Raw genomic sequence first — 144047 nt, 5'->3', positions numbered from 1 at the left:
AGGGAAATTGCGTACAAAATAATAAAAAAAGATTCCTATATTATTAAATTGTATAAAATGTTATTTCTGGAATATTACCCGATATAAAGTTTTATCAGCAGATGTCGTTCATTAGAACTTTATGTGCGCGACATCAAGTAAATATACCAATATACAAATATGTTTTTTTTTTTGGGGGGGGGGGGGGGTACGTTAATATTTTATTTGGTCCGATTTAGTCCAAAATAAACTTTGAACTTTTAACGGCAAATAATTCTCATTTGGTCCAGCATGTTTCTTTTTTTTTATAATAAAAGTATGCCCAATCCGAGAAAATATGCTGGTCTTCAAGAAATGGCTTTTACTAGGTCAAAATGGCGGACAATTAACATTCAACGGTATTTATTAAACTTCAAGGTAAAATTCAATTATAGCTTAGGGACATCCTACACGTATTACACGTGTTGAAATATCAACTGTAGAAGCGGTTACTTCATTGCAGGCGTTTGGTAGTTTATTGGCAAATTGTACTAATTTATAAGTATTTTCTTTTCCTCGTGATTTCTAGTAATTACAAAATTGGTCCCAAGATATTTGAAACCAGGTAAAATAAGGGAAGACATCTTATAAGTAGGATCTTCTGTACCAAGATATTTGCAATAGTTCAGTATTTCTTTTAATTTTTGAATTTTATTCATTTTTTTTTCATCTCATTACCAACGAATATGTTCAGATTTTTCTGAGATTCCCTCTAGCAGTTTGTCTTATAGGAATTTTTCAAATATTTTAGTTTCATATTAATGTGGACTCCAATAAAATTAAACAATCTCAATTCATGTTAATTTTGTTTTCTTATTTCAAAACAACTTTATAACATTTCATTTTCAAAAGGATTCAAAAATAGAAATGTTTAGAAATTTGAAAAGTTATAATCTTGAACAAGATGGATATTTTATGTTTTTTGGTAGAAAATAGAGCAATGTACTTTAAGGTATTATATCGTTTAATACTGTTCCCACCAATAGTATCAACTGCATGCAACAAAAATCTCCAACAATTATTTGGCGTATAGATCCACCTTAAATATCTTCATTAAACGATTCATTATTTGAACAAGTTTGCATATTGATAAATGATACTGTTTAAAACTAGGTGCGGGATTGATGAATCCTTTAAATGGACAATTAAAAATTATTCAAGTTAAGGTTTAAAACAGGTAGTGTTTGTGTGGGTTAAAGGCATCTGTTTCATTTCATATCATAATCCTAAAAAAGTCTGATGTGAGGTTTTGTTTTATTGACAAATAATTATTAAATTATGATAAATTTTATGCTTTTTTACTTCATTCGTTTGCTTAGCTATACATTATATGCACTTTCCAGTACATTTGACATGACATACATCTTGTTTCATGTATAAATCTATCTGATATTTGGTGTCATCACACCTGCACTGTATTACAATACATTATATTCGGTTATATTTGTAAGCCTCCCCCAGAAATTCCCACCAAAACCCCAATAAATCTTAATTTATTGCCTTTGCTAAACTTTCTACTAAATTTTGTTCGTAAATTAGTGATTTTTGTTAAAATAAATCAACTTTCATCCACAAATACTTGAAACGTTGCTACATATCATAATTTTAGGACAAGGAAGGATGTAACATCTTAAAGCTAAAGTGGGAAAAAGAAAAAAGAGGCAAAAATGAATTTTATAGGAAGTTAACGCAAAAGTGATGGTTGAAACGTGAATAACATTGACAGATGTGACAAACAAGATAACACACAGTGAATACTAGACTACTCTGCTCTTCTGTGATAAGAAAATGAACCTCTTATAAAATTAAAGTTATGTTTATCTTTTTAGAGAAATGTATTATGTTAAAGGTTAACAAATTCTTGTAAAGAGTACAGTTAACGGGTTGGAATTTTAAATAAAGGATGAAATCTTTTAACACAAACCAACATCCTTCTTTATCAGCTGAATTTAAAACAAAAATTAAACATTTTCATACGTAAGTAATTTTATTGAAGTCTTTAAGCAATCGTACTTTTCACAATGACATTCAAAGTTTATCTACTCCTTATCTTAAGTTTCACCATGCACTGTTTCTTGATCCTACAATGTAACAACTATGTTCGAGAAAAAACAGAAAAGATACTCCATCGCTTGCTTAGAAGTGATGGAAAAAATGTCTATCATATGCAAAATTGTCAGACTTTTAAACCAAGTTACAAAAGTTTCCGTCGGAAGAAAAAATGGCGCTTCTTCAATATATCATATATTTTGGCCAAAAAAATAAATGAATGAAAATAACTTATAATTGTTATAGTTTAGATTATTAAGAAATCTTATGAAACATTCATATGGCTGTGTTTCATGTGCTCAACGAGGTTATTTTGTTTTTTCTGCTTTCTTCTCAAGACTTTTGTTGTAAGACTTGTTTAAAGTATATCATTATTCATTTGACAGGTTTTGTAAAATATGTCTTGTTACAACTCAATAATTAATGAAATCAATGCATTGTCCACCTGAAAAAAAAGTTGAACTAACTCTTAATGATTGCAGATGATCCCCCCCCCCCATTAATAAGCTTTTTCTTTTTTCGGGCAACATAAACTTGAACATTTTGCTTTTACTTACTTATATTTACTATACTTATATTGTATAGACTATATGATATTCTAAATTTCAGCTACGTTTAATGTCTGGAATTAATTCACAGTTGTGTTTCGTATTTCACCTATAAATTTTTAGAAAAATAAAATGCTTCCTATGGTATTTCCATCCTGTTTGAAAATACATGTAGTGAAAAAAGAAATCACTAAACGAAACAAACATATTTATCAAAGCAATATGTATATATGTTTTTTTTTTAAGCTACTTTTTGCATTGGTGAGTTACAAATAAAAAAAAATACAAGATATTATATATATATATTATGATAAAAAGAATACAAAAGAATGGAAAAAAACCAACAGTATAAAAGAGGTTGCATAAAATAGTTTATCAAATGAGAATAGGATTAACAGTCAAGACCTGTCTATGGTACATGTATACAGTCAGGTATATATATTTCTTAAAATTCAAAAGTATTGTTTATGTTCAACAATGAAGGTAATAACTGTTTTGAACTTCATGACGCTTAAGTTCTGCAATCATGTAATTAAATTAATATAAATTAAATAAATATAACATTGATGAACGAATATAAATTGCTTATGTAGTATTTTAAAAAAAAATTAAATTGCAGATATAATGCAAGTAGAAGTTAGCATTGATAAAGCAGACACAATAATATAACTTGTTCTTAAAATTTCATCTCATCTTACAACGAACTAAAGATATATTGTGAAAATGGAACTTAATTGTAAATATGCTTTCTATATGACTATAAGTATATAAAAGATCTCATACCGAACGATTAATACTAAGATAAGTAATACACTATGAGGAATATATCGTAAAGATACATTTAAACCACCTTATTGGATGCAACATTAATCTATGAGAAATATCCGAGTAAAAGGTAAAAGCAAAATTTGTACATTTAACATTTTACAGTTAACTTATGTTAAAATTGTTCTTTTCCTCGGGTCTGCGACAGTTCTCTCTTTCTTTCACAAATTAGATGTTTAATCAGAATTTGTTTCATTTCTCTGTAAATAAAGATATGAAGATTGAAAATATAGCAAATTTTGCTCAATGTATAAAATTAGTCGTGACATTTTTAGTGTCTTCAAATTTTTAGTTTATCATTATCTTAATTTTTTTCCAAAGAATCTGAACTTGAATGTTGGCGTTTAAGTCTTACTTTTGCATGAGAAACACTTTGTGGACAACTTGTAGACATCGTTTTTTCTGACATTGATAACTCAGACTTCTTCTCTTTGGTTTGCCAAAATCTTTTAACCAAACTCTTTTTCAAAAAAATAATTTTTTTTCTCGAGTAGTTACAACCAGATTGATCCTCTTAAAGTTCGAAGATTTATTGTAGATAGAAGATCACATGATTGGAAAGCTAGCCTTAAACTTAAACTAAGAATGATATCGTTTGCGATTAAAAATTGATTGAAGGAATTCTTGATAATGTAATTTTTTAATCTAATTTAAAAAGAAATTATAGATACTTTTGATATTTCATATTTGATTTCAAAATGATATTCATGTGTAAAATAACATTCTTCCCTTACCTTTGGTTCATTTGATTTAGATGTCGACGGGCTTGGTGAACTTATAGTAGTTTCTTTTGTCCCTCGCTCAGCGAAACTGAATATTGTACTCAAACTCGGGTATCTATTCCCTATGCCTTGCCTCACCTGACAAGAAATTGCAAATATAATATTTGCTGTAGATACTTTAATGAAATCCGCATAGATTTTTCTTTGAAATAAAAAAAGAAGAAGGATCATATCTAAATCAAGATTAAGATTTTAAAAAAAAATAATAGTCATTTTTATATATGTATAGGTACATAATAAAATTTATTACAAATTTTAAAAGCTGACCTTTTTGTCCAACAAAACGTGTGAAACAAAAATGAAGAACCCCTGAAAAATAGATATTTATTATAAAAATGGCAATGTGTAAGTAAAAACATGATTCTGATTTTTAAAACAACAAATAAAATAAAACTTAAGAAATAAGAAAGAAATAAAACTTCTTTTTTTCTAAGACAACTACCCCAAACACCTCTGCAAATTAAACAAAGTTAAAAAAAAACAACCACGAAAGAAACATAATAAAGATATCAAACCTGGAATGAATTTGCTATGACAAACAAATACTGAAACACAACTGCGTTATCGTTAACTGCCAGGATTCCGAACAGCCAAGTCACTCCTAGAACTGGCAGAAGTGTTCCGAGTGACCGCAGACCGGATCTAGTAATTATTGAAAATATTTTTATTTTTTTTATATCAGAATTTTACAAATATAACATGTACGATTCCATGTTTTGTTATGCATGTATGTTAGTGGGTTTGTGGCTGAGAAGAAACAAACTTTCTAAAAGTATTTTGTATATTTTGTGGATACATGCAATATGTTTGTGAAAACTAGTATTATTTTATTATGTTAAACTTTATGTTTGATATTCGATTGTCGGATTATGTTGCGGCATAGGTACTAATAAAACAAGTTTTTTTTTCTACACTGCTAGTTAACCAAATTATATGAATATCAAGATTATTCTTGGTTTGACTCACGACGCTTTCCTCTGTATGGAAGATCTTGCCACTATGCTTGAAGCAAACAACACCCTCAAAAGTGAAACAATTATAAGAATGTTGATCTGAAGGGAAAAAAACACAATTAGTTTTTATAGTGAAACAACATTGAGTTTCAATTATATGAGAAACATTTAAATTCGGTGCCCTGAAAAATCTCCAATTTTCTTTACGCTTTTGAAGAATTTGATGTGCAAGGAAAAACTGAATAGTAGAATTTGTTGCTCAAGAACTTACCAAACTAATCAGACAAACTGGAATGATAAACAAATAGAGAGAGCCACTTTCGATGGACAACCAGCAGCTAAAAGGTTAACAAAATTATTTCTTTACCGACTGGAATCAGTGGTAAACATATTTATGGCAATCAATTCTGTATTCAAGTATGTATGTAAAAGTAGATACATTCTTTAGTTCTTGAAAAGATAATACTATGTAAAATACGCGTACTACGACTTTAGGTGGTATCTTTTACCCCAAAACGCTCCAAGATTTGTTGCAGTAATAATGACCGGTATACCTGCAAAATAACCACTATAAGAATAAAAGAATATCATCCTTATTTTTTAAATACTTACATCTAATTCCATATCGGTATTTTACGCAACTACCCGACTCATTTTTTAACCAATGTATACCGTGTTGAAAGGGCAATTTAAATCGCTTTAACCCCCACCTCCTTCAAATTGCGTCAAATGAACTGAAGAAATCTTAACAATATTATGTATGAAGTTGAAGAAAATAATTAACCAAGTGCTTTAAAAGTACGTAAACATGCGTCCATGTAACTTGTTTATGGATACATGAACTTATAATGATTCCATAGAAATTGTATTAGAATTATTCAGCTGTTTATAAGATTTTGTTTATGTGAATGCATATGTAGTCTGAAGTTATAATTCAAGTGAGGGTTTATTTTTGTGATGATAGTTTATCCCATCAACCCCCCCCCCCCCAAAAAAAAATAAAAATAAAAATTTCATCGCATTATGATATAACAAAATAAAATAAAGAAAAAAATCGGTCACTTAAACGAATGTTTAAAAAGTCTATACGACTTTTTAAAATTTATTCAAATAAAACAAAAGGAAATATCTTACGATGAAAATATATCTAAAAGGTTAAATCCAACTCGTGAAAGGTTCATTCAAATACATACCCCAGATTCCACCCAGAAACCAACGAACCCTTGATTTAGACTTGAAGTTGTTTGCAACATACAGGGCATAGTAAGTCACTGTAATACTCATGAAGTAATATACACCTAACCCAAGCATACTGAAGAAGGTCACTAAGAAAAGGTAGTGGATAATGGCCGTTATCGCGACGCAAGCAACCTGAAATATAAGATAATTAAACAACGGTGATTAGATATATACTAAGTGTCGGTACATGTATGCAGATTATTATTTTACAAATATGAATCCAATAATTTTCAATATATTTTAGGTACATTTTTACATCATTATTTAATGCATTATGAATTTTTTGTTCATTGTTTTCTTTCTTAATAAAACCTACTTACATGTATATAATTATTGTATAAGAATTTATATTCACATATCGATTACCAAATAACATGACTGTTTAAAGTAATCCATTGTATATTTTATCAATTTATTTTGAATGTTTTTTTTGTAAGATCTACGTTTGTATCTTAATTATGAAGTTATATATTTACATTGTACACTCAAATACCTATCACTTATCAGGAGGTAGAAATCGATTTTTACCTCATTCGCTGTCTGTTCCACTGACGATATAAATATTGTATACGACAGTATTAACGATCCACAGATATTCAGCATCATGATGTTTTTGTCACTCCTTATATATCTGAAATTTACATACAATAAAATGATTTTGATTTTCTGTAGTACATGTATACTCGCTGGAGTTATATTTGTGCATGAATGATACAAATCAGTCTTACATACCTCCATGTCAGGATGTAAATCAAAGAAGTAAGAAACGTAAAAGCTATGGAGAGAGCTACGCCAACAAGTGACATCGTTTTTAAGAATGGACTTTCTTCTGATACCTGAAATGTAGTCAAGATAGCTTGGAATATCAACAGCAAATTTCATTTTTAATTTCTTTGACTCTATTTGTATAAACAAAGGGCGTTTACCTGAGTGTATGGTCTCATTAAAATAGCAAAGTTTGTGAGATGGTTGCAATGGCAAACAGTTCCTCGACGATCTGTTTGGTTCACAGTGCATCCTTCCTCCGACCATTTACTATATAAAAAATGAATTAGAAATGAACCACGTATTGCTATAACTTTTGTATAAAAAAAACTTGAATTTTAAAGTCAGAGAAAACAATTTGTTCACAATCACTTACTTTAGATTAAAATCCCATGATACACATACAGCGCGCATTTCTGTTGACTTATTCTAAATAAACAGTTAAAGTTACAAATAATAAAAACAGCTTTAGTTGCACTTTTACATACGTCGCCAATAATAGGAAATTTTTAAGTTAATTGTACCTAATAACGTTATGCCAATTGTAAACCAAAATTATATATTTCTGACATCTTACTTTAACAGTGTGTCCAAAGATTAGATTGAGAGGTGGATCTAACACTCCTAGGTCTGTCTGGGTCGTGAGGGACAATATTGGGGAATTGACAAATGATCTTTGCTTAGATTGTTTCGCCTCTTTACCTTTCAACTCTTTACTGGTTTGTTTAATTGATTTCCAAAAAGATATATTAAGTAAGATATATCAAGTTTAGTATCGAAACAAATAAAAAAAAATGCATTATGATAATATCAAATCAGATGTTTCAGTATTTGTCAGATTTACACAGATTTAAATAAAGATTTAAACGAAAACTGAAAACTTGTTCTAACAGTTTACCTGTTAGGATCAGATCCCAGAATGTCCGACATTGTCTTATATAGAACAGCAACATAGTTGATCGCTTGTAGCAAATATAAATAAATAAAAAAAACCCACAAAACATTGAGAGATTGGTTGATATACTCTTACAGTATCAATAATTGCAGGCACGTAGCAACGGCAACAAATGTTTGAAAATTTACATATAAAAATTGAATTATCATGAAGTTGCCCCCCCCCCCACTCTTTTGGGAGTGTGTAAAAAATTGATATGAAAACAAGGAAATAACACTACTGAATTCAAAATCCACTGATATTCCCAAAAATTGACTGACATTGTCTGACATCTACTGTATAACCACTGTACCCTACTGTAAATCCACTGTACACCCACTGTACAGAGCTACTGTACCACACTGTATCCCACTGTACCCCACTGTACAGAGCCACTGTACTCCACTGTACTCCACTGGACAGCACAGTACCTACCCACTGACCAGCACTGTACCTCACTGTACACCACTGTACGGGGCACTGACCAGCACTGTACCCCACTGTACACCACTGTACAGGGTACTGACAAATACTGTACACCACTGTAACCCACTGTACCTAGTATGTTTTTATTATAAGTTATTATGTTTAAACAATGAATTGAATATTTACTTTATTTGAGACCAAAATCTGGATGTGTTTTGATTCTTTCCTATTGCTTACAAGAGAGAAAATGGGCTTCTATTTCTTTAAGTTCATATGTAATTACATGCGCGGTCAGAATTCTTTCCAGGGAAAGGGCAGGGATACTTGTTTTCTGGGGGAGCTTAGACATATTTTGGATACTTGTACATGTACTATGTAAGTTTAAAAAAAAATTAAATTATCCTCTGACCCCCCCCCCCCAATCCTCCGATCCACGCATGTATTTATCTAAAAACTCGGAATCCAATTATCATACAAAATATAGCAACTTATTCAATAAAAAGGGGAAAATAATTTTATATATTTCAAAATCAATGTATTAGTAACTAAATATCTTGTTGGTTTTTTATTTACAATGAATTTCATTTAATCAATATTGTCAAATAAATATTAGTATATATGTTACATTAAAGTTTAAAAATTAAAAGAATTTAAAACTATGAATTACAATTTATAGATACATGTAGTTTTAAATTATCTGAATTTTAAAACTTTAATGTAACATATATGTGGAGGAGGGACAACTTTTTTAACGATAAAAAAAATCCACCATATTGCTCAACATACTGATTTTTTTTTTCAAAAGAGAGAAGTTAACTGGTCTGGACTTTAAAATGTCTTTGAAGTTTTACTTCACAGGAAGATCAGCGAGTCAGTATCTGTGTATAGTATACATACTTTCAGTAGATCAAAAGGTGTGAATGTCCCAATATTCAACCTTGTAAATTGTCAGTCTGACACCTTGTTCAAGATATTACGTAATTTATTATTTAAATCAAGTCGGATATTAAACATGTTAAACATTTTTAAATCCTCTCTCTCTCTCTCTCATGTTGTAACTATTCTCCTCCAAAGGAAGGCATACATAAGCCCCCCCCCCACCCCCCGCGCAATATTTTTGCTGCATCACAATTTAATTTTAGCATCTCTTCAATTATAAGCCACACCTTAATTAATAGGCAAACATGTTTATTTTCTCTTTCCGTAATAAGTGAATTGTGTAAGGGTCGGATAAATGAGAACAATATTTTTATTATTCAGAAAATGAAAATACGCAATTTATTTTTGAATCATGTTGAATGTATATGACCTAATAAATTTCACGACGATGAATGAGCATGCAGCCCAAAACATGCATACAAAATTTTATTTTCTTTTTTAAAACAAACTTATGAGCTATTAAAGCTGTATTTACTGATTATACACTCAATTGGAACTTGTTGCACGAAAACGTCACTCCATGGAAAACGAACTCCATTAGCTGTCATCGTATAATGGCTGCCTTTACCAACAAGTGAATATTTTTACTGATCGTATGGTTTTCTTATACAATTATATTTGTTAAAATCAACGTCTTAAACAATGTCAAGTGCTTAACACAATGAACTGAGTTAAATCTTTAAAGCAGAATTAGTTTACTGAATTTTTTTAATTGTGCTTTACACACGTGCTCGGACGACATTTCCGTATAAAATCGCTTGGTATGGTCATTAAAACAAAAAGATATTCAAACTATGACGAATTCTGACTAATTATTTATATCTTGTGTAATATTTGCTTCCTGTGTATAGTGATTAGCAGCGTTCACGATCTCAGGTAGACTTCCAGCCCCGGAGGCTTTCACACCTCTAGAAATTAAGCCCCGCCCTCACCTGAGATTTACCACCCGGTAAAACAGTTCGGCCTTTAAAACGATCTTTCGTTTTTTCTTCTGTTTTTTTCTTTCATTTACTGAAACCAGTAAATTGTATCATAGCAAACATTTCAAATCTTCTATAAAATCTCTCTCTCTCTCTCTCTCTCTCTCTCTCTCTCTCTCCATGCTAACGTACGAATATTTTAGTATTTAAATAAAGTACTACCGGTAACATGTAGTAATGTTGACAGCGGCTAAATCTACATGTTGGCATTAAAAAAATTATAGTATGTATTTATCTTTAGTTTCGGGATAATGTCCATGGATTCAAATGATTTGAAGTTCGTTATTCAATGATTGTCTTAAAAATTCTTAATCATTGAAAGTCAACGTTAAAAAGTAATATTTTATATCGACAGTGTCCTGTCTCCTTCTTTGTGTATGTCTACAGAAAAAAATCTTTTGTCTGTCTGGGAACAACGAAAAACCCGGAACTAACAGAAAGGCTCAGACTATACACACGGCCGGGTGACTGTGTCAAGGTGTGAAAACTGACCACCTGTGTATATGTGTTGGGGCCTAGGAATAAATAGATGTAAACGTCGGGGAAATACACTGTTAAAACAAAAAAATCTGAATTTTCACTTTTGATTTAAAAAAATCATTATGGTTGCCGGGTGCATTAGGATCATAATTATTTAAAATCTGTCTTAAAAGATTATTATAATTTACTTACATGTAGGACTAGTTTCATGTAATGTTTGCACAAAAGTGGGATTTATTATATCTATTTAATAGTGATTACAAATCGAGGTCAAAATTTAAAAAAAAAATGCATTAATTTTTATAACCGATTGCTTAACATGAATCGTTTCGACATAACACAGTACTGCAAGGGGTATCAAGTGGATTCGGTAGGAAAAAGGGAAGGGTTGGTATTATCCATATAATTACATTTCATTTTTCGACTTAAAGTTTGCAGATATTTTTCTAAAACCACGGAGTTAGTTGGCAAAAATAAACGTAAGACATAAAGAAAAATAATCGATATGTAAAAGAAGCAGATTAATAGACAATCAATTTCTTATTATTCTAATCGATTTCTGATAAATGAATCTCTCTCTCTCTCTCTTTCTCTCTCTCATGAATTTTCTTGTGCTAAAACTTGAGGCCCCGAGTCAGAAAGGTATAAGCACGTTAAAATCCCCTTACGGCATCACAACCGCCACTTCCAACATAGATTTTATTGTGAACAGTTGTACGCTTGTAAATGACACCAATACAATATTGTCAGAAAGTGATATACCTGTAATCTCTCTCTCTCTCTCTCTCTCTCTCTCTCATTATACAAAAAAGTGTGTAGCGTAGGGCATTTTATATATCTTATTTCTTAAACATTTAAAAGTAAATCATATATTAAGAAAACTGTACAGCTACGCATATTACAATATGTTACAACCTTCCTTGATTTTGATCCTTCCTTTTATTTCTTGCTGAAATTAATGATACAGTTAATTACCGCTTAATACATGTATGTAACTGATTATGTTTAAAATTTATAATGTATTACGCAGTAGGTGTTATTTTGTAAAATTAAAACCCGACATTTGCAATGTATATTTAAATATTTTAATCAAAAGAAATTAATTAACAAATGATCTAGAAACTCGCACGCTATCTTCAAAATGTACCTGTGTAGTCAAGCGGCCACTTATGATATTTGGACATGTGTACAAAAAAAAACAAGCATGGATATATTTTGTGGATTCTGTGTTTAATTGGCTGTTTTTAGCGGCTAAAACACAGCTTATGAGACACAGAGAATTAACAACCCGATCATTTAAACGAGGGCGTATCATATATCATCAATAAGAAATGATTAGGTAACCTTGCTGGTGGGGGGGGGGGGGGGGGGGGGTATTTTCGAATGACTGGCAGAATGATCATAATGACATGTACTTTTTTAATAATCAGATTCAACATGTAAAATTCAATACTTTCACCTTATAGCTAGGGAAATTATCATTATTTTATGATCGTAACATTCAATAACAATAGACATTTATTAATAACGAAAACGTATTAAATAAATTTAACGACCTGTTGCATTCTTCTCTTAAGTTATCTGTATACATAATGATTATGCTATATACAGCATAATAAAAATAAATATCGAAAAAAAAATATACTGAAGATTTAAAAATCTGATTTTTTTTCTCAAATTAATAGTACAGTGCCGTACAGTGGGGTACAGTGATGGTCAGTGCCCGGTACAGTGGCGTACAGTGGGGTACAGTGCTGGTCAGTGCCCTGTACAGTGGCGTACAGTGGGGTACAGTGGAAGTCAGTAGGACTGTACAGTGGTGTACAGTGGAATACAGTGCTGTTCAGTAGAAATGTACAGAGGGGTACAGTGGGGTACAGTGGAAGTCAGTGAAATGTACAGTGAGGTACAGTCAATGTACAGTGGATGTCAGACAATGTCAGTCAATATTTGGGAATATCAGTGGATTTTGAATTCAGTAGTGTAAGGAGTAAAATTGAAGTTATCTACTACGCCCCCCCACCCCAACGGATTAGGATTTTGAAGATTTTGGGAAACTTTAAATCCTTTTTTTTTGCTTGTCAAGATTTTTTGGATGGGTCTGCCGCCCCCCCCCCCCCTTTCATATACGATGCTACGTGCCTGAATTGTTATAAAATCTTGAATTGAATCTTGCTTTTGCATAACAATAAATGCATATAACGAACAAAAATTAGTTTTTTACCTTTTGTAGCGTTTGATGTTTGTTTTGGTAATTCTAGAGAGGTAGAAATTTCTTCTGAGTTTTGAGAAACGTTGTTTGACTGTTTATTCGGAAAACGTATTCCCGTTTCATCGATTTGTGTTTGGTTGATAACAAGCTCTATATAAAAACATCAATTTATACAGTGTTTTTTTCTTCTTCATGTATTGGCAATTCTAAACGATAAGGAAATGGGTTTTTTTTACCAAAATTAGATCCGTAAAATTTAGTCGTTGTAATATTGTCGTTTTGGAGTGTAATCTTGCTGAAACGGTCCATATTTTTTAGGAGAAAGCTGGGGTCTTTTTCTGTCTAAAAGTAACACATTTTGTAAAATACAAATTTATATAAGTGAGCAAATAATATAGCATTGAATGATTTATTTTTGACGTCGTCGTGTCAATAACTGCCGTCAGGTGAGCAGACAAATTGAATAACGCGCGTTAGCGCGTTATGATAATTTGTTTGCTCACCTGACGGCAGTTATTGACACGACGACGTCAAAAATAAATCATTTAATGCTTATATTTACATTCCCTTACTGAAGAAATCAATTGTTTACTTAAATAAATCGATATAAAGTGCAGATCACGGAGGGAGTGAGTAAGTAACAGCAAGAACAGCTGTTTTGCAAAACCGGTTCAAACTGGTTTTCACATAGACTGTTGAGATGTGATCGACGAGCATGAAAATATAATCCATGATAAATAACTCTTGAAATGTTGTTTTTAACAATAAAGTCAACTTTTTTGTTGAATAATTATAAAACATGGTGTTTTGACAACATTCATGCAATGTTTTTTTAACAGATAACATAGGAATCACTGTTTGAGAACTACTTGTGTAAATTACTCGTAAATTCATACGCAGTGAATAGGTGTTGCATTTAGAGGCATTTAAACATCACGGAATTTAATGGAAAAACACAGTAGAATGTAAATATACCACAATGAAGCGTTATACTTTTATGATAGATGCATGCCATGTTAATTTTAACTTTTATTTCCTTACCTAAATTATTAAACTTTCCTTACATTATGTGTTAAAATTAAAGTTTCAGATAAATTTATCACTTGTCAATTTTTTAAAATCAGAGTTTTGGATTGTTTGTAAAATGAATATTGTACGCTTCAGAGATGTTTGGACTCTGTAACAAAAGAACAATTTAAAATACTTGACACAAAATACTTATTTACATTGAATATTATGTTTTTGTTCGTTTATTCGAACTACTGTTAGTATTCTTTGTAGCACCTCACTCTGAAAATCAGTGTTGTACAATGACCTGGAACAAGTGTTGACCATGCACATATGATCGAAATATTAAGCTGGTTAATATAATAAATCTTTCAGGTTTGACATTAAACGATGGATTGATTGTGCTTCAGGCCACAAGTATGCTCTTCTAAGTAATGAAAACTTATAATAAATACACAAATACAAGAACTTCATTAAAATTTTTATACCAAATGATTTGTTTTTAATTTATATTACAATATTGTATAATGTAAATTTACCTCTTTGCTTACAGTAGTCCAAGAGTTTGAGTTATTGGGCGATAAAATGTTATCAATAACAGCGTAAAATACCTGAAATTAATTAAAACATATAAATATCGTTACTGTTAAATTTATAAGGAAATTGACATTGTGAACGGTATTCTTTGTGTATATTGTAAGCTGTACATTGCGACATCCTAAAAGACACACTAAATATTCCAACACCGTGAAATATCTGTTCTTTTTTGTGTCTGTGCATTATTCAGGTATACGCTAATAAACATAACATGAACATTATACATCAACAAATTAAGACAATGGAAGTTTAGTGCAAATTGCGGTAAACATAAAATGATCTTTCACCTAAAATCAGAGAACTGAAATAAGAGAGCCATATGCAAATATTTGTGTCATAACTAGTTTGCTGTTGATAATTTTAGTTACATATTTTAGAAACACAAGACTTAGTGAAACAGTTTATAAGTAAACGCTTCTTATGACACATGTTAATCGGACTCTTTCGGCAAGATTTACATAGTGCTTTGAACATGTTCCATTGAATAAATCAAAAGGAGAAGGACGGAACAATGAATTGCCATTGAATATAAAATAAGCAAGTAGAATCACAAACAAATTTACTTTGAACGTGTTAGTTACAAATTTATTCTACTGTTCTAAGTTTTTGCTGCAGGCATAGAAAACAGGAGGTGCACGTACATTTTAAAATCATATCACTTTAACAAAGAAAATAATCAGTACTTTTGAGTGAAAAGGTTCAAGACAATTATTCAGGGTTGACAACGAAGGAAACGTTTTTTGCCGACTTTTCACAAATTTCTAGTCCAACACTTTTTAATAATAGGTGAATGGATGAGAGGTTATAACGTAGATTATTCCAATACATGACCTCTTTTTCGATAGGTAATCCTGTAGTGTTGGTTACTGTTACAATCTTCTCTAAAACGCTCAGAGACGAACTCAGATCACCAGCACCGATTCCATTTGTTGACGATGTGAGATTTTTCATCAGTTGTAGAGTATTGTTTACTGTCTCCAGGATTCTAATTTGATCCTGTGTTTCATTTCCGATGATACTTTCCAACTTAAAAAAACGAAACTTATATTGAAAGAGTTTTACTACAATAAAAAATGATTGATACACTCATGATGTAATAAATCATTGTTTACGCATTATGTAAGGTAACTTACAAGTGACGATGCATTCACTAAAGCTTCGTTGGTGCAGTTGATAAAGTTAGGAGGTTCCCATTCTCCATGTTCATCACAAAATCTTGTTGCCACTCCTAGATTAGATTTGTTTGTTAGTGAATAGTAAAACATAACAAATAATACTATCAGAAGTAACATTCGCATATACCACTTTTTTAAGATGGACATGATATCTTTTCTATTTTATCATTTTTTCGATAAAATTCAGGAGAGCAAATGAGAACGTAAATGGTTCCTTTTAATTGATATAATTTAAATTTCAACCAGATTCTGGTAATATTTAGAGAGAAATGTTGACATTTAAAAGAAAAAATAAGGACATTTACTCTAGGATGTGGTTAAACAACAATTTTAAAGCTGTAATAGAATGTTATATGACGAGTGCGACATCGGAATGAATTTAGTTATAAGATTATTTAGTGTAAGGAGAAATAAATATTATCTTTTGTATTTTTATATTTTAATTTGCGCATGTGCGCGGGAAACCTTAACAGCAAAAAGAGAGAGAGAGAGGGGGAGAAAGAGAGGACACCAATTTTTTTTGAACGATCGTATCGAAATACACTTTAAATGTATATTTATACATAACTGTACATAGTTCTTAACATTGTATATAAATGTTGTGATTTCGACTACTATCTTTTAGTTACTAAAGCTTATCAATTGATGTAGGGACCTAATGCCTCTTGGATCGTCCGTGCGATATCTAAAGCAATTTGATAATTTACTAAACGTTTGGTATTGTATTTAAGTCGGTGCTAATTTTCGTTTTTTTAAAAGTTCAAATCATTAACCAATTCTTTAACGGGGTAAATTGAATTTACGTAAGTTTATTTAACTGAATACTCTTTGTAATACGAAAATGTTAATTTTTTATGTATCTAGAATAATAAAGAACATAAATTTATGAAGCAGAAATCTTATAATAAAGTCTTAAGTATGCATCTTTTAAAACGTATCTTCTAGTCAAAGAGATAGAGAGAGAGAGAGAGAGAGAGAGAGAGAGAGAGAGAGAGAGAGAGAGAGAGAGAGAGAGAGAGAGAGAGAGAGTACGTCGATAAACAAACGGTTTTACAAAAGTTATATATGTAGCAATTCACGTGTAGATAAACAGTTATTGTTTTTGCGATCACAGAAATCACAAGTGTATGCAACTTTTTATAACAGTTTGCCTACCCTTTTGATATCTAGGACACGGCTCTTTTAAAGTTTTACCCGCCATTGTGGTATTCCATAATATTCCATCTATTTGTTCATCTTTGCAACTCATCAGTTCCTTAGGATCTTCAAACACATACATCTATTAACTTTTAGCTCATTTTGTTACGGACTTTCAAAAGTCTAAGAATACAATGAAGTCCTTCTTTAGCAATATCTTAGGTTGAAGTATCTTTAATGTTACGAAACCTCGATGTTGAGGTACAAATATTTAACGAAACAGTAATGCTCAATCTTTCAATAATGTTGAAGCAACTTTAAATATTAATAATAAAACGATAACAAATATCGTTATTATTTCTTTCCAAACTTTATATTTAAATGAGAAGTAAATACCCAATTCATATTGATGTTCTGTATATCTCGAATAACAGCCCTGACAGGTGCCCGTCTTGACGTGACTTTTGCGACAATCGGGGTCAGAACAAGAAATGTAGCAATCTTCACCGTTGTATCCAGGTACAGGACACCCTACGAAAAAAACATTTTTTAAATATTTTGGTTATATAAGTTAAGTTTGTTTTTAATTACTTAATAGTTTAAGATAAAGTAATATTGATCTTTTTTTCTGAATATTGACATAGTAAACGATTATTAATTTAATTTAATGAAGAACTATTTTTTATAATTGATAATTTAAGACGTAATTTGTTTTTAATGACGAAATAAGTAGTCAGAATATTATTTTAAACACTTCAAACAGTAACAAAATAATTAGTTGATAAGGGGTATTTATGTTGTGTCAAATAATTGACTGGTATGCACTTTGTTTAAAACTCTGATTATATAGAATGTTGTTGCTGATTTCACTATCGACAATTATATTGCGTTCACATTATAAACAGTATAACCTGCCAATTGCTAAATCAAATTTGAATAGTAATTATTCATCTTGTTCAACCAATTTCTTTGGCGGTTGAGGCATGTGTCGACGCCCACTGATAAAGTCAACATTCCGAACAAAATGGCAGCCCAATTGCAATAACTGCGTCAATGAGCTTTGCATGAGGGTTCATATGATTAGATACAAGACATGTAAATATGCATCATTTAAACCTATGCATAAAGATATCCATTGAATTTACTTATTCACGAAACCCTAATTTACATTTTCCAGGCTCATAATTTTAATTTGTAAAACGTTACAATTTTAAATGAAATATTTTTTTTCTTTTCTGTAAATCATCCTGCTATACGAATGAAATACGTACCATACACTTCAACTTCGCAAAGAGAGTTGAATACATAACGACCATAGTAGGTAGGGTAGGTAACGTTGGACAGTCTCTCGTTGTAATATATCACGTATTGTCCATGCAGGGGACATTGTGTATCAAAAACGTCTGGAAAAGTGTCCACGGTAAAGTTGTCGTCTGTATAACACAAAACCCCATCTGATTTGCTGGTTGTGTTTGAGATGTATATAGAAAATTCCAAGACCTGCATTTTCCACCCATATCCCCAGGTTGAATCTATATCGAAAATTTAAGCGTTAAAAATTGTAAAAAAAACCGACTGTTATGTTTTCTCTTTTTAAAATGCTTTCTTGCAGATAACTCTGAACATGCCATTGCTATACTCATGTATTTTTAAATGAGTATTTAGAATGTCTTAGTTCTTGTAATCTAGTAATTATCATTGGTCTGAAATGTACACTAGAACAAAATCCACAGCACAAAAACTAAATTTTCTTAAAAACTTTTTGTTAAATAAGTAAATAGGGGACACATGTTTTGTGTAATGAATTATTACATTCATAGATAAAATCATTGATTGTATATCAACTGGAATTCTATTCAGCTTTTTTTTTTATGCATTTCAGAAAATGTGTTCCTGTTTATTTTTATTCTTAAAAAAAGGGGAAATATCACAAAGTTCATGTCAGCGAGCATTCTTCAATCCAAACTTATCTAAATTCACCTCATTTTTTTGCTGTTCACAATAAGATGTAAGACACTACAATAATCGAAACGAAAAAAACAGAACTATATTGACATATGTACAAAAGGAGTCAACCAATGTCCGAGGTTATGTATGATGTTTGTACACAGTTAAATTATATTTCAGTTACATTTATCGATGGTAAAAAAAAGTTATTTCAAAATTATGAAACTGTCAGAATTGATTTTCATTTTCTAAGAAAACCATACATAAAAGTTTGATGTACAATGCATGAAGTATTTGAGTCTCGTAGTAATATAACAAAATATAAAATGCATACCCTGCAAGTTTTATTTTAATGAATTTCAATTTAGTTTTTTTTTTTTAAACATGGATGAAATTATATGATTACTGTTTTCTAGCTATATTTTCATAAGTGTTCATTTATATACGTAACTGTTTTAACAAACACGTTTATTTTGGGAAAGGTTATACCCAGCGCTAAATTGAAACAAAAACATTTTGGAAAATGTTCCTTATGACACTTTTATTAAAAACTCAATTACTCGCACGATATTTTTCATGATTATTTTATTATATTAGAATAACGTTGAAAATGTACAAAGACTTCGCCTAGCGTAAGGCCCTTGTTAAACAACGATACAAAAAAAAAAGACCGGTATCATGTCATTTAAGTTTTTAAAAGTGTTTAAAAGTGTTTTTGCAACAATATATACAGAAACATACCATTGGGGAAATATACCCGGATATCATGGATGCTGTAAATACTGGTAAGATTAACCCACCAGATGGCGTTTTGTCCTAAATTGGTACGTGAGCATTGCCCACCAAAGCTGTCTAAATCCGACTTCTGCCCATCCACAGCATTGCTTGAATTTGTGTTGTAATTGAAGCTTTCTGGATAATGATATGTTGGTCTACTAAGCGCTAAATTAACTAAAGAAAAACAAAAATAAATTATTACATTATTTCGTGTAAGTCTTGAAATATTCAGATTTTTTATAGTGATACATACATACAACATCCCTTGTTATACTTATTAACATGATGCCCCAGATATTGAAAATGGTATGAAAATAACACATTTTTGTTACCTTAATCTATAAACTTTTCACTTTTGCACTTTATCCCCCCCCCCAATGGTTACTTATCGGTGATCATCGATTAATACGTATTTACAACATATATGCCATATTTTAAATCCAATTAAAAAAAATACATAGTAAAGTAGTCTTTCAGTTAAACCCAAATTGTCAATCGAAGACTGGTCTACATATACTGAATGATCACAATCACCCTTAACGGGATACCTATGCATTTGAGACTAAAACAAGAACAAATTCGTTGCTTTGCAACGAGTAGGTATTCCGTTCAAACTTGTTACTTTGAAACGAGTAGGTATTCCGTTCAAACTCGTTGCTTTGCGAAAAAGAACGATTGAACCATGAGAAATTCTTAAATGTAAGGTACTACTTATGCATGATTTCGATAGACAGAAAGGCATGAGATTTGACTTAGTCATTTTTGAATTAGATTGCTCATAATGATTAGAAGAGTTTTTACTCAAACGTTGATCTATGTTATGGGATAGAGCAAAATAAAAAAAAACACTTAATAGAATTAAAAGGATTCGAATGACTATATGACAGACCACAAAAAACATGCTATGTTTCAACACTTAAATCAATAAAGTACGTTTTGCAGCCCCCTCCAATGACCATCTAAACTAACTGGCGCATCTTACTGTTTGGAAACCACATATACAATCTTACAATAGAGGGTTTGCCCGTTGTTAAGGCATGTGTTTCTTTATTAATGATGGTAGGATATTTTAAAAGTGGCAGTTAGAGAGAGAGAGAGAGAGAGAGAGAGAGAGAGAGAGAGAGGTGGGGAGGGAGAGGTTATATCTTCCCAGATACTAGTGATACTGTCACGAGACAAGTAGACGATTTATAGTTAAGTGTTACAGCATAAAGCATAAACCAATCATCTCATTAAAATGTTAGACACTCTTAATACCTAAAATACACTCTTACTCTTGAAAGTAAAATTATCTACCGTTATTGAAAATCTTACGAAAAAGACGAACAGCAAAACAATTGTTATGTAATTGATAATAATCTTTTTTAATTATTGACTTAAAATACTAGATTAGATTATTAGATCGATTTGCTTAGCAATTAACCTATTATAACAGTTAAACTGAAATAAATTAACGTAAAACTTCAACTATATCAAAAGTAAGGCTTGGGGCAATTTATATCGTAAAGTAAAGCATAAAGTAAAACATAACATTGTAATTACTTCATATTGAAAATACAGTTCTTATTTCGTTTAATGGAGTTTTGAGATGGTTCAGGGTTTGTTATTGTCATATTTTCATTAATTTGGGCATTCATGGGGGAAGGAAAGTAAAAAAAAAACATATTTTATTTATAATTATAAAATGGTTAGAATTATCAAATGTAGTCATGCTGATTTGAAAATAAATTAAATAATAAAGCTTTTAATGCACAAATGAAGTTAAAGAAATGGTATTTACTGGTGACTGACATAATGTAGAACTCTTTTGAAATTCAAATCCAAAAAATATATTATTTTGACGTCACACCATCTACTCTGGTTTGGTTTCACATATGCAGTGAATACAGTGCTCTGAATAAAACACTGGTTCAGACCTTTCTTTACGCAAGTATCCGACAGAACAAAATTGATAATGTTTAGGTTCACACGCCGATCTAAAGAATAAATGCATGTATGCAAAAATATAAGCATTTTTATTAGATAAATAACAGCTATTAATCTGCTACCATTCAATGTTGAAAAGTAAATTCTATTCCAGGTCAAGTTCTTTGCTAACTCAATAAGTATGTTATATGTAATCGGGATGCTTAAGATACATTCTTTAAAGTCGGAATCACCATGCTGAAATAACGACGCCAGATATTTTCTAAAATACTTGGTATCTGTTGAAAATTTCCACATCTACGCGGAGATATTTCTGACAATAACCTTTTTAAGATTTCAACGAACTTTTTTCGTTTGAGGTTGGTTTGTTATGCAGTAGAAAGTCAAAGGTTTAAGTAAGGGTATCAAATCGATATTGTTTCATATAGAGCGAATACCAAAATTCGATCATACTGATGCTATGTTGATAAAACAAACCGGAATAGATGGTATGACGTCATAGATTAAAGTTCAAATGGCAGATCTCATAGTGGCAAGACATTTAAATGAAACGAATTTCTTGTTTTAATAATTGTCCCGCGGAAATAATGAGAAAAAAAGAAAGAAATAAAATACTATTTACAATTATAGTACATGCTATTTAATTGATTAATTGTACATGTTTTTAGTCTCCTGTTTCATTAAATCACCTTTACCACATGAATATTTTAGTTAACGTAACATTTCATTTTATTAATTTCTGTCTTTAATGTTTTAAATGTACGATATAAAAGATTTTTTTGGTCATCAAGAGAGTTTTGTTAGTTACTCTAAATATTTTCTCGATACATTGATGTAAAACAACAAGGTTCGAGGTTTGTCGAGTTAATAAAAGAAAATAAAGTTAAAGTGGGTTAAAAAATGGCCATTTCCACAATAAAAAAATATGCCCATTTTAAAGATTAATTTTGTCGCAATTTTTTAATGTTCTTAAATACAGTCATCATTTCTTATCATCCAGTACCTTGTCAAATGCATATCCTGTATATGTCTAAATAGTATTCATATGTACTTTTTCGACGGCTTTCAACTGCATATAACTGGAATATAGACCAGCACAACAAAACACATTAAAAAAGAAAACTGATACTCACCGTAAGCAAAGGTTGATGAAAGACAAAAGTTAAGACAAAGAATAGTCTTAAACATATTCTGACGATCGCCAAAAACAATAAACATCATTTTTAAAACTGAAAATATAAAAATGATATACTACTAATAGTGACTACTCATATATGATATGGGAATTACATTGAATTTCTTCGTAAATATCCTAGAAAATATAATTATTTTCTTAATTATATCTATCTTTCACTTAAAAAAGATAATAAAAAAAATATTTTTAATGTATTCCTATGTTTTACATGTGTACTTTGCAGTCTTGATGGGTTAACGATTTGGCTATAAGTGATACCTACAGAGTAATAATTAAGATCACAATAAAATATTTGACACCTATTCATAATTTCGAGCATTTATATATTTCGTCATTGAAAAAAAACACTTAGGGTTACACTACTGAAAGAACCAGATTGCCTAAGGTTTTCAATACCAGCAAACATTAGTTAAAAAATAAAGCAAAAGTGGAACAGTAGATCTATATATCATAGTTTGCGCAATTTACTAAACTAAATGAAATTAAAGATTCATTAAAACTCTGCTTCCATCAAATCCTAATTTTTGACATTTACCATTTATTGTCTTAAGATTAGCCTTAGATATATATTAATATTTATTAAACAACTGTCCTTTTTGCAAAATATTTATGCATATCAAATCTTTATTCAGTTCATTTTTGCACTTTAATGAACATTATATCCTGATTTACTTTTTTTGTCTTTAAATTCCTGATGCATTTCTATATTTGTACAAAGTATGTTAACAAGTGTTTGCCATTCTAAAGAACAATTCAGAACTGTAGATTTAAGAGCTCTCATAAAAAGTAATTAGCTACGAGAATCACAATTGCAAAAAAGAAGACAACTACTCTCCAACAAACGAGTGCACAACTCAAGCCAGAAAATACAATTTAAGTACTTCCTTCGTGAATTTCTCTTACATGCAGTATACTGACACTGCATAAACACTATAAATACGAAATTTCTTTCCGTATAGTTACGTAAGATTTTTTTTCATTTACAAAGCTATCTTTTTTCCATTTCATAAATACTAAGCTTTATTTTACTGATAATTCAAATACATGTAAAGTATTGTCGATCCAACGACTTTGTCAGCAAATACAATCTTCCAATTGGTCGCATGCTGACCGACGTTTTTCATACTAATTGTTAGACCATAATTATTTCCCTCACTGTCTACGGCCTTTTCCGTTTCTTCCCCGATTACGACAAAGAGCACATGGCAGGTGTGACCGGTCAGCATCTCTAATGCTCAGTCCTCCATAGCACCTGATCTAACCTCTATCTTTTGGAGGTCCGTGTTGCTCTGCTTTAAATTTGTTTTTCGTTTTTTTTGAGATGGTTGACAGTTTGCTATTGTCATTTTTTCATACATGATATTGTGAACTTTATCGGATTTGTAGCACTGACGTGTAAATTAGAACATAATGAATGTTGTAAAAAAAATGAAGAAATGAAGGTCTATTACTTCCATTCATGACAAAACTCAGACTTAAACCATTCTATCATTAACACATGTTTGTTCTTGCTCAAATAACAGCGATATAGTTTATTAATAAGGTTCAGATAAAATAGTACATCAGTAAAATTGAGCAAAGAAAAGAACAGTGTATATGTTAATTCGCTAAATTCTTAATGCTATCATTTAATTATCAAAACTTGATTTAAACTCTATAGTTTAAAGTATAGTTAGATCAAAAGACGTGTATTGATTTGATCGCCAAATAATCATAACAATAGAACAAACCTGACTTTGTAAAAAATCTGATATTATTGTTGCAAACTTAATTCATAAGTACAAAAATGTAATAAAAAATACTATTAAAGAATAAACCTGGACAGTACCAAAAGCAAACCGTACAGACAGAGTAACGCATGAAAATCGCATCAGTAGTACTTACATAACACTGTTCTTTTAAACTTCTATCATCACGCTACTCCGTGCCACTGCCGTTATACGAATCTAGCAGGGATGTTATAAAGCAGTTTATGGTGTAATATAAACTTTTAGTGAGAGTTTACAATACCATTAGGGCTGTATAAGCCATCAACTCACAACAAGAAAAAAACATATGAGAAACGTGTACATATAATGTTGTAAAAATATGGTGTTCGACTATTAAATACTGATTGGTGCATTTATGAGCGCTTTCATATTTCCCAAGTAATACCATATAAAACAATCAATTGTATAATGCAGTTTATTTCTTACGACTTTTTAGTCAGTTGTTTCATAAACATTGGCAATTAAGTAATGAACCGACCCAATTAATGTTCAAAAATACAATGTCACCTTTTAAGACAAGACGGCTAAATATTTAGTAAAAATTGCTTATTCCAGCAAAACATAATTTTTCTTTTTATTGATTTTCCCCAAGTTCATTTATTTCTGTGATCGTTGGTATTGTGTGACCGCTGTATTTTTCTCAAGATTATTTTACTCAATTCATTTTGTTTTTCAATACGTTTTTGATCTGTTTGAATTTGATTTTTGAGTATTTTTTCAAAAATTTTCGATCTAATTAAGCCTCATGATAAATGATTTCTTAATTAAGTTTATTGAACGACCGTATTTTTGACCCTGTCAATATGGTCTTTATTAAAAGATATTGGAATGTCTTAAAAATCGCAGCAAATTTTAAAATCTTCAAGAAGTTAAAAATATAAAAAATTATCAAATTATAAAATATAAATGAGCGTTTGAATAAGCCCTTGCAATATTATAAGACATCCCATTGATATTCTCAGGTAAGGAATATTTCTGATTGTGCAATGTTGCTGAAAAACAACATTTCGCAACAAAACATAAACATCTCCTCAAGATTAAATGCGTTTCTCATGGACTTTTAAAACTACAAAACTGTTAATTAGACGTTTAATGTATTCAAATGTATTCATTGTAAATAAACATTTTTCAAAAGTCTTGCCCCAGATTATCACCAAGATAATACATGGCGTATTTAGATTCCATATCGAGATTCTGGTATGACTCTAACAATTGCACCTAAGAAAGATTTATCATTGTACATTATTAGCTCACTATAAATTTCATTTCTGTGTGTCACGTGGGCAATCTAACGTGAAATCTAGTTATATAGGATAATAAGGAAGAAATAAAACAATCATGTTCAGAAAAATACCATCTACATTACTAATTTCCTAAATTAAGAAAAAAATATTTTTCTTCTAACTATATAAAATCTGGGTTTTTTTTAAATTTCTCTTTTAAGTCTTCAAGAAATCTTTGGTGTTAGCTATTTTAATAATAACTTGAATAAGAGCCTCGCATTTTTTGGAAGTTTCACATATTCAATGAAGTGGCAATTTACAACAAAACACTTAATTTGACAATTCATGTTATCCAGCCATCATCATCTTAAAACTTCCTTTATGTGTTTGACTAATATGTGGTAGTACATGTATAAATGTTGAGAAAAAAGAGACTTACTCTTAAATAATTTAGATAGAGAGAAACTGTATTTACAAAGTAGCTAAAGATTTTCAACAGCGGTATATGTTTTTAACTTTAAAATGAAAGAGTATTTTTATGTTATGAATTATATGAAACTTTTTAATGAGGTAATTAATTGGTTACTTTATATTATAATAATTGAACACATTAATTGTTACCTATCTTATAATATATTGACACAATCCACCCACTTCGTTATACTTGGTTTTAGTCTTCTTGGGATTTTGTTCTAAAATTTGGGCGTCATACTTCATGAATATGATATGATATGAATTGGGTCGGTTCGTGATAAAATCTTCTGAGAGGCCCTCAAGACTTCATAGGATTTGATCACGTGACCAACCAAGTTTATGGTGATGTTAACTTCCTATTTGTTTAGGAAATTAAACAGCAGTTTAAAAAGTTTACTGGAATATGAAATTGGAGGGTCTCATGATCATAATCCTGTGAAGCACGAAGAGTTTCTCAGAAGACTTGATTACGTACCAACCAAGTTCATATCCCGGTGAACTTTGTAACATTCATTTGTCGTTTATAGCTTATATTTACATGTGAAAAACGCAAACTGTTTAGAATTGTTAAAATAACCGAGAATTTATGTTTACAACAAACCAGCCAACAAGCGATAAGCGCGTGCTATGATTATTGTGACGTCATGAAAAAGTTCACACAGAATTGAATGTTTTCGCTATTCTAGAGGTTCATAGAAGGAAACATTTGCAAATGTGAATATTTTTTAATTGAATTTGGTTTGAAACGTCTGACGAAAAATGGGTAAAATGGGGAAATTTTGGTCAGAACAAAACCAGCCAGTACATTTTCACGAATTTAAGGGACTTTTTGATTAAACAAGATGCTTTTCAAATTAATTAAAGAAAAAAACCCTGATTGTTTTCACCCGGGTTGCCCATTTTAAATCCCCTTGAAAACTTTTTTAATGTACTCTTGACATTTAAAAAAACTACCAAGATAAATATTATAGCAGTGAATACATGGTCATTATTGTTTTAAACACAGTTGTAAATATGTAAATTTTTGAGATTGAATGGGGGAAAAAATGCCAAATTAGGTAACGTTTTAAATGTTCGAAAAGTCAATACATGTTTCATGAACTCAATACAGACTATACAGGATTTTCTCTCATTTTATTCTTCAATGAAAGAAAACTAAAAAGGCGAAAAACATTCTTTTGCTTTTTGTCATGAATCTTTTAGGAAAGAGCGCTCTTAGTTTTCAGAAGTTTTGACTTATACCTTTAGTTATAACCATCCCAAAATAACATATGTTCAAATCAAACAACTACTCTATGAATACCTAATTGAGTTCAACTGCACCAGAGTAAGCCCATTAATTAATGTTCTACTTAAAGATGTATACGGCTTTTAAATTTAAGGTTTATTTACTTAGGTATAAATACAACCTTTATTTCTTCTAGTATCTAATCATCTCGTTCTGTTAAAACTCGGCCATTGTTATGTCTTATCGCTGACAATTGTTTTGCCATTTGCATGCATTCAATATACTGGAATTTTAAGATTTTAATAATGAGGATACATCAGTTTAGCAACGCACTATGGTTGTGTTCTTTTTTTTAAATTATGTTTTTGGACATGGTATTATGTAGGCGAATAATAATAGAGGACGCTGGTGTTTTCTGCTTTTTTTTTTTGAAGAAAACGTGCACTATGTAATCCGTGTCTCGTGTGCCTGAGAAGGTAAGATTGTGAACTTTATGTCCATCAGTTGAATTAACTAATTGTATCTGTTGGTCCCTTTTCTACACTATTGCAATGTTATTGCCTGTTGTTAGAACGGTTACCGCCATTTAACATAAGTGTAAACACTTGTGCCTGCCAAGCACCATCAATAAAGTCAAAAGAGTAGATCATTTTGACCTATGAATAATCAAGACAAACCAATTGAATTAAAAAGATAAATTAAACATATAAAAATACCATATCATTTTCATTTCATCTGCACTAGGTTCCCGTCAGCTTTTACATTAATGAGAAACTACTAATCTTGTTTTGTTACCATGATTCCTTTCTCAATTTTTTGCACCAGTTTTTCAAAACCTATTGAATTTGTAAAATGCTTCTTTTGCCATCGTAATGTTTAATCAACAGTGTAATTATTTCCTGATGAACCATATAAATAAGGTTGTCTGTAAAAATATATCGACAATCTGGAGTGTTAATAATTACAGTTTTGAACACATCAAAACGTGCATGAATGATTTCTAAAAATTGTTTTTTTCATTTTTGAAACTCAGAATGACAATACTGTCACCTTTAACATCATCGACATTTTCACCTTATTATCAATATATGTATACGTTCTTTTTTTTCAAATAAATGCAATAATGAAACATTTGTCATTGTCTTAAAGTCTTCAATTTGATCGAAAACAATCCTATAAAAGTACAACGAGTTCCATTAGTTTACAGCCTTTTAAAAGATGAATGATAACCACTTAACAGACGTAAGGTTTGTTACTGGCTAAATATGATGATAAATCAATTGACCTTTCGGAGTTCTCATTTAAATAAAGACCTGTGCGTCCATCAATGGTTTACCACGGGTATTTAACTGAACCTTTTCAGAAATTATAGTGGAACCATGCGACAATTATAGAAAGACAACTTATGTGTCTTTTTTTGTTTCTATCAAAGCACTTAAATGCCTTGTGTTATTTTTAATGATCGAGTGACAGGGTTTGATTTAAAAAAAAAAACAATACAAAGGTCAATACTAAATAAAACTATTTTTTGCCATATTTTTATTCATCATTTAGATAAATATTTGATACACTGCAATAAGAATGTGCACTTTGACATCATTTAAGAGCAATGTTTTAGGACAAATGCGTTGCAATATGAAAGAAAAATTAAACTATGTGATATGAATTTTACGTTTAAACAGAATTTACACCATACTATGCGAGAAACTTTAAGTTGTTCAGGTCGATTTTTTTAAAAACGTGATATGCCTTGATAAGATATAGATTAAATTATATTATAAACAAAAGCGACTTTTAAAAGATTAAAAAAGATAAGTACGTATTTTGGTAACGGTTTAGCAATCTCCATAAGTCGTTTTATTTTATACTTTATTCTTACTCTGTATCTTTTTAGGGTCTTTTACTAGTCTATATGTTCTTAAATGAATTGGGTCTTTTGAGTTTTATTAACCCATATGTTGATCTTAATTTAAACTAATTAAATGTGTATATATTTATGAACATTTAGTAGAAAAGACACATGCTTAAATTTATTATTTTTCTTTTTCTTTTTGTTGCCATAATAGAAAGCAAAACATCATATTATAAGTCATTATGCCACTTTAATCTACTATTTCATTTGAAGGTTATTTGATTCCATATAGGGGCCTATACACATTTCACCACAGCATGGCTACTCCAAGTCCTTATGCAACACGACAGTGTTCGAACTGCCAGGGGGACACGAAATTCATCTGTACTTCATGCAGATGTTATTTATGTTCCAGCTGTAAAGAGGAGCATGTGATTGAACTAAATACAATGGACCATGATGTGATGATATTCCGCAGGAAAATGACCTCCTCTCCAATTCAAGAAAACTGTGCTATACATACTGATAATGTTTATGATAAGTATTGTGAAACTTGTGAATTGCCCATGTGTTCCTCTTGCTTTGAACATACCGGACACAAGAAATTAGATATTAAATCTTTACATGATTCACACCATCAGCGACTCAGAAAAGCTATTCACGTCGTGAGGGGCAAGATTCACTTATACGAAAGTGTTTTGATGACCGGCATCAAAGCTGATGTGAAAACCTGCCAAAAAGAAATATGCAAAGGTAATGCAAGTCTTATTTTGAATGCCACACGGCTTAAGGATATCGTTGATAAAGTTGTATGTGACGTTGAACTCATACACAAGTGTTTTGTACACAATCTGAAAAGACACAGACATATTTCTAGTTTGGTGTGTTCCGAACATTTATTTGAACAGTCAGCAAAAGATCCTGTAAAATTTCTCTTATCAAAATCTGCCTTTGGAACATTAAAAGAACGGTACGGATGTGCAAAACATGCCAAGCTAAGTGTAACCGAAAGACTGAACGCAAAGGGCGTGACGATGTTATTGAGCGATATAAATGTCACAGAGGGACGAAAACGACCTACAGAAATTGAACTCAAGTTGATGCCTGCACCTGTGTTTCAAAAGTCTTTCATGGCAACAGATGTTGACTCCTGTTCCCATATGGCTTTTGTGACATCAGATAGGATATGGATTGGATGTGAAAACAATTTTTATTTGAAAGACACAAACGGCGACACACTTTTCCATCAAGAGGGACCACTTAATGAATTTTCGTTTTATAACCTTGCTGCATATTTTACAGTAACCAATGAAAAGGATTTGGTTTTTATAAATAACGATCATAACATCGTTAAACTGTCACACGATATGGAAAAAATAACGACATTAATTAACACACCATACAATAACAAGGGACCATGCTGTGTGTATTTCGCCCCCTTTGCTGGAGATCTACTTGTAGGGTTCATAGGATATGATGATTTGGATAACAAAACCTGGATAAACCGTTACGATGAATTAAGCCGTTTGAAGCAAACAATTCAGTATAACGAATCAGGATACCCTCTTTTTACCCATCCTTCCCATATAGCAGAGAACAACAATGGTGATGTTGCTATTTCGGATAGAAGTACAGTTGTAGTTACAGACATTGGAGGTCGACATCGCTTCTCTTACAATGGAGGGCCATTCAATTATGGGGTGTTTCAAGGAATTTGTACTGATTCACTTTCGCATATACTAGTGTGTGATAGTTACAGTAGCTCAGTACATATGATTGATAAAGACGGCCATTTTCTAAAATATCTTCTAATGCGACCACCAGGTATACTGTCACCGAGCAGCCTAACCATCGATGTAAACACACATCTTCTCTGGGTTGGATCATCAAGTTTAAACACAGTGCTTGGTTATAGGTACATAACCCAATATGATAACACCTACGGTATGGCACATACCATTCTTATATGTTACTATTGTTGATCTCTGATTAATTTCCTAATTACAATTCAATTCGTTATTCAATTTTGCACAAACGTATGCCATAGGTTATTAGAATAAGTATGTTATATATGAAACCATAAACGACTAAGTAAACTAAAGGCACATTATATTGCATTTATTCAAACAAAATTAACATATAAGTTTGTAACTTATTATGTTTATTTTTTAGCTGAACCCTCACTGAGTGCCGTTGTAAGAACATCTGCTGTACACTCAACAGTACAAACGGGGGAAGAACATTGCTTTGTAAATGAACTACTCTATTTAGAGACACCAGGTCCATTGCTTCTGAATGCAATTAGAGTGGAGGGCATCTGGTGTTGTTCCCATTTGTCACTTGTTTCGGCTGATGAAATGTGGGTCAGTGATCATGAAAATCTCGTATTGATAAACACTAAAGGTGAAGCAATATACCATATCAAAGATTTATTCAGTGAACGAGAATCCGGAATACACACAGTTACCAGTGATGGTGAATTGATTTATATAAATAAAGAACATAACATAATGAGACTGTCAACAGTTATGAAGACAAAAACCAAATTCATAACGTTATCTAACACTGCATTGATACCTTTGAGTGTGTATTGTTCCCCTTTCACTGGAAACCTACTTGTCGGAGTTACAAAAGACAACCCAATGACAGGAATTATTTTGCATTACAACCGGGATGGAGATAAGACGAAAAACATACAGCACAACAACAGTAGAAAACCGCTTTATCGTAAACCTGCATATATAACAGAAAACGGTAATGGGGATATCGTGGTGTCTGACTCGGGCCTTAATATTGTAGTGGTTACTGACAGGGAAGGAAATTATCGTTTTTCATATACAAGTCATCGCTCATGTTCTTACACATGGTTTCATGGAGTATGTTGTGACGGTCAATCGAACATCCTTATATGCGCTCCATACTCGAACTCTGTGCATGTCATAGATAAAAATGGACACTTTTTATCACATTTTCAACTTTCAGGGATGGGAAGGGCATACTGTCTGAGTTATGATGTCCTCAATAACCGTCTCTACGCTGGTATTGACCATAATCAACAAACACTGGGTGTTTACAAGTATATATTCAGACAGGATTCGTTGTTAAGTAAGTGTTCATGCTTAATGCTTAAAAAATAAAATTATCTTACATGTCGTGATGAGGTTAAAAATCATAATTGAAAAATCCATTACAATTTTATATTCCACATGGTTAATGCTTTATCAATGCTTAATTCGAAAGTCAACATTTAAAGCAAACTATTTCTATGATTTGATATCTGTAAGACTTAGTAAATTTTTAACTATTTATGTCGCATTCATAATTAAGAAAGACATTTTGTTCTTTCATCACACTTCATACGTTAAAAACTGTTTGCCATGCATGCAAATACAATGTAAATAAAGGCTTTCTAACAATTCTAAGTAATGTTTTGTCAACATTATTAATGTTCTTTCCAACCATTCTCTACCTCTGTTTTTTTTCTTTGAATTACGTTTGCTACACACATGCGCAAAACACATGTTCGTCAATCCAAATGATGTTGCACATGCTTCCTTTAAAAATTATTCATCTAAAGATGCATATTTTGTTTTTTAATTTTATCAAACGAAGTTGTGAATTTGGTGAGAAATTCATAGAATAATTTTTTTACCAAGACGAATTAGCTTACTCTCGTAAAAAATTTTGGTCTTTCCTTTTCCATACTTTATGTTTCATTCAGTCCAATATCTTTTTTCAAAACTTTTTAGCTCACTATTGTTGAGGGAGGTTCATCCCTTGGAATAATTATACATTTATTCGTGTTCCTTAACAGAAACTGCTCGTACTTAACATGAACTATTTATGCAATACATAATATACCATATATTATAAAAATTACCTAATATGTAGACAAGAAATTACTTGTAAATTTAACATGCGGTGAGAGTCAACGTATTTATAGCCTAGTTCTGTTTTAAACATTCGTTTTACATTTTTCGTAGATCCGGAATCAATCTCTGGTGATTTAGCAAATCCAATAAAAGCTATTCAAACAACAGAGACTAAAGAAAGAAAAGTAGGAAAGAATAATCTATTGTCTTCACCGTATAGCCCAATCCTACACAAATACTTGTCAATTACTGATGTTCGGTGTAGCAAAAGTGTATCTGTATGCGCAACAGGTACATGTAGGATATGGGTGAGTGATGATCATGGCATTGTACTGGTCAACGAACTTGGTGAAACATTACACCAAATCAAAGATCAAATCAAAGATTATCGCGATGGATCTTATAATGGGTCGTATGGATTGCACACGCTAAACAGTGATGGTGAACTAATTTACGTAGCAAAGGATGACACTATACTCAAATTATCAAAGGATTTGGAAAAAAGTACCACATTTATTCAGAATACGGATTCAAATCAATGGAGACCGCAATGTATATATTATTCCTCATTCACGAGTGATATCTTGGTCGGCAGGGCAAACATGAATTTAAGAAGAGGAAAAATAATTCGGTATAACAAATATGGCAAAATGTCTCAAACAATACAATACAACGAGAAAGGACTGGACATCTTCAAATATCCTCGCTATATAACAGAGAACAACAATGCAGATATGGTGGTATCTGATACTTCTGGCGCTGTAGTGGTCACAGATCGTGCAGGGAATTTTCGTTTTGCTTACACAGGATATCCACAAGGAACAGCATTAGGTCCACTCGGAGTGTCCACCGACGCATTGTCAAACATATTGGTATCCGATTACTACACTCGCACAATACATGTTATTGATAAAGACGGTCAGTTTTTGACATATCTATCGATAAACCTACAGTGTGTCTCCACACCATGTTCTATTTTCTTTGATAAAAAGACGCATCTTCTTTGGGTCGGCTCAAAGTACAACAATACAGTAGCTATCTACAAGTATTTAAGGAATGAAGATGTACTGGAAGGTAATATAACAAAACTCTAACTAAGATTAAATTGTTTTATTGGGGCGGTGCTCGTGGACGTAAACACATTAAATGATTAAATAACTGATAGTAAGATATATGCATTTACATCAGTACGAGAAACTGTGCTACAGTATTAATGTACCTACATGCATTGCTAAACAAGAGTTTTCAATATATCACACACGGACATGCTCTTCGTATGAACCGTTTCTAAGTCGAGGCAAGTTACTGACAAACAAGTTAATAAAACCGGACTACCAACAGTCTCGTTTGATTTCATCTTTTCGTAAGTTCTTTGGTCGATAAAACGACCTTGTCAGCAAATACAATCTTTCAATTGGTCGTATGCAGATTTACATTTTTTATACTAATTGTTAGACCATAATTAATCACGTAATTGTCTACGGACTTTTCTGCTTTTCCCGGATTACGACAAAGAGCACGCGGCTGGTGTGACCGTTCAGCAGAGGATGTTTATTCCTCCATGGCACCTGATCCTTTTTCTCTCTTTTAAGAGGTCCGTGTTGCTCTGCGTTGATTTTGTATTTCGTTTAATAGATTTATGAGATGGTTGACAGTTTATTATTGTCATTTTTTTTGTTACGGATTTCATAACACATAATATGAACACCAGTATAGTATATTGGAAAGATAAACTAACAAATATTGGTATTTTCTAAATTGACAACGAAATGTATTAAGCCGGTAGCATTATATAAACTTAAGATACTGACACAAACTATTGTTACATTTAAGGTTTTACATAAGATTTTAGTTTAAATAAACACGCAATGAGGGCGGGCTGCTACAATATTAAATTTGTCCTTTATTTTATGATTGTGTCATAGATCAAAATAAACATTCCGAGGCTGTAAAAGTGATGCAACATGACGTCGGAGATGGAACTAGTTCGAAAAAGCAGATATTTGGCCCAGCAGTACATAACTATTTTACAGTGAAACACTTTAAACGCTGTTCCCATTTATCATACGGCATATGCGACTGCCTTTTAATTAATGAAGAAAACAACTTTATCATTACAAGTACATCAGGTGAAACTATACACCATATTGAGGATTTACGCAGTAACGCCCATACTGGATCACACTCAATGAACCTATCTCGGGAAGAATTGTTTTATATCGAGAAGGACTATAACATTGTCAAACTGTCAAAATATAAAGAGAAAACAAAAACAACTTTTATCAAATGTATGCAGGAAACCGATTCTGCATGGAGACCATGGTGTCTTTACTGTTCTCAAATAACTGATGACGTTTTGGTCGGTATGAAGAAATTGGACAGAATACAAGGCAAGGTTATTCGGTACAACAACCTCGGGGAAAAAATACAGGAAATACAACACAACGAAATCGGAAGCGATATCTACAATACACCACGTTATATAACAGAAAACATTAACGGGGATGTCGTGGTGTCTGACTCGACAGGTGCTGTTGTGGTAACAGACGGTGAAGGAAGACATCGTTTTTCGTACAAAGGACACCCTCCTGAATCAAAACTATCTCCACTAGGAATCTGCACTGACACTCTGTCACATATCTTGGTATGTGATGAGTTAACCCACGCAGTACAGATTCTTGATAAAGACGGAAACTTCCTATCCAATCTGCTGATTAAACCATTAGGTATAGTCTCGCCTAGTTGCCTGTGTTATGATGTCAAAGCCGACCTTCTGTGGGTGGGATCAAACGTCAACTACTCGGTATGTCTCTACAAGTATCTAACAACACAGCACATTCTTACCGGTAAGATTTTTAAGTTTATATTCGAGTTTTAGTGTATGATGCCAACCTTGGATATCACTGATTATTTAGATATATACAGTCAGTTCAAGCATATCTTTTACAACATACACCATAGCATAGCATAGGATTGAAATCTCATAGCATAGCATTGAAATCTTATAGAATAGCAGTGTTTAGATTTGAAAAAAAAATAAATGTTCACATTGCAGATTTGTGGTAAACTTTGGCTTCCAATCATTTTCCTTAAAAATGTATGGAACTGTTTTCTGTATGGTGGTGTTTTTGTTCAAATCTCATAGCATACCATAGCATATCATATCATTAAGCCCTTCATTTCACTTTCTCATAGCTTAGCATAGAAATCTCAGAGCATAACATTGAAACTCATAGCATACCTGTATCATTTTAATTGCATAACATATCATAGCATAGATTGTAAAAGATATGCATGAAATTACTGTACATGCAGTGTAACATTTTTACATTTAATGCCGACACTATTGTAACAGTTATATATTAACATTAAAAATACACAAAATAAATAAACAAGTATAAAAGTCAAGTATAAATATTCTATTCGCTACAATCACCGTCTTTCAGGACATTGTCGTTTGTTTTCGATGAAAAAGAAATCAAATAGAACGATCCTTTACTTGTGTGTTCAAATTTATTATCAAGGCACAAATGAAGACACAGATAACTAAAACAAGTTATTCATCAGTAATATGTTCATACCTAAACGTTGAAGGCGCGTATTAAAATTTACATTGTGGAGGAGTACATGTACGAGTATCCTTAAGGTCTCACACAAGGAATTAATTTCACTATATGTTACTATATAGCTTTAATTCAGTTAATTAATTAACTATACTCTCAGCATATAATTCATGAAAGAGAAATTTTAGTTAAATGCTTCAAGAAAAATTTTAGATCAGAAAAATAACGCCTTAAGCGGTTTCTAAGAGAGATAATTGAGAGTAAACATACCTACCCCCAAATACACGTGGGTTCCACATGTTGACAAACAGGCTCAGCACCATCCAGGAAGTTGCATCATGCGCATCTAAAAAAATAGTTCCACTGAAATTAGTGTGACAATTCCCCTAAAGTAATAATTCTCCTAGCCACTGAGTCCAAAATCAATACTATAGGCCTAAAATAAGGTGCCAAAAAGGAAGAAAAGAAAAGAAATTGTCTCTATATATATGGAACTACAATTGACTAAGTTCAGTTTGATTGGCTATTTCCTTGCGTAAGACCTTAAACAGGATATCAGCCTTAATCAACATCAGTACTTATATTTCAAGCACCAGAAAAAAGATATACTGTGGTTTCATCAATATTCGTTGAATACCAATTTTCGTGGATTTCGTTTTTAAGTTGATCCATGAAATTCAATGTTCATTGAAATGCAATTTCTTTTAACATTTTGTATTGATATGGTCATTGCCCACGAATTTACCTATCCTTGAAACTGTGATTTTCACTTTATCCACGAAAATTGATACCCTTGAATATTAATGAAACCACAGTAGTTTGCCTCTCTTATTAAAAAAAATATGATTAAATCTTTTAAAAGAAATACTTTCTTTGACAGTTTTTTTAAAAATCACATTACATGTAGATTAAAATTTCGCAACTGTCGATTGTAAAAAAAATAAATAGATAAAGACACTTTATTTTCTTTGTCAATATCATTCATTATGCAACAATCTTTTAATAATTTCAAGTTTTAAACACTGATTCCACACAATTTTTTGTTTAATTTTGCTCTAGTTTTTTTCATCTGTCGTTACTTAATTAATATTGGGTAATATATATAAACATTTTTCTCAATATATATTTTTATTCACCCTTTTATGAATGATTTACAGATGAGAATTCAGAATATGAAGATAAATATGAAGAGTGCTGTCTGGTTCAAGCAGACTTGTAAAGAAATTCTTTGGAGAAGGACACTTTGATTCTAAGGAATGGGGGGGGGGGGGGTTAGGTTCTGAAAGGTTTATTGTTTTCATCCATTTTTTCTGTAAGATGTGTTCATTAACAAAAAAGGTTTCAAAAAAGTTAGTGGTTTCAAACAACTTATGATAGAAAGAATGTCATAGTATGCTGTAGACAATTTGGTGTATGCCTCTGGTTTACCATGATTGGTCATATCTTATAAGTACGGTGTTACTAATTTCTTCACGTTTGTTACAACACTATATTTACATTCCACATATTTTTTGCTTGTAAAGTGTGTTGAAAGCTACGGCAGTTATAACACTGTAATGCACAGAGGGTATTCAAAGGTTCAAATGACGATTTTTATTATGACGTCACAAACGTTGAACACTGTTAACTGCAACGTCACAAGCGAAAATCAAAGTTCACGCTTGCGGTTGTTACTGTGGCTATTTCATTTATATGAAGTTACCCTTAGGATAAGATAGGAATTTTAAGGTATAAATCACATTTTCAGACAAGGGATGAAGTTAAAATAATATAAATATAAGCATTAAATCATGATTTTTGAAGTATACAGTCTCATAGCTGCAGCGATGCTTGAATACAAATTTTGATAACGCTTACGCGCGTTACTCAATGTGTATGCACACGTGGCTGCAGTTATGAGACTGTATACTTCAAAAATCATGATTCAATGCTATATTAAAGCTGACATGAATTCATAAAAGCATTTGGTCGCCATATAAGTTTCGATCGCTCCTCTACTGACACTGGGGTATATATACCGGTTGAGAAAGTTACGGTAGGTTGCTTTCCGATCGAGGCATTCACGTTGCACGGACTTCTAAATGCATGAACTACACATTGTAGTAAAATGTAGTAATAAAGAAAAAACGACAACAGTTGAATACAATATATATATTCAGTCTTCGAAACGATGTCCAAGGTATCCGTATTAATTTGCACAGACAGTGCTGCCTTACTTCGCATGCACATTGAACTCGTGTGCCGTTCATATAGAGTGCATAACGTCTGCATCTTCTTGAAAACCCCGGCGACATTACATCCAACACAGTAGCTAAATGATAGTAACTCGAAGAAAGTAACGTTGTTTCCATCAATTCATACAAAAACGCCCCGTTTTTTAAAATCCATGCGCGAATTGACATTGCTCAATCTGCCACAGTGTGTAGTTTGCGCATGTGCGATGTTATATGAAATACCTGAATGCGATGAAGCATGAATAGTGCTATCGGCCTTATTTAGCGGGTGTGTAGCGATTAGCAGAACAATAGAAATCGACAACTTATATGAAGGTAGTCGGAGATAAAAGGGAAATAATGCATATTTATAAATTCATGTCGGCTTTAAAAAGTCACACATTTGGTTTTTTTTCAAAGTGCGTTTAACCTGGGAGGAAGTTCACAAACTTGATTCTTTTTATAAAATGACAACTTTATATTATTTTTCCAAGCGCGTTAAAATGATCGATATCAATGCACTTTGAAAAAAAAAATGTACAGGGCACAAAGTTCTTGAGACCTTTTAAGATGATTGTTTTTACTTAGATCGATGGGACATCAACAAGAGAATTTAAAAAAAAAAATGTTAGCTATTCTGAATTGCAATTGCACAATAAACAACAAAGTTCGGGATTTCATTCAGATTTTTTGTCAAAATATCACATCAATTGCGCAGAGTAACCATCATGTCTTTTCTTTTTTTTTCCTTTTTTTGTGTTTTATAATTCTTTGTATATTTTATAATCAATATCTTTATTCAATACAGTTTTAATCTGATATATTTTTTGAAAATCAATGCAAAAAGTGCATTCTGAAATGCCTTTTATAAAGTAGTTAATCTAACAGCTGTACATGTCACTACCTTACTTTTAACATCGAAATAATTCGTTTAGATTAAATGTGAAAAGTGGTTTTATGACTCGAAACTCATAAGAACATGGAAAAGGCTATTGATTGCATTGATCAACATATTTTTCTATGACTAAACTTTAATTATCAAAGTTCAAGAATGTGATATGATGTTTGGAAGAAAAGATGCGGTTGCATTCTTTAAGTACTCAATTTGATTATTTGATTAATATATTGGTAATTTGACTGTATCATTGGTTTTCGTATCTATAGAGCAGATTTAACACGGTTATAAAAAAAACCCCACTTATTCTGAGTAAATGCGACATCAATAAATAGTTTTATAAATTTCTTAATGAAGAAGAGTTGAATGTTTACACTCATTATTCACTTAAAAAAAAAAGATCAAAGTGCTCTGATTTGGTCCCTAAATTAACTCACCTTGAAAAGAGAAGCATAGATGAACTGTTTTTGTAACAAGTTAGACGCACATTGAACATTTTTTTTTCATAGTGCGTAATATTTTAAAGTCTGTTGCCACAGACTTTGCATGACTGGCAAACGAACAAATGTACATTTCAACAATAATCAATTAAATGATATCGATTAAATGTTTACACAACATAATTAAAAATGCATTTTATTTTTATCTTGATGCTGAAACTATCACTTCCGGAATATTTAGTTTGACCATAGAAGCCAAGTTTTCAACTATTTTTGTAAGTTATGATTATAATAAAAATTTTTGTCTGTTCTGTACTTAGTAAAAATGTTTTCATTGTTTAATAAAAGCATGTTTATGTTACAACATAGCACATTCGAATAGTAAAAAATAGGTGTAACAAATTTGAATCCGATATGCCTAGCCTTTGTAATAATATCAAAGTGCAAAAGAAAAATATGTTTCTAGGTGTAGTTCAAATTCAAGTTCAGTTTATTCACTATGGTCATACTAAAGATGGTATCTGAGGCTCAGAAAAAATAGACAATGTTCAAATGACGTCAAAGGAAATTGTGTTACAATACAAAAAGGAAATACAAGTAAAGTGACATATATACATACTTAGCTAACTGCATACAGATATACATATATTGTGTGTGAAGATTCTAAGGAGAGCAGACTAAATCATTGATTTTTGTAATAAAAATGCAAAGTTTTTTCCTGTGTGAAGAATTGGGAACGGCGTGTCTTTCCATCATTTTACAAATTACATCAATAAAAGCATTATTAGAAATGTATGTTAAAGAAATTACGAATAATATACCGTTGTTTCATTAATATTCGTTGAATACCAATTTTCCTGGATCTGTTGTTAAGCTGATCCACGAAATTAAATGTTAATTGAAATGCAATTTCTATTAACATTTCTATTGATAGGGTCATTGGCCACAAATTTACGTATTCTTGAAACTTTGATTTTCACTTTATCCGCGAAACTTGATACCCTTGAATATTAATGACATCACAGTAATACACAAAAGACAAAATACCAATAAGCAAGTTACTAAATATATGAACGAATGTCAGAAACATTGATGTGACTGCCCAAACGATATTTCAATACAAATATAAAATACATGTTTCATTAAATACACTACATAAGGCTGTCAGAAATTGATTCTTTGCTTAATGAAATTTAAAAAGTATCTATAATCATTTCGGTCATAATTGGTAATGATTTGAAATTGATCGATTGTTGCGGCAACACAGGTTGATAGAAAAAAACCCACTGTCAAATAACTGTTTTGACAAATAAAAACTATACAGGAAAGGAATAACAGTAAACAAGCAAATGCATGTAAGCTTTGAGAAAGTGCCTTTAAAAGTAATAATGAAAGCAATATATCCAAGTGTAAAGATTAATTACAAATATTATATCCGGACCTTGAAACAGAAAATAACAGAAACTGTACTAAGGACGACAATGCAAAATTTATAGAAAGAGAATGATATTCACGTTGTTATCAAGGGCAGCTTAAATAATACTATACTTTGGATCGTTACGATGGACAAATTTACAACGAATATTTTATAAACAAACTTGAATTGTAATTTCTTAATTTTGAATGGTTTCCTTCATGCAAAACATTGTTTTTATCTTTTTTATCAAACGATTTTGAACGAATGCTGCATAGTTTCAGAAGACACGATGGCTTGAAAACGATCAAATTTGATAACAGTTTGAATACTTCTCACTTTTTTTTTACCTGTTTTGGAATTAGGTGAATTTGCCTGATGGAATAACTTTACAATCACCATCACCATATTATGGTGCAGATAAAATAGTTCTTCATTCGAATAAGATTAAAAAAATCTTTAACTAATGTTTCAAGCAGGTAGCATCGAGGGGGGGGGGGCTTTTGGGCAGAATTTTTTTTTTCATTTTCAAAGGCAAAAACAAGTATTATTCTATTTAGATATCCCAAGTTCCTCATACAGAGAGAAGTTTTCATATTGATTGTGCGAACACTCGGGGATAGGCATTGAGTGCTCCAACTCTTTGTTCCTTTCACTTTTCAGGTTCTTTTGATGTTTGCACATTGTCGTTCTCTGAGAAATCTTAATAGAATTTCAAAATTACTTATAAACCTGCTTTGATATTAAAAAATCAGAAAAAAAATCATAATGTATACATATTTAAACGTACCTGACAACCAAAATGACATTTAGTAATCCACTTAAGATAAGAAATGTCGTACAGACATAATGTGAGGTGGATAATTGGCTCTCAGATACAGGATGAATTAAACCTGACTCCAATTTAAAAAAATATATATATAATTAAAGCAAATTCAACCTTTTCAGATTTATTTTTTACGAAATACAAATCGTTAGTCTCGAAATCTTTTAAGTTAAATTATATTCATTCATTGTTACTTCTTTAAACAACATTACTATTCTAACATATTCGATCACTGTCCATTACATGAAAGAAACATTACCTTTAAAAACCTGGTCACAGCGATCGCCATGGTAGCCAATGTCACATCCTCGTGGACATTGACCAGTCACGTGATGACATTGTTCTCCGTACAGATATAAACAGTTCCCACATTTACGCAAACATCCATCTCCATGTGTATTATTACTGCAAACTATACAACAAGATCAAACATTTTTTTAAATATACAAGCATATTTTTGGGGCTTTTTTTCTTTACGATTAGAATAAGTTTTCTTATTACTGGATTAATTCAGGTATAACTTCAGAATGGATTAACAACTGAAATATAAATGCAAAAAAAAAACCAAAACAAACAAGGTTTTTTTTAATCAAACACTTAAATTTTGTCCGACAGTTAACAACTCACAACCCTTTTCTATTCCTTCCTTGAAAACATCTAGCATAGATTTTTAGGAGCTATAACATTACAATTACCCTGTGTACATTGACCTTCTTGATAACCAATATCACATCCATTGGGACATGAACCATTGATGTAATTACATTGTTCATTGTCAAGACAATGTCCACACGAATGGTTGCAATTTTGACCAAACTTTCCTTCATTACATTCTGCAAAATGCAGCAAAAAATAGAAATTTATTTTTTGAATAGAGCAAAGTCAACATGTGTAAATTAAAATATTGTACATAAATTTTGCTTTAAATTTGTATGATATCAGAATTTATTTTTGATTCATTGGTTAAGATTGTTACATCGTACTTCTTTATTGTTAAATAGATTATGTTGATAAACATTAAAAAAATGACTGTGTACGTGTATTGCACGTGGCCCCTTCCCAACCAACTTGGCATCCTCCCTCACACTGCCCTGTCACCCTGTCACATCTGTATGGAACTCCACAGTTGATGTTACAGTGCTCCTCACAATAGTAGCCATATCGACTTTCAGGGCAGGCTGCGATATTGCGATATAAGACATTTTTTGATATATAACTAATACAGATTGCTTATTTTATTTTATCTGTTTAGAATATGAAGACAATATAATGGTAAAAGAGGTTAATGTACGACCATATACTTAAAACAAATTTAACATGTACGTACTTAGGTCACATTTTGTGCCATAAAATCCACTGCCACAACCGTTTATACAACTTCCGTTCACATGATGACAGTGTTCATTGTTTTTACAGTTTCCACAATTTTGCTGACACTCTTGACCGTACGATTTGCCGTGGCATTCTGTAATATTAATGTTAGAATTATATAATTGAGCAAAAAGATTAAATTTTTAGTCTGAGTAACAAAGAAGTTCAATGGGTAATAGAAATATGTTTGGTTATGGGTCAGGCTTGTTTAAGTAGAGTTTATTGTAAAGAGTTTTATTGAAACATTTTTACGGATAGCAGACAAATTGAAGTTTAGATAATTGTCAAAAGATTGGTCATTTGAAGGGCATACATGCATTTAAAATAGTTTTCATCATTATACATATGAAACGCAACTTATTAAACAAAATCATTGAAGTGTTTGATAATTTAATTTTTTAAATTGGTATTTTTGTGGTTTTTTTTTTTTTGTTTTTTTTTTTACATATATCTATTTTTCCTTAAATACATAATTTAAAAAAAGGTTGTTGCAAGATACTTTTTTGAATATCAGTCAGTTTTTACAACAACAAAAAATGTTAGACTACCTTCTAGATAATATGTTGTTATATGTTCATGACATTTGTTAGACATGAACCCGTTTAAAATGTGTTACAGTACGGATAGTGATTGGCTTAGACACTGTGATGGATCTTTTATCTAAGTACGCATATAAAACCGAAATCAACATTCTCTAAATCAAATTTAAACCAGGTTGGATACACAATTTTAAAACTGTTCGATTAAAAGTTATTTCTATGATAATATTTGTTGCATATACTTACGTTCATTACAAGTTGGACCCTTGTATCCATCAGTACACCCCAGACAGGACCCATCCTCGATGTGACAGTGACCTTCCTGGCAGTTCTGTGGACACGATAAAGAACAGTTCACTCCGTAATATCCTTGTGTTGGGCACCCTTAAATTATATGATGATTTCAATATGTTTGAAATGATCATTTAATGATATAACAGTGTATAAAAATTCAATCTAAGAGCAGCATGTAAGGTATTTTTCATTTTTATAGGATTGATTATTCTTATTTTGTTCATAAAAAGGGATAACACACTTATTATTTGTGCTTTCGTTTAGACAAGGATATTTACAGCATTTTAAAGAAACAATGAAAACAACTTTTATGCTGAAATAGTCGCCGCTAGATCCTACCATAAACCTCAAATTCGCAGATTTCGTTGTATGCTCCATCTGTAGAATAGCCAGAAGGAAACGGGGGCTGTGTTCTATTGTTATAGTAGATGACGTAACGTCCATGATTAGGGCAATTTATCGTTAAAGGATTCTCTATTGTTGCTCTAGTAAAGTTTATGTCTTTGAAGCAAGTAATCCCGTCCTCTTTCTTCGTTGTGTTTGATACGTAGACAGAGAACCTCAAAAATCGTCCCGAGTATTCACTAGGATTTCCTGTTGAAATAACATCTTTAAAGAAAACCCACATTTTCGATTAAGGTTTTGTAATATAATTAAAAACTTGGAAATTCGTTCCTTTTGAGTTTATATTAACGATTATTATGAACAACAGTAATTAAAACACAGGAATCCAGCATATTTTGTGTTTTTTTTAATTTAAGATTGAACGTATAAAACCCACACATCAATAAGTGTAAATGTAATTTAGTAATTTAAACAAAAAACAATATATGATATGAGTTAAATTGGGCTCCCATAATTCGCCATTTTTGTTTCGGGTACAATAAAAAGTTAACTTATTTTTTAGAAGAGTTGATATAAAATTTATTTTTCATTTATTTATTTGATTTGTTTGCACTCAATGGCAGTTATGACGTCAGAAGTGACGCTATTTTTAGAATTCAGGCAAAATCAGTCAAAACTTGACATTTTTCTTATCTTTTAACGAATGGGAAACATAGAGCGCATGCTTGATCAAGATAAATATTTTTGTCATTCATTAGTCGTGGCTAGATACATCTCTGATTAAAATGTTTCGTTTGTTCAAGCATGCGCTCTATGTTTTCTGAAAGAAAAACTGCTTGAAAACAATCTGTTTTATGCTAAAAATACATAAATGGCGGGAAAAGGTTGTCTTTACGATGTCCTATTTCTAAATTGTGGACACTTGAATCAAAATGAATATAATGTAAAAAACATCACATATATATCTGTACTAAAACATCAAAGATTTACGGTAACATGATGATGTTCATTTTAGGGGGCCATTTTAGGACCATATCATATATAGTCCTTTGAATGTTTACTCCTCATCCGACACACTTTATTCAACAATAACGGGAAGATGGTACATGTTCCTTGTACATGTATGTAAATTATATATATATATATATATATATATATATATATAATATATATATATATATATATATATATAAAGCACAGAGAAATTCACCTTATTGGACCTCCACCTCCGCCCCAGCCGGGGTTTGAACTCACGACCTCTGGAACCCATTCTCCTAGCAGTGAGTGGCCACGGCGCTAACCACTGGGCTATCTAGGCAAGACAAAAATCTTGCTTTCGATGACGAAGGGAAACTAGCGCGCTGGTCGCTCACTACACGGTCGTTTGAGATACAGGTGGAATGCAGTTAAACGACAATTTGAGAGGATCGGGACGATACACACTGCATAGATATATACATATAATAAGCACAAACATTGCAATAACTCTCAAATTGACATATACATGCCCAACGTGAATGATAAAGATATACATAAAGCACAGAGAAATTCACCTTATTGGACCTCCACCTCCGCCCCAGCCGGGGTTTATATTCAAAATATAATATATATATATATATATATATATATATATATATATATATAGTACCCCAAGGCTCATTGTCCGTCCTATAGTATATAACAATATGATGCATGCTAAGGACTTCTTGGAGATCCACCCTCCATTCTGCAACTTGGTGATAATTCCCGGATATTGTACACTGGTTGTCATATTGAGATAGGTCTGAATACCGTCCGTCCACAGCACGATCTGCTCCCCACAAATGTCGACCGCTATAGGGAAAACGCTGCCATGCTGGTTTCCTCAGAGCAATATTTTCTTGATAGTAAAATATTATTATTTAATGATTTTAATTGCGTTTTTTCTTTTCTTTTCTCTCTTTCTTTTTTTTTAATACGATGCAATTTTTACACTATCGTTTTAATCGAACAAAATATTAAATTTTATTGAACCAAATTTAAAACATATGCATCTATTTGTGAGCCCTTTTATTATAATGAATCATCAAGGATGTTTTTTTACAGGAAGTTGTTTTAGTTCTTTTTTATGATGTTTACATACGAGCCTCAATTGATTAAAGCATTCCCAAAACATGTTCACATTATGCATTGAGAGTCAAAGCCATTTCACACATACGAAAAAAAGGTTATTAAAACATCATTAAATCATTATTTTTCTTAAGAGGAACGTAGAGTTAACTTCCTGTCTGTGTCATGATATAACAAGTAAAACAATGGCAACAGTTATGATTAAGCAGTTATCTAATGAGGATATCAAATTTGTAGGGTTTAAAATGCCTTTGACATGAATGCAAGTGTTACTGTATATTTGCTAAAAATGTTGACTCCAACTGCTATTTATTTTGAATACAATTATATCCTTACACTTCAAAACAAAGATAGACTGAATAACTCCTAAGTTTAAATAAAATTGAAATATCACGCACTAGGAAAAAAATATAAAAGCAAATACCTTACCGTATGCATTGATTACGATGAATAAATGGAAAAATAAATGCAGCCAGAGCAAATGCATGTCTAAAATGGAAGGAACTAATGAAAATTTAATTCTTTTTTAAACATACACGTGATATGTTTAACCTAGTTCCGGGAAAAGTGTTGTTGACCTTTTTGTTTCAATGATCATGAGTCATGTCTAAGTTATATAGTTTTATTTTGGTTTGTATAGGTATAAGTATCTGCGGCATACAATTGCGCATCAAAAATGTACAATAACGTTTAAGATCATAAGAAATTAATTATACTGACAAAGCACGAACATTTATTAATCGAACGTAAACCGTCCCTGGTTTTAATGTAATAGATTATTTCATATGCTATAATTAATAGCTTTATGTACCAATTTCCATGTTTATACATCTTTTTAAAAATCACTAAATGTAATACACCATATACTAATGTATGAGCATGATTGTTTGTTAAAACGTTGAAATTTATTGATAATCTCTTAGTCACAAAAAGGAACAAAGAATGGAAATGCAGCTACTTATGATATGATCAAGTAGAAAAATAATGCACAGAAAAGAAATAATTGACACTGTTTCAGCTTGATTTGATTTTTGAAAATATATCAAAGTGCAGTGCATATGTATTAAAACGATGAATAATAGTAATACGAACATATAATTAATGTCATATTTTAGATTATTTTACAAATGTACTCTTTATATGTTTTTAATGTTATTATGAAGTGTTTTTGAATTGTATACCAGACAAAAATCTGAGCGAGGAATGTAAACAAAATAAAAAAACACCCCCTCCCCCAAAATAAAACCCCCCAAAACAAGCAAACAAACACACGAAACAAAACAAGAAACTAAACAAATGAATCTCAGTCAGTTTAATTTTACATTTTTACATTTGTACAGTCAGGAATGATACACCAGGAGAGTGTGAAGTTAAACCAAAAGAGATAGTTACAAATGCAGTATCGTTTTGAAGAGTTGTACTCAAACTATAATATATTATTCATCATATTAATGATAATCTATCAGGTGAATATACAACTTTGACCTTAAAGAAGCATATATGTTATAGATATGTATCCGTTACAGATATTTATCCGTTACATGTATTTATCCGAAACTTATCTTTGATTAAATACATTATTCATCATATTAATGATAATCTATCAGGTGAATATACAACTTTGACCTTAAAGAAGCATATATGTTATACATGTAGATATGTATCCGTTACAGATATTTATCCGTTACATGTATTTATCCGAAACTTATCTTTGATTAAATTGTAATCATATTTCATTAACAGGACGAGATACCAAATTATAAGAAGTAGACGTGTTAAAGACAAAATAAACCATCAAATAAAAAGAAATATATTTATATGCAATAAAAATATACTCATCATATACTTATTCATCATATTAATGATAATCTATCAGGTGAATATACAACTTTGACCTTAAAGAAGCATATATGTTATAGATATGTATCCGTTACAGATATTTATCCGTTACATGTATTTATCCGAAACTTATCTTTGATTAAATTGTAATCATATTTCATTAACAGGACGAGATACCAAATTATAAGAAGTAGACGTGTTAAAGACAAAATAAACCATCAAATAAAAAGAAATATATTTATATGCAATAAAAATATACTCATTTGATATAAATCTATTCTGGGGGACATGTTATAAGGAGAATTTCGAGATTCAATATATGAGATTCAAAATTCAAGATTCGAAATTCGACATTCAATATTTAAATTAACCAATCAAATTATCGATCTGAAACCTGTATCCTAGCAACATCAAACTGTTCTAAATAAAGATAATGCGTACTTGCTCTTATCTTCAAGTAAATGTCTTGTATATCTCTTATCTTATTTCTCTTATATCATGTTTAATATAACTTAAATGAATTAACCCCAAACAGAATAAACAATAATATTAGTGATGTTCTCCCCGATGCATTTTAATCCGTAGAGTATTCGCCCCAGTTCCGTAAAAATCGCCTCGCAAGGAAAAATCTGTTTAAACTTAAAAATTAAGATTGAGTGCGGTTTTAACTATGGAAAGAACACCATCGAATATTTACAACCTCAGCAATAACAATCCAAATGCAAAGGTTTTTTGGGTAGTGTATCACCATTCCATGGTCGAAATGAGAGAGAGAGAGAGAGAGAGAGAGAGAGAGAGAGAGAGATTCGTTGTGTCAAATTTAATTCTGTTTGAAATACACGATAATTAAGCCTTTAAAAGAGAAGAGATTAGACAGGAGGTAGCTAAGGTAGGGCAGTTCTACTATCAAACATTAATTCCCTTCATCACCGGTAGCGCACGTGCATCGCTGTTGCATCTCTTTACCCAAATGAACTCAAATAAATCGAATTGATTAGTTTTGCAGGGCGCGGGGGGGTGGGGGGGGGGGGTTGGTCCAAACCCCTCCACGTCTAAATCCGCACCTGTTCCCAATTGAAACATCATCCACATTTTCTTTATTTCATTTTGGTGTTATGTGCGTGTACGGCGACTTAATTTACATTGCCCCAATTGCCCATATGTTAAAGGTAATTGTGGATAAAACATTAAAACCTCAATGCATTGCAGCAATCCAATATGGGCTAATGCAAGTATCCCGTATGGAATAAATGCACATTGTGAGAATAGAAAAAAATATAACAACATTTTATGTCAACACATTTTAATGCAAAAAAAACAGGGTACCACTATAGGAAATAATATGAATGGGAATATTTTAGCGATCATTCAATACTCCATATAGAAAGCAACTAGCCCAACACATTTTTTTTGAGAAAAATGATAAAGGAGTGGCATGTTTAATTACATCCCTTTCTGTTTCTATATCGAGACACGGTTGCCTCCGCAGCGGTAAAAATCGCAAATTCGGATAAACTTCACAAGGCATAATTCGCACATATGGGGATCCGTCAACAGCAAATGTCGTTCTTTTATTCGGTTGCGCGAATTAATTTTCAACAACCGTCGTCAGTGGGGTTTCAAATGTGACTGGGTTCATTATTTAAATTAATCACAGGTTCATATGAAATAAATATGCAAGAAATCAAGATTAAAAGTCTACATTGTATTCTGTTCAACATAATCTACACTTTGACCGCAATCTGGTTACAATGCATTGTTGAATTCGAAGATGATTAAGGGCACAATGTCCATTAAAAAATCTGTATAGAGGTTTTCAAGTATCACTCTGTCACTTTGAAAACAATAAATAAACTACAGCTAGTGAAACACGTGACAAACTTTTGCTCATTTTCTGAAAATGATGCAAAGTTGGTAACGCCGACATTGGGACCCTAAAATGGGATTTTTTTTTATTATGCGTTAAGACACATGTTTAACGATGTCAATTTAAAATACGAAGGCATCAAAAGAACCATTTAATAGATAAAGCACAGGTTAAAACAGATATTTCATACATAGTTCAACTGTTTTGTGATGTTGTGTAAAAGATAATGTGTAATAGATATACCATATATTTCAACTTCTTTTTTTGTATGATGTTGTGTTAAGGATACCATGATTTTGGATTCACGACCCCGAGTAACCTCACTCGACTTCGTTTTTTGAGGTTAAATCAGGGGTCATGAACCAACCATTGTATAATTTACACAAGACCACAAACAAAAACATTAAAAAATATAAGGTATATCTTTTACAACGTGGTAGCAAAGTGGACCCCCTTCCTTCCCCACCACCACCCTGATTAAATTTGAATTATAACAATCTAAAACTATAAATGGTGAGAAAAAATAACATGCAATCAAATTTTTAAAGTTTTACTGTTTTCTACACATGAAAGCGGCAATGTGAAAAAATTGGCACCCTAATATCCCTACATTTGATCGTACAGAATTTGTATCCTTCTATACAAAAAGAATGCCAAAAATCAGATTCATCATATAAAGTTACTCAGGAAAAGAAGTCTTTACTTTCACTTTGATCTGCGAAACACACTGCATTATTACTAGTCTAATAATAACTGTCATTTACAAAGTTATTTACATTTGGTAATTAGAATAAAAGCACAGAATTTAAATAATAGCATCATACAAGTGGCTTAGAATTATGTGTTATTGAATAAAAAACAATAAGAAATCAACATTTTTTTATTGTACAAGATCTTAACGTGAAATACAGATACGGCTATGATATCTTAAAAAATCAAAGATGAACAGTGTTTATTTCAAGAACATAACTGATAAAACAAAATTAAATCATTTAATTTCCTCATGTTATACCAGGAAATTGAAATACTGATACGTATATCTACATGTAAAAGTTGGAAATTTTGGGCTTATAAAGAATTTAAAATGTACTTAGTTAGGAAGTAAATGCATCACGTACAATGGAAATACACGTACTCTTTTTGTTACGAGTCGTGATTTTTCACAAATTAACAATGTTTTAAAAAATTGTCAAAATATTAAAACTTATCAATACATAATCCAATTTTCATTAAAGGATGTCACTGCTTGTTGTTACAAATTTCGCAGATTATGTAACGAACTTCTTGTGTATGTATGTAATAACATGGTGAAGTACTGAAATACGATACCACTACTTTGGAAATTAGCCATTGGTATCAAAGGCACCGATAATTACATAATATCAGTTATGTCGAAAATGTATTTATTTGCTTATATTAGTTTACAAACTATTATAATGAGCTTTGAAAAATGTCTTCTAATTCTTGATAGTCTGCATTGTTTTCCACCACTTCATATTCAGCATTTGTAAATATGAAGTTGTTGTCAGGTAATATTTCTGTTTTCTTAGGTTTAATGTGCCGTTTGTTCATCCAGAGTCTGAGGAGTCTGTAATGATAGACATTTCAAAATGCATAAATATCTAATCGCAGTATTGTCATGTGTTAAATTATATGTACATGTATATCAAGAGAAAAAAACAAATAAATCATATTATGCAAAGACATCTTACCGAACCATTAATCCAATGTTGATTGCAAAAGAAATAACAAACAATGCACTGAAGATGTACAGAAGATTTGTCATCTGGGAGCATGAGTTGAAGACATCTGATAGATGTTAAGCTTCAGCTGATAATAAATCACAATAAGGTACAACAAGACCAACCTATCTAATATATAACCTATTTCCTTATATGTTAAAAAAAGAATACGACATTTAATCGACGTAATCTATCTTTCTTTTTACTTTTGACATCAATTTCTAATCCTTAAAGCAGGATTACCAAAGCCAAGGTTTTATTGTGCTGTTCTTGATAGTATAATTAATATACAGCAAGCTACAAAACGAATATATCTTTTATAGAAACTGTTTTCATGCAAATATAAATTGGCAAAATTACGATAGCTATGTTAAAATACAAAACGGATGTATGTCAGTATCCCTTGTACATCAAAATATACCAACGTTATGATGGTACATGTATATATTTTTTTTCTTTTTTTACAAAGTGCATGCATGTACATCTACTAGGATTGTAACAGTCTTAGAGCAATACTTACTGGCTTTACATTGTATACCTTTGTAAACATCAGCACACCCAAGACACGTTCCATTCACAATGTCACAGAAGCCTTACCGACAGTTCTGGGGACACGTTAAAGCAGTGTCCTCTTTACGATCTGGGTGGTGGGCAATCTTTTCCAATGAAATTGCAGAGCAAAGTCAAATAAAGTTTACGTGCGTCTAATTTACAGGTTTAAGCTATGCTTAGATATGCACTCCATAAGCAATGTTATATATATAATGTTAAATTTGTAAATATTGTATCATTAGAAGTCCCTACTAAAATTAATATAATCGAATAGTACGTCTTTGGATAAAAAAAAAAATTAATCAGAAATATAGGTGAGCCTACATGGAAATGTTACTGTTAGATTTAATTAATTTAACATTTTCAAGGAGGGTGAATTATGCCTTATTATGTATAGACTGTTGAAAAAAGTATTAATGGAAAAGTTCAGAAATAAAAAAAAGAAAAGAGGGTAAAGTTTTATACCCGTGACTCGTGTTTAAATCGGAGACGTTGATAAATATCACAAAGGAGATTGTTGATAAAAACAATGAACATTGCAGAAAATGGCATACATTTATTAATATATGAATATGAATAAAACATGTACAAAGAATTCACCCAGCCAATATCCCTTGTTTAACCACGATGAAAAAGACCTGTTGCATGACATTATGTGTAATGTTTCAAATGTGTTTAAAGTGACTTTTTTCAACGCTATATACATGAACATACCATTAGCGTAATATATCCGGATATCATTGATGTTGTAAACACTGTTTAGATTCACCCACCAGGTGGCACTTTTTTCTGTCTTTGAAAATGAGCATTGTTCATCACTGTAGTTTCGATCTGTCTTTATCCCATCTACAGCTTTGTTTGAACCAAAGTTGTAACGGAATAGACGTGAATATTACTCAAATGTTTCTTTATTGAGCGCTAAATTAAGAGATTGAGATTTTATATCCTCCAACATCTAGCTTTGTACTAAATTATCAACTGTTCTTACATGTGTAATGCCTTAGTCATAAATTAGGGTTTAACCAAAAGAAAATATTTTCCTTTCATCAATTTTTTTGCATACTTTGGCCCAGAATTAAGTTGTAACCGAAGATCGATTATAACATACTTTAATATTAGTTTACAATTGTTTGTAGCAAATGTAGCCTTTTAAGAAAAAAAGCTGATTTAAAGATCGATGGCTGACTTACAAAATTTAATGTCATTTTCAATGCTGCATGATTTTTGTTTGCACCATCATCTCTTATGGAATAAAGATATTTGTAATTATATATGAAATAATTTGATCGCCATTAATTAGATGAGAAGCAATACATAGGTCCCAATTCTTTCTTTTTTGTAAACAAAGCTGGTGCCTTGCTTTTTTACATATGTGATACGTCTATATCAGTAAACATTTCTTCAAATCTTTATTTGTTTCCTTTGTTAATGGTTTTTTTTTGTTAATGCACTCTAATTTTCCCGTTTTATTTGAAAATAAGGCTCGAGCTTTGTCGAATTTTAACAGGATTGAAAACAATCTATCTGCTTAGACCTACAAGTTTAATAAAAAATTTGTACAAACTAAATTTCTCCCTTTAGATGTTCAAAGATTAAGTAATATATATATCCATAGAACTCAGTATAATAACATATATTACTCTCCTTTTAAACAACGAGTAATTTTTGGATTACATGTTGTATATGTGAACAATTTAGCACGTAATTGAAGAAGAATGTAAATGAATTTTCTCCCTTAATAAAATGCAAGCACGTTTATATTTGCACAGCGGTAAATATTAGTAAATAGTTTTATTTTCTATTCAATAAAAGGAAATACGTCCGTTTCAGCAGGAGAATTACAGAAAATACACAATATTTATCCTTATTTATTATTTAATTATTTAAATGACATGGTCATGTGAAAGTCAAAGAAGTTGAATTTGGGAAGAAACCAGACTGGACGTGTTTCAATAAAACTATATTGACAGTTGTAATTGTCTTTTGAAAACATCTAAACGTTAGATATTTGGCTAAAATTTGTCAGAAAAAATGATTGATTATTGATGTATAATAAATTTTAATGCAATAAATACTTTTCGATTGTCATATTTAATCAAATCTTGGACAGCATAACGAAACATATTAAACCCAAAAAGACGGGCATACATCTCATTATACCATCGTCCATGTTTCTATCCTATAACCTATATTAATTTTTTCAACCAGAGTCTACACTGCTCTGTTTTTTGCCAATTTGAAAAACAATATAAACAACATGTTGAATTGAAAAGAGCATTTTATTACAAATGCCAATGTAAATGTAGCGGTATTGTCCGCTATCAAACTGTATGTTACACCTGTCACAATGAAAAATAAAACAACCAAAAAGAGACAGTATCATGAATATAAAAATTGTACATACACAATATAAAACACATGACTAAGGAATGGCAAAAAAGATGGGACTACTATATCTATATGAAAAACATGACTACATGCCAACCTTGGAAACATATGAGACTAGCTTCATAAAAAATGTTTTGACTAGTTCAAATAAGAATTAAAAAGGACATATAACAAAATTCAAATAAATATTGATTTATAACACAGAATAAGCATTGGTGGAAGAAGGGGAGGAGGAGGGTCAAAATCTTCTCCCTTCTAAAATTGTGGTAAACAAAGATCACGTGATCAAAATAATGGAGTCTGTAATATTAGAATCCAAAACGGTACACCAGCCTAATCCGGAAAATTGACAAAAATAACAATTTATTATGGAGATGGTATAAATTACTTTATGCTTCACATAAATACAATTATACCATCGTCCATGTTTCTATCCTATAACCTATATTAATTTTTTCAACCAGAGTCTACACTGCTCTGTTTTTTGCCAATTTGAAAAACAATATAAACAACATGTTGAATTGAAAAGAGCATTTTATTACAAATGCCAATGTAAATGTAGCGGTATTGTCCGCTATCAAACTGTACGTTACACCTGTCACAATGAAAAATAAAACAACCAAAAAGAGACAGTATCATGAATATAAAAATTGTACATACACAATATAAAACACATGACTAAGGAATGGCAAAAAAGATGGGACTACTATATCTATATGAAAAACATGCCACAAACTTGTCGAGAACCAGCAGGTTATAGACAAGTGCCCCCATCCAGTGGAGACGAATGGGAGAAAAAAAAATGTTTACAACCTTAACAGGGTAACATATACATATACATGTTGATTGTTAATTATTGAGTACAGTAAGTTGAACAGCAGCATGATAAAGATTATGTCATACTACAGGGGAATAGCAAAACAAAGTTATTTACATAATTAACAAAACTGCATAACTTGATTTAGCAAAATCAACATGAGTATGCAGATATAGCTGATTCCACTATGCCGCCTCAGACAGTCATAGTTTATCAAGTACATTATTTCATGTAAAATAAAACACATGAACAAGTCAGTAGAAATCACATGTTACATGAACATAACTAATGCACCAAAATACTGAGTATTGGAGAATGGCCACAATCTAACAACAAATATATATGACATTTATTTAGCTGCCTCAGACAGTCTAAATTTAATACATCTACCGGTAGCGACAATATTTGTAGAAAAATAGTTGCTATTTGAACCGAAACAAAAACATATATACACAATCTAAGCTGCCTCAGTCTTAATACATGTACAGTACATGTATTCTGAACACTACTTATGCATAGCTGTCTCCATCAACAACATTACTTGATGTTAAGTCTTAACAAATAACTATCTTGCACTAGTCTAAAGAACGGGAATGGAGACTGAACTAAGGCCACAATGTTCATAAAATATTAACAATATAAACTATTTACATTCAGCTGCCTCATACAGTCCAAATATAATAAAAACAATAAGAGTTCGATTGAAAAAGACAATAATATTGGCACTGGAAATGCAGTCAGCTGCCTCAGTCAGTCTGACTTTAGTTCTGAGGAGAAACCTCAATGGTATCAAACACAGGAATACGAAAATAACGTTTTACTGCACTAGAGTTCCAACGGCCCATTAGGCGAATTTTTTCCTCCGAGATTTTTGAATGGAAAGCATATGAAGCTGCACCTATGCGAAAACTATGTGATTTATAAAGCTTGGAATCAAGACCACAATACATCAGTGCATTCTTAAGCTCTGATGTATAATATGACTGTGAAATGGGATTACTCTCATCAAAAGTAAACAAAGGTCCGCAAGCGAAACCACGCACTTTTATATTTTTCACCATAGCTCGGACAGGACAAATAGATTTACACTTCTGAGTTGCTATTTGTAAGGACACTGGTCTGCAGGAATCATTATGCTTGAAATGTCTTAAAGTTAATGTCATACACTTTGCATTTTTCAAAGGTTCGCTTATGGTCAAGTTATTCATTTGGATTACATTTTTCATGTTACCGAGGGATTTTGCACTTATTTCACCGACACGCAAAAAAGCGAAGAAACTGAGAGTAAACATTGCCCTAAGCATGAGCCTAGTGTATTTTGTCGAGACTGTGTATTTAACTGCCTGAACAAGTTTTTGCAATATCTGTGGTGTTATGGGAAGCCTAATATCGGGTGTACTTGACAACTGTTGTGCACCTTTAATTAGCTTTTTGATAATAAAAAATTGTGTTGGGTCTGTAAAACCATTAAGACGATGATAATATGAAAGACCCGCTACATAAGTGTTGATGGTATTGTGTGACTTTCCCTCCAATTGTAGCCATGACACAAAATATATAACCTGTGCTACATTGATAGGAAATTCAGGACTTGTCTTATATATTTTCTGATGAAATTTCTGAAAAACAGACATAGCAGTCTTGTAAGATTGATGAGTTTTATGAGTTACCGAGGCTTCCAACAACTTAGATGCAGTCTCACTCAAACATGCAGGTATTGCTTTGGTACAGTGGTTGGAAATCTGTCCATGTACGGTGCTAACCCAAGAAATTTCTGTACCTGTAATCGCGAAAGTAAATCTGGTAAGGTATTAATTTTCCCTGGAATATGTTCAGCTTGAAATAATATGTTATGCCTTAAACAAGCCAGTACTAAGCGCCTCACTAAGCACATAACAGAAGTATCCTTAGAAGAAATTTTGTTAATAATTTCAACAACAGCTATATTATCTGAATGAAAAAGTATTGATTGATTTGCAAGTGCCTGTCCCCAAGTTTCCACTGCAATTACAATTGGAAACAATTCCTTAAAAGTGATATTGTAATCTTGTTGTAAACTTAGGTCTTCCCAAGTCCCATAGAACCACTTTGTACCAAATACAGCCCCATATCCAAACTTCCCTGCAGCATCTGTGTACAGATTGAGTTTATGAGAGTTCTGCCAATCATCATTGATAAACAGATTTCCCATTGAAGTTGTCAATAAATTCACACCAAGCATTTAAATCTAATCTAGCCTGTGAATTCATTCGAATTCTAAAATGAGGTTTTGAAACACCTCTTGTGAGTGCAATAAGCCGTCGGAGGAAAGCCCTGCCAGGGACAACAACGCAACAGGCAAAATTAAGCAAACCTATCAATGATTGGAGCTCACGAAGAGTCATTTTTTTGCGTCTTTTTGCAGAGTGCAAAGCATTTTGAATTTTTACAATTTTTTCTTCTGGTAATCTAGCCTCCATGATAACTGTATCTAGCTCTATTCCTAGGAAGATTAATGTAGTTGATGGCCCTTCAGTCTTTTCACCTTTAATTGGTACACCCAAAACATCACACATTGACATGAACTGGTGTAAGGCTAATTTGCAAATAGAAGAATCAGGTGGACCTAAGAATAGGAAGTCATCTAAAATATGTAGCATAGTTGGTACACCAAATTTTGTACATGCTATCCATTGTAAGGCTGTGCTAAATGTTTCAAAAATGGAGCAAGATATTGAACACCCCATTGGTAAGCATTTGTCATAATAAAAATCCCCATTAAACTGTATACCCAACAACTCATGATCATCTGGATGAACAGGTAATATGCGGAATGCTGAAGCAATATCTGTTTTAGCTAATAAACAGCTTTTTCCCAGTTTCTTTATTTGTTTGATAGCATCATCTACTGTTGTATATGAAACTGAACACAACTCATCAGGGATAAAATCATTTATAGAGGCTCCATCTGGATAAGACAGGTGATGAATTAAACGAAATTCGTTTATTTCTTTTTTGGGTACAATACCAATAGGCGAGCATTGAAGATTAGAAAAAGGAAGGAAATTAAAGGGGCCTGCAATTCTACCAAGGGAAACTTCCTTCTGTAATTTTTCTGCAACTATATTTTCATGTTGCTGAACTGATAATAAGTTCTTACAAAAGCGTTGTTGTCTTGGACCCTGATATTGTATTTTAAACCCTTGCTTAAACCCCTCATACAGAAATGTTTTTAAATGATCATCATACCCTTCAAGAAACTGACCTAAAACATTTACTTTAACTGGTGTTACTACTAGTTTATTTGCTTGTGGGGATTGCTGGTTGTTTAGTTTGGTGTGATATATTGGCACCTCTTGGATTTGACTTATCTCCCCATGTGCAGTGCAGGATTGAATGTGTTTTTCTACACTGAAAGCAAATGTGTTTATATTGACACTGTTGGTGAGAACATTTTCCATTTTTGTGGAATGCGTAGCAAAATCCTTGTGGAATTCTATTTCTGTATGGAACCCTTTGCTGGACAGGTTTTCCACGAAAATTGAATTGGGTTTGGGGTTGACGAAAAGTGGTGGCCATTACCCAATACTCATAATGAAGCTGTCCCCAAGGAATCGACCTAACTTCTATATCTTTTCTCACTTGCTTATCGTATGTAAGCCATGCCAAACCAAAACTCCTACTTGCTAATTCTCTAACAATCTCACCATGTTTGATTACTGCTGGAATTTGTTTCGGATATTTTTCAGAATAAACAGCCAAAAATTTCAAAAATGCACTTGTCCACTGTTCAATAGATTTATTAGACTTTTTTGGTTTTGATGCTACAAATTTAAACTCAGAATTGCCAGCACTTTGTAATCGCAACGATTTGTCTAACGCTAGATCATCCTTGGGGAGCAGCTTGATAAAATCAACATATTTATTCTGCCATATTTTGTTTTTCAATTTTGCATCTATCTGAGATGTTGTAGGATCTGATAATAAATCATAATCATCAGAATCACTTTCAGATGATGATGAACTGTCAGAATCACTTGATGATTCCTCATTACTGTCAGAATCTGTACCTGATGAACTTGGTGCTCTCTGTCTCTTAGAGTCAGATCCTTTCTGTTGTCTCTTCCTCCTCTTCTCGCCTCTTTTGTTCTCATTGGACAGGGCTTGCAGCACTTGTTCGGTCACCGCTGCCACCAACTGCGGCTGTATTGGTAGAACATCACCAGACTGACCAGCATTTTGGCAGCTACCACCGGCCTCCTCATCCATCATTGCCTCCATCTGTGTGGCTGATCCAGCTGCTGCGGGAAGTCTAGGTCTTGTTTTTCTTCTACCTCTCCCACTGGAATTCATCTGGAAATATTTCATAAATGCTTTTTCAAAAAACTTAAATTTTGCTTAAAAAGTGGGATATCGTTCAACATAAACCCACGCCATGAAGAAGCATGTGAAAAAGCTGGAATTTGCATATAATATAACCCCAACCATATAGGCCGACTAAGGGGTATAGTATACATGAAATCAAACACCTCAACCCAATGGGTCAATCAAGAAATATTTGCACATATATAGCAAAAATGTAATTAACCCCGACCATATAGGGGTATATATTGAAAGCCCAATGGGACATTAACTGCGTATGTGTGTATTAATAGGACAATAACCCCGACCATATAGGGGTTTAAAAAATATGCATATAATGGGTTGTTCCGTCAGCATGCACATACACATATGATGCAATTAACCCCGACCATATAGGGGTATGGATGGAAAAACCCATTGAAAAAATATGCGAATAGGAATACGCAATTTAATTCAAAAAACCCCGACCATATAGGGGTATGTAAAATGGAATTTTACATTCAACATGGAATATCAATGCAAGTAAAACACCTTCAGTGCTAACCTCAACCATATAGAGGTGATACACTAACAAGTATCTATAATACATGAAACCATTGATAAAGTTTATAAACCAAGTAAATAGTCTGCACTATCATATGTATTGATAATTAGCCCCTGTTTTATGAGGTTAAACATCTAATCATAGTAATTAACTTAACCCACCATTGTGCAGATATTTGAGGGTTGAAACAACCACAGCTCTGATGTTATTATAATATTTTATGTGCCCTTGTTTGTTTAGATGAACTCCATCATCAAGGTAGACAGTAGATCGAGTTGAGGGATTCCAGAATCCTGACAGGCGAAAGAAATTTACACCCTCCACTTCTTTAATGTATTCTGATATTCTTCTGTTAAGTTCATCAACCCTGCTGTTGAACCATGGTAGATCAACTTGGTATCGTGTGGGCTTTAACGGAGCAATTCTATGCAAAGTTTGTAAAATGACCACTGATCTTACAGATTCTCCATAGCGTAAATCGACCACAAATTCAATTAAACGTCTAAAAATCAAGTCCACAGTCTTTTCTGGTTTGCACAAATCGTTTGACACAGCTTGAATAATAACAACATCCGGGCGCTGTTCTCTTACGTAAGACGTGCCAAGCGCGCGAATCCTCTCCAGAGAAGCCCCACCGTGTCCGCTATAACTAATCTGTACTTCGTCATAGTTCAAATTTAGGTTTTCATTCACACGTGCGTCTAAACTGTTTAAAACAAATTGTTCGAATCTCCGCACAAAGGAATGACCCAGGATAAGAACTTTTTTAGTCATTGCATGGAAGGGATGAGAGTAGACATAGCATAGGCCAGTACAGTTTCACTATAATTGACGAAATTCACTCCGTACTTACATTGTTTGAGCTGCTAAAGTCTCACAGGGAAAGGAATGTCATGTCAATCAATATGCTCCATATAAAACGACGACAATCCACCAAAAATCCAAAAAACTTATCAAAATCTTCTCCCTTCTAAAATTGTGGTAAACAAAGATCACGTGATCAAAATAATGGAGTCTGTAATATTAGAATCCAAAACGGTACACCAGCCTAATCCGGAAAATTGACAAATATAACAATTTATTATGGAGATGGTATAAATTACTTTATGCTTCACATAAATACAATTAAATTTTCAACTTTATGAATGCAACCCCCCCCCCCAAAAAAAAAAAAAAAAATATATATATATATATAGATTAGCGATACCCCTTGCCCTAAAATTATCAAAAACAACATATAAAACATTTATACATTGTAAATAGCATGTATACTCACAATAGGCAAAGCTTGATGAAAGACAAAAGTGAAGACAAAATATTGTCTTAACTATATTCTGACGACCGCTGAAAGCAGTAGAAATAATTCAATCAAATTGTTTAACGTTTTAAAACAAGCAAACATTTGTAAAAAATAAATAAATAAAGCTATTGTGGTGTATACTTTAGCATTTGCTTTGATCTAACATGAATTAAATTTCAATACAGAATTTTTGCAATGTAATATCTGATTTAATCAAATATTGATTTTGGCATTTCGCATTTAAGATTGCCCACAATAAACATTGTTGCTCATTACATTCTTTTTATAGCAGAACTTGTTTTATATCTACTAAAGTGATTTGTTATATCTTAATCTAGACTTAATTATCAAAATGTGTTTGTTCATCTTTATATTCCTGATGCATTTCTCAATATGTAAGATGTACAATACATTGTACCATCACTGTTTGTTAAATTGACTTTTTACAGAGAGGGCACAAATATACAGATAGTCTGCCGTCCAATCCTTTTTATGTAATGTTTTTGCATTATAAAATATTTTTTAAATTAAATATGTAAGAAGTATTATAAAAAAAATAATCGATACAAATTGGAATATAATTTGATGTATTTGCTACTATTTCTATAATACCGGACATATTTTGCCTTTGAACGGAAAAATGACCGTCCGTTATTCAAGAGAACATTTTCAGAATCTTAGATATGATTCTGCTTAGATGTGAAAACTCTTGTCAACTGTACTTAAATAAAAAAAATTCTTTTGTTCTCAAACACTTAAGTGCACAATTCAAGCAGATTATATCATCAAAGTACTTCCTTCATGAATTCCTTATCACATGCATTACAGAGACTGTCGTAGCTCTTTCATTTTGATTTGTGTCCCAATTGTGTAATTAAAGCATTGTTTGTACTTACAAAACTTAACTATTATTTCATAAAAAAGCACACATCAGCTTAAAGTTTCTGATAAAATACTGGTGTGTAAGTTAGAACAGACTGATGGACATTGTAACTTGTAAGAAATAAATGAAAAAAATCATTATTATTCTTAAGAAAATAGAACATAGCTGGCGCGTCGAACGTTCAGACAGAGAAGTTACATAAGTAAAGACATTGTTAGAAAATACGAACACTTAAAAAGAAAGAGAGATAAAAATTAAAATATAAAGAATGAACATGGACATACCAAAAGCAAGACCGTTGATATCATTAAGATAGTCATATACCAATATGCATGCGACTGCCGTTATACGAATCCAACAAGGACATTAATAGGTTGTTGTCGTTGTGTGATAGCGCAGCGCCGAGAACCAGTGCGCGCCAAAAAAGAAGGAGCTAAACCTTCAGATTGATAAAAAAAAATTGGCAGTATCCTAATATGTTTTACGGTGCGACCGTTGGGGCAAGCGCAGCATGTGATCAAATAATGAATTATGGTAAAAAATAAAAGTATCAACGTAACGTAAATGAATTTGAATGCAAAAAAAAATATATACATGCCTATTTTTTCTATTAAATTTTATTAAATATAATTTATCTCAGATACAATGTTGTTGAATGATAAAGATTTTAACATAATGTTTTTTGCAGTTTATTTCCTCTTTTCTTGCAGCAGACATTTTTCTTAAACTTACATATTAAAAATTGACTTATCATAGAGTCCCCCCCCCCCCCCGCTTAAAAAAAATATAATTTACGACGTATAAAAAAAATTGCTGATCATATGAGAAAAACGGTTTTGAACCCCCCCCCCCCCCCCCCGGAGGATGTAATAAAATGAAAATAAAGATAACATTGAGCAGTTAAAGAGCTAAATGCATACTACGCACTCACCATTCCTCACCCGGATTCGAATTTCCCTGATTTTGAGAATTTCTTTTTCATTTTGCTTGTAAATATTTTTTGAATGATGCTGCCGCGCCCCCTTTTAAAAAATGTTCCTGGAAATTACTGTAAATATATAGTGAATAAAATAAATGCATGTGAGCATTCATCCAAATGAGAGCAAGTTACAACTGTTTCCTATTAAAAAAAAGAGATGTCCCCATTCGTTAGCTTTGCAAGTTTTTGAGAAGTTTTTGGTATTTATATTTCAGCAGATTTACACAATAACTATTTAGAGTAATTTCCCCTTATTGTGACGTCAACGTTCACGTCGTTCAAGTGTCGTCTGTATCTTTGAAAAAACTCTGAAAAAAAACTAAATGAAATATACTGTTTTGTTTACATAAAAAGCATGATATTCTTGAAATTACACAATTTATCTGTTTCTCAAAAGGAATCAAGTCTAGTGAGATCGTCCGACATTGATTAATTGCATTGTGGGTCGAAATTTACTGACGCCGAAAAATTATGTGTGATCAATGTGCAAGAAATCCATTGTGACGTCACTCAAAGGAACGACAACTCTGTTAGTCTTATGTAATGGTTTTATTTACTATGCATGATGTACATAGTCTTTTATCTTGTTCTCGTGAGAGTGTGAAATGGGACACCATATTTACAGGGAATTACTGGGACGATTAAAACAAGGCATTACTGGTCCGATTTACTGACGCCAAAAAAATCCGTTGAATGAATGTGCAACTAGTCCGATTTTTCTATTCACACATGCCTTGCCGGTAGAGCTCTCTTCACGCCGGCGCTGCGCGCCGGCGAGATGCACTCGCTATAATGCTCTCTTATATGAATGGCTGACATTTAACTCGTTATTTAAGGTTCCTTGAAGTTTGATGAAACTATTTGAGTATTGCACAAGCTTTGGTTAGACCCAAGATATTTTTCACATGCAGGTTGTTGCATTAAATAGCTTTTTGTATGAACATTTCTCACTTGAAGTTTTTGACAACAATGCATCCAATATATATCTTACAACTAATTCGTCAATTATACATGTATAATCACAATTAGTAAACAATAAACAAATCGATGCCGTGGATTTGAAAACAAATATGAAGTCATCTTTTTCATTTCTAAATGAACTATCTTTTTTTTGTCTTTTTACTCCTCAATACTCTGGTGTTAGTTGTTTCTTAATCACAATGAAATATGAGCTTCACATGTTTCGAGTATCGCATCTTCAATGAAGTGGCAAATAGCCACCAACCACTTAACTACAGAATTCATTATATCCAGCTAACATCAGCTTAGAACTTTCCTTTTCTGAACGTTTATTATGCGAGAATATACATGTTAGGAACAACGGAGAGAGAAAAATCGAGAGCTAAATTAACTTTTCTAATTAAGGATAATGTCTACTAGCGTGATAATGAAGAGAAGCTTACTTTTCCTGAATAAATTATTAAATGCATGTAATCCTTTTGTGAAAGATATGATAATTTGTCATAATGATATTGGTTCTGGCTTGTCAATACATTTACAACAACAACTTAACAATGTACATTTAGTAAATAGCATTATAATTATCAGAGTTTCAATTAACGCTCTGTTTTCCGTTTGGCGTGTAAGAGGCTTCTGGTAGATTTCCTAGATCAATTGAAACAATTGCAACTTTTCAGGCCTATTCGACAAGTGGAAAAATCCTAAAATGTAATACAAGGGCGTAAAGGACAATTCAGCTTTTTTCTTAACAAAAATGAATTATAAGAATAGCCAGAAAGAAATGCAATTAATGAATGGACATTCTCGATCACGTGTTCACTATTCTTTAATCGTCCGAAACTTAACAAAACTTATTTTTAGTGTACTTTTCAACGACCCACATACCCCTGGATTGTCACATGAGATTAATGAGTAAATAAGTCAATGAAAAAAAAACGAAGGTTAAGAAAAACTAATTGATTTTTCTAAATAAAATTATCAATGAAAATCAAATGAAAGTTTCATTGAAGCACGTGAATAAAAACATTTGATTTTTTTATTGTTTAGGAGACACTGATCTCAGAGAGAGAGAGAGAGAGAGAGAGAGAGAGAGAGAGAGAGAGAGAGAGAGAGAGAGAGAGAGAGAGAGGGTTCTAAATTGTTATAGCTAATAGCTAGTATATTTTTAGATGGGGCTGTAGACTTTTGCTTTAAATTGACTAATCTTAACAATAGAAATGAAATATACTTCATTTTTATAAATTTATTTTACTTTTGATTTTATTGCTATAGTACTAGAATGCAGACAATAAGAGTTCGCGATTTTTTACCCCTGCAAATGTTGTTATTTAAATTTAGATCACATTATTTTATTAGACCCTTTCAGATTCGCAGTAAAAATAGGAGGGGGAATTTCCCCGTTGTCAAAGTCTATCTCCTAGAATAGAAATTCTAGGTACTTGTAGTCGCATATGTAATAGACGATCATTAATTGTTATTAAATCATATTTATAAGTTCTTATGTCTTTGTTGTGATATCACCACGAATCGATTTTGTAATGCATAGTCCGAAACTATTCATCAACGACTACTTTAATATTTAATCGTACAAAGAATCGCACAATCGTAAAAATAATATAAATAATAGGGAAACATTCATAGAATATTTTAAGATGTCATAGATTATTAGATGCCCGATTATATTGTACCTGGTGATACTCAAAAATGATACCCTTATCCTGAATTAATCATTATCGTTTTCCATTGGTGGATAACATTATTTCAGTTAATACGTTTGGCAATAAGACAATCTGCTGTTACAATGGCTGCAGCTCTTTAACTCCCGGTCTGAAAACAAAATTTGGATGGAAGACCTAGTAGCTACTGTAATGTTATTTGTAAATTCCGTTTTTATCAGGTTTTCATTTATTTACATTTTTGTAACCTGTACTATGGGACTTCCGGGAATAAACTAGTTAGTAAAACGTGCAGCATGGAGTTGGTTGTACTTCAACATGTTCTTAAGAAACATGAATAGTACATGGTGTCAGAAGAAACTATAGTAATTATACCATAATGGAACATATTCGTCCACCACCAGAATTGGATTTTTCCACGACAGATGGAAATTTACCTGAAAGATGGAGAAAATGGGAGCAAACCATGAAATTATACTTAACCATCGCTATGAATGGCAGAACCGACGCAGAGAAATGCAGTGCTTTCCTGTACATTATCGGTCAAGAAGGTTGAGAAATTTTCAATACTATGACAATAGTTGAAGAAGATAGAGATAAAGTAGATGTACTTTTCCAAAAGTTTAAAGAGTACTGCGCTCCGAGAGAAAATATAACAGTGTGGAGACATAGATTTCATACTAGGGTCCAAGGGAAAACAGAAACTATAGACCAGTATGTTACTGATTTAAGAATCATATCTAAGAACTGTAGATTTGACACATTAGAAGATGAAATGTTACGAGATAGAATTGTGTGTGGTGTACACTCCGAGAAAGTGAAAGAGAGACTTCTTAGAGACAATGAACTTACACTCATCAAAGCATTAAGCATATGTCGTGCAAATGAAGAATCACAGAGCAGGATGAAAGACTTACAACAAGAAGAACAGATCAGTGTTGTCAAGTGTGACAGAAACAGACAGTCGGTGAAACCGTCTACAGGAAATAGACATACATTTCAAAAAACTACTGGAACCGGTAATCAACACACATCTGGAAAACAGAAATACAGTGGTCCAAACTACAATTCGAGATCAACATTTACATGTGGTAAATGTGGGAAAAGTCACAGTCGAGGACATTGTCCGGCATTTGGGAAAAGATGTAGCAAGTGTCATTGGAAAAATCACTTCGCAGCAATGTGCAAGACTAAAGCTATTCATGCAAACGATCTAAACGGAGATGAAGATTCGCAAGACGAACAAAGAGAAGATTTCTTCATCGGATCGATCTCAAGTGAAAATAACAAAGATGAAATATATGTGAACCTAAAGATCAATAATAAAATAGTGAAGTTCAAGTTGGACACTGGATCACAAGTAAATATCCTCACAGATAAAATCTACGAAAAAATTCAGACAGGAGAACCACTCGTTGATACTAGTGTAAGACTTACCAGTTATTCGGGGGATTCCATACCAGTAGCAGGAAAATGTGTACTTCCATACAAAGATCATCAGTTAGAGTTCTATGTTACTACTGGAAATCAACCACCCATACTAGGATACAAATCCTGTTGTGAACTAGGATTTATAAAAGTTACCTTATCAACAGGAATATCACAGTGTTTCTCTCCTGTTGATGAATACACAAGTGTGTTTTCTGGACTTGGATGTTTGAAAGAACCTTATACGATATGTATTGATGACAAAATTAAACCTGTCATACACAGTCCAAGGCAAATACCAGCAGCTTTCCGTGATGAACTGAAGAAAACCCTGGACAACATGGAATCAAAAGGAGTTATTAAAAAAGTCGATCAACCTACTGATTGGGTGAATTCTCTCGTCATTGCAGAAAAAGTCAAAACGGGGAAACTTCGTGTGTGTTTAGATCCCAGAGATTTAAACAAAGCAATCAAGCGGGAACATTTTCAGTTACCTACTATTGAAGAAATTACATCAAGACTGTCTGGAGCTACTGTGTTCAGTAAACTCGATGCCAATAGTGGATACTGGCAAATACCCCTCGATGAAGCTAGTCAACTCCTCACTACGTTTCATTCACCATTTGGAAGATATTGTTTCTGTCGTATGCCTTTTGGTATCAAAAGTGCACAGGAAGTATTCCAAAAGAGAATTGCGCAACACTTTGACAATATTGATGGTGTAGAAGTTGACATTGATGATATACTGATATGGGGGAGAAATGAAGAGGAGCACAATAGAAGACTCAGAGCAGTGTTACAGCGATGCCAAGAGATCAACCTTACCCTAAATAAGGATAAATGTCTTTTCAATCAATCTGAAATTCAATACATAGGACATGTGATTTCGAAAAATGGAGTGAGACCTGATCCTACGAAAATAGAAGCCATTCTTAAAATGCCACCTCCAACTGACAAGAAAGGAGTCGAACGTCTTTTAGGAACTGTGAACTATCTTGCCAAATTTGTTCCTAATATGTCAGCGATTAACGAGCCTATCAGATCTTTACTCAGGAGTGATGTGTTGTTTACATGGGAAAAACCTCAACAGGATGCATTCGAAGCTATCAAAGACATTTTATCTCGTGAACCAATTCTGACTTTCTTCGATGTTAAAAAACCAGTATGTGTTAGTGTTGATGCTTCAAAGTGTGGTTTAGGTGCTGTGATCACTCAAGATGAAAGACCAATTGCATATGCATCTAGATCATTGACAGAGACTGAGAAGCGATATGCTCAAATCGAAAAAGAACTGTTAGCTGTTACATTCGGTTTAGAGAGATTCCACCAGTATACCTATGGTGTCAATGTCATTGTTGAGAATGATCACAAACCATTGGAAAATATTCTAAGGAAATCATTAGTCCAAACTCCTCCAAGGCTACAAAGACTCTTACTTCGTTTACAGAAATACGATTTCAACTTCAAGTATGTTCCAGGAAAACAGTTGATCATTGCTGATACTCTATCTCGGGCTCATTTACCTCCGACAAAGCAACAAAAAGAAGAAATTTGCGAGGAAATTGAAACTTATGTTCATTCTGTGTTTATACCAAGCATACCCATTTCTAGAAACATACTTCAAGACATAAAAAAAGAAACGGCAAATGATGCTATTCTAAGTGAAGCTATTCGTCTTGTAAAAAGTGGTTGGCCTGAAAACAAAAATCAGCTACGGAAACCATTACAAGAGTACTGGAAGTTAAGATCAGAACTTACATGTGTAGACAGTTTGTTATTGATGAATGAAAGAATTGTTATTCCAGAAGTATTACAACCCGAAATTTTGAGATATCTACATGTTAGTCATCTTGGAATAGAGAAGACTAAAGCTCGTGCAAGAACTGTGGTTTACTGGATTGGTATGAATCGAGACATAACCGATATGATTGCCAAATGTCATACATGTACAGATATGAGAAACAAGAATCCTAAAGAGCCGTTAAATCCGACGCCAGTACCAGAAGGTCCATGGCAAGTGCTTGGTTCAGATTTGTTCACGTTGAACAATGAGGATTATTTGATCGTTGTGGATTATTATTCCAAGTTTTTTGAAGTAGTCAATCTTGAGAACACTAGGAGCAAAACTGTGATCACACATATGAAGTCCATGTTTGCCCGTCATGGCATTCCTTATGAAGTGCGAAGCGATAATGGTCCTCAATATACTTCCAAGGAATTCAAAGATTTCTCCAGAAGTTGGTGTTTCGAACACAAAACGTCGAGTCCATATAACCCACAAGGAAATGGTCTTGCGGAGAAAACCGTTCAAACTGTGAAGAGAATGTTAGAAAAAGCAAGGATAGATGGAAAGGATCCATATATCAGTTTACTAGAATACCGGAACACGCCAACAGATGTTGAATCTCCGGCAAAACTACTCATGAGCCGACAACTTAGATCAATATTACCAGTAACCAAAAATCAACTGAAACCAAAAGTAGTGCCAGATGACATTACCAGGCAGAAGAGGAAAATTACCCAGAATCGTCAGAAAACTTATTTCGATGTTGGAAGCCGAAAACTGTCAAGTTTGTCGCCAGGACAAAGAGTTAGATTCAGACACAGAGGACAGTGGCAACCCGGATATGTCAAGGATCAAGTCCATACCAGATCATACAACGTACAAGATCAGAATGGAGATCAATTTAGAAGAAATCGAAGAGACATCATACAGTCAAAAGAAACCAGTTTTAAAGAACCTATTGTTGAACTTGATGACGAAGACGAAGAGACAGTGAGAGAAAAAGAAACAAGTAATACAGAAGCTGGAAACCCGGACACTACAGAAGATGAAGACGCGAGAAGTCCAGACATTGTTCAGCAAGTGCAACCGTACAAAACGCGTGCAGGCCGAGAAGGGCGTCGTCCGAAATATCTTAGTGAATATGTGTGATGGGGCAGAATAATCCCTTACTTATATAATTGCAATCAAGGCAGTCTACCTTGATGTGCACATGATGAGATATGTATACCGGTAAATGATCAGTGAATATTTGTACATATATATGTAAATATGTTATATATCTATTTCTTTCAATTGTGTCTATAATGATACTATAAGTGAAATTCTCTATATGAAAAAAAAGACTTTTTAAATCATAATGCAAAATTTATTAAGGGGAAAGATGTAATGTTATTTGTAAATTCCGTTTTTATCAGGTTTTCATTTATTTACATTTTTGTAACCTGTACTATGGGACTTCCGGGAATAAACTAGTTAGTAAAACGTGCAGCACGGAGTTGGTTGTACTTCAACATGTTCTTAAGAAACATGAATATTACAGCTACAGTTCCGTACATGTCAAAAGGTTGCAATTTACGGTGCACAAACAACTGTGCTAGTTTATATAGATATGCAATATATCTTTCTGTTACATGTACTACAATTACACTTCATGTTTAAGGTTATATGGGACACCTGTCGATTCTAACATGGATAACATTTCATTATAATTGGTAAAAGAACTATATATGATAAGAGTTAAATTTGGCCCCCATAATTCGCCATTTTTAAAGTGTTACGGGTAAAATAAAATGTTTACTAATTTTTTAGAAGAGTTGATATAAAATATATTTTTCATCTATTTATTTGATTTATTTGCACACACTGGCAGTATATGACGTCAGAAGTGACGCCATTTCTATAATTCAATCAAAATCAGCCAAAAATTGACATTTTTCTTATCTATTTACGAATGGGAAATATAGAGCGCATGCTTGAACAAGGAATTTTTTTTTGTCACTTATTAGTCTTGGCTAGGTACATCTCTGATTAAAATATTCTATTTGTTCAAGAATGCGCTCTATGTTTTCGGAAGGAAAAACTGCTTGAAAACAAGCTGTTTTACGCTAAAAATGCAAAATTGGCGGGAAAAGGTTGTCTTTACAATGTCATATTTCTAAATTGTGGGCACTTGAATCAAAATGAATATTATGTAAACACATCACATATATATCTGTACTAAGAAAACAAAGAATGAAAGTAAAATGATGATGTTCATTTTAGGGGGCCATTTTAGGCCCTTATCATATATAGTCCTTTAACAAATCTTGAATTTAAAACTTTATAATATTTGACAAAAAATATGCTGAAATTTTTTAGAACATTAAAAAGAACCGGGATTTGAGCTGATGGCTAACAGAGTAATAGTTTACGCTGTACAGAGCCCATTGTTAACCAATTAGATAGTAAATATTAAAAGAAAACACCTATACAATAATACTGTATTTCATTTTTAATTTCAGTAGGAAGTAGGTCACAATATGGAGGTGTCCCAAACCATCTTAAAGTCCATGTTGTCACCGCACAATCTACAACAGTGTATATTTTGCGCATGTGCAATGAAAAAAAAAAAACACATTAGAGAGTATCGAGCTCGAAGTTTATTTAAATATGTGTGTATGAATTTCAATTGTGGTTTTTTTTAGGTAGTTTTAGCTCACTTGATACCAAATGTTCAAAATTGTTCAAACCCCCAAACCCCAAAACAATTACTGGGGCTTACAAAAATATGTTAGTTACGTTGTTTTAAAAACAAATATATTTCATAACATGCATGATTGACAATATGAGTCAGGACTAAATTTGTGAGAGCTACCGATATGTACGAAGGCTTTTCGGAAATTATTGAAACATTTACTCTTATTTTCTAGGAAAAATAGATTATACAGAAAGTTGGCCCCGAAACATTTTATTAATGTTAATATTCTCAATGACACTATTTAGTGTCATCCCTGATAAGCAAAATAATTGCCTATTTCAGTGTCCCGAGACAACTGCCAAAAAAGAATAATAATAGTAACTAGATACGATCTCGTTACGAGTAACGAGTAGGTCTTCCTTGCGATTTCTGTTTAAAATCATACCATGAATAATCGATACAATTTTCAGTTATTTATAATATAGTTTACAAGTGCCTTGGCCCCTAAAAAGGGGGCCAGCCCCTTTTTCTTGATTTCTTTGAAAAGGTCTAATGAGTACTAACAGTTTTTGTTTTTATGCCTATCTAGAATTGTTGATCATTTTTGAGATACAAATGATTGAATATTTTAGGGGCCTGCCCTCTAGATCCTTAATGGGGACGTAAATTCGTGTTTTGATAAGGGGAATCAATTTAAAGCATTAATTCAAACATTTTCTCTTCTACAATGCTTAACAAAATATGTCTCCTTTTCAAGATATATTGCGTCAAAGTTTAAGTACTTTGGCCCCTAAAATTCCCTAATTACGTAATAAATGGGCGTGGCAATAATTTTTTTCTGATAGATATTGTTACGATCAACAACTTTGCTTCTATAATGCATTACAACATTTTTATCGTTTTTTGGTAATTTGTAATAGAGTTTACAAGTGCCTTGGCCCCTAAAAAAGGGGGCCAGCCCCTTTTTTTTTATTTTGTTGGAGAGAAATTTTCATTATCTACTACTTTTGTTATACTTAATTCTTATCAAAATATTAACTGATAAAAAAATACAGATCAAAACGTATAAAAATTTTGAACAATAATTCTTTCCCAATTTTCGGGCCCAGGCGAGCTCCAAGAAATGGCGCCACTGGCGTAAAACAACATAATTGTGCACAATTTCAAACTTTAGACTATATATTCTGAAAATTTCATAGTCATATCTCTGATAGTTTCTGAGATCAGCTCTGCACAAAATAGGTCGTAAAAATATACAAAATGGCCGATAAATCGGTACCGGAAGTAACGATAACAAAAATTTCAAAAAACATATAAAATTCAGATTACATCTCATCATCTGTGAAAAAATGGTTTAAATCGGTCCAATAGTTTTTGAGAAATCGAGTGCACAAAATTTGGAAAAAAATTAAGAAGAAGAAGAAACTGTACGAAAACAATAAGGTCTTCCGTTGGAAACGGAAGACCTTAATAAAAAACATCCAAAGATTAAGACGTCATTGTAAAGCGTGTCGTTGCCAGTTTATTATAAACACTTTTCAAACGCAATTCTTTGTCATTTTTTTGTTAATCATTTTCAAATCATGTTGAATGGTTATTTAGTTTAATTATACATTGAGCTTTTGTTCAGTGTTAATTTCAATTTGAAACAAAAATCCGCCACTTAGAAGGGGAATATAAATATGATGTCTTTAATCTTTCCGAGCATTTCTATAATATTATATATCATTTCCAAAATACCAAAGTAATATTTAGAAAAGAAACAAAAGGGTTATGGCTTGCATCACTCACTCGATAAGTATGACCATTACTGGCCCAAGTAACCAACTAGCTTTTGGTATTCAGAGAATCAAAAACAACGACAATCTTTCACTTAATTATTACTGGTTCCCTCCCTTGACTTAGTGGTTTTATTGTTATTTAACATAGAATTTCTTCAGACTACATGTTTTTCTATATATAATTAAATATAACCTTATAGTCATATTTGTTCCTACATGTATATAAATTTTGCCACAAATGTGTACTCCGTGACCTCTAAGGTTGATTATATGAATACACGTACATTATTTATGTATTAGGTAATTAAAAAGCTTCTACTTGATATTACTATAATACCAATATTTCTACTAAATCCTGTTTTTGAACTGAAATAAAAAAGAACCATACCAATCTAAAAAAAAAAAAAAGGGAAAATATTCTTTTAATAATAAATTTAAAATTATTTTTTTCTGTATCTGTCCATAACAATTGTATTTTAGTCGCTTGATACGTTTAAATTTTAACAGACAATTATGGTAACGAACAGGGAATACTGATTAAAACAAGTCATGTAACTAATTTTGTCATGAAAAATTGAACAGCACACAACACAAACAAACGGAAAACATGCAGGAAAATTATGGGTGAGACGAAATTATCAATTATTAAAAGATGTTTGGGCTTTGAGAGCTTTCGGTTTCATGTCGTAGGACTTTTGCAAAATCTTCTTTTACGACAAAGTGGTGTCTTCTTTTGTTGAATAGTCTGGTCATAATAACACCGAGAGTTGATTGGTCAAACCTGTGACAATCCGAAGGAATCCACCTTTTGGTGCAGTTTATATAAACTTCCGCATTCGGAAAGTCCATGCAACCATATTCAAGAGCACAGCCCACCCATGGCCGCATTATATAATTAAGTGTAAAGTATGTGCGGGAGATAATCACCATACCAGCTTGTATTTCAGGATAATTAAACATGCACTGATCCTCCTTAAAACGCTCAAAAAGCCGCTTTTGAGTTCTGACAGCAATTGAACCGGATCCCTCTAAAACCTGAATTCCGAGGCATTTCGCTTTAACAAAATATGGGTCTGTATTTTCTAATCTTACAGAAGTATCCAGCCACATCACAAAATCAAATTCTTGAAGCATCATTTGGATGATGATCGGTTTCCACGTATATCCAAGTACATTTTTCACGTGGTTAGGGAAGGTATTGAATGGGAATGCTCTAACCTTGCAATTGCACATTTGCCGCACCAGTTTTGAATTTTCTTTTGATAACCCTATGTCGTACACAAAGATCATTAACTGTGGGTGCTTTGTTTCTTGAAATATTTTAAGACTGTTGATAAGTTGTATGAATTCTTGAAAATGATTATCAGACAGAGCCGTCACAAATATAGGAAGCAATTCTTTGCTCCTTCTTGGTGTTGATAGTTTAATGATTCCCTCTCTGTCTAATTGTAAGCATTTTAACAACTTATTTGAATCATTAAATAGATAGTTGTCTGCTTTCTGCATATTTTTCCTTAACACTTTTTCAAAGTTTTTGTCAGAACCTTTGCATTCTTTTAAATCTTTAATGTTTTCATTGTTTTGTTCCTCATCATAATACATAAGATTAACATTCTCACATTGATCTGGCGTGTCATCTCTCTGATTCAGCACGATAAATAAAGAATTGTTGTTCATGGGTTCTCGAAAGAGAGAATATGCGACGCCAAGTATGTACACACCAACGCATACAGCTAAGAAAGAGGTAATAGTAAGCAGCTTTGGTTTAAAGGGGATGTTGCAATCTAAAAAAAACAAAAACAAATTACTATCTAAATATTTTTGGTTTCATCTTTGCTGCCTTTTTAGAAAACTGATATTTCTAAAATCTTTAGCGCAATATTTATTCTTTAATTATACTTCTTTCTTGTTTATTTTGGCTCTAAAAATTACAAGAAGGTATGTTTACGGGAGAACAGCTTGAATTTCGAAACTGTTAAAAGCCCCAATATTATCACATTTTAAGATTATGTTTATCAAAAGTTTAGAATGTCCAAAAAAAATTGTTTTTTTTCCAAATCAATGCCAATGTTATAATAAATATCGACATGTTATCCATTCATGTTTTTTCTTTGAGTAAGATTTGATTTGTCACCACCGTTAAAGATCCAATGCCACTTAATGCCATGAATATAATTAGTGTTGCGATTGCAACGCCTACTACTATAAATCATTGCATTTACTGTTGCCATCTCAAACCGCTGATACTATATCGCCGCTTAATAATATATTTGTATCATTAGGCGAGACAAATGCACAGCAACCCTTACGTTTGATGAAATCTGCACATATATACACTCTCAACCGCTAATAATACAAACCCTATTTCATTTAGCGTTTGTCCCAATTTTTTAATGATATAAAGTCAAACAATTGAATGCAAATCATTTATGAAATAAAGCCACTTTATTTCGCACAAAATTGCTCATCATTAGTAATAGGTCTTATTAACATCTTGCAATAATTGTTTTTTTGTACTTGATAAAGATTTACAAATAACCTCTATTCTACATGTTACATTAATCTACAAAAAAAAGTGAAATATGTGGTACGTCTGTCTACATAAACATCGTAAAACCATCGTTACCTGCTGTTTGAAGTAATGGTTGTTTTCTGCTCCCTCAGGTTTTTCCAATTGAAATATAATAAAATGTATTTAAGTCACAGGGAATAAAAATCACTTTGCTGTAAGCGTCAATTCATTATAAGCGTGTTCGCTATAACCCAGTTTTACTGTATTATCATTATTTTTTTTCAAAAGTCACAAAAGATTTCAGACATTCCTGTTTTGCTTCATGTGCACAAAGATTAGTCGCGTTTAGCAGTGGTATGCAGACAATATCAAACTGACAAATGCATTAATTGTTCGAAGCTAAACACTTTCATAACTCTTTCAACGAAAAAAAAATTCCTGAAAGTTTAATTCATGTCTATATACATGTACGAGAACAAAGAAAAAACCCCCAAAAAACAAAAACGGAGTAATGAATAACTAGCAATTAAATTTCAAAAAGCGGGAATGAATCTACTTCCCTGAAACAATTACGTATGTGTTTTGCCCCAAATGTCTAAAGGATAATCAAAGTTCGTGCGAATTAATGTAATTCTACTTAAAACAGGCAGGAGTGAGGACATTGACTAACACATTACACGTTCAATAAATGATAATAATTCAAATCAACAGCTGTTAGCCACTAACATAATTTTGACGGATAATTAATTTAAATTATATATATTTCGCAAACAATAACAATCAGCTGTTTTCTAAGGATATGCGCAATAAGGCATTTTTTTCTCTTCATTTACATGTATCAATATCAAAGGGTATCTTCAATGCCTGTCATTTTTTTATATGACGGAGATCTGTGTGGAAAACATCATCTTTGAACTTTTACTGCGATCGCATAAGTACTTTTCATGAAATTTGGAGAAAAACCCAATGTCATACCTAAACGATTTTTGAATGAAGTCGATTTGGTGCGAAATGAAATCTGACGTCACGAGATTAACGCCGCTGTAAGAAAAAACAAGAAAATGGTAGGGAACTGTTTATTTTCGTGCATAGAAGTGTAAATCTGAGTGTTGCCCATCCACTGCATTGCTTGAAGTTGCGTTGGACCTGAAAATTGATATGTTGGTACATTAATCGCTTAATTAACTAAAGAAAAAAAAGAAATTTATATCTTTTTTGTTACGTTCCTGTAAGTCTTTAAAAAATCATGCAGATTTGTATAGTATTATTTCTAATTCTCAGTTGTTTTACTTATTTACATAATGCCCCAAATATGGAAGAAAAAAAACAACGTTTTGTTTTCTTCATCCATCAACTTTTTACCTTCGCACGTTTTGCACCCCCACCCCAATGTTTACTTATCGGGATGACCGATGGATATATTGGTAGCAACGTTACTATTGACAAACGACACAGACGACACTGATAGCGTCACGAACGATCACGCGCAGGAAAGATATTTCCATCGCTAATAAGTGTCTATAATATGCGAAATCGTTAGGCTTTTAAACAAAGTTACAAACTTTCCTGTCTGAAAAAATGGCATTGCTTCACCTTATGATATATTCTTGTAAAAAACCCAGTAATAACTGTTATAGTTTTGAAAATAGAAAACGCAATGAAAAATTTGATAGGGTTGTGTTTTTTGCGTTTGCTTTTTCCTCAAGACTTTTGTTCTAAGACCTGTTTCAATTATATCAACATTCATTTGACAGGTTTTGAAAAATAAGTCTCGTTTCACACCCAACAGATAATGCATGCAATACAAAAACAAAGCTGAACTGACTCAAACTGCTTGCAGTTGATCTCTCCATTAAAATGCGATGTTAACATGGACATTTCGTTATTACTTACATGTATTTACTTTACTCATATAGTATAGACAATGTGATATTCTAAATTTGAACTACATTTCATTTTTGCAATTAATTCACCGTTGTGTTCCGTATTTCACCTAATATTCATTTAAACAATAGAATACTTTCTATGCTGATACATCCCTGCTTGAAGATAGTGACAAAAATAAATCAATGAACGATACAATCATATTGATCAAAGCTATTTGTAAATAAGTTGATCTTTTGTAAGCTAATTATTGCCTTTGAAACCAGTTTTTAGGTGTTCTAGAGGTATGCGTACATTCATACGCACACAGGTGCTTTGAATCCAGTAAAAACTGGAGCATGTATACTTTAAGATTAGTTTTGTTTCATAATGAATTTCGCTCAATTTTCGAATGAAATAGAGTACAAAATAGCAAGCTATGGTGCATAGAATAGCTGATGAAATTTCAAACCTTAATATAGCTGTTGTTTCTGAAATAAATGTCTTGGCCTTTTTGTTTGCCATAAGCATGTTAATAAGAATTTATCCTGTTAATTTCCATAACAAACTTTTAAACATTGATGGAAGGCCCTTTTTGCCATTGATTCGTATTCGAGCATTTTGAAACTACAAAAATTGGAAGGTTTACATAATTAATTTGTTTTTAATTTTTTTAAATAAATGCCTAGAAAAAAAAAACATGTTTTTTAATAGCTCCCTGTTTTAAATTTTGTGTATTTTTATGAAACGACCAACAACGACAACATCAATAACAACTGCCAAACCAGATTCCATAAAAATTCTTTTTTCTACTTTTTCTACATGTACTAGGTGAGGTATAAAGAAAAACAAAACAAATACATACAAACTAGTAGACTTTTTGTTATCGAATAATTAGAGGTCTTTTCACCTTAATATTTTTAATGAAATGCTAGATTGCTTTATAAGATATAAAAAAAGATATACCTTTGATATACGTTGTATAATAAAATAAAAAAATACCTCACAAATCCATAAATGATTTTTATAGAATTTCTTTTTATTTCAGGCCATTTCTTTAAGAATTATATGTTGTATATCGGAAACATCTATTAAATTACTTTCCTGAATTTTTTTTCCACTTACTCTGAACAAAACTGAGCCAGGTGAATATTATTAACATAAGGATATAAACAGAAAACCTAGCAATAGAAGAGACAGTTCTACAGGCTAGCTGTGTACAAAATGAATGTTCCACTTGAGTAACCACAGGACTTGATGCGAAACCCGGCCGACCTAATTGATTACCTTATTGCGCAATCCAGAACACTTTTGAAACCCTTACTATTATTCTGTATTTCAAAAGATATGAACATTCATTAATTAATAGATTTCCATATGACATTGACCTTTGACCTTTATATCATTTTGCCAAGGTAGTTGCTTCTATTCCAATTTGTCCGAAGTCTTATGATAGATAGTAAAAAAAAGTTGGAAGTGATTTTATCGAAGTTTCAATACTTTCAGGGGCAATAACTGCTAGAAAGTGGTCTCAGATCCCTTTGGTATGAATAGATTGAAGAACTCTCTAAGTTTACTGAAGACATTTGTAAAAGTTGCAAGTCTCTATCTCTTATGGTTTCAGAGGAGCAGCGATAACACGAATTTCTCAAAGGGCAGTAATTCTGCACGTTCTGGGAGTTTTTTGACACAGGGTCAATTGGTATCATAACTTTAACGAGCAATTAAATAAGGTTTAAATTGTATGGATAACCTTAATAACAAAAAAGTGACTCCGTGGAAAATAGAAAGAAGAAGAAGAAGAAGAAGAAGAAGAAGAAGAAGAAGAAGAAGAAGAAGAAGAAGAAGAAGAAGAAGAAGAAGAAGAAGAAGAAGAAACATAAACAAGAGGTCTTTAGCCTGAAAGGTTGAAAGATCTAAATATCCTATCGTATATAGATATATAATAAAAATAATACAAAAGAATAAAAAAGAACACAAAAATATGGTTGTGTAAAATAGTTTATTTACAATCAAATAAAAATAGATTTTACAGTCCGGGAATACATGTTTATGGTATCAGTCGTGGGTATATATTTTAAAAGTGCAAATGAATCATTGTTAATCCTTAACAATGAATATAATAACCGTTTTGCAAACATGTACTCAAATTAGTTGCTTATGGATTGTTTAAAAAAAATTAAATGGCAGATATAGTGCATGTAAAAGTTAGCATTAATAGAGCAGACACAACATTATAACTTGTTTTTTAAATTTTATCTTATGTTACAATGTAACTAAAAATCTATTGTGAAAATGGAACTAAATTCCTAATATGCTTTCTATATGACTATATAAAAGATCTCATACCGAACGATTTATACTAAGATAAGTAATACACTGTGAGAAATATATCGGAGAAATACATTTAAACCATCCATATTGCATACAACATCAATTAATTTCTTATACTTTGATGTTGAATACTGATTGGTCAAGACGCAGTTGATAATCCGCTCTATTACCATTAGCGTTAGCAACAGACCTGGCAACGAATAACACAACGAATTGTTACATACGCGTAAATTATGTGCGTATGGTTTGACGTAGAATTCACGTCATTTCTACATAAAAGCAACTAAGTTTTCTTAAAAAAATAAGACATTCGACATAATAAAATAGATAGTGCTTGTTTGTAAGGGTAACAGTTGAATTTGACATCCCTCAGAAACCAGGGTAATTCATTTCAAAACTCAGGGTAATTTGACATCCCTCGTAAACCAGGGTAAAACCAGGGGAAACCAGGTTTTCTCAGGGTATCGATTTCAAATGTTACCTCTCCAAACAGGCACTATTTATATAGTGTTACATCCTAGTAATAGGTAAAGAAAATTTGTACATTAGACATTTTACAGCTAACTTATGTTAAAAAAAATTGTCCTCTTCGGTCTGCGACATTTCTCTTTTCGTTCACAAATTAGAAGTTTAATCAGAATTTGTTTCATTTCTCTGTTAATAAAGATATGAAGATTACCAATATTGCGAAATTTGCTCAATGAATGAAATTATTCATGACATTTTAAGTGCTTTCACATTTTTGATTTATCATTATTTTATTTTTTTTTTGGCAAAAAATCTGAACTTGAATGTTGACGTTTGAGGCTTACTTTTGCATGAGAAACACTTTGTGGACAACTTGTAGACATCGTTTTTTCTGACATTGATAACGCAGACTTCTTCACTTTGGTTTACCATAATCTTTTAAGCAAACTCTTTTTCTAAAAAGAAAACAAAGTTTATTTTAATAGTAGTTACAACCGAATTGATCCTCTAAAAATGCAAAGATTTATTTTAGATCGAAAATCATAGAATTGCAAAGCTAGTCTTTAACTTAATCTAAGCAACAAAAAATGATTAATGGAATTCTATACAATGTCGATTTTTTAATCTAATATAAACGGCAATTATAGATACTATTGAAATTTCATATCTGATTTCAAAATGATACATGTAATACTATTAATGATAATCATGTGTAAAATAACATTTTTCCCTTACCTTAGGTTTCATCAATGGTTCATTTGATTTAGATGTCGACGGGCTTTGTGAACTAAGAGTAGTTTCTTTTGTCCCTCGCTCAGTAAAACTCAATATTGTACTCAAAGTCGGGTATCTATTCCATATGCCTTGCCTCACCTTACAAGAAATTGCAAATATAATATTTGCTGTAAGATATTCTATTGAAATCCCCATAGGTTTTTTTTAAATAAAAAAAGAAGAGTCATATCTCAATCAAGATCAAGATTAAAAAAAAATAGTCATTTTCATATATGTATAAGTACATTATGAAATTTATTACAAATTTTAAAAGCTGACCTTTTTGTCCAACAAAACGTGTGAAACAAAAATAAAGAACCCCTGAAAAATAGATATTTATTATAAAAATGGCAATGTGTAAGTAAAAAACATGATTCTGATTTTTGAAACAACAAATCAAATAAAACTTAAGAAATAAGAAAGAAATAATACTTCTTTTTTTCTAAGAAAACTACCCCAAACACCTCTGCAATTTAAACAAAGTTAAAAGCAAACAAACACGAAAGAAACATAATAAAGATATCAAACCTGGAATGAATTTGCAATGACAAACAAATACTGAAACACAACTGCGTTTTCGTTAACTGCCAGGATTCCGAACAGCCAAGTTACTCCTAGAACTGGCAGAAGTGTTCCAAGGGACCGCAGACCGGATCTAGTAATTAATGAAAATATTTTTTTTTATCAGAACATTTTACAAATATAACATGTACAATTCCATGTTTTGTTATGCATGTATGTTAGTGGGTTTGTGGCTAAGAAGAAAAAAACCTATGTAAAAGTATTTTGTATGTTTTGTGGATACATGCAATAAATTTGTGAAAACTAGTATTATTTTATTATGTTAAACTTTATGTTTGATATTCGATTGTCGGATTATGTTGGGGCATATGTACTAATAAAACAAGGTTTTTTTTCTACACTGCTAGTAAACCAACTTATATGAATATCAAAATTCTTCTTGGTTTGACTCACGACGCTTTCCTCTGCAGTGAAGATCTTGCCACTATCCTCGAAGAAAACAACACCCTCAAAAGTGAAACAATTATAAGAATGTTGATCTGAAAAAAAAACCACAATTATTTTTTATAGAGAAACAACATTAAGTTTCAATTCTGTGAGAAACATTTAAATTCGGTGCCCTGAAAAATCTCCTATTCTCTTTACGCTTTTGAAGAATTTGATGTGCAAGGAAAAACTGAATAGTAGAACGTGTTGCTCAAGAACGTACCAAACTAATCAGACAAACTGGAATGATAAACAAATAGAGAGAGCCACTTTCGATGGACAACCAGCAGCTAAAAGGTAAAAAATATTTCTTTACCGACTGGAGTCAGTGGTAAACATATTTATGGCAATCAATTCTGTATTCAAGTATGTATGTAAAAGTAGATACATTCTTTAGTTCTTGAAAAGATAATACTATGTAAAATACGCATACTACGACTTTAGGTGGTATCCTTTACCCCAAAACGCTCCAAAATTTGTTGCAGTAATAATGACCGGTATACCTGCAAAATAACCGCTATGAGAATGAAACAATATCATCCTTATTTTTTTTTAATACTTACATCTAATTCCATATCGGTATTTTACGCAACTACCCGACTCTTTTTTTGACCAATGTATACCGTGTTGAAAGGGCAATTTAAATCGCTTTAACCCCCACCTCCTTCAAATTGCGTCAAATGAACTGAGGTAATCCCAACAATATTATGTATGAAGTTGAAGAAAATAATTAACCAAGTGCTTTAAAATGTATGTAAACAATCATCCATGTACTTGTATATGGATACATGAACTTGTAATGATTCCATAGAAATTGTATTAGAATTATGTAGCTGTTAATAAGATTTTGTTTATGTGAATGCATATGTAGTCTGAAGATATAATTCAAGTGAGGGTTTATTTTTGTGATGATAGTTTATCCCGCCAACCCCCCAAAAAATTAAAATTTCATCGCATTATGATATAAAAAAATAAAATAAAGAAAAAAATCGGTCACTTAAACGAATGTTTGAAAAGTCTATACGACTTTTTAAAATTTTAAAATTTATTTAAATAAAACAAAAGGAAATATCTTACGATGAATATATATATAAAGGGTTAAATCCAACTCGTGAAAAATTCATTCAAATACATACCCCAGATTCCACCCAGAAACCAACGAACCCTTGATTTAGACTTGAAGTTGTTTGCAACATACAGGGCATAGTAAGTCACTGTAATACTCATGAAGTAATATACACCTAACCCAAGCATACTGAAGAAGGTCACTAAGAAAAGGTAGTGGATAATGGCCGTTATCGCGACGCAAGCAACCTGAAATATAAAATATATACTCAGTGTCGGTACATGTATACAGATTATTATTTTACAAATATGAATCCAATAATTTTCAATATATAATTTAGGTACAATATTACCTGATTGTTTAATGCTTTATGAATTATGTGGATTGTTTTCTTTCTTTATAAAATCTACGTACATGTATATATTAAATGTATAAGAATTATATATTCATATATCGGTAACCAAATAACATGACTGTTTTAAGTAATACATTGTATATTTTATCAACTTATTTTGAATGTTTTTTTGGTAAGATCTACGTTTGTATCTTAATTATGAAGTAATATATATATTTACACTGTACACTCAAATACCTTTCACTTATCAGAAGGCAGAAATTGATTTTTACCTCATTCTCTGTCTGTTCGACTAACGATATGAAAATTGTATACGACAGTATTAACGATCCACAGATATTCAGCATCATGATGTTTTTGTCACTCCTGATAAATCTGAAATTTACTTACAATAAAATAATTTTGAATTTCTATATTACATGTACACTCGCTGGAGTTATATTTGTGCATGAATGATACAAATCAGTCTTACATACCTCCATGTCAGGATGTAAATCAAAGAAGTAAGAAACGTAAAAGCTATGGAGAGAGCTACCCCAACAAGTGACATCGTTTTTAAGAATGGACTTTCTTCTGTTACCTAAAATGTAGTGAAGGTAGTTTGGAATACCAACAGTAAATTTCAGTTTTGATTTCTTTGACTCTATTTGCATAAGAAAGGGGCGTTTACCTGAGTGTATGGTCTCATTAAAATAGCAAAGTTTGTGAGATGGTTGCAATGGCAAACTGTTTTCTGACGATCTGTTCGGTTCACAGTGCATCCCTCCTCAGACCATTTACTACATAAAAAAATGAATTAGAAATAAACCCACTTATTGCTAACTTTTGTATCAAAAAAGCTTGAATTTTAAAATCAGAGAAAACGATTTGTTTACAATCACTTACTTTAGATTAAAATCCCATGATACACATACAGCGCGCATTTCTGTAGACTCATTCTAAATAAACAGTTAATATACAAAAAATAAAAAACCAAGCTAAAAAAAAACAATGGGATTAACCTAGGTTAATTGCACTTTTACACACGTCGGCAATAATAGGAAACTTTTAAGTTGATTGTTCATAAGAACTTTACGTCAATTGTAAACCAAAATCATATATTTCTGATATCTTACTTTGACAGTGTGTCCAAATATAAGATGGAGAGGTGGATCCAACACTCCTAGGTCTGTCTGGGTCGTGAGGGACAATATTGGGGAATTGACAAAGGATCTTTGCTTAGACTTTTCCCCCTGTTTACCTTTCAACCCTTTACTGGTTGGTTTAATTGATTTTCCAAAAAGATATGAGTATGATATATCAAGTTTAGTATCGAAGCAAATTAAAAGAAATCATACATTATGATAATATCAAATCAGATGTTTGAGAACATGTCAGATTTACAAAGATTTAGCTAGATGTAAATAAAGATTTAAACGAAAACTGAAAACTTGTTTTAATAGTTTACCTGTTAGGATCAGATCCCAGAATGTCTGACATTGTTTTATATAGAACAGCAACATAGTTGATCGCTTGTAGGAAAAAAAAATATTGAGAGATTGATTGGTATACTCTTCCAGTATCAATAATTGTTGTTAAATCTTAAATTAAATTGTGTTTTTTGCATAATTGTCATTAACAATAAATGCATATAACGAACAAAAATTAGGGTTTTTTACCTTTTGTAGCGTTTGATGCTTGTTTTGGTAATTCTAGAACGGTAGGATGTTCTTTGGAGTTTTGAGAAACGTTGTTTGATTGTTCATCCGGAAAACGTATCCCCGTTTCATCGATTTTTGTTTGGTTGATAACAAGCTCTATAAAAAAAACATCAATTTACGCAGTGTTTTTTCTTCTACATGAATTGGCAATTTTAAACGATAAGGAAATGCTTTTTTACCAAAATTAGATCCGGTAAATTTATTCGCTGTAATATTGTCGTTTTGGAGTGTAATCTTGCTGAAACGGTCCATATTTTTTAGGAGAAAGCTGGGGTCTTTTTCTGTCTAAAAAGTAACAAACTTTGTAAAATACGATATAATAAATCTTTCAGGTTTGACATTAAACGATAGATTGACTTTTGCCCCAGGCCACAGGTATGCTCTTGTAAGTAATGGAAACTTTTAATTTTGTCCTATTCATTTAATAGATACACAAATACAAGAACTTTATTAAATTTTTTATACCGCATGATTTGTTTTATTTGATTTTACAACATTTTATAATGTTAATATACCTCTTTGCTTACAGTAGTCCAAGAGTTTGAGTTATCGGGCGACAAAATGTTATCAATAACAGCGTAAAATACCTGAAAATAATTGAAGAATATACATATCGTTACTGTTTAATTTATATGGACATTAACAAGCGCGAACGGTATTCTTTGTGTACTTTGTTAGCTGTACGTTGCGACATCTTAAAAGACACACTAATTATTCCAACACCGTGAAATATATATTCTTTGCTGTGTCTGTGCATTATTTGGGTATACGCTAATGAAGATGACATGAACATTATGCATTAATAAATTAAGAGACAATGGACGTTAAGTGCAAATTGCGGTAAAAATAAAATGATCTTTGCCCTAAATTAAGAGAACTGAAATAAGAGAGCTATATGCAATTATTTGGTTCATAACTATTTAGATTTTGATAATTGTCATTATATATTTTAGAAGCACAAAAGTTAGTGAACCAGTTTGTGAGTAAACGCTACTTATGAAACATGTTAATTGAACTATTTAGGTAAGATTTTACAAATTTTACATATTGCTTTGAACATGTTCAATTGAATAAATCAAAAGGAGAAGGACGGAACAATGTATTGCCATTGAATTTAAAATAAGCAAGTAGAATTAAAAACGAATTTTACTTTGAACGTGTCAGTTACAAACGTTATTCTACTTTTCTAAGTTTTTGCTGCATCCTTAAAAAACAAGTACACGTACATTTTAAAATTATTATCACTTTAACAAAGAAAATAATCAGTACTTTTGAGTGAAAAGGGTCAAAACAATTATTCAGGGTTGAAAACGAGGGAAACGTTTTCGCTGACTTTTCACAATTTTTTAGTCCAACACTTTTTAAAGATGAGTGAAGGAATGAGGGGTTATAACGTAGATAATTCCAGTACATGACCTCTTTTTCGATAGCTAATCCTGTAGCGTTGGTTACTGTTACAATCTTCTCTAAAACGCCAAGAGACGAACTCAGATCACCAGCACCGATTCCATTTGTTGACGACGTCAGGTTTTTCATCAGTTGTAGAGTATTGTTAACTGTCTCCTGGATTCTAATTTGATCCTGTGTTTCATTTCCGATGATACTTTCCAACTAAAAAACCCCCAAAACTTATATTGAAAGATTTTTACTACAATAAAAAATGATTGATACACTCATGATGTAATTGATCATTGCTTATGCATTATGTAAGAAAACTTACAAGTGACGATGCATTCACTAAAGCTTCGTTGGTGCAGTTGATAAAGTTTTGAGGTTCCCATTCTCCATGTTCATCACAAAATCTTGTTGCCACTCCTAGATTAGATTTGTTTGTTAATGATTGATAAAACATAACAGATAATACGATAAGAAGCTTTCTTATTAACCACCTTTTGGACAAAGTATATATTCTATTTTATTATATTTTCGATAATATTCAAGAGAACAAATAACAAAGAAAATAATTATTTTATATCAATATATTTCATAGTTACTGGTAATATATCGGGAAAAATGTTGACAAAATTCAAAAGAAAAAATAGGGACATTTACTCGAGAATGTCCTTAAACAACAATTTTAAAGCTGTTAAAGAATATTATGTGACAAATGTGACATCAAAATGAATTGATTTATACGATAATCTAATGTAAGGAGAAATAAATATTTTCTTTTGTATATTTATATACGATTCGAGTTGATGTGGCTTTGCGCATGTGTGCGGGAAACTTTAACAGCAATGAGAGAGAGAGAGAGAGAGAGAGAGAGAGAGAGAGGACACCAAGTTTTGAAACGATCGTATCAAAAAACACGTTTAGTGTATATTAATACATAATTGTAAATAGTTACTAACATTTTATATCAATATAGTAATTACGATTACCACCTTTTACTGAAGCTAATCAATTGATATTGGGACCTCACGACTATTGGATCGTCCGAGCGATATATAAAGCAATTTGACGAGTTTACTAGACGTTTGGTCCTGTATTTGAATCGGTGCTAATTTCCGTTTTTTTCTCTTTTCAGATCAATTCATTAAATAATTCTTAAACGAGATAAATTGAATTTACGTAACTTAATTTGACTGAATAATCTATGTAACAAAAAAATAATATTTTTTATGTATATAGAATAATAAAGTATACAATGCATAAATGTCTGAACGAGAAATCTCATAATTAAATCTTACGTATGCATCTTTCAAAGGGGCATGATCACGATTTTGGTCAAAAGTTACAAAATGTTTACAATGCTTCAATAAGGCATCTTTAATAGGCAACCATCATTTGTTGAGTTAAAGGCGAGTCACAGAGCTTACAATTCCTCACTATGTAAACAAAATCTTTGTTTCCATTTTGAAATTTGAAATGAACTTCAAGTTTTAGACCTAAAATGAATGTGTTAATCGTCAAGAACTGTTCATTTAAGCTAAAAATGAATAAGAATAAAGAATAATCAGCTTGATTTTTTTTTACTCGTATATTGAACCTATGTAAATAAAACAGGGCACGGACCTTGTGTACATCACGAAGAATTGTGAGCCCTGTATCTTGCTTAAAACTCATTGACTTGCACCCAAATTTCATTTGATCATTAGAAATGCATTCAAAAAGCATTATAAATAACAAAAACCGAAAAATAAAATTGGACCAAAATCGTGACCACGCCCCTTTAAAATAAATCTTCTAGTTTGAGAGAGAGAGAGAGAAGAGAGAGAGAAAAAGAAAGAAAGAAAGAACAGAACGTCAATGAACAAACGTTTCTACGCAAGTTATACATGAGGCAATACACGGGTAGGTAAAAAGTTGATAAAATTGTTTTTGCAATTACAAAAATCACAACTGTATGCAACTTTTTATAACAATTTACCTACCCTTTTGATATCTAGGACACGGCTCCTTTAAAGTTTTACCCGCCATAGCAGTATTCCATAATATTCCATCTATTTGTTCATCTTTGCATCTCATCAGTTCCTTAGGATCTTTAAAATACATACATCTATTAACTATAGTAAAATGTGTCATAAAGAAATTTATTAAGTGCATAAATCTTTAAAAATAGAGATAATTCAGTAATAAACGTGTATAAATAAACATTATATATAAATGATGTCGATTTTCTAGTCCAACGTGATTACAAAAATATTCCATCTTAGTGGTTTAATGTAATGTCTGAAATGTGACGATAATATTTAGTTTAATTTCAGTTTGCATTTGTAATCTTATCAAATTTAAGACTCAGCATAATCATTATACTTTTATCCGTTATATTATTATTAATACTTAAGAAAATTATTTTTTGTATTTTAATATATCAGTTATTATACTCTAATATGAAGTCAGTGCAAAAAGGTTTTTTTTAATCAACTAATGACTAAGAATGAGGGGAAATCTAATGACTGGGAATGAGGGGAAATATGATTTCTGAAAAAATTCCAAACCCAAGACCATGCCCATCTAATCATATGTTATCCTTATACCTGTCTTGTAAAACCCTTCACTACAGATGCAAAGGTAATGTTCAGTACAGTACCAATCAGACCAAACCTAACAGAAAGTAATCCCCAACTACAGTACCAATCAGATCCAACGTAACAGAAGGTAAACCCCAACTAAACCCTGGGTTTACTTTCTGTGTTTACTCTGGATTTACTTCGGGTTTACTAGAATGGGCCCAGAGTAAACCCAAAATAAACCCAGAGTTGACACAGAGAGTAAACGATCAGAAGTTTTCTCCTAAAAGCAGACGCTAGGTGTGTATTCGGAATATATAAGGGACATGAATTACAGGCAGTAAGATGGCAAGATAAAATACAGGTCTGCTTCACACATCAGTGCGTAAAGTTGACCCCAAAAGCAATTATCGTGTAAACTCAAAGTAAACCCTGAGTAAACCCAAAGTAAACCCCGAGTGGACTCAAATTTTCAACAAGAGGCCAATTGGGAACAGCGCTCAACCAAACAGTTCCTTGTAACATTCGGTTTCGTACATGTAGCATATGCTATTTTTATTTTAAACTTTGAACCATTTCAGGGGCCCCAGTATTGTTCCGATGTTTTTGGTTGGCTTTAAAATTTTAGGATCTACACTATAGTTGGATGCTTGCTAAGTAATCTCACAATCTCTTTGTAGTTATGGAAAAGAAAAGTTTTAAACATTCTTCATAATATATATTTCTAAGTAAAACTTTGAACCTCCAGTATTAGTCCGGTGGTCACACTTTTATTGATTACATCATTTAACTTTTTAAAGGATGCTTGCATAGTTATAGTGTGTAGTGACTTTGAACCAAGTTTATGTGAAGGTCTAATAAGCCAAGTAGGGCTAAGTGAAGAGTATATATGCCCTTAAAAAAGAATGTTTGTATGATCTGATAATGACATTGACACTTGACCTACATAGATCAAACAAGGTCACTACATACATGTACCCTTTAATCAAAGGCACCTTGTGGGTGAAGGCCTTAAGGTATGATCAAAAAGACTATGCAAGTATTTGTTTTATTGAAACAGAAACAGTTTTTGAAGTCTTTATATAAATAGACTCATTAATAGTAAAATATTATTTGGCTAACCAAAATCTCTGATAAACAGTACATGTAACATTAGACCTAGAAACACGGTTCAATATCACTGCACACCCTTTACCCAAAGGCTCTAACAGTGGGTGAAGTATGAGCCATTTTGGGTAAAGGGGAGAGAGGATAATTATGCTCCAGACAAGAGATATTGGATTGACAAATGGAGGGAAGCACAGATAGATGTACAGACTGATACTAAAATGGTGCCCGCACAGCACGGCCCTTATAAATTAAACTTATTAAATGACTTCCTAATGTGCATGCATGCATAAATGCATGTTAACTGAAAAAAGGGTTCCTGAAACAAAACTGTTAGGGAAAAGATTAAAGATTTTATAACGAACAGTCACTGCAACAAGAGGCCAATTGGCCTTAACGGTCACCTGAGTAGCATATTACCCTATACATGTATGCATCTAATTAATTAGGTATAATACTGGAGTAGAACAATTATACATTTGTAATGATGACCACCTCCCTGCCTGAAATCTTTCAAAAAGAACTGTGAAACCTATAATTTTGGTGAAAAACATCTGGTCTACAAAACCATGAATTCAGTTTTCCTCTCATGTGTGTGGGAGTAAAGAAGATAATTTTTTAACATTATATGCATTAACACCTATACATCCATTTTGGCCAAGCCCTAGAGTCAAACCCCATCCTTGAGGGGACATGAAAATTAAAATTTCAGTAGAGGACTTCCTGGTAAACATATTTATCAGTCAGTTTTTTATACAGATGTGTGAGAATAAAGAAGAAAGTTTTTACAAATTATATGCATTAACACTAATTATTGCCATATTGCCCCCCTCCCCCATGTCCTAAACCCCTGACCAAGGGGCCATGAATTTCACAATTTAGGTAGAGGAGTTAGTGGACATTATAACCATGTATTCAGTTTTTTGCCCACATGTGTGGGAGTACAGAGGATCTTTTAAGATTTAGTATATTTTCACTACTGGCCATATTGGCCCAACCCTAGAGCCTTAACCCCTAACCCAGGGGTCATGAATTTCACAATTTTAGTAGAGGGCCTCATGGACATCATAATCATGCATTTAGTTTTTAACAAATATATATGGGAGAAGATTTTCTATGATTTAATATATTTTTACTATATGGGCATATTGGCCCCACCCTAGAGCCTGAACCCCTGACCCAGGGGTCATGAATTTCACAATTTAGGTATAGGAGCTAGTGGACATTATAACCATGTATTCTGTTTTTTTGCCCACATGTGTGGGAGTAGAGAAGAAGATTTTCTACGATTTAATACATTTTTACTATATGGCCATATTGGCCCCACCCGAGAGCCTGAACCTCTAACCAAGTAGTAATGAATTTCACAATTTTAGTAGACGGCCTCATGGACATCATAATCATGCATTTAGTTTTTAACAAACATATAACTGGGAGTAGAGAAGAAGATTTTCTAAGATTTAATACATTTTTACTATATGGCCATATTGGCCCAACCCTAGAGCCTGAAACCCTGACCCAAGGGTCATGAATTTCACACTTTAGGTAGAGGGCTTCATTGATATCATAATCGTGCATTTAGTTTTTAACAAATATATATGGTAGTAGAGAAGAAGATTTTCTAAGATTTAATACATTTTTACTATATGGCCATATTGGCCCAACCCTAGAGCCTGAAACCCTGACCCAAGGGTCATGAATTTCACACTTTAGGTAGAGGGCTTCATTGATATCATAATCATGCATTTAGTTTTTAACAAACATATAACTGGGAGTAGAGAAGAAGATTTTCTAAGATTTAATACATTTTTACTATATGGCCATATTGGCCCAACCCTAGAGCCTGAAACCCTGACCCAAGGGTCATGAATTTCACACTTTAGGTAGAGGGCTTCATTGATATCATAATCGTGCATTTAGTTTTTAACAAATATATATGGTAGTAGAGAAGAAGATTTTCTAAGATTCAATACATTTTTACAATATGGCCATTTTGGTCTCACCATAGAGCCAGAACCCATGACCCAGGGGCCATGAATTTCACAATATTGGTAGAGGGCTTCATGGAAAACATACCTATGCAACCAGTTTTTCCTCACATGTGTGGGAGTAGAGAAGAAGATTTTTGAAAATTTGGCTATTTTGCACATTTGGTCCCGCCCGTGGCACCCCAGGGGTCGTAGAGCCATGAATTTCACAATTTATTTTCTTCTTACCATAGAAATGTTTCACACCAAAAATGTTAACGATTGGCCTTGTAGTTTTCAAAAAGTTAAAAATGTAAAATTGTTAACGCACGACGACGGACTAAGACCAATTGCAATAGGTCACCTGAGTGACTCAGGTGACCTAATAAAATGAGTCAGTTTTAAAGTCTAACAAGGCATACTCTACATTCTAATGAATTCTTAATGGCAATTCAACTTTTAGTCTTAAGCATTGAGAAAAGGTGTACATATTCAAGATAAAATTGACATAGCTGAGTCCTTTTTATTACTTTAGGATATGCATAAAACAGGCTTGAAGGAATAAACAGGCAGAGCTAAAGCCGAAAAATAAAGAACTACCTGTAGACACGGTAGAGACATCTGTAACAGGGAACACAAAACAATGTTTCTTCCCAAAACATATTCACTTATCAAATACAGTAAAACACAGTTATAGTGAATGGGCTTATAATGAATTGATGCTAACAGGGAAGTTATTTTCATTTCTTGTGACTTTTTTACAAGTTGTAAACTTGACAGACATAACAAATTATTCTTATAACGAAGCAAAATCACCCCTCTCTGACTCTTTATTATTAAGCATGTTTTAACTGCAATGTTAGAAAGTTCAAGAAAATTAAATAACCAAAAAAATAATAATCACAATTATTTTTTTCTCCTAAATTCTAATGCATATGAAATAGTGAATATTAACCTTGCAAAATCCATGTTCATGATGTGCAGCTTTAGAAAATAAACAGCTTCTATAAAAGCTATATGGAGTTTAAACCTAAACCATTTAAAAAAAAAAATTCATATCTAATGTCTACTCTTTCTCCCCCCCCCAAAAAAAAATATCTGTTATTTTTTATACTTTTTAATTTGTGTCTGTTTTTCAATCTGCTCAAAAGAAATTCTAATAATTTAATTCAATGAGTGCCTATAAGCTTTTCTTAAAGTTTGTCCTATTTGTAGTTTTTAAACTCATTCCATCATCATGATCATGCAACCAATTGTATGGCTCTATTTATATTTGAAAAAGTCTGTTGCATTGTTCCACGTGGTTTTATTTCAAAATCTCCATCATGGATAAACTACTGTAAATGTAATACATTTGGCTGTGTATTCTATTTAACGATTTTGGCGGAATGCAGCTTACGCTAAAACAATTAGCTCGCTTAATGCCATGCAAATATGTACAAGAATAGTCACATTCAGGAATACGCTAATTCAAATCCACGCCAACTTGTTCAAAAACTAATTTCCACCAAATATCGTACACGTCAAATATAATGCGTTTACAGTATGTTTCGTTTATATTATGTACAAATTGATTAATTGTTTTAAACATTTTAAATGTTTAATCCCATGAAACTATGAAATGAAAGTTAACATTGGTTTAAGTGCAAACATGCAGTGTAAAATATTTCTTCGTTGAGAAGGAATCAATGATCATAAAAGACAGGTAGTCCCTATTGAAAATTGTAGAAAAAAAATCCACTTTGTAGAAAATCTCTAAGCAGGAAGACTTAATTGAAGTGATGACCAATGACAGCTGTTTGTTTCTCTCACTCAGTAATGTGCCTATCCAGTACAAGCTGTTACCATTCTTGTCCGAGGAAGCCAGTAATTGAGTTGTTAGTGAGATATGCATCAGTGTTAAGAGGATTTAATGAGCAATAAAATACAATGCGTTATAATTAAGTGTACATGTAGTATGAATGGCCGAGCAGGAGGATACAGATTAATGTCAGTGTTTTCTGGTCAATATTTTTAGCTAGCTAAACACAATGTTATTTGTGACCAGGCCAGGAAAAGGACTGCAGATTAATAGTGTTTGATGAAATGTAAGGGTGGGGATGGGGAGAGTATGGGGGGTATTTAAGTACTTATATAGATTTTGGCACTTAATGTCAGTGCTTTCTGGTAACAAGCCTTCTTATTTTATGTAACTTCATTTTTAATCAAACTGAATAAAAAGGGACTTTTAACATGAAGAATGATCTTAAGTGTCCAGTGCAGTTCAACTTTTTATGATATCTGAATTGCCGAACACTGTAAGCACTTGATGAAAGATATGATAATATATTGTAAAATACTTTGTCTATCTGTGTGTCTCCGGCTCTACACTGAATGTGTTTATCTTTAAACTTGATCTATTCGCTGTAAACTTGAATTTCTTGAACACCTCTGCATTAAATTCTCTTTAAATTGTCATCATTCTTTGTCTTTGTAAAAAAATGTTTTTATAAAAGATCCTTTCTTTCTTTTGAAACCTGATATCAATGGAAAATGCATCTTCTTCTGCATGTGATTTCCCACAGGTATTATCAAATGATAAACTGTGTGTTTCCTGAAAGTCCCCACTTATTAAGATGATAACACAGCAGTTAATCTGGTGTAAATCTTAGTTTTTAAAAAGTGAAAGTATCAAAGTTAAAGAATAATTCACACATAACAACAATTCCAAATCGTAAACTAATCATTAAGATTAATATATTCTTAAGTAATCTACTTTTGAAATGACACAAAACAGAAGAGATGTGAATACTCATGGCTTGCTCATTGCAAGTGTGTTTTAACAGACACTGACAATGCATTCTAGGCATTGCTAGAAATCCTAGCTAGTAGTTACATATATATATATATATATATATATATATATATATATATATATATATATATATATATATATATATATATATATGCTCACTAATTAAAAAAGAGACAACTTAATTTTTTTAACCTGTTCCCCCACCACATTCAATTCATAGATAGTTATACTGCACCAATAAACTAACAAACACAGCTTCTAACACAATCGTTTCAAGGAGACACTGTTAGTTAGATTGATGTATCCATCATTTCAAACTTAATTAAGTACCTCTTTAATCACGAAAGGCAATTTACATTTTGATTATCGATTGATTCTACTCTAGACCTAAAAGGAATTCTCTTCTTTTTCTGGAGGTCCAAAATACAACCATTATTAAAGCCTCATACTTTGGAGTTTACTTATCTATGAAATATACTGATTTAAAAAAAAATGCTGTCCTCTACCATTCTCTGTCTTAACTAATTGTGATAATGTTTCATAAAAATACTAAACTATTGATCTCGTCTCTCACAGATAAATAGGCATCCATTGAAATATTCATCATAACAACAGACTGATATACATGTACCATAAATACGTTTTTTCTTCGCGTGTTAGAAAATTTGCGAAAATAGGGAAAGTATGTAGCATTTTAAATTTGCATTGTCAATTTTTGCGATTTTTAAGTTTCTTATGGAAAATAATACAAGACATAACTTTTGCGTATTCAATATTTTGCTATTTGACAGAAATTGCAGAAAAAAGAAGCAAGATTGCGAAAGTTATTGGTTATACGGTATGACATATCAACCATCTTACATCATATAACCCCTGAATTCCTGCAAGAGACAATCATAAATATGTGTCAAACAAAATTTAAGTATGATTATAACAATAAGCTAAACATCAGATCAGATAGACTTTGGTTAAATGCTTGTAATGGTAGGAGGAGTTCGAATACTAGCACCAGACAGCTCAGTGGGTAGAATACCTGACTAGAAATTCAAAGGGCTTGGGTTCAAATCTAATCCATAACCATTTCTCAAATCCTGTTACTTGGTTTACATCCACATAACTCTGTATTCCAAAAGACTTGAATATCAACAAGTATAAAAGGTGATTTAGATTACAGAGTAAACATGATTACCTGTGGATTCTTGTAAGGGTTGAACAAGACAGGTTCCTGCAGCATTACAGCATGAATAGTTGCCTGAAGTCGCTTCATCACAGACCTTCACTTGTTTATATCCCATCACTGTCTGCATCGCGCCATCTGGGGTCTAACAGAGAATACAAAAACAGTCAGGTACGTGTGACTAATATACAAACTTCATTTCTTTGTCATAAAAGCTCAATTCAGTTTATTATGTACATGAAATGTACCTGACCAAACTAAATACTGGTACTTAAACAATATATTTCTTATTGGAGAACCAGTAAATATTCTACAGAATGAGGTAGAACTATCTATTAATAACTTTCCTTCCAAAGATTTTGATCAGTGGAACAAAGTCTGCAGTGAGTGTTTGATTTGTTAAATAAAGCCAATGAATGCACCAAAGGACATCTAAAATTGTGACAAAATAAATTTTGAAAATGGGCATGATTCTTTTAATTTTGGGAAATGTTAATCTTTTAGCTGCGACTTTATGTAATTACTTTTATTCAAGGCTATCATTTATAAAGTACAAAGTCGTTTTTATTGGTAGAGGTCGATCATTACATTTTCATGAATCTTCACAGGATAATGAGGACGCCCACTTTTTTTACATACTTGATACATAGTCAGTGCATGTTTGTCTATTGTTTTACATTTAAGGGCAGCTATAAATTTATAAGTTTATATTTAAAGGAGATCATTGACAGACATGCTCTTTTAGTTAAACTAAGGAAAAACTGTTTCTTCTTGTGCACGCATTTTCTGTTGTAAACGGTATATTTTGGCCTGTTGAATATTATAACTCACATGTGATTACTAACCCCTGGTTACTTTCATTGTTCAGTTTCTTAAGTACGGAATTAGTAGAGCTCTACCAGTTAAATACACTGTTAAATGAACGTGTGCTTTAACTTACTATCACTTATCTATCATTAATCTATTCTAATCATGAGGCATATTTACAGAGATGAGTTTTCCCTGCATGAACTTCCGTTGATTGTATTTAAAATACTTGGTAAATACAGCTACTATGAGAAGATTACTGCATGCTCGCAAAGACATTACTGTGGTTTCATCAATATTCGTTGAATACCAATTTTCGTTGATTTCGTTGTTAAGTTTATCCTTGAAATTAAATATTCATTGAGCTGCAATTTCTACTAATACTTTGTATTGATAGGGTCATTGGCCACGAATTTACGTATCCTTGAAACTGTGATTTTCACTTTATCCACGAAAATTGATACCCTTGAATATTTAAGAAACCACAGTATTTTGCGATTTACTGAATATAAACTGGTTTGCGACAATTAGTTTTTGCAAGTAAGCCTAGACCTGTGTTGTTAAAACAACTATACAGTAAGGGCTTGTTCGCGATGAGAACTATTCGCGAAGACGAAGCTGTCACCAATATTACGGAATTTTCTCGCTGGCGAATAAATGTTGGTTGACAGTATAGGATGTGTAAGTCAAAGAGACGCTATCTTTCATTTAGTCTGGCAGTCTCACATTTATTTAAGTGCCAAAATTTAACATAACTATTTCATGACAGAGGTTTAAATTTACAGAGGAAATTTATAGCAGGGTCTTTTCAAATCATTTTTTCATGTATAGAAAATGCGCAGCCAATTAAATGCAATCTGTACAAAATGAGAGTATCTAAAAATTTCTGAAGCTTAAATTCGGACATTTTAAACACAAAAAAGGTAAAATTGGAAAGCTACAATAATCATAATTATAAAACTTAAGAGCACAGGCTTAAGCTTTGCTTCACATTAATATTGCCACCAAGGAAAAATATATTGGTGAACTAACGCATCTAGATTGAGACGTTTGCGGACAAAATAAGAATGCATTTAAAATGTCGATTAAGTACTAAGTATACATTTAAATTATTATTTTTCATTTTTTCACAGTCTTCAAAACAAAAATTAAGCAACACATACTTTTCAAAAATAAAATAAGGTTCACATAACTATCCCAAGGATGAAGTGAGAACAATTTACCTTCAGTACCCCATTGTCTCCTGTATAACATGTTGTAACTGCACACTTGCCCACTTCTTTTGGTTTTTCAAAACAAACATCTACAATAAAAACGATATGTATAGTACATGTGCTACATACTGTATATATAATAATTTATATATCATTTATGTAAAATTCAGTAATGTCTATAAAAAAATATCTGCAAATACGTAAAATTATTTGGCATAAAGAAATATTAAAGCAGGCCAGGAAAGCAAAACAAAAATCATAGTCATCTTTAAATATCACAAACAGTATATTACATTTTTCTATATGTAACATTTTTAAATAATTTTTTCATTATTTCTCAAATGAGATAATTTTATTCCTATGCCCTGAAAATTGCTGAGTCATGCCGCAAAAATATATATTGCCTTCTCGAAATTGTAATATCACCCTCGCGTGCGATAAATCTAAATGTTAATTACGTCAGTCAGGTTCGAAATTTAGTTAAGCAAACATAGAAAGTTCCTCGAAAATCAAAATATCAGGACAGTGTCTGCTATTCAGAGGGACTAAATTACTTATATTGTTTAATTTAGAAAATTATCTAAATGTATTTATTGAAAGTACACATCAACATTTTACAAACCATCTTACATCGATTGAATGATATGAAGATTTAGTCATAACCAAAACTTTGTTGATAGGGTAAATGGGGTAAATATGTTCTTTTAAACTAATTTTGATTTTTTTCAAAATGTTATATTTATAACATACACATGCTACAGGTGACTCTAGATGGCTCAAAGTCCAAGGGACCGAGGAACTCATGTGCTTTAACAACTTTTTCCCCTTGATTGTAAAATATACAGATCTAGACGTGCTAACAACTGAATAGAAACAAATATTGAATAAAGTCATGAAATTTATTTATTTTATTCATCTAATTATGATCAGATTCCTCAATGTCCTGAGTACAATATATCGGACTGCCTTCGGCATCAACGACATAAAACTATGTCACCTCAGGGATAATATTCTGATAAGTTGCCCTCAAAGCGATGTAATATATGTATATATAATATTATTAATCAAAAGTAGATCTAGAGCCCAGTAAACACTTTAAAGAATAAAAGCTGAGCTGTGTGTCTATCCACTCATCTTGCTCGTAAATAGGTGTGCATATGTCATTCTAATGATTACCTACTGTATACAGGGAAATATTCACTCCCTTTTACTTTCACCCCTTTCGCTCTCGTCAGTAGGCAAATTTAACATGTTTAAAACTGGGTGAATTCAAACCAATTTTTAAATAATTGTATTTAGTATTTATTTCTGTGTCTGGGCAAACTCAAGAAGGGCGAAGCCATTTGGAAGTGTAGAAGGGCAAAGATAATATGCAATGAAATTAACCTTAACAATACAGTATCTTCGATGCACATGTATATGAGCATGACAGTTTACACATTCGTTACACATGACTGCACACCTACAACTCAATGTCCACTACTGGCACTAGACATGTTCAGTACATTTAATTCTCTGCAATTTACTTCATTTTTTTATGTTTGGTTATTATGCAGTGACTTGCATATCTGATGTTACTTTTCCCCTAACTTGGATTGAAGTTGTATACATTTGATAGTTTTATCCAAACTGAATTACCATGGCTATGTAAGATATACGTCCAAATAGATGAGGCCTGATGCAGTTCCATAAATACGTTTAAGATTTGTTACTCACTAACTTAGAACTGTTCGTAGTCAGTCAGTAACAAATCTAGTAAGTTCTTTGTTTTCCCTATTACATGGAACATTCATTAACCAAAAGTGATGTTCTCACCTGTCAAATACTCTTTGAAAATCTTCGCTACACCCTTGTTTATTTTAAGTGGTTTCTTCCTTTCCTCTGCAGAGGTTTGAGCAAATCTTGACACTGCCATGTTATTCTGCTTCAGACACAACATTGTGGTGTCAATTGAAATGTAAACCATCTAATTCAAAAGTTATTCCAAAGGGCAACTACTCTAAATACTTCTGAAAGGGTTTCTCGATAAAATAATATGAAATGTCGCGATGAGTATACAAAACATCAGCCAACGACAGCTTAATTACAAAATATAAATTCTCCCATGATGGACAAAGAGATATATGTACAGTGTATATCATGCAGTCACGTGTCATGGATTAATTTAAGAATTAATGTTTATATTTATATTTTCATATTGATGTCTATTTGTATGAAATATTGTGTATTGCCACTATAATGCCATTATTTGCGCTCTTATTCAGGGATATGAAACATACATGGAATAGCCAAATTACTATGTTATTTAGTTAGCTTCCACTACAAAAAATATAGTACCAGAAACTTTGTGGAAAAAAATTTTTTTTTACTAAGGAGTAGATATATTAAAGATTGTTTTTTTAAAAGTACATATCAAATTGGTTATGTAAGATCGAACGTTTCATTTAATCTTACAAAAATAAACATACCCAAAACATGTGGAGATGTTTATATTTGTGCTCACAGCACATGAATTATCAAAGTGTATTCATAGAAAATGAAACATCGCAGATTTCCAATGCAAAGATAAGGGGAAATATACACTGAATGTAAATATAAACCAAAGAAAGTGCAACATTTCAGTCCAAGGGAAAACAAAGGGAAATATTTCCAACTGTGAATCAGTGGCTTCTATCATGTGCCGGCAAGAGACATAAGGGAGAAAAAGGCGGAAATAGCAATCAATTTTGCATGACCAATAGACCTTCCACCAACTCAAGAACACTGATCAACATGATCAAGGGCTGATGGAAAAAACAATACTACAACCATCTGACCCAGGACTGTTAATTCAAATTTAACATAAAAATAAATAAATTTTAAAACGTGATTTTTTAAAATTTACATACAGCACCAATCAGACCCAACCTAACACCAGATTTGACCCTAACTAAACCCTGGGTTTACTTTCATGGTTTACTTACTACAAGCTGTGGTCTGCTTTTTCATATTTGCATCCACTTGAGGTTTAATTTGGGTCCACTTGGAGATTACTTTGGGTGCACTTGGGGTTTACTTATCATCTTACTGCCTGTAATTCCTGCCCTTTTTATATTCCAAATACTCATGTAATGTTGGCTTTCAGGTGCATTCGTCATATCAGGGTTTACTCTGTGTTCACTGTGGTTTACTCTGGTTTTACTTTGGGTCCACTCTAGTAAATCCAAAGTAAACCCCGAAAGTAAATCCAGAGTTTAGTTGGGGTTTACATACTGTTAGGTTGGGTCTGATCTACTGTATATCCAACCAAATATATGTAATTTGTACCTTCCAATTACGTAGGGTACTTATTTAAGGATCTGTATTTTCTTTACTAAATAGATATGAATTAGTACTATTACACAAGACATCTAAAGGTTGAAGGTTGGTCTGATGGGTAATTTGTTGATCACACAGCCTCCTTAATACCTGACTTTTCTACAGATTCCAATATGAAAGTTGCCCAAAATAAAACCAGCTGGAACAGCTGTGGAAAGCATACTATTATAAAATAGGGAATTGTTTTTTCCTTATATCTACCAGTAAGTGTGTAGGTCTGATGTCAATCAGACTTCAATCTTGTTAGTTTGGACAGCCTAATAACTATTATATTGTAGTAGTTGGGGCTATATGGACCAAGGATATTGGCTTGGTATGCTCATTGCTAGAGCTAGGACTAGATTTGCAGGGGTCCTGGGTTCAATTCCTCATCCAGCCATATGTTCTCAATGTATTTATATTTTCAATCCACCTTTCCTTATTACAATATATTGAACAGTTCACATACCTTGTACTTGTAGGTCTATGATCCATTCTGTGTGTGTTCCAACACAGTTCACATACCTTGTAGTTCTAGGTCTATAATATATTCTGTGGATGTTTCAACATAGTTCAATTACCTAGTACTTGTAGGTCTATGATCCATTCTGTGTGTGTTTCAACACAGTTCACATACCTTGTAATTCTAGGTCTGTAATATATTCTGTGGATGTTTCAACATAGTTCAATTACCTTGTACTTGTAGGTCTATGATCTATTCTGTGGGTGTTCCAACATAGTTCACATACCTTGTACTTCTAGGTTTATAATACATTCTGTGGGTGTTCCAACATAGTTCACATACCTTGTACTTCTAGGTCTATAATATATTCTGTGGGTGTTCCAATATAATCAACATAGCTAAGAGCGAGGGTGTACTGCTGTTGATCACTTTTCCTTAAATTCGTGAGGTATAAGGTAACAGGCTCATCGGGATAGTGGATCAATCGAATCTGAACCTGGTGCTCTTCATTATAATATATCTCAAGCTGTGATGAAACGCTAGGTTCAAACTTGGCAAAGCTTGGATCTTTGTTTACGCCTCGGACCTTGTTCCATACGTAAGTCTTCACCTCTTTGTCATCTACCAATTCAGGTTTAAACTGCATGGTAACATTGCCAGCTATACAACTTATGACTTTTTCCCTATTATCAGCAAATACTGGAAAAAAAGAAATAAATAACCGCTATTAATCTGCTACCATTCAATGTTGAAAATTACTTCGAGTAAATTCTATTCCAAGTCAAGTTCTTTGCTATCTCAATAAGTATGTTATCTGTGCATGTAATCGGGATGCTCAAGATACATTTTTAAAGTCGAAATAACGACAGCAAACATTTTCTAAGATACTTGGCATTTGTTGACAATGTCCATTTCTACGCGGAGTTTTCTCTGACAATAACGTTTTTAAACGATTTCAACGAACATTTTTCATTTGAGGTTGGTTTGTAATTCAGTGGAAAGTCAAGGGTTAAAAAAAAGGTTTCAGATCAATATTGTTTCAAATTTTCTAGAACTTTTCATTTAGAGCAAATATAATGTTTTTCGTATACTGATGCAATGTTGATAAAACAAACCGGAATAGATGGTATGACGTCATAGATTAAAGTTCCAATGGCAGATCTCATGGAGGCGGGACATTAAAATTAAGCGATCAATTTTCTTGATATATTCATTGTCCCAAATAAAACAAATGTAAATGAATACGATTTACAATCAAAGTAGATGCTAATTAATTGATTTATTGTACAACATGTTTTTAGTTTCCTGCACCTTTAAATTACCATTACCACATGCATATATTATTTAACATTATATTATTTTTTTATTTCTGTCTTTAACGTTTTGAATGTGCAACATAAAAATATTTTTTGGTCAAGAGAGTTTTGTCATTATACTCTAATTTTGTTCTCCTTACATTGATGTACAACGATTTAACAAAGGAAATTACGTAAAGTTGGGTTCAAAATGGCCATTTCTACAATTAAAAGAAATATGATCATTTTTAAAATTAATTTGGTCGCAATTTTTAAAACGTCCTTAAATGCAGTCATTCTCTGTTATCATCCATTACCATGTCCAATACATTTCCTGTGTATGTCCAGTTATTATTTACATGTACCTTTAGCACAACTAGGATATAGACCAGCACAAAGAAACACATTTCAGGAGAAAAAGGACACAAACACATTTTTTCTCTATTTTCAAGTCAATAAAAAAGAAACAATAAAAATCAACGGTAGCAATTTTCTATAGATTCAAACAAGTGCAAACATCCTGATATTCCAGCATTGTTAATATGTTCTTTACTCACCGTAAGCAAAGCTTGATGAAAACCAGAAGTTGAGACATAGAATTGTCTTAAACATATTCTGACGATCGCCGAAAACAATAGACACCATTATTAAAACTGAAAATATAAAAATAATATTTAAGTTTTATTTCTATATATTAACAATTGTTTACGAATATTTATTTCATTTAGGTATTTCATAAATTTATTCATTGAAAAAAACCCCTTAGGGTTACATTATCGAAAGAAGAGGTTTTTAATACCAGCATACACATGTTTAAAAAACACCGGGTGTGGTATAGTTAGTTTGTTCATACTTAAATAAATGAAATAAAAGGTTCATTGAAACTTTGCTTTAATTAAATCTTAATTTTTGACATTTATCATTAATTGTCTCAAGATTGCCCTACTGTAGATGATTATTTATATAAACGAAGTCATCGAACAACATCTTTTTTTGCAGGATACTTATGAACATTTATTTAGTTCTTTTTAGATTGTTAATGCATTTCTGTTTTTGTACAAAGTAATATACAAGTGTTTGTCTTTTAAAAGATTAATTTAGAACTGTAGATTTAAGAACTCTCATAAACAGTACTTGGGTACGAGAATTATAATTGCAAAAAAGAAGACAACTTCTCTCAAACAAACAAGTGCACAACTCAAGCCAGAAAATACAATCTAAGTACTTCCTTCGTGAATTCCTGATACATTTAGTGTACTGGCACTACATTAGCTCTTTTAATGAAACATTTCTTTCCATCAAGTTATGTAAGATTTTTTTTTTTATTTACAAAGCTATCTTTTTTTCCAATTTCATAAACACTAAGCTCAATGTTACTGTTAGTTCAAATACATGTGAATACTTGATATTATCATTGATGACGGATTTACAACATTGACGTGTAGATTAGAACACGATGAATGATGTAAAAAATAAATGAAGAAATAAAGGTATATTTCTTCCATTTATGAAAAAACTCCGTCCTAAACCTATCTATCAAGTATAACAAATAATCGTTCTTGTAAAAATAATCGCGATATAGATTAATTATAAGAGTCAGATAAAAAAGTGCATTAAAAAAATCAGTAAAAATTAATAGTGTATATGTGTATTGGCTTTATACTTATTATCATCATTCAATTATTATGGCGTTATTTTAAATCTATAGATTAAAGTGTAGTTAGATCAGTAGACTTTTATGAATTCGATTGCCAAATAATCAATTGATAGAACAAACCTGACTCGGTTGAAAAATCTTAATATTGTTGCAAACTTAATTCATTAGTACAAAAAAGTAAAAAAAAAATACTATTAAAGAAATTAACCTGGCAGCACCCAAAGCAAACCAGAACATAAAGATTAAAGCATGAAAAATCATATCAGTAGTACTTACATAACACTGTTCTTTCGAACTTCTATCATCACATCACTCCATGCAACTGCCGTTATACGAATCCAGGAAGGATGTTAAAAAGCACTTTGTGGTGTAATTTAAAACCTCTTGTGAGAGTTTGCAATACAATTAGGGCTGCATAAGTAATGTACTCAAAACAAAAGACACATGGGAAACAATTAATATGTCATCCGTCTGTGCAGCTGGTAGATCTCTGATGTCTTATCAGACCTGTGGGAAAAGGGGGATCATTAGTTTAATTGTTGTTTATTTTCTCTCTAGCCAGGGAGCGCTATGATGGGTGATTTATTGCTGAGAAACCCGGGGGGGGGGGGGGGGAGTAAAAATGATAACGAGAGTAGGACTTGAAGAGGACAGATATTTGAATTCATCATAAGTGATGTATTTTGCTCTTGTAGTGTATATGTGTATATATGTAAAAAAAACTGTAAATAGAACTATTGTTTTAATTTCATTGACAAGTCCGTCACGTTACACTTTATATAATAAATTCAGTTAATCTGTAGTGTTCTTCCTATATATAATCAATATAGAAAAGAGTGGGTTAAGAGGGGGGTACTAAAAAATACATTTTGTATTTTATGTTCTGCAGAAGATATAAAAGACGAATTTTACTTTTAAAATTGCATTTTAAATCTTATTCAAAATTATTTCATTGAAAATCATATGAATTGTAGTAAAAACGATCAATTATAATAATAAAATAAAAACGATCGTCTCAAATATTCTTTATTTAATTTTTAACATATTCGTGTCCTTTCACATTCACCAAGCTAAATTCAATTCGCATAGAAATTGATGACACACTATTCTCTGAAATTGTGATGCTAGGTATACGTACTGTCGTCTACTGAAATTTATTTATCAAATTAAATGAAGTTCACTCTTTATGTACTGAATTAATTTGATAAAATAAATTTCAGTAAACGACACTACTTATGGGACTAAAAACTTATGGACTAAAAACTTAAATAAAGATTAAAGTCTTCATTACTTTGTTTCAGTTTTAAGAAAATATTAACATTTCGATTTATTCATATTTAGTATTTTTTTTTTGTTAAAGGACAAACAGACAGATGTTTTAAGTCTTCTTTCATATCAATATTTGTTTTCATGATCATAATTTGTAAATGGGAACTATCTCTAAAAAAAAAGTAAAACTCTCCTGACATTGAATATGAATATTAACTTAGAAACTAAACATTTTCTGATAGAAATGACTTTTTTTTTATCCGAGAAAGAAAATCCAACGCAATAATTGTTGGCCCAAAACTCGAAGTCGACCATTTGAAGAAATAATCTTTATTGTTGAGGGGTAAAGTTGAAAAGGGACGAAAAGGTAAATATTAATGCCAGCTTCTTTACAACATACATATTGATAAAGATTCTGCTCTTCTTTATCGCAGGAAGTAGTCTGCGAATCTGGCGGCCGTCGCTATCGCTACTCTTCCGGTAAGACGTTCTAACTCTGGAAATGGCTATAGCAATGATGATCTTATAACTCTTCAATCAGTCGTCAATTGTTTATTCATTTCTAGAAAAACATTGTGTAACAAGTTTTAATCCTACTATTTGAATGCTGCGAAATTTAATTTCAAATTGAAAGCACTTTGGTTATTTTAAGCCACACTCTCTATTAACCATTTCAAAATTTTTCATAACTATAGCAAAAATGTGAATGGAGTATTTATTTGGGTTCATTAATATCTACGTAAACTTTTTATGTAAATTACATGATGTCAGCAATAGCAGTGTGCAGACTGCCCCGAAAGGTTGGAAAATGTGGAGAGGTATGCATACGTTATAACTATGACAGGAAAAAGAAAGCGTGCATGAAGTTCAAGTACAGTTGATGTGGAGGAAATGCAAACAACTTAATCTCAGTCTCTCTGCCGTAAAGTGTGCAAGAAACCAAAAAGTGAGTACTTAAGCTATAATTCATGATTTCTAAGATTGTATTGAAACTTGGTTGGAGAAAGAAAATATTAATAAGGGAATTTTTGGAAAATAGGATGTAGTGACAAGGAATTTAAAAACGTAAATTTATTTAGATTTAGATTAAATTTATTCAATTTATTGTAATATTCCTTATTTGAATGCTCCTCCTGGTCAAATGTCATTTGATTAGGCCATTTAAGTCAATACGAAAGTACAAGTAAAATTTGATTAGATTTAAAGTAATTTTTATTTAAATTTTTGTTTTGAACCGGAGACTGTTAAATAAAGAGATTTGGATAAGATTAAGTTTTATATAAAAAGGTACAACAAACACACGGGTAAATGTATATGATACTGCAACAAAAAATCATATTGACGCAGAGCGTCAAATGGGCCGCAAAATATAATTGCTGTATGAATCATCATTGGTTGTTTACAGAAAAACACTCAACAAAGAACAAAATAACGAGTGAGTTGTACTAATTTCAATGGTAGATTTTAATTTAAATTACTATATTTTCAGCAACACGTTTTAAAGTTCAACAGTTTACTATCAGAGTTCGTTACTGTAAGCATTTCTAACGGTAGTTGTATGATCATTGCTTTAGTGTGAAGTAATGGAGAACACATTGAATTGTACATTATTTTAATAACAAGTTCAATTCATCATTATTCTCTTGGAGATCATACATTTCAAACCAACTTGACTTTTTGTTGCATTGTATTGAATTAAAACTTAATGCATTAGTTTATATAACTTCAAGAGACCATACAATATCTATCTATCTATCTATCTATCTATCTATCTATCTATCTATCTATCTATCTATCTATCTATCTATCTATTTATTGTTTACAGGCATATCTATCTATCTATCTATCTATCTATCTATCTATCTATCTATCTATCTATCTATCTATCTATCTATCTATCTATTGTTTACAGGCATATCTATCTATCTATCTATCTATCTATCTATCTATCTATCTATCTATCTATCTATCTGCCCATGTCAATCTATTTGGCTGTACCAAGGCGAAGACGTCACTCATAATTGTTATTATGATTAAATAAAAATAATTAAATCTCATTTGAAATGCTGATTTTTTTTTTTTTTAAATATTTTGAAGAAGAAAGATTTGTTCTTGAAGCAGGCCTCAAATGTAATCTTGTCAATATATGCTGTTAAAATTATAGTCTTAATAGTTAAGCTCTTTTAAGACTATTAAATGATAAATGTGGATTTTTTATTAAATAAATATGTTATGAATATATGCCAATAGAAATTATCAATGTTATGAACATTACGTTTTTCTTCTTCGAGACCTCTAGGTGTTTAATTGGACGCAATAACTTCTGAAATAAAAGTCAAACATAAAGAACCTTAAAAGGCTAGAATATTCAGATTGGTCAGAATAATTTCAAAATAAATAAAAACAGTATTATGATGCCGCATGCAATACCTTTCTTATGGACTTGAAACAAATTCAAGATCTCAAAAATATGTATTAGGTATTTCAATAAGGAGTATGTAATATTGAGAAACTGGTTAAAATGCATGTTGCTGAATAACATTGACTTTAAATTGTGTAATGTTTGCTAAACGGATTTATGATTATTTTAAGCAATATTCAGGTTAAGGATAAAGAGTTCATTAAATCAAGAACACATAAACATTTAAAAACTTGTATATTAAACATAAAATAAAACAATGATGAAAACACAGTAATGTATCAAAGTAATAGATAACTATGAAAACCAAGATAAAGTATCGTAATGAAGTAATATATTAATATCCATATATATCTTCAAAGTTCTATGTCTGAACATATGTATCTTCAAAGTTCTATGTCTGAAATAAACAATATGATAATTATTGGAAAAAAACATATAGGCAAAGAGCATTAGTTTTATCATGTAAAAAAGTATTTCAAAAGGATATAACTTTACTATGACATTATGAAATTACTTTGACTATGACAGTGAGTAAAAACAACATTGCAGTGGATAAGAATGAATTCTTGAGTGTATATATGAACTTGAATATCATTGCAAATAAAAACCAATATATGATGTTTTATCATGCTTAAAAATTATATAAACTGGAAAATAATGAACATGAAATCGTGAAAATATCTAAGATGACAAAAAACGACTTTTTGAAAATCCAAACGTTAGTAACGTGTCAATAATAAATCTATTTAAAAATATATATCTACACATTCTGTCTATGATAAAAAACACCACTCACTGCATGCTGATAACCATACTGGCGAGCGACCAGTTCTCGCCGAGTACCATTTCTCGCCAGTACATTGTGACGTCATTTTATCAACACATAAAATAATATACGGAAAATGACGTCACAATGCACTGGCAAGAAATGGTACTTGGCGAGAACTGGTCACACGCCAATACAGTTTTACTGTGTATCTTATACCTTTAATATATATATTGAAGAAGATCAGAACCTATATACATTGATGTGGATTCTATGAAATAACACAAGAAGAATCAAAACAGGGGGAACACATATGGTCTGCTGAAATACGAAAACAGATACTGATTTTAATAAATTACATATATATTTAGAAACACATGTACAAGCAATGCAATAATAACTGCTGATTACTCTGGTATAAACCTCAAATAAACCTCAAATATACATGTATGTAGCTATACCTTAAGATTGTAATGACAAATTACGTTCAGTTCGCCCCAAACATAAAAAAAATCTTATTAAAATTCGTGTTACTAAGAGAGAACAAGGAAAACAGATATTGCGTGAAAAATCCCCCACAATTTCCATTCATTTATCATGACTAAAAATAAGCAGAGAAAACAAATTAATATAAAAAATGTTGATAAATTTCTCGGATTCCAAAAACTTTGGTTTGTTACGCAGCGTGCTGTTTATACAACAAAATGACGAACTGGCTTCTGCGCTCATTATTGTGAATACGAAATTAGCAATATTGTTTTTTTTATTTGATAAATCTTAGACCCATCTGCATCAACGTACAAATTGCTTATTTCTGGAAAGGCGTATCATAGAGAGACGGCTGGGTGACTTCTCCTAGCGCCTGATACGCTGAGTTATCTCCCTCAACGTTAACGTAAAAATCAGGGTTGACGGCGGTGTGACCAAGATCACTTCTCTGTGGTTGATTGGTGACTTCGGTGAGCTCCTGGTATGCCGTACCGTCATCAACGTTGACGTCGTGACCAGTTGTAGATGGTGCAGTGTCTACAGGTTTATCGTCCTTCGGTTGCTTATGCTGATGGTACTTATAACATTGTTCGTGTTTGCATAATCTGGTCAAATATATATATTTATATTCAATATAATTCATTAACAAAGCAATATCAGTAAGCTAATATGAACGGAGTTGATGATAAACATTCTAATTAAGTCCAAGGAGTTGGGTTATAAAAGAAGAGGGCATTACCGATTTGTATAAATTTAATGTTTAAACATTTGATTACACAACACCATAGACCATTCATGTAAATAAAAACCAGTGACACGGATCAAATAGATATCAATCTTTTTACATTAAAGGGAACACATTTATATACAGGATATTGTGTCAGATTTCAAACATTGTACTTTTACTGGTAAAAGAAAGGATTATTCAGATAATGACTTTATTCTTCACTGCTCCTACTGTAAACGATTACATTTGGCTGTGTATTCTATTTAGCTATTTTGGCGGAATGCAGCTTCCGCTAAATCAATAACATCGCTTAATGCAATACATAGATGTAAAAATAGTCACATTCAAGAATACGCTAATTCAAATCCACGCCAACTTGTCCAAAAACTAATTTCCGCCAAACATCGTACACGCCAAATATAATATGTTTACAGTATTTTTCTTTCACATATTAAATATAAAAATCATCTTCAAACCCCATTAAACAAGATATTTATGACAATGTTCATATAAAAGAACAACAAAAACTACATTTAGAAGAAAGTTGACATAAGATTTGTTAAAAAAAGCCATCATATGGCCTGGCTTAAGAAAAAGTATGTTAAAATTTAAACCACCTGCAATGAATAGTTGCTGAGTTTATACAAGGTGTAACAGAATACTACAATATGACATGCCGAAACAAAGATTGTGCTAAATTTTAAGCATTTTCGAACAGTAATGGCAGAGGAAACTGCGACGAAAATGTAATATTTTTATTGGTAAATTAAATTAAAAAAAAAACCTTAGGAAAGTCTGACAAAAATAAACAGAAATCCTTAAAACAAACCTAAGACAGATATAAAACAGATAACTTCACCTCTTAAAACAGTTAGTATCTAATATAAAATCACTTCATGAACTTCTAGATAGCTTTAACGCATTTTTGATTAATATGGCTTTTTGCACATTCATAAGCTTTGAATTTTATTTGATATTATTTGTATGTTATTCCAATGATCTTACCTTAAGGTGAGAAAAATGATAACGATGACACAGACGGCGAGCAATGCAGAAACACTGTAGGTAATGGAGGGATGGTCAGCTGGCTCTGCTGACGGTGGGAGACACTGTGCTGTAAGTAACATTAACAAATGAAAACAATCTCAGCATATAGTTAAAAATTTGACGTCAAAATGTTAAAAATTTCAATGTATAAATGCTTTCATGTTATATAAAAAGTTTATAATGTATTGATGATAAACTATAAAGTGCAAAATAAAACTACCTTTGTCACACTTTTCTCCTTGAAATCCTACAGCGCATCCTTCTGGGCATTTTCCGGTCACGTGATGACATTGTTGTTTGTCAATGCAGTTACCACAAGTCAACGAACAAAGGATTCCATACGTGTTGTTACTGCAAGCTATTAAAAAAAGTTTCAAAAGAAAAACAAATTGTCATTTATCATAAATTTACAATTATTTGAACGTTAATACATCGAGGGTGCACATCGGCCAAAATTTTCTAACACAAAAATAAAAACTGAATTGTAAGCATGTAAAATTGATGTATGACAAGTACGAAAGAGATGATAGGAAGAGAATGGTGTTTAAGAATGATTAATTGCATTGGTAGCAAATACAATTTATACGTACTTTCTTTACAGTTGTCCCCCGTGTAACCAGTGTCACAGCCATTGGGACACACTCCAGTCACTGTATCACACTCCTCTCCATTCCGACAGATTCCACAGTGCTCTTGACAATTATATCCATATGTATGACCGTCACATTCTGCGAACAAAAAATATTGTTTTTTTTTACTTGGAGGCTGAATATCTGATAGAATTTGAACATTTTTCTTTTTATTTCAGATCTGAAGGCTTGAATCCGTAAAAATCGTCACCTTTATTTGACAAATCACTGTGCAGCACAATACTTTTTTATCTTAAAAGTATGATTTGTTAATTTGTTTCATTCATGAAATAGTATTAGAAAATGATGTTATTGAAATATGATATACATATTTATACAATATAATGATATACAATATATACTATATACAAAGTGATGATAAAGTATCGTATATAAGTGTACACATACATGTACATTGTGTCTGTTTTAGGATTTACGAGAACAAAAAGGCAATATCAATCAAAATCAAAGTACTAAAAGTACTTAAACCTTGCTCCTTTTCGCTCATACACAGGTTCACGTTGTAGGCACAGAATTTTCAAGTACTTTATCTCTTTCAGCACTTTGTGACGTAAATATGAAAATTTTAACACTGGATTACATTTGAATGATTTGTTATTTCTTTCTTCTCCTTTTCCTTTTTTTTAAATCGAACAAGTTTACAATGAAATTTGCAAGACTTTTGTATCAGTCACAATTCATTTCGATGTATTGAATTGATACCGATGCACATTTATATATACCTTCATTTTGTGTAAAAAGTAAAAAAAACCAAATTTATACAGAGATAGAAAATAGATAAAATATCATGTAATATACCATTACTACAGTGAGACCCTTTCCAACCCTTTACACATCCACCACTACAGTTTCCTGTTTCAGAACTACAACGTTTTGAATATCTGCAATTGATACTACAAGTTTCGTTGCACTTCATTCCGAAAGTTCCAGCTAGACAAGCTACAAAGGTCAATGATCATATCACGACATGTGTTAATCATACTTTCAATGTGTTTTAATCAAACTATGAGCATTAACTTAAAAAATAAATCGATATTGACCGAAAATACCGATCTTCAATAACACATACTATTACAGAAACGGATAATACACGATGTGGGACTTTTTCAAAATAAATCAAAATTTTTATGATATGACATTGATATAACATTGCTATTAGATTTTAAAAATGATTCCTTCTGCAATTACTTTACCTTGATATTTTGGGAAATGTATTGATATTATAACAGATTTTTATTCTACATTTTGAAATTTATAATATGTTGTTTAGCGCAAAACAATATAGATTGATATAGCGCAAAATAATAGTTAAAACGACGATGAATTGTAAATCAAAGTTTTGTACCTTCAGTGCAAGTATTTCCAATGTACCCTGGGTCACATCCAGTTACACATGTTCCGTTTATATGATGACATTGTTGGTTATTAAGACAGTGTCCACATGAGGTGCGACAGTTCACTCCGTAAAGCCCACCATCACATTCTATGAATAAAAAAGTTAATGCAATTAAAAGATGAATTTAGTATTTTTCGTTTTTTGCTTCTTTTTTTTAATTTCTTTTATTTTGCATGAGGTATTAAAGAGTTCTACCGCAGAAAGAGACGATAAAACTTAGTACTGTTTGTCCTTTAGGTAGAAATAAAATGAACAGCCTTAAGGTCTAATGTAAGTATATATTATGCCTTCAAATTATACATTTGAAACCAGTCTTATATCAATATTTATCTATTTCTGACTTGAAATAAAATAAAAACCCCGAGAGCTTTAAATAACTCCCCATGAAATAAGTCTCATGACTCCACTGTCATTATACGCAAGTTCATATAGAAACTTAATACGTTATACAGGGAATTAATCCGCTTGTTTTATTTTCGCCCCTTTTGCTCTCAGTAGAATAATTAAGACTGAACGAATTAAAAACAGTTTTTGAATAACTGTGATAATATAAAGGGTAGTAAAGAAATCAAGACTGTGCGACATAAATAATATAACATATTTACATTTATAAGAGTTTAAATTGTGCACACAATGTTAAATTGATCTTTATGTCTTACTTATGTTTAGTGGTGTTTAGCTGAATTATTAATGTATTTTCAGCATTATCTATTCTATTATAGTTTTGTTCTGATATTTATTTTCTAACTTTTATTGTCATTATTACAGTTTCAGATTATATTGTATCTTGTAGGTATTTGAGTGTTTTGGTTGGCGCATTTTGATAATTTTTTATTTCATAAGGACTTTAAATGAAAACTATTTTAATCATATAAGGCCAATATATATTCTCAAGAAATACATTTGTAATTCATTACGCTGCGAAATTGTTAGACTAAAATCATCCGGAAAAAACAGCTGATCGAATACGTAAATACAAAAAAAAATATCAAAGCTTGTAAAATGCTCTATATACAGATATGCTGCATTGAGATTTTACGCGACCAGCTAATTGTAAGGTTATAAGACTCTTTTTCTATCATGTTGGCTAGCTTAAGCGCAAAAAAATGATCAAATCGACAATACAACTAGACATTCAATACAATGAGTCACCTTATAATAAACATTTTTGCCATCTTGAGATTCGTTGACTTGATTTTTTTTTCGAGTTTTACTATTCAATTGCTTTAAATACGAATGGAAAAGGATAATGAAGAAAGTAAAAGTGTGTATATGTATGTGTCTATCTCTGCGTTTGTTTCAGACAATATAAATTTCATACTTGCTGCTTACAGGCATTAGGCAGTGTCATAACTTTAATACTTATGTTTATTAATTGAATAACCTAATAGCCTAATGACTGATTACAATACATACCTTCTGTACAATATGTCCCCTTCCATCCCGGGTGACATCCCTGATCACAAATTCCAGAAGATTTGTTACAGCTGTGGCACTGAATAGGACACACTCGAATACAGTTTTCTCCAAAATATCCATCCTGGCACTCTACAGAAGAAATACGAAGGAGGTAATCATTTAGAGCAATGACCATTATTGTCTGTTATTTGAATCTCGGAAGCAACACCATTGACAATTGATACCTTCTATGCATTTTGAGCCCATAAAGCCACTCATGCACCCATTAAAACACGTTCCATTCAAGTGATGACACTGCTCATTTTTTAAACACTTCCCGCACGGCACACTGCATTTCCATTCTCCATAAAAATGGTTATCACAAACTGAAATGCATATCGTCAAAATCATTTATCTTAAATTCTCTCCTGCTATTTAAAAGTTTCATTATAAACATATTGTTATATAGAAAATTTACATTTAGGAAAATGAAAGCATAACTTTCTAGATAATATCATTATTACTTGTTTCACAAATATCATTATTACTTGTTTCACAAAAGTCGCCCTTCCATCCTTGTTTACAGCCGTATTTACAGACACCCGAGGTCTTATCACAACTTTTGCACGTTTCGTTGCATGATTCACGACAGTTTGGACCAAAATAACCATCAGGGCATTCTACAAAAAGTAAACAGGGAAAATTAGTGTAGATAAAATGATACAAATTTGTTTAAGTAAAGTTTTCTCAACAATAGGTGTAAATTTCAAATGTAACATTTTTGTTGGACAATTTAGATAAGTGAAAGGCCTTGCGTTGTACGTGTTACTTCCACAAGTGAGTGGTGGATAACCCTTGGAAACGGAATCATTTGTTTTTTAACTATTAACAAAACGGTAAAACAATTGGCTGTATAAAAACATTTAAACTTACTTAAGTTAATCTACCCTAGTTTGAAGTCCTATCGTTCACATAAACGGAGCTTAAGTTGCGCTGTTGGAGACCTTACGGCGCTGTCAGGGCTCTGTCACCGGAGCTGTGTCCTCACGGCGATCCCACTGCGTCCTTAAATAATGTAAAACGCCAAAACGCCAAGGTAAACTCAGTAGAGTCTTCTACAGCGCCATAACAACGCAACGGCATCGTTGCAGTGGGATCGCCTAGAACATTTTAGAACGCCATGCGACGGCGCGCACTTTGATTATGCACAAAGTACGCACCCCGTCTCTGCGTTCTGATAAACACGTCGTAGAAGCGGAGGGGGTTGCCGTGACAGCGCCGTAAGGTCTCCAACAGCGCAACTAAAGCTCCGTTGGTGCGCTCAAGAAACGCAGCTAATCGCAGTGTAGACGTAGAAATGTCAATTGCGCTTGCACAGAGATCTTAAAATGAATTGACGCTTACAACAAAGTGATGATTTTCATTCCACATGACTATAAAATATGTTGTGAACTTGACGGATATAACAAATTTCGCTTATAACGTAGTAAAATAATCACCCGTCCGTGGAACTTCGTTGTAAGCGTCTGTACGTTGAAATAATATAAACATAATCTGTGCTTACGTTGCATGCATTCTGTGCCTTGGTACCCTCTGTCACACCCATCCACACAGGTTCCATTTATGTGATGACACGATGAATTATTGTAACAGTGTCCACATTGCCTGCCGCAGTTCTTACCAAAACGGAAATCATCACACTCTGAAATATTAATTGCCATGAAAACGGCTAGTTAAATATACTTTAATGAAGGAATATAAAAATGTGTAAATTTCGGTTCAATGTTGCCCAATTTGGAGATAAGAGAACTAGTCTTACTAAAAAAACCAGTAAAAACTTTTTTCAAAGAAAATTGTAAAATTTATTCATGGACAAGCATGTAGTTTCTTTATCTACAAAGGCTCATAACCTTTTTTTTAATACATAGTTTTCACTACATAGTTCATTCTACAAACTGTGGTCCGATTTTCCGGATCACTACACTTATCTTGTCCTAATCCATTAAAACCCTTTTAAAAAACAATAAGGTCGTTTTCAGAAAGCTTTTACATAGATTAGCTTAAAAACTAAGCGTTGTTCAGTTGATTATGAAAAAAATGTTATCTTTATGTTTAATTGAAGAATATACAATAAATATATCATAAACTGTAACAGAAATCTGATCTGCAAAAATACTGTTTATCTCAATACCAGTATCACATTTGGTGCCTTGATACCCCTTATCACACCCATTAGTGCAAGTTCCATCAATATGACTGCACTTCTCGTTGTCCTCACAGTTTCCACATGAAAAACTGCAATTTTCACCGTACTTATAGTCATCGCATTCTGAAATGTATATAAACAATATTGTAAATTTTCAGCTAAAACAGTTTAATTCCATTGTAGAGCTTTAAATCCCATTTGTTAGCTTATAAGTCGTCTTTATTTCACTTGGAACGAATTAGAATTTACACTGTTAAACACGCTGCAACAATAAATAATTGCCATGACTTATTAAGAACACGTTCAATAATATTTCTCTCTATTTTAAACAAGCATTTTTTTATGAAAGTTCAATTATACATGTAATCATGGGCCAAATTTTTCAAAAAAATTCTGATTCAACATTATTTAAATCCTTTGAAATATATTAAACAAAAAAATCAATATTATTTATAGTTTAAAAGATATGTTTCGCTACATGAAATAATTTCTAAACTTAGCTATTTTTACAAATCTAAATTAATAACGTTTGCAGTCTTTAAAGTATTTTCTAATTTCAATACATGATCTTTAATCAGAGTAAGTGATTCTCTGATTGAAAATGTTACCCTCAATTTTGAGGCTTATCCTAAAATCAAAGGCCGGAACGGCCACAAAAGCGTCGAGCTGACATGTTCTTTTATATAGGAAGATATCAATAATTAGAATTTGTACTAATTGTCATATATCAAATAATATTTGAATAAAAAAGTAACTTAATTATGTTTAAATTTGTGTTGCTTTAAAAACAAAAAAATCAGTAATGTTCCTTATTAAATAGGTAGTGATGCGTTTATAATACAGTAACTCATCATGATTACAAGAATCAAAAAATAAATTATTTTCTTTCTGCTTTAAACAGTTTCACAGGTTCATAATTTGAATACATCAACAGTGTGCCCCTAATTATCATAATAAAACATACTTCTATTTATATTTCAATTCCCGTTTGAAACAAGATTACCTATGGTTGTTTACAAACAAATCCACAACACGTGCTATCGTAAATGCTTGACCAAACCAACTGCATTATCCTGTTTATTTATTACAACAAAACCACTAGATATGTTTATCGCTTACATTTATATTGGAGACCGTGCCCGATAACAAATGAATTTACATATCAAATTTTACTTCTATCGGGCACGATCTCCACTTAAAATGTAAGCGATAAACTTAAATAATATTTAGTGAATTTTTTCACCTTATTGTATTCATCCGCCATTTCTTGATTAAGAAAATTTATACTTATGCAATGAATTGTCAATAACCAGGGAGGCAAAACCGGGTTTTTTTTGTACACAATTTAGTTGAATAAATGGAATAAAAATCTTGCAATACGTTTAACAGTTTAAAGAACTTATTTCTTATGCGCATTTAAAAGGCGGTGCAGTGCATGAATTTTGGACGATTGCCAATCCAGACGATCGCTAGAAGGATGCCGAGCATTAGCTCGACGCCTTAAAAATGATCGCGTAAAAGTACATGTTGAAAACATTTTGTTTAACTTTTTCTTACATTGGTTATTTAAAATGCATTGTACAAAATGTTATGAAGTTATTGGTTTTCTTAAAACATACACTTGTTCCCCAAATTTCCAAAGTTATACATGTAAACCACAATGAACTTAATAATAAAAGAAAGTAACTCTACCTTCCGTGCAGTTGTCTCCCATAAACCCTGAGTCACATCCATCTGCACATGTTCCGAATATATGATGACATTGTTGGTTATTAAGACAGTGTCCACAAGGTGTGCTACAGTTTGCTCCAAAAAGCCCACCATCGCATTCTATAAAAAAAATAGTAACTCCAATTAAAAGTGTATACAATTATTTACTGATATATAAATCTCAAGATATTAAGGTTTTAAATAATATTATCTGAATGTTATACAACTTAGACAGTGTTAAACGACCGACGTTCAGCTTTAAATCCAAGGAACTAAATAAAAGTACCCTAATTATAATGTTTTTTTTTCTTCCAAATCAGATTGTGTGTAAAGAAGAAGGGCAACACGTTTAATAAAGAGCAAAGACATGGTTTAAAGATACATTGCAAATAATTCAGATATCAATTTATTATCTTTTGTATATTAAACATTTCTCTAGCTATTCTTGGTTTAGTAAGATAAACTGACTTAAATATTTCAAGTCTATCAGTTTATATGCTTTTGATACTAAAGGAGCTCAAAATGATAATAATAATTTATTAATTAATATATATGCGTTTCAGACATATAACATGATTGCGTAGTACCAAATCTTGAATATCTTATGCTTGAATATTCGTATAACCTGATGAATTATCCCGATACATACTTTCTGTACAATGTGTCCCTTTCCATCCCGGATGACATCCAACATCACAAAGCCCAGATCTTTTATTACAGCTGTGACAGTTAGCAGAACATTCCCGAGCACAGTTTTCACCAAAGTATCCTTCCTGGCACTCTACAAAAAATGAATAAAACCAGTGCACGCTAATTTAAGTAATAAAAGTTTTGGCTTGAGTTAACAATAAAAAAGAGTGAATGCATGATATAAAGAGGTGTTTTAAAAACATTGACAACTTCATTGAGAAAAATTGTCATTGTCAAAATGGCCAATCAAAAATATAAAGACAGAACAGAGTGTTTAAGTTAATCAACTCACCCTGATCACACGTTTGACCTTCATACCCCACTTCACACCCCTCTGAGCAAGTCCCATGCACGTGGTCACATTGCGTTATGTTTATACAATGTCCGCATTGTCTTTGGCATCCGTCTCCGTACCATCCTTTGTCACATTCTGTGATGAAAGAACGAATGAGAGCACAAACATAAAATTACAGTTATATGTATTTGAAATAAAATTTTTGACAAAGGTTCTTTAAAACGTAATTATGACTTTTTTTTATAATTGATAATAATTGAAATAAACATGAAAATAAATTTATATTTCAGAAAAACAGGGAAAACAATTATTATTGAACATTCTATATACAGTACCCGCAACGTTATTCTTTACAATCCTATCCTATCGTGTAACAATCCTATCGTATCGTGCCTGTATACTGTTCTATCGTGCGTTAATCCTATGAGGATTATCGTTTAATTTTAACAGTTTTCCGTTTACCCTATCGTGTTAATCGTTGTTTGCCTTTTCATAAGCAAGTAAAGTTATTTTAAAGTTACGAGTCAATCAGTGCGCCGTCTACGGACATTTATTTAACAAAAATGTAAATTCGTATCCAGCATTCTATCCTGATACTAAATTCTCAATTCTCTAGATCAAATTAACCAGTAGTGCATGTAAATCATATCTATAAGCAGTGGAAGTGAAAAACTATCGAATTTCTTTGGAACAAGGTAACATATTTACCTGTATATCGAATATATTAAATTGTACGCGGACTCAACACCTGTGTAAACATTAAGTTGTATTGCATGCATCATTGTTTTAAGGAGCAAAAGTAATTATTATATAATTAATATTTACTTAAAACAAAAGTATTATTATAATTGAACCCGCTATATTTTCCGTGTGATATTTGATCTCGGGCTAAAATGTTCCCGACGATCGGCTTGGGTCTGCAGTAATAAAAACAATGTCAACAAATTGTGCGCGGAATCTGTATCTGTGAAAATATTTTTTAACGTGTATGCAATAGAATTTGTTTTTAATGCATCATTTTTTATACAGAAACAAATGTTTTTTATGATAGATTTTATATTTATTTAGAGCAAGAGTTGTATTTTCATTGAGTCCGCTATTTTCTGTGTTATTTGCTCTCGGGCTGAAATGTTCGCGACGATCGGCTGGGTTGTTCGGTATTGAAACAATGTTAACAATACAAATAATTGATCATTTCAGCTAATAATATTCGTTTATCCCTTCCTATCGTGTATCAATCCTATCATATCGTGAGTGTATACCGTCCTATCGTGCGTTAATCTTATCCTATCGTGCGTGAATCCTATCCTATCGTTTATCTTGTAAAAATTAACGTTGCGGGTACAGTACCATGACATATAATAAATAATAAATTAGTTTATGATAAAAATAAATTACGGTTCTCATTATTTACATCTTGATCTATATCTTAAGTTAATGACAATATTAGAAACAAGTTTATGACAATATTAGACACAAGTTAATGACAATATTAGAACAATACTGACTATAAAAATGAATTATTTATCAAAAATGATTAAACAGTAGACAACTACAGTATTTTTGAATTGAGTGTCGCTATACTATACCCAATTCACACCGGTGCCCTTTGTATCCAGGTTTACATCCCTGACAGGTGCCCGTCTCGATGTGACAGTATCGACAGTTGACGTCAGGACAGGGGAGGTCACAGTCAATACCATAGTATCCGGGTCGGGGACAACCTAGGTATAATCATAACTTGTTTTCATTCTCCGTTTACATTATCTTGTCTACTGTCTTTATATGTGCATTGTGGAAACGTATTGTCAATTGCTATCTGACACCAAAATCAAATTTAAACTTAATGAGGGTTGTAAATTGATCAATTTGATCAAATTTTCAACCTAGGTATAATCAAAAAGGACATTTTCACTATGCGATGTCATTATAAACATTGTGATACATTGATACATTGTACTAGTTTTCCAGTTAATCAAATGCAAACTTAATGAGGGTTGTATATTGATCAATTTGATCAAATTTGTCAAGGAAAGAGATAAGATTACTGAAATTTTTACGTACCTATTGAATAAAATCCATACAAAATTTATATATATTTTTTTTTGAAATTTATTTTATTTTTATAAGTTGATTAAAATTCTAAAACGAAACCTTAAACATAAACATGTTTACCATAGACTTCTACTTCACAGAGTTCGTTATAGGCGTAGTCAGAATATCCACTAGGATAGGTAACTCCTGGTAGTCTCTCGTTGTAGTAAATGACGTACTGACCATGTTCAAAGCAGGTGGTGTTAAATACTGCTGGTATCGTGCTTCTTTTAAAGCTACTATCTTTATAGCAAAGTTTTCCCTCTAACTTGTCTGTTGTGTTTGAGACGTATATAGAGAATCCCAGAAATCTCGCTGTATGCCCGTTTGATGGACCTTCCAGAAAAATATACTGCATGCTCACAAAAATACAATGAATAAACAGAAAAAAATAAAGCAAGAAAAAGAACTATCCACTCGTTTCAAAACTACCCTCTAGCAAACTAGATCAAAACAATCTGAGTCAAAAAATCAATTTAAGGTTGTTTGGGACATCTATCGATATTAATTAAGAAATAAAGTACGAGTTTTCGTGAATGTTGCAGAATAACCTCCGAGGTCGAGAAATGTTGTTTTGAAATATAAAAGCCGAGGCGTTAGCTGAGGCTTTATATTTCAAACAACATTTCGAGGTCAAGGAGGTTTTCCTGCAACATTCATGATAACAAGAACTTTATTTCTATTCTACTAACAACCCAGTTTTTCTACAGATCGCTTCTCCTATAGAGAGACGATCTTAGTCATTTTGACGGCTGTTCCATGTAACTCAAACGGTTTTGTTAGTAATATTTACATATGTATCGATCAAAGTAATCAAATGCAGACGACATAATTCTTATTTTGATTTTTAACATTCTTCACTTATTCATAAAATATCTCTGATTCATATTTCTAATATTTTGAGGGCAATTTAAGACGATTATTACTACTACACGTTGTATATATTATGTAAAAACACTCAGTGAAAATGTGCTAAGAAGGTCCTAGGAACAGCTGCATTGATATATTAAAAATAAACATTTGAGGCAACACACTTCGTTTTGACTAGAACAAACGCGTGAAATTGACATAGTTTTAAAACTGTTTACGGTTTGAAGTTGTACATGTACTTTCATGATCAGTGCGAGACAAATAAGTATTTCTGATCTGATAATTTACTGATGACCTTTGTGGTATATTGGAGAATAATGTCCGCGGCATCTCGTTGATCTCGGCAATAACTGTAGTAGAATGTTGATTAAAGTACATTATAATTAACAGACTTTCACCGGTTTAGAATTTTCAAATTTTACAATATCTTACCACAAATAGCTTTTTAAAAATGTATGGAGAGGTAAAAATTGTAAAACCCCGAGCGGGATTCGAACTCATTACTTACAGAATCGTAGTAAACCCTCTAACACACTGCGATACGCTGTTAGGTGACAATATTGGTAAAGAAAATACTTATATAATTACACTTTATTTTATCGTTTATTTCGATAATCAAAACGTCACAACATGGAAGTATCCCTTACCACGTTAAGGTCTTAAAAAGCAAAGAAAACACAAAAAATTAATTGAAATGTTGCCAAAAATAATTTCCAATTTTTGAAGCATGATATAAATTTCTATGAAGCAATAATTTCAACAAGAAAATTAACTTTAGACCTTTCTTTCAGGTATGGATACCCCCCTTTTTTCACAAATTCAGTATGTGTAACAAAATGAACCTCACTCTTTAATACCATCAAAGGTTTAATTGTAAAGACGAATCTAAATGTATATTAATTATCAGGAAATACCTACATGTACTTAGGTCACCAACTCCTAATGACATCCCCCTACACTTTACAGCTATATGTTAAAGTTTGACTTATTTCATTCAACTTACGTGATTCTACAAAATTTTATATATTATAATGATATCGATTAACCAAAATTAACAATTTATGGCTCATTGACTATAATCCCTGACTTAACATCGACATGACCTTTAATTTTTGTTAAATAACTTATAAATGTGACTTCTTTAATAACTTAACATGCAATAAGGTTTTGCATTAGTTATGTCAATGTTCCGTATTGTTTTGCAGATAATAACAAATCTGGAAATAATACATGAGTTTTATACTGTGTATATATAGAGTACATGTATATTACGATTGTATTGTATTTTTCGAGTTCCAACTTGTTGGCGTTATATGCATCATAAAAAGTGTTTCATACGACAAACAAATATTGCAGTAGTGAATCAGTAATTCTCTGCAGAAATTGTTCCTTGAGTATAGATGGCTCTCTAAGATATCATTTTTTTTAATAAAAAAGGTTAACGAGCACCCCTTACATTAAAAACAACTTTTTACTTGCTTTTTAACTTTGAATTCTTTGTATAAACACTTTGTGTATTGATTACATCACATTTCAATTCAATTTATTCCCCCTTTTGAGAAATATATATCCGATAGCATTTGGCATGGCCTCTGACAGTTTGATCAATGCACTGTTGCAACCACTATTGAAATAAAACCACTATTGAAATAAATTATTTCAATAGTGGTTGGGAATGCATTTCATTAGAAAAATCACTTTGCAACCACTATTGACATAAAACCACTATTGAAATAAATTATTTCAATACTGGTTGGGAATGTATTTCATCTGAAGAATCACTTTACAACCACTATTGAAATACAACCACTACTAAAATAAAATGTTTAAATAGTATTCCGGGATGTATTCCATTTTGAAAATCAATTTACAGACACTGTTGAAGTAAAACTACATTTAAAACAATTTTTTTCAATCGTGGCTTAGAATGAATTCCTTCATTAATTTTTCTTTGAAAATTTACATTTTTTTCTTTACATTTCTCTTTCTACAAACATATGTCCTATGCTATTGTATATTATTTGCACAATTGTGAACATCTTGTAAATTGCCAGAACTTCTATTCAAACCCCCTGTATATTGAATAATTATATATTCATAAATATTATTATAAATATCACAATTGATATAAATTATTTCAATAGGGGTTGGGGGTTATTTCACTACAACCACTATTGAAATACATTATTTCAATAGTGGTTAAGGATGCGATTCATTTCAACCACTATTGAAATAATTTATTTCAATAGTGGTTGGGGATGCCTTTCATTTCAACCACTATTGAAATAAAGTATTTCAATAGTGGTTGATGATGCATTTTAGTTTTATGTCTATTATTATGTCTGTTTGTAACAATTTCCTTTCTGCTAGGGGAGTTTCTTTAGAAAAGAAGTAAGTATGTCTTATGAGATGATGAATTCCTTTTTTATCATGACGTTCTTTGATTTACCTCTATATGGTCATGTTTCCCATACCACCTGTCATCTGGAACCGAAAGTGTTATGCACAGTCGGAATAATAGGCATTAGAATAACATCCTACCACTATTAAAATATTTTATTTCAATAATGGTTGTAATGAACCGCATCCTTAACCACAATTGAAATAAAGAAAGTGAGCGTTCAAGATTGTAAGTTTGCAGGAATCCTCGACACGAATCAATTGGGATTTAAATGTCTATAACCACGAAAAGCTATGTACAGGTTTCAACAAAAATATATTATGTTGAGAGTCGAAGTACATGGCTATTCCGGTTATTAAAAAACTCACAAAGCTTTCAAAAAATGGCAATGAGAGGTCAACCGATAACTAGTTGGAAATGTTAATGAAACATTATTTAATGAAGTTATATTGTGTTATCCTAAAAAACTAGTAATAAGAAAAGAATTTGTTTATAGTGTTCATACAGCAGATTTAGAAACCAATAAAAACAAATTAAAATATACCGGTATATTATAATTCAACATCATGTTATAATAACATACATTTAAAACAAAAAAGTTTAATTTTTTTAAATAGACCACAAGTTGGATTTGAACCCAAAACACTGAATGTATGTATTCACTAAATCCAGGACGAAACCACTGAGCCACGGAGACTTGTCAATATATGCTCTATAAAGTACTGTTTGAAACACCACTGTCATATCAATGGACTTTGTTTTTTATCCTTCAGAAACTAAAAAGTACATAATTAGTCATCTCTGGGTCATCTTTTTTTAAAATGCGACATTTTTAATGTTGAAATATGTTACCTTTACACGTTTCAAATTTGTGGAGAGAAGACCCAGAGACAACAAAATCATTTAAAAACAGTTGTAAATAAGTAGGATTTTGCATGAATTGCATCGTGTTGCTATATTTAGACCCATATTATAATAAAACATATTGCATTTCAAATATTTTTCGACTCATTCCACATCCAACAGAAACCAAATAACGGTTAAAATTCGAAAAATATTCAAAATTAATTGATGAAATTTTCACTCTCCTTGTGCGCCCAGATTCCTGCCGAATCTACATCTTAAGCGCCCACATTATTATTTCAATAGTGGTTGTAATGAAATGCATACCTAACCACTATTGAAATAATTTATTTCAATAGTGGTTATAATGAAACGCATACCCAACCACTATTGAAATAATTTATATTTCATTCAATATTGGTCTTAATGAAGTACATCCCCAACCATCATTGAAATTATTTATCTTAATAGTGATATTCATTATCACATAAATCTATAATGATATATAAGCTATCAATTATTTTTTAATATTCAGGGGTTTTGAATAGAGGTTCTGGCAATTTACAACGTTGTTTTCTAGTACAAATAATTTACAATTTCCATAAAACATGATATATCTATAGAAAGAGACAGGTAAAGATAAATATGAAAACAATTTCATATCTTAATCTGCGAGGATTGGTTATTTCTGCACAACAGTGAAAATCCTAAAATAAGTACATTTACATCGTAGTCTTGATTACTATTACCATAAAATATGCAAGTCTTTAGTACCTTAATTGTGTATTTGAATTGTTTGTTAAATAAAAACAAATGTATATGCATGTTTATCTGCGAGAATTGGTTATTTACTTCTACACAGCAGTGGAAATTATACCATACTTGTGTATTTAATATCATTCGTTAGATTTCTTGCATTTCAAAATAGTTTGCAAATATGATATACACTTCTTTCTTTCCAAATGTATTACATAGTAGTGATAACATAGTTATATTTACAAGTAATTCATTCCCATCTACAATTTAAAAAAAAATTATTTAATAGTAGTTGAATTCTAATGGTGTCTGTAAAGTAGTTCTTATCATGAAATACATCCCTAACCTCTATTGAATCATTACTTCAATAGTGGTTGTATTTCAATAGTGGTTGCAAAGTGATTTTTCTAATGAAACACGTCCCCAGCCACTATTGAAATAATTTATTTCAATAGTGGTTGTATTTCAATAGTGATTGCAAGGTGATTTTTCTAATGAAATACATTCCCAACCACTATTGAAATAATCTATTTCAATAGTGGTTTTATTTCAATAGTGGTTGCAACAATGCACTAACAATTAGAAAACAGATAGTATTCTAATCGGATCGCTGTCTATATAATTATTAATTTTTTTTTAGCAATTGCTTCTTTTTCTTTTGGCCCTTTTACCTGCTAAACCAACGGTATTTATAATATATCAGCAATTGTAATATTAATATACAATTAAAATGAACTATTTTAAATTAATTACGATTGGAAAAATATATCTGATATATTTGTACGTACCCCAGGCTAAATTCTCGGTCCTGTAATAGATACGAATGTTATGGATGCTATAGATGCTCTCTAGATTAACCCACCAGGTGGTACTACGTTCATAGTTTTTAGACATTGAACACTCTCCTCCAGTACCACGCAAGTTTGATTTGCGTCCATCCACAGCATTGCCGGCATTAACGTTAGCATGGCTGTATATGTTCTCCTCATATGCTGGTTTGTGTAGAGCCAGGTTAACTGTAAAATCAATTAGATCCTCACTTTTTGAGACTTTCAGTAAAAAGAAGTGTCTTACAAATGTTGAACTCTTATCTCGTATCACAGAAGTTTTGGGAATGCATATAAAATCTCGCTTCTTGTAAATTTGCAAAATAAAATATCACCGTTATTATGCATCATACAAAAATTTAAACCTAACATAGACCAAAAAATAATAACTATTAGAGACAATTTCCATCGAATAATTGTGTTACGCACATTTACACATTACTCTCCTTAAATCGTATGATACACCAGATTTATATATTCATATCTCTAATTAAAAAGACTTGGTATATATCTGTTTTACGTTGTTCGTATTTGGAACTTAGTACAAGGTAACAAGTAACCTAAATACAACCTAGGTTACATGTGCGTCCTCCATATCCCTCTGCACATCCCTGTAAACAAGTTCCATCAACGTGATCACATTTGGAGCTGTTTAAACAATGTCCGCATTTCCTCTGGCATCGGTAACCATATGATCTATTTTGACATTCTATAAAAGAAAAAAAAGAAAGTTTAAAGCAATTGGTGCAAACTTATAGAGTTGTTCAAAGAAAATATTTTAAACGCAATAATAATATTGTTCTCAAGACCAACACAGTCTTATAACCAAAAGATATATTTAGCTTATTACTAAGTACACTACATAAATAATATCTCTTTGTACAATTATTCTCAGTTTTCGCAGTCATTAAAAAAAATATGAATAAATCTGAACCACCTCTACCTATTAAGGACGACGGATCCAATTCAAGATTTCGAACCTCTGGGCAGGAATCCGCGCATATGCTATGATTATGACTGTCGTAATAACGTACATCAGAATAAGTTCTACTAAACATAACTTGTGATGCCGAAATATTTCAAGTGGAAAAATCTAAGACACAAACAATAATCCGAATTTCCTCTGTATGCGACGAGTCCGTTATGTTTCCAAGGTTTATAAGTACTAAAACGTCCAAAGTCAGTTTATAGTTCAGAAATCTGGTAGAAATTGAATTTATACCTTAACCTTACAATAATTATATAGATAGCAGTTAATGTAACGTCAGGCAATAATTAATTATGTCCTTTTTAAATGATCTTTCTATAATAAAATGAACCACGCAGTGAACATTGCATTGGTAAGCTAATTGACTTTTTAATATTACAAATGAATTTTCAGAATTTTTAAAATATCAGTTTTTATACCAAACCTCAAAACATTTCCATTACTTTCTATTATATCTGAGAATTTTCGTACCCAAATTCTGAAACGCCCCCAAATAAGGAAGTCGATGATCATGTAATTTTTTTAATTGATTTTCCTTTTCCATTCACTGATTTACATTATATAAAACTTGGATAAAAGAAATAAATTGGGTCTCACAACAGTTTTTTCAGGAGTTTTTCAAGACCATACATTTACGTTGTTATTTGTACATTTCAAAACAAATACCGAATCTTTTATTGGTCCTAGTTTTCAGAACCTTAGTGAGTTTTTCTTGAACAGACTAAGTCTCCATTATATCATGAAGTTTATGAAATGTTTTAGGATTGCAGCCTATCTACAGATCGAAATCTTGATAAAAACATATACTAAACATCAACTTTATTTTATTCCTTATTCGTAGATGCGTTGTGCTAAGTTTGATATGAACTGGTTAAGTAACTATTGGTGAAGAAGTATAGAAAATGTAAGCTGATTACAACTTCAAACCCCCCAAACAATATCAAAACATCACCTATGGCTGACACAACCCTGTTGAACTTGAGGAATCTCTATTCTAACTTGACGTGTATGTTGTACTCATATATGAAATGTTAAAAAAACAGTTAAACTTAAATTATATTTATTTCAAAATTGAGAGTAAAGTCTTTGAAATTTGTTTGTTGATATTCTAATATACAGAGTACCAATTGATTCATACAACATTTTGATAAATCATGCCAACGTGTTTTATAACTTGAATGTGGTTTTCGAAAAGAACTTTAATCCATAAGATAAACGATTTTATTGTTTTTTATTTTTTTAATCCTTTAATCCATGGCTAAAAGCGTGATAGGCAGAACACTTATTGCCAGGTTTGATTAAATAATAGTAAATCGGTATTGAAACTACATGTATGAAAGAGAAAAAAAATACTGACGAACGGATGGATGTACATATTGTACGTTAAATTGTGATGAAGAAAGCTCATTTTAGCTTTCGGACATTAGAGGTGGGAATTATGACCTAAAAACCGAGACTGTGTGCAGGGAAAGTGGTCCTAGGTATTACTTTTCATAGCTATTAGATTAACATAAAACTGCCTACTTTGCTAAGCTTTATTGATTAATTATAGAAACTTTTTTTCTACATTATGTATCAAAAATGAAAGATACTTCGTATATGTATGGGTATTTTGATACTATTAACTGGTAAATAATCATGAAGAGTTTTTGATAACAATATGCAAAAGTTAAATATAAGGATTAAAGCCATACAAGAAATGCAATACCAGCACATGTTTATAGTTACGTACCCTGATTACACTTTTGGCCTTCATATCCAGGATCGCAGCCGTCAAAACAAGTTCCATTTATATGGTGACACTGACTCATGTTAAAACAATGTCCACAGTTTGTTTGGCATCCTTCTCCATATTTGTTATTGGGACATTCTAAGATTAAAATATTCGTTTTAAAGGACTGACCGACATGTAATATCATTGGTCAGCTCTATCAATGTAATGCGAAAACATTAGCGTGCATACAATTATCAAAATGAATAAAAGATATGTCGCACCGTTTTATTGATTTCTGAAAAAGCGAGGCATGAATAAGCTTTTAGTAAATCGTACTTCCAATTGATATTCTTACGCATATGTAAGGAAAAACGTAGCTTGAAGCATTCTGTATGTGACTGCATAAACGTTTTAGTCTCAGGACAGACACATTAGAATAACGGTTTTAGTCATCTACATGTAATTAAATATTTACATGAGCCTGTTATTGCATGGTAAATTAAGTAGTGCAAAGAGCAATGCGTGCGCAAATAGTGAAATATGCCGGAAACCTCATATGGGGACAACTGTGAATGGCCAAAGCCGATCACAATAATAGAGTCTAAACTGTTATATTGAATAACTCTAATGTTTGTCGAGGATTAAAAATGTTTTATTTCTTGTCGATATATCATTAAATCAATTACTTTAATCTAATAAGTTCAGTTAAAAAAATATACAGCTATTGACTGAGCATGCGGGCAAATATGATTTCTATTTATGTCGCCAGGTCCAAAAAATTATAGGTTCCCTTTATACCCAGTCAAGAATTACTTTGTATTGCCTTCACTACAGATGCAAGGGTAGTGTTGAGCAGCTTACAGTTATGAATGTCGCACAGCCCGTCAGCTCTTTTCATTTCCGCGACTAATTTACTTATTGTGACGTAAACGATTAACAAATTTTATGTTTGACAGGCTGACCCTGTCAGCATCTCGATGTTTAGACTGGTTGAATCATCCATTTGTTTAACTGGGCCTTTTGTGATTACATGTACGAACTTTGAACTATATGGCTGAAAATATGATTTTCTTAATTCCGGATCAAAGAACAGATTGTCTGCTCCAACTCTTGACTTTGTAACTTTTAGTCAGAAGTTTATAAAACAATCACTTTACTCTTAAGAGCTTTGGTAGTAATCGCTCTTGTCTCTGATGCAAAGACTGTTGATATTATATTTTGTTATACTTTCATGTTAAATACTGAAATCTGATTGGCTAAGACGCAGTTAATAATATTTACTATTACCCTCAGCGTTAGCAACGCACTTGGCAACGGGTAACATTAAAAAATGTTACATGCGCGAAAATTATGCGCGTACGGTTCGCTGTAGAATTCACGTTATTCCTATATAATAAAAATTTTTTAAAAAGACATTCAGTATAACAAAATAAATAGTGCCTGTTTGGGAGGATAACAGTTGAAATTGACACCCCTCGAAAACCATTGTCAACCTCCGCTTCGCGTCGGTTGACAATGGTTTTCTCGGGGTGTCAATTTCAACTGTTACCCTCCCAAACAGGCACTATTTATATAGTATTATTTAATTCATTTTTGTTGAAATAAAGTGGGATAATTGTATAAAAACGTTAAAAGGCAGCGGGAATAGACCAAGAAAACGTCTATAATAGCAAATATCGTCTGCTTGATACTATGCGATTATGCAATTATTTACTGTAGTATAACACATAAAATGTATTAAGCATACAAGGAAATTTATGCTTGTTGTTTCTGAAATTTATGATTTTTTTTGCCATTTAAACGAATTCTACGTAGGCTGTCAACAGATCTTTTGTTATACTGATCAAAGCGTACATGTAGTTAAAGATCCCCCGGAGTGTACAGCTTACCTAGATAACACCGAGAACCTCTATATCCCGGATCACATCCCTCAAAGCAGGTCCCGTTCACGTGGTTACAGAGTGACTTGTTCACGCAATGTCCACATGTTTTATCGCATCCGTTTCCGTATGTTCCATTGTTACATTCTACAATCAAAGTATCAAAGTACTGAAAGCCTGTATCTTTTGATGTGTCATTATGCATAATGTGTAGTAAAGCTAGCAACATCTTTCTGTCTTTCTCGTTTTTTTCTGTCTCATGCTTCTAAAGTCCACAAAGCGTCAGAGCGACTATTAACTATTTACAATAACATGTCTGTCTGCTATAAAATGAGCAGTGCGTAGAATTTTCAACATGCGGTGAAAAATCATCCTCAGTTCGTTGATTTGCAGCCTTTGCATACCTTTGCATTGCATAGTAGTTCATTCAAAATTGCGTAATCTTGTTTTAAAACTCAATAAAAAAAACCACTCGTCGCTGAATTCATTTGACCCCCCCCCCCCCGAAATAATAGATTGAAAGGCGACATATGAACATAAAATAGATAATTCAAATTTTCAAGATATTTGAATATGAAAAAAAAACATTATAGGATTGGGCATCAGGAGTTCTGGCTATCTAAGACACCACAGCCATATTTAAAAATTTTCATAAAGGGAATCTTAATCTGTCATTAATTTTTGAAAGAAATCCAAATCACACCTACGTTCATAGTCATGTATAGTTAGAAGTATTGTTTGGCAAGTAGTCATCCCATTAAATCAAATGAGTCAAATAAATTCAAAATATCAAAATATATCTATATTATCCTTTTTAGCCCTTTAGAAGGAGGTTGTTAAATGACCTGAAGATTTTAGTAACTGCATTTCTTCGAAGCTATTTTAAACACATATTGTTCAGCCTTTTCTACTTTTCTAATTAATTCTTCCAAGCTTTGCACAGAGAGAGAGAGAGAGAGAGAGAGAGAGAGAGAGAGAGAGAGAGAGAGAGAGAGAGAGAGAATATAGCTTAAAGAAACTTATTCAAAACATATTATTTCAATATATATATATAAAACATAGAATATACAATATAAATAAACGGTTCTTGTGTTTTATGCGGTTTTAAACATATATAATTAAGAAAAATCAACAATAGAGCAGCCCCCCTCCCCCCCCCCCCCCAAAAAAAAAAAACAACAACAAAGAAAACAAAAACAAACCATTTATATACAAATACAAATGTGTGACATGCCGCTCACGATACTCAACAACTGAAGTTCTTTGTTTAGCACAATTCAATTGTCTTTGTATATCTGTGATGAGATAACTAATGTAGTGCAATAACCCTGATATTATTAAATTTCTAATCCACCAATTCTAAAAGCTTTCAATTTTACCCTTACGCCAAATTCTTTCTTGTGAAATACCTTTGTCGCATTTTAAGCCCTGGTATCCCTTTTCACATCCATTCATACAAGATCCATTAATGTAATGACATTGTTGATTGTTTTTACAGTTGCCACAAGACTTGCTGCAGTTTTCACCGTACAAATTACCATCACACTCTACATTTATATTAAAATAATGTATCAATTGACTTAGAGATATACAAAAAAAAATAGGACTGTATTACATTACGAAAATTCGGAGCATTTCTTTTAAATTAACGCCGCATTATACTACAAAAACATGCCAGATAAATATATCATTTAATATATATCTTCAACAAATAAACTTGTCTTAAACTCATAAGGATAAAGAGCTAGAGCCACGAAGCATCAAAATGTGCCTTAAAATTTTCACAAAACTCAAGTTTGAAACAATACAAATTGTAATTACTTATAATGTAGGGCACAATATTCTACATCTATGCATATGATTTTTTTTCACTTCGGCCCCACCGTTTAGCACATGCGCATCATCAAACATACTATGATCGTTAAAAATAGCTGAAAATTGTAGATTTTACTGCAGTATTTCCCAAATTTGAATGTGGCCATACTTGAGTACCTCTTTGAAACTTTTAAAACTAAGAGATATTGCATAAATGCTTCTGCCTGCAAAATTTCGTAGAGGTACTCAAGTGTGGCCAATGTGTATTCTATAAATTTTGAAAATTTTGGTTAACAGAAAATAAAACAGACCACTCTATTTTAGGGTAATTATTTGCTTCCTTTTTTATTTAAATAGCAGAATTTAATTCATAATGATAAAGAATTATTTGTGATTATTTACAAAATCATCATTTTATTAAATATTTGAGGAAGAAATGCATATAAACTGAACTTTAACATGTTTTATCTAGTAATTTTATACTGTGGATTCATGCTTACAACGTGCATCATCAATGCATCATAGTTTGACGTTAGCGACGTCAGTTGAATCTGTACAGGGAATCTTGAGTTCTTTCAGTATTTTGCCGATAGAATCTACCAGTAAAGTCTGCATTTTTAAAAAGCATTATTTCTATGTACCACGGTATTATTCAATTGCAGTAGAATATGAGATACATGAACATTGCTAACAAACAGAAAAAAATTAAATTGGCAAAGTTAACATTGTACGTACGTAAGTAAATATATATCCCTATACCTTTATGTGGAATAACCGATAGCATGTATAAGTAGCTAGTTGTGGGTTTTTTGTCAAACGGTGAAATGCATTAAACGAAAGGAAAGATGCAAGCGATTTTTTTTTTACACAAGTACGTGTTCCTGAATACCGCGGGAGAGAGACAGTCGACATCACGTGTAAACATGAAGGCCTACATATATGATAAACTTAACTTATTCCGTCAAAAAACTTGATTAATTCCTAAGTACAGCTGTAATTGAATATTAAGCCATCGTCCCTTGCATAAAAACATTTTGCCAATGCATACGTCTTTTCTTTATCAGCCACCTGTTGATCAGTGTTGATTCGTCGCGTGGTCAATTTAATGTATTTCCGGTGAACCGTTACATGCAGTTACACTCCTTTCTTAAAAGATCGATTGTGTCCGTTTTGATGAAGACGGCTTTTGGTATACACAGCTTAGAATACATTATCAGCATGTGCACTATATAGAAGTCTAATCCTAATCCTAATTGCGATGTCTTTGTTGATCATTTGTCCAATAAAATTTAACAAAAACACCCTAAATGTGTGTACATCGGTGACTTACTTTTGCCTATAAAATTGTCGATTGAAATTATCTTTGATTATTTTATGCGTATTAAATCTAATTAAAGTTTTTCTTGCATGGCATATAAAAAAAATTCAGATTGCCGGGCCCTTTCTTAAAAAAACAAAACAACGATGAGTACAGAGAGATTTAAAACAGTATTTGTTTCCATTCAACCCCCCCCCCTTCCCTACCCTCTGAAAAAAATGGATTTACAGCCGGGTTCATTACAAATCTATATATATGATAACACAAATTCTACATGCTTGCTATGAATTCGACTTTTCAAGACAATTTTACAACATTATTTATGTGCTACTGCTTGATGTTTTAAATAAAAATGTTCATTTTAACCTATCTTCGCTTCAAAATAGTAAACCCACATATTTTTTTTTTCTCTCTCTCTCTCTCTCTCTCTCTCTCTCTCTCTCTCTCTCTCTCTCTCTCTCTCTCTCTGGAATATGATCTTAATTCTCAAGACATTTACGGATAGCTTATCACTTGGAACAATTCTCAAAAGACATCACTAGAAAAAATGAAATGTAAATGAATAGACGTTATGGCATTTATAAGGAATAATTAACTAAATATTTTTCAAGAAATCGATATTCTTTTTTCATTTAGTTAATGAACATTAAAACACTGCTGTAATGTCATTCCATTGTTCCAGCAGTCAAAATTTTTACTTGTGACAGTCCGATATATTAGAGAGCTTCTAAATAATACTGTTATTCTTTAAAATCGGACTGTCTCAGGAATCAACAATGATATCCAATGGAGTGATTTTGGGTAGTTAGTGTCAAACTACAATGTATGCCTCAAACACTTCTGTATCAAAAAATATCACAGTTCTCGGCCCTATAACGGACATCAAAACTGTTTTATATTATTTCATACAGAACTGCTTTCGGCATACTAGTACAGAGGCGGATCCAGCGATTTTGAAAAGGGGGGGTTCCAATTGATGAAAATTAATGCGTGCAAAATTCATTATCAATAAACAAGGGCTTTCGAATGTTTTCCGTGCATAAATTTAATAAACATTTATCTCGTCAATATCTATTTCATATCTATTCTAATATCAGAGTGCACTGCATTATTGAACGGTTTGGTTTAGGTAAGGAAGATTTGCATAATATCTAGCCTCAAAAAACCAAATCTCCAGCAATGAGAATGTGCTTAATAGAACGAAACACTAAGAAACCAAAAATAATTCAGACTTATTACGATAAGCTTTTATAAAAATGAATTTTTGGTAAAATTTTTTTTTATCTCTTTGATGTTTAAATTCTGAACTATTTATTGATTTCAATTTCTATCAATTGCCATCTTAAATAAAGGTCAAAATGATAGGAATGGATATGATAAAAATTGGAATAGTTTATCTGCTGAATAGATGGAACATGTGTAATACAATTGTACAAGCAATAGTCGTCCCAAGGAACTTGATGTGACCTCTGTATAATGGGTGCGCCACATCATCCGGCACTTGTACAAATGCGATCTTATTTAGGAAAGTTTTGAAAAGTTGTGCATTTTCATAATGGTTTACATATAAACCCCTTACACGGTATTTTGTAACATAATTTCCGATTCTTGTAAACAAAACAAAAAAGGCTTTCTTTTGTTTCTCATGTGGGTATATGAAGGTACGGTATAGCTACATGTAGCATTCCAGAAAAATAGCATAACTTGCATAAGCGGGTCAATGTGTTCGTATGAAACGAAGTAGAACTTTTCTATTATAATTAATTAAGTTAATTAACTAAACAATACATTTGAAAGCAACTGTTAAAAGTAAAACGAATGCGCGTACTCGTACTTGAACGTTGTTTTACTCGATGGCTAATCAGTTTAAAACTGTATGAACTATAGTCGATTTTTTAAAGAAGTAAAGCAGAAAATACATTGTAGATGTTATTATAAATGTGTGTTTTTAGCAAAACTGCTTGAATAATTTTTTTTTAAATTTTCCACATGTTTACTCATGGATGTGAACACCGGATGCTGATGAGTAAAAAGAAGCGCCTTTTTCGATAAAAAAAAATGGAACCGTAAGCAAGTTCCAATTACGTGGTCACATTGCGCTCTATTTAAACAATTCCCACAATTCCTTTGGCATCCGTCTCCGTATTTTCTATTGCCACATTCTAAGGTAAAAATAATTCAAAGGGTAGTGTGATCAGTTTGGGAGTTGAAATGAAGATCCATGTGATGTATTTATACAGTCTGAATTGCTGGCAACTTAGTGGCTCATTATAGCTTTATTAAAATCAAGGAGAGAAAATTGTACGGAGATAAACGCAAAATGTTTGAATAAAAAAAGTTTAAACGTTCCTTTACTTGAAAAGTGCTGATATAATCCTAAGTTATGCATTGGTTTGTTTGTCGTAACTAAACATATGCACTGATTTAGGAAAATATTTATGTGAAGTTCAAAACAAAAGCATTGACTACAAAAACGATGACAATATATTGCAAAGAAAATTAAAAAAAAGATGCTGATTTCTTTGATGATGGGGATGATAGAATGATGATGATGATGACGATGATGACTGATACATGAATATGAGAACCCTAAAATAATGCTAATTATAGTTGAACATAACAACTAACTTAGAAGACATTTTATGAGACTTTAATTTTAACTGTGTACCCAATTCACACTGGTGTCCTTTGTATCCAGGTTTACATCCCCCCTGACAGGTGCCCGTCTCGATGTGACAGTATCCACAGTTGACGTCAGGACAGGGAATGGTGCAATTGATACCATAGTAACCAGGTGTAGGGCATCCTACAAAAGTATGACTTGATATAAAGTAATGTTTGATTTGAGTAATCACAGGGTATGAGTAAAGTTGAATAGTTTTCTGAATGAAAAACAATGGTTATGTTTGTATTTTAATTTTTGACCGAATATAAGGGCAATGGGAAGCTTTTTTTTTTTTTTTTTTACATTTTCCACCTAACAAGGTCACAATGAGTATGCTATTGAAATTCTGAATATGCAAACACGACAATTGTTTTTATACATTAGTCACCTGCTTTAGTATGTATATCAAATAAATTAAAAAGAGGGATTATCAAAAGCATAAATTTATTTTTTAAAAAAATCGAAAACGTTTATTAATGATAAAAGAAGACGCCTTTTTAATTTTTTTCTAGAAAACCTTATATATTTCGAGTGTATTACTTGAGGTTAGAATAAAGCTATTAGTAATAGACGGGCAGATATTACAGACAAACTAGAATACATTAAATTGTTCACCATAGACTTCTACTTCACAGAGGTCGTTAAAGGCGTAGTCAGAATATCCACTAGGATAGGTAACTCCTGGTAGTCTCTCGTTGTAGTAGATGACGTACTGACCATGAACAAAGCAGGTGGTGTTAAAGACAGCTGGTATCGTGCTTCTTGTGAAGTAGGTGTCTTTGTAGCAAAGTTTTCCCTCCGACTTGTTTGTTGTGTTTGAGACGTATAAAGAAAATCCAAGAAACCTCGACGTATATCCGTTTGATGCATCTAAAATAATCAACAGTATTTTATTACAATCATCGAGAATTTTGTCAATTCTCTATGCTTTTCTATAGGGAAATATACATAAAACAAAATGAAATACTGTACGGTAATTTTACAGGTTTTCTAAACCACACAATCAACACATCGCCCTTGAAAATAAACATTTCATATGCTTACGTGTTCCTTTATTTATAAACAATTTAATTTATTTGACATTTTTAGGAACATACTCCAAAATACATTGTCTGTCCTGTAATAGATCCGGATGTCGTGGATACTGCGGGTACTGGTCAGATTTACCCACCAGGTGGAGGTACGTTGATTTGTGGCTGATATTGAACATTGTCCTCCAATACCTCGCAGATCAGTTTTTAGTCCATCAACAGCATTGCTGGCATCAGTATTAACATTATAGTATGGGTACTCTTCATGAGCTGGTTTATTAAGTGCCAAGTTTTCTGTTGAATAAAAATTTAACCCAAGTAAATATGATTTACAGATTATATGATTATATAATTATTAGTTAAAAAAGATGCGCCGTTTTAAAATGTTTTGTGATTTTGTATTCTGCTTAAAATTATTCTAAATATGATATCTTCTTCCTTTACTAAAATTCTGCACTTGAGCCGGGCTTTCTAATCTCCATATTCGGGATTTTGATATTGTAAACCAAAAGATATACCATGAATATTTTTCACACGAAGTTGAATACATGACACATTCTGTATGAATACTATTGCATAACTAATGATGATCAGTTGGTTTCTTGAACCTTGGTTTTTGTTCTGTTTTGCAACCCTGTGTTAATTTATGATTACCTATGATTGGAACTATAGTAAACTATAACATGAAAACAATGTACATGTCAACTATTGACATATTTAGGCATTACTTGTTTACATTATTTATTTTAAAATTTTAAAATATGTTTCATTACTGGACGAATTCAACATATAAGAAGAATCTATTTGTCCAAAAATGTAATAAAGCAGCATATGCAAATGGAGCATGTTCAGAAGAATGTTAATCGGTTGACAATACAAAATTAATAAAGAAAGGTACTGTATACAGTGTAATTTTCGCCGTGTGTGATTTTCGCCCTTTTACTCTTGAAACAGTTTCCGCCCCGTCTTAAATTCGCCCAGACAGATGTGTTTTAAGAGAGGTAGTTTGAGACATCGTAATTCGCCCAGTCTTAAATTCGCCCGTTGACAACGAGGGCGAAAGAGGCAAAAATAAAACGGGGGCGAATATATTCCTGTATACAGTATATGTGGTGGTTCAAAATTCCAAGAGAGATAACTCTATCTTAACCCCTATTGCTTTATGTTCAGTCATTGTCCCTGTATTGTGTGAGGTGTTGTTTCGACTTTTATAAATGTAAAAAAAAAAGTTTTTAACTTTTGTACAGATAAACCTAAGCTATTTAACCACCTTTATTACACTTTTAGCTAGCAATCACTTACATGAATGACTTAGGATTTTGTCATTACTAAATGAAGGAATGTAGTATATGTTACATATATATGAAACACTTACATTAGAAGTTTAAATATTTGTCATCATAAAGCCATGTTACGATGCTAATATTGCATTTTGATTAATGCAATTAATTAAACTGAGCATATCGTTCAAAGAGTCATAAAAGCAAACGGTTCCCGTCAGATGAAGATTTTTTTAATGTTTTGTAAAAGATCACGCCTTAGAACGCCGAAATGTCATTTACCAAAGGTTAAACTGCAAAAAGGATTAATATTGTCAAAAGTCATTTCTAGGGTGAGGGCATTTGGATCAAAAGTAATAATCATGATAATTGATGTAATCATTTCATTGATATATGAAATCCTTATTCCCGTAATTTTTCGTCGGTAAAACGCAAAAAAAATTAATAATTATATCCCATGGCAAAAACCGTGAATGTATAAAAAAATTCTCTTCATTTCCCTAAATAAATAAAGGGAAGTATTTCGTATTGTGGTATGTGAATTGCTCACACAAAGCTAGCTCTCATAGTCTTCACAACGAATAAGAAATAAGTATACTTATAAATGTTTGCTTACCGTAAGCAGAAGAGAAGGAAAACCATAAAGCAATACAAGTATTTGTCAAAAACATTTCTTCAAGGTCTTTTAAAACAAGAAAACATGTTGGTCTCCAAACTTTTTTTTAAGTGCGAAAGACTAACATCTTCCTTGTTCCGGGATCCCCCAATCGTATTTGAGTCATTTTGGTAGCTTTATTTAAAGTTGTGATAAGAGCACGAGAAACTTTAAACATGTACTTGTATGTAATATGTAGTTCCGTTTAATACATTATATCGGTTAATTGCGCCTTTCTTTTAGACAGAAAAACATTTGTACATTTAAATGGGTTTTTTTCCCTATGAGTTTCTGGTAGTTTGATTTTTATAAAGACAAGTTCGGTTTTGTTTAAAATACATTGTTAAGAAAAAAAAAACAATAAAGATAAACACAGAGAGAATAAAATACCGTATAAAGGAATAATTTCACTGTCGTGAAATTTTACGAATTTGTTCGGAAACTCGCTGTTTTTACATAATATTTTTTCATGTTATTTTTTACGAAAAGAGAAATTGCGTACAAAATAATAAAAAAAAAAGATTCCTATATTATTAAATTGTATAAAATGTTATTTCTGAAATATAAACCTTTTATCTGCAGATTTCTTTCATCAGAACTTCATGTGCGCGACATCAAGTATATACAAATATGTATTAAGTATCTTTTTTGGGGGGGGGATACGTTAATATTTTATTTGGTCCGATTAAGTCCAAAAGAAACTTTTTACTTTGAACGGCAAATAATTCTCATTTGGTCCAGCATGTTTCTTTTTTTTTTTATAATAAAAGTATGCCGAATCCGAGAAAATATGCTGGTCTTCAAGAAATGGCTTTTACTAGGTCAAAATGGCGGACAATTAACATTCAACGGTATTTATTAAACTTCAAGGTAAAATTCAATTATAGCTTAGGGACATCCTACATGTATTACACGTGTTGAAATACCAACTGTAGAAGCGGTTACTTCATTGCAGGCGTTTGGTAGTTTATTGGCAAATTGTACTAATTTATAAGTATTTTCTTTTCCTCGTGATTTCTAGTAATTACAAAATTGGTCCCAAGATATTTGAAACCTAGTTCAGTATTTCTTTTAATTTTTTAATTTTATTCAATTT

At 31.9% G+C, this 144047-nt stretch overlaps 8 protein-coding genes across 13 annotated transcripts; 1 reads left to right on the top strand and 7 right to left on the bottom strand.

Moving 5' to 3' along the window:
• Positions 1 to 2008: 2008 nt before the first annotated feature.
• LOC136270872 (adhesion G protein-coupled receptor B1-like) lies at positions 2009 to 24917 on the bottom strand. The gene is made up of 26 exons (XM_066069759.1): positions 24797 to 24917; positions 22851 to 22946; positions 19756 to 19965; positions 18339 to 18599; positions 17464 to 17598; positions 17086 to 17193; positions 15889 to 15983; positions 15587 to 15781; positions 14698 to 14769; positions 13387 to 13492; positions 13163 to 13300; positions 8078 to 8141; positions 7757 to 7895; positions 7556 to 7608; positions 7341 to 7449; positions 7147 to 7250; positions 6943 to 7045; positions 6369 to 6546; positions 5660 to 5729; positions 5447 to 5513; positions 5189 to 5274; positions 4738 to 4864; positions 4490 to 4531; positions 4176 to 4300; positions 3796 to 3907; positions 2009 to 3640 (listed from the first exon to the last, which is right to left on the bottom strand). Exons 2-26 carry the CDS (start codon positions 22936 to 22938, stop codon positions 3617 to 3619), a joined length of 2811 nt encoding a protein of 936 aa, XP_065925831.1. The 5' UTR covers positions 22939 to 22946; positions 24797 to 24917; the 3' UTR covers positions 2009 to 3616.
• Positions 24918 to 27967: 3050 nt separating this feature from the next.
• LOC136269768 (uncharacterized) lies at positions 27968 to 38630 on the top strand. Its single transcript, XM_066069664.1, has 6 exons — positions 27968 to 28082; positions 29732 to 31402; positions 31631 to 32563; positions 33442 to 34404; positions 35256 to 36176; positions 38051 to 38630. The coding sequence occupies exons 2-6, from the start codon at positions 29776 to 29778 to the stop codon at positions 38110 to 38112; spliced, it is 4506 nt and encodes a 1501-aa protein (XP_065925736.1). The 5' UTR covers positions 27968 to 28082; positions 29732 to 29775; the 3' UTR covers positions 38113 to 38630.
• A 3971-nt stretch (positions 38631 to 42601) lies between these two features.
• Positions 42602 to 47896, bottom strand: LOC105334152 (multiple epidermal growth factor-like domains protein 10). Of its 2 annotated transcripts, none has more exons than XM_066069889.1 (9): positions 47764 to 47864; positions 46879 to 47109; positions 45225 to 45479; positions 44838 to 44975; positions 44009 to 44146; positions 43719 to 43859; positions 43377 to 43514; positions 42941 to 43093; positions 42602 to 42748 (listed from the first exon to the last, which is right to left on the bottom strand). In XM_066069889.1, exons 2-9 carry the CDS (start codon positions 46922 to 46924, stop codon positions 42636 to 42638), a joined length of 1122 nt encoding a protein of 373 aa, XP_065925961.1. In that variant the 5' UTR covers positions 46925 to 47109; positions 47764 to 47864; the 3' UTR covers positions 42602 to 42635. The 2 variants fall into 2 exon arrangements, with proteins under 2 accessions (XP_065925961.1, XP_065925956.1); XM_066069884.1 differs by having other exon boundaries at positions 42609 to 42748; positions 47769 to 47896.
• Positions 47897 to 55599: 7703 nt separating this feature from the next.
• LOC105322140 (uncharacterized) lies at positions 55600 to 62545 on the bottom strand. 3 transcript variants are annotated; one of them, XM_066069895.1, is made up of 3 exons: positions 61591 to 62543; positions 60594 to 60876; positions 55600 to 58324 (listed from the first exon to the last, which is right to left on the bottom strand). In XM_066069895.1, the coding sequence occupies exons 1-3, from the start codon at positions 61591 to 61593 to the stop codon at positions 57306 to 57308; spliced, it is 1305 nt and encodes a 434-aa protein (XP_065925967.1). In that variant the 5' UTR covers positions 61594 to 62543; the 3' UTR covers positions 55600 to 57305. The 3 variants fall into 3 exon arrangements, with proteins under 3 accessions (XP_065925967.1, XP_065925971.1, XP_034322761.2); XM_066069899.1 differs by having other exon boundaries at positions 62283 to 62543; XM_034466870.2 differs by lacking the exon at positions 55600 to 58324 and having other exon boundaries at positions 59674 to 60876; positions 61591 to 62545.
• A 12823-nt stretch (positions 62546 to 75368) lies between these two features.
• On the bottom strand, positions 75369 to 76667 carry LOC136270930 (uncharacterized). Its single transcript, XM_066069943.1, has one exon. The coding sequence runs from the start codon at positions 76574 to 76576 to the stop codon at positions 75545 to 75547; it is 1032 nt and encodes a 343-aa protein (XP_065926015.1). The 5' UTR covers positions 76577 to 76667; the 3' UTR covers positions 75369 to 75544.
• Positions 76668 to 81296: 4629 nt separating this feature from the next.
• Positions 81297 to 107173, bottom strand: LOC109619508 (adhesion G protein-coupled receptor B1). The gene is made up of 26 exons (XM_066069833.1): positions 107026 to 107173; positions 105650 to 105745; positions 104140 to 104496; positions 100008 to 100087; positions 97990 to 98122; positions 90354 to 90461; positions 88700 to 88794; positions 88396 to 88590; positions 87495 to 87566; positions 87159 to 87264; positions 86938 to 87075; positions 86727 to 86790; positions 86395 to 86533; positions 86165 to 86217; positions 85950 to 86058; positions 85756 to 85859; positions 85552 to 85654; positions 84995 to 85172; positions 84292 to 84361; positions 84082 to 84148; positions 83826 to 83911; positions 83379 to 83505; positions 83130 to 83171; positions 82812 to 82949; positions 82421 to 82531; positions 81297 to 82262 (listed from the first exon to the last, which is right to left on the bottom strand). The coding sequence occupies exons 2-25, from the start codon at positions 105735 to 105737 to the stop codon at positions 82502 to 82504; spliced, it is 2682 nt and encodes an 893-aa protein (XP_065925905.1). The 5' UTR covers positions 105738 to 105745; positions 107026 to 107173; the 3' UTR covers positions 81297 to 82262; positions 82421 to 82501.
• Positions 107174 to 111240: 4067 nt separating this feature from the next.
• On the bottom strand, positions 111241 to 117614 carry LOC136270925 (multiple epidermal growth factor-like domains protein 10). 3 transcript variants are annotated; one of them, XM_066069924.1, is made up of 9 exons: positions 117462 to 117614; positions 117159 to 117299; positions 116932 to 117063; positions 115465 to 115602; positions 114918 to 115058; positions 114060 to 114197; positions 113690 to 113827; positions 113428 to 113536; positions 111243 to 112300 (listed from the first exon to the last, which is right to left on the bottom strand). In XM_066069924.1, exons 2-9 carry the CDS (start codon positions 117190 to 117192, stop codon positions 112015 to 112017), a joined length of 1116 nt encoding a protein of 371 aa, XP_065925996.1. In that variant the 5' UTR covers positions 117193 to 117299; positions 117462 to 117614; the 3' UTR covers positions 111243 to 112014. The 3 variants fall into 3 exon arrangements, with proteins under 3 accessions (XP_065926000.1, XP_065925996.1, XP_065926010.1); XM_066069938.1 differs by having other exon boundaries at positions 117438 to 117590; XM_066069928.1 differs by lacking the exon at positions 114918 to 115058 and having other exon boundaries at positions 111241 to 112300.
• Positions 117615 to 118083: 469 nt separating this feature from the next.
• Positions 118084 to 143052, bottom strand: LOC136276014 (multiple epidermal growth factor-like domains protein 11). The gene is made up of 17 exons (XM_066086644.1): positions 142913 to 143052; positions 141083 to 141310; positions 140601 to 140855; positions 139989 to 140126; positions 135597 to 135734; positions 134197 to 134334; positions 132326 to 132463; positions 130177 to 130314; positions 129567 to 129794; positions 123990 to 124244; positions 123404 to 123538; positions 121812 to 121949; positions 121479 to 121610; positions 120812 to 120949; positions 119105 to 119242; positions 118478 to 118615; positions 118084 to 118295 (listed from the first exon to the last, which is right to left on the bottom strand). The coding sequence occupies exons 1-17, from the start codon at positions 142965 to 142967 to the stop codon at positions 118084 to 118086; spliced, it is 2742 nt and encodes a 913-aa protein (XP_065942716.1). The 5' UTR covers positions 142968 to 143052.
• Positions 143053 to 144047: the final 995 nt, after the last annotated feature.

The sequence above is a fragment of the Magallana gigas genome, chromosome 1 (genome assembly GCF_963853765.1).
Source record: "Magallana gigas chromosome 1, xbMagGiga1.1, whole genome shotgun sequence".
NCBI classification, from domain to species: domain Eukaryota; kingdom Metazoa; phylum Mollusca; class Bivalvia; order Ostreida; family Ostreidae; genus Magallana; species Magallana gigas.
Note: the sequence above shows the minus strand (reverse complement) of the source record. Positions and strands in the feature narration are given on the sequence as shown.

Excerpts from the sequence above, each read along its gene's own strand:
- LOC136270872 (XM_066069759.1), bottom strand. The coding sequence starts at position 22,938 with ATGATGTTTATTGTTTTTGGCGATCGTCAGAATATGTTTAAGACTATT. Across the intron at positions 18,600-19,755 it reads CCGGGTATATTTCCCCAATG|ATTCAACCTGGGGATATGGG; the intron begins GTATGTTTCTGT and ends TTTTCGATATAG. Across the intron at positions 14,770-15,586 it reads GATTACCTATCGAAAAAGAG|GTATTTTACGCTGTTATTGA; the intron begins GTCATGTATTGG and ends AATTAATTTCAG.
- LOC136269768 (XM_066069664.1), top strand. The coding sequence starts at position 29,776 with ATGGCTACTCCAAGTCCTTATGCAACACGACAGTGTTCGAACTGCCAG. Across the intron at positions 32,564-33,441 it reads CAGACAGGATTCGTTGTTAA|ATCCGGAATCAATCTCTGGT; the intron begins GTAAGTGTTCAT and ends CATTTTTCGTAG. Across the intron at positions 34,405-35,255 it reads GAATGAAGATGTACTGGAAG|ATCAAAATAAACATTCCGAG; the intron begins GTAATATAACAA and ends ATTGTGTCATAG.
- LOC105334152 (XM_066069884.1), bottom strand. The coding sequence starts at position 47,826 with ATGCATTTGCTCTGGCTGCATTTATTTTTCCATTTATTCATCGTAATC. Across the intron at positions 43,515-43,718 it reads AGGGGCCACGTGCAATACAC|AATGTAATGAAGGAAAGTTT; the intron begins GTACACAGTCAT and ends TGCATTTTGCAG. Across the intron at positions 43,094-43,376 it reads AGAAGGTCAATGTACACAGG|TTTGCAGTAATAATACACAT; the intron begins GTAATTGTAATG and ends CTTGTTGTATAG.
- LOC105322140 (XM_066069895.1), bottom strand. Across the intron at positions 58,325-60,593 it reads GAGAGCACCAAGTTCATCAG|GTACAGAAATTTCTTGGGTT; the intron begins GTACAGATTCTG and ends TCGCGATTACAG.
- LOC136270930 (XM_066069943.1), bottom strand. The coding sequence starts at position 76,576 with ATGAACAACAATTCTTTATTTATCGTGCTGAATCAGAGAGATGACACG.
- LOC109619508 (XM_066069833.1), bottom strand. The coding sequence starts at position 105,737 with ATGGTGTCTATTGTTTTCGGCGATCGTCAGAATATGTTTAAGACAATT. Across the intron at positions 90,462-97,989 it reads ACCCTTACAAGAATCCACAG|ATCCTAAGGAACTGATGAGA; the intron begins GTAATCATGTTT and ends TGTATTTTAAAG. Across the intron at positions 83,172-83,378 it reads TCATTGCAAATTCATTCCAG|GGGTTCTTTATTTTTGTTTC; the intron begins GTTTGATATCTT and ends TCTATTTTTCAG.
- LOC136270925 (XM_066069924.1), bottom strand. The coding sequence starts at position 117,192 with ATGAGTGGCTTTATGGGCTCAAAATGCATAGAAG. Across the intron at positions 117,064-117,158 it reads GGGCTCAAAATGCATAGAAG|AGTGCCAGGATGGATATTTT; the intron begins GTATCAATTGTC and ends TTTCTTCTGTAG. Across the intron at positions 113,537-113,689 it reads AGGAGAAAAGTGTGACAAAG|CACAGTGTCTCCCACCGTCA; the intron begins GTAGTTTTATTT and ends TGTTACTTACAG.
- LOC136276014 (XM_066086644.1), bottom strand. The coding sequence starts at position 142,967 with ATGTTTTTGACAAATACTTGTATTGCTTTATGGTTTTCCTTCTCTTCT. Across the intron at positions 130,315-132,325 it reads AGGCCAAAAGTGTAATCAGG|AATGTCAAAATAGATCATAT; the intron begins GTACGTAACTAT and ends TTTCTTTTATAG. Across the intron at positions 118,296-118,477 it reads AGGCACAGAATGCATGCAAC|ATCTCTGTGCAAGCGCAATT; the intron begins GTAAGCACAGAT and ends ATTCATTTTAAG.